At 37.4% G+C, this 117,398-nt stretch overlaps 3 protein-coding genes and 1 pseudogene across 8 annotated transcripts; 2 read left to right on the forward strand and 2 right to left on the reverse strand.

Moving 5' to 3' along the window:
* Nucleotides 1-17,262: 17,262 nt before the first annotated feature.
* On the reverse strand, nt 17,263-40,058 carry LOC137031830 (glutathione hydrolase 1 proenzyme-like; annotated as a pseudogene).
* A 4,838-nt stretch (nt 40,059-44,896) lies between these two features.
* On the reverse strand, nt 44,897-59,379 carry LOC137031828 (NLR family CARD domain-containing protein 3-like). 2 transcript variants are annotated; one of them, XM_067403123.1, is made up of 8 exons: nt 59,322-59,379; nt 58,356-58,496; nt 57,927-58,049; nt 55,847-57,730; nt 54,045-54,218; nt 53,782-53,955; nt 51,360-51,406; nt 44,897-46,531 (listed from the first exon to the last, which is right to left on the reverse strand). In XM_067403123.1, exons 3-8 carry the CDS (start codon nt 58,037-58,039, stop codon nt 46,005-46,007), a joined length of 2,919 nt encoding a protein of 972 aa, XP_067259224.1. In that variant the 5' UTR covers nt 58,040-58,049; nt 58,356-58,496; nt 59,322-59,379; the 3' UTR covers nt 44,897-46,004. The 2 variants fall into 2 exon arrangements, with proteins under 2 accessions (XP_067259224.1, XP_067259223.1); XM_067403122.1 differs by having other exon boundaries at nt 55,847-57,733.
* Nucleotides 59,380-61,375: 1,996 nt separating this feature from the next.
* LOC137031827 (NLR family CARD domain-containing protein 3-like) lies at nt 61,376-97,234 on the forward strand. 5 transcript variants are annotated; one of them, XM_067403117.1, is made up of 7 exons: nt 61,376-61,498; nt 73,189-73,360; nt 80,404-82,266; nt 82,407-82,580; nt 82,675-82,848; nt 90,382-90,428; nt 92,671-97,232. In XM_067403117.1, the coding sequence occupies exons 2-7, from the start codon at nt 73,218-73,220 to the stop codon at nt 93,252-93,254; spliced, it is 2,985 nt and encodes a 994-aa protein (XP_067259218.1). In that variant the 5' UTR covers nt 61,376-61,498; nt 73,189-73,217; the 3' UTR covers nt 93,255-97,232. The 5 variants fall into 5 exon arrangements, with proteins under 5 accessions (XP_067259218.1, XP_067259222.1, XP_067259219.1 ...); XM_067403118.1 differs by having other exon boundaries at nt 61,389-61,498; nt 73,161-73,360; nt 92,671-97,233; XM_067403119.1 differs by having other exon boundaries at nt 61,395-61,443; nt 92,671-97,233.
* A 16,068-nt stretch (nt 97,235-113,302) lies between these two features.
* Nucleotides 113,303-115,945, forward strand: LOC137032464 (butyrophilin subfamily 3 member A1-like). The gene is made up of 5 exons (XM_067404228.1): nt 113,303-113,368; nt 113,469-113,575; nt 115,234-115,577; nt 115,641-115,819; nt 115,864-115,945. Exons 2-5 carry the CDS (start codon nt 113,533-113,535, stop codon nt 115,943-115,945), a joined length of 648 nt encoding a protein of 215 aa, XP_067260329.1. The 5' UTR covers nt 113,303-113,368; nt 113,469-113,532.
* The last annotated feature ends 1,453 nt before the right edge of the window (nt 115,946-117,398 follow it).

Below are 117,398 nucleotides of genomic sequence, written 5' to 3' on the forward strand. Positions count from 1 at the left end.
TATCCATCAAATTATAATTTCAATGCAAATAAAATTCCACTACTACATTCAAACAATACAGTCTGGCTGGCCTATTATGCTCTCTACTTATCATACTAAAAGAACACATTCATCCCCCAGAGCACTTACAGGTTCATATTCAAGACCATTCATACCTGTCCCTGAACAATGCAACAGGCATCTCCCCCCAAAATCCAAAACATAAAGAGCCTAATGCTGACCTATAAACACTTCTTCAACCCAATAGCATTGTGAGGACGAACAATAGAACCCATTAACTATGTAAATGTGATCTTGAGAGAAAAAAACATTTGCAGGCATTTTTTTTTAAATTTTTGAAAGTGATGTTGTAATTCTGCAGAAGTGGGCTTTGCAGCGTTAATTCAAGAATGTCAAAATCACTGAGTTATTAATGGTCTGACGAGTTAAACTAATTTCTTTTAATTATATTGTTTTTTAGTGCCCAGACACAGTGGAAGAGTGGCAGCAAGTAGCCGTTGGATTCCAGAATCAGTGGCATTTCCCAAATTGCCTGGGTGCTCTGGATGGAAAGCACATTAACATTCGTCCCCCTCCAGGATCTGGATCTAAATTCTTCAACTACAAGCATACATTCTCAATAGTGCTTATGGCACTGGTAGACAGCAACTACAGATTTCTGTATGTTGATGTGGGCTGCAACGGGCGCATTTCAGATGGTGGAGTGTTTGGGGGATGCTCATTGCAGGATGCCTTGGAGAAAAGAACATCCAACATTCCTGCACCTGCACCACTTCCTGAATCAGACCAGCTGGCCCCTTACTGCATTGTGGCTGATGAGGCATTCCCCTTAAAGGAATACCTCATGAAGCCATACCCGAACCGCAAGCTGTCTGTAGAGCAACGCATATTCAATTACAGACTTTCGCGAGCTCGAAGGGTGGTTGAAAATGCATTTGGCATCCTGGCAAATCGTTTTCGCGTCCTACTAACCACCATTAATATTCAAAGCACTGCCAAAGTGGAGGACATTGTTTTGTCTTGCTGTGCTCTGCACAACTTTCTGCGCAAAGAGTGCTGTGAAGTGTACATGGCAGGAATCGACCAGGAAGAACAAGATCATGACACTGTCCCTGGAAGATGGAGAGAAGACCCTGGCCTACAGCAGGCCTCTCTGCCACGCACAACCAACAGTACAACACACGCCAAACAGCTCAGGGATAAACTGTGCCAGTACTTTAATTCGGACACCGGTGCAGTGCCCTTTCAGTGGGGCAAAATATAAGCATGTAGCAAACTTGTTTCTTTCCCCCTTGACCTTGGTTTATGTTTTATAACAATGGTGTGAATTTGCAAAATAAAGTTTATATTTTTACATCATTGTGTTTTGTGATTTTTTTTTTACATAAAGAACAGTGAAGTACCTTTTACACAAAGTCAGTGTTTTATTTTCAAATGTGCAAAAATAGCATTAAGGTAATTTACAGAAAAATATCAACAGTTGGTATTTAAAATAAATAAAATGTACAGAAATATAAACTTTGCATAAGTACTCTAATATAACGTACAACTAAGCGTGACATATTTACTAAATGCTACAATATCTGTTTACAATTTTGCTACATAAAAAATTACAAGTGTGTATACTGATTGGAAGATGCATCCAGTGCATGGTTGTGGCCCACTGAATATTTGAAAATGCAATTATCAACCTCATGCTGGAAATGTGGCAGTAGATGTGGTGGCAAATTCCGCATTCTGTGTTCAAGATTTTTGCAGTAAGCTGAGATGGCATCATTGGTGTTTTCCTGTGATGCCAACTTTTCCAGAGTTTTGCCGATGGTGCGCATCAAGTTTGTGGATTCCTCGCTGGAGGATTCGTCTTGCATCTTCCTGCGCTTCCCTGGAGGCTTTGGTTTTATGTTGGAGCTTTGCAAATGGTCCTTTCTCATGGCTGTGGACTCAGTTCCACAGATGGTGGATTCAGCCAAGGGTGTACTTGACCGTAGGTCAGCATCACTGAAGCTGGGGTCTTCATGGGTGCCAGTCCAGGTGTCACTGTTGGTACCATCTGAGGGTGAACAGGAATCACTATCAGCCGCAGGTTCCTTAAAAAACATAAGATACAAATGTGACAAGTTAATGTAATGGCTTGACTTAATATGCGGAGTTACTTGTGAATAGACTCTTTTAAAGAAGCACTTGCCATCTTACAAAAAGCAAAATGTTTATTTTATTCTGAAATTAAACAATAAATAAATAAATAAATATAAATATATTTGTTTATTTACCATGATCATTAGATTTGAAGTGCTCTCCTTCCTTTTTGTGTGAGGCTCTAGAAACTGCAGGCGGTTCAGGATCCATTGCTGCCTGCCAGTCTTCTGAGCTCCAGAACTTCCTGAGGGTCCTTGTTTCTTATAACGCATGTATTGGGTTCGCAATGAATCCCACCGCTTCTTGAGCTCTTTTTCTGAGGGACAAAGTAAAATTTTGTAAGCATTAAGTGTTATGGCTGCTTATTTTGTCACTTTAATGAGTATTTGTTATGCCAACAAATGTTACTTTTTGCTGTATTGTTAATTATATTATTAACAATTTGATTAACTTTAATATTATTATGAAATATGAGATGCTAGCACAGCACATATTAATTACTGTCTGTTTCCATAAACAAACTTAGTTTGGTACACACAAAACACTAAAATGGTTATATTAGTTTTACTATGGACTATTGAACAATTACAAACAAGCTTTCTCAATTGCCAAAAAGGAAATCTTACCTGATATGACGAGTTTATTTTCGATCTCACGCCACAGTTCAGCTTTCAGCACACGGTTGACATAACATTTTTCCGTAATGTCATACAAACCCGGCCTTTCCTGGATCATGTTGATCAATTCGTCTTCACTTGCCTCGTTCCAGATAGCCATGTCTTTCACGTACCTAAGGTAAACAATGTGTGTTCCCTCTTGACTTCGTCGTTTACTTGCTTCGTCACTTCCGTTTTTCTTTTCTCATGCACTGGTTCGCTAGCTGAACAGCCAATCAGAATGATCATATGGCCCGACGGCCCGACGAGGTCCAACGCCGATTCAACATTTCGAATCGGCCGAAACAAAGCCGACGAGGACCAACTTCAGCCGACGGTGCAGAACACACCGAGGAAACTTAGTCGGCCGACGAAGAAAAACTGCCCGACGGCCGACCGTCGGCTTGGTGTGTTCCGGCCTTTAGAGGTACAATGGCTTGTCACTGGGGCTGTACCCTCAAAGGTACAAATTTGTACCCTTGTGATTTGTATCTTAAGAGATCAGTTTTGTACCTTAAGAGACCAGTTTTGTACCTTAAGAGATCAGTTTTGTACCTTTGGAGACAATTTTGTGCTCTCTCAGAATATAAAGTACAAAATTGTACCTTTAGAGGTACAATGGCTTGTCACTGGGGCTGTACCCTCAAAGGTACAAATTTGTACCCTTGTGATTTGTATCTTAAGAGATCAGTTTTGTACCTTAAGAGACCAGTTTTGTACCTTAAGAGATCAGTTTTGTACCTTTGGAGACAATTTTGTACTCTCTCAGAATATAAAGTACAAAATTGTACCTTTAGAGGTACAATGGCTTGTCACTGGGGCTGTACCCTCAAAGGTACACATTTGTACTCTTGTGATTTGTACCTTAAGGGATCAGTTTTGTACCTTTGGTGACAATTTTGTACCTTTATTTAACAGTATATCGTTGACTATAATGAGATATATATATTTTACACACACACACACGCTGAATTAAAATCAGAATTTATTAAATCCTTTTCATTTTCACATTTTACAACATTTCATTTTAAACACATTTTTAAACATTCCATATGAGTCCATCTTGCCGGGTGTTAAAAAGTAACACTGAAGCAGTGTTAAAGTTAATGAGATAATTGATTGATGATTGAGTGATGATTGACAATTAGTGGAGACACCTGATGATAATAAGCAGAATCACTGAAGAAACAACAAGAGAAAAAGAGAGAGACACAACAACTACAACTGACTTCCAGCCATTAAACATTATTACACGTATTATTAACCAGTTTGATTTGATTTCTGTCATACATCAACAAAAGTTCTTACTGAGAATGAACAGATGTTTAGATGTTAATGTTTGAATGAAAGTTTAGTTTGAAGTCACCATGATGGTGAAAAGCATTTCCTTTAGTTGGGCTCTTGACTCTATTTATTAACATTAATTTATTTCCAACTTTGTGTTTGTAGAGCACATTTGTTATGGCCAGAGAAACTCTGATCTGAGCTGTGTTTCCCAAAAGTGCTGTGAGCCAAAGTTGATCAATTTAGGTTTACAATGCTTTGGGAAGCACAGTCATAATGGTTGTGTTTTCTCATTGTGAAATGGCCAGATTCATTGGTGACATCCAGTATTAACTGGTGATATAGAGGTTATATTATTTCTTTATAGTAAATCTGTTACCTCTTGAGATCCAGCAGAGCTTTTATGATCTGAAGGTTTTTTTTTTAAACACACAGAGACATCAAGAATCAGCATATGACCCTCAACAATGGTGACAATCAAACAAAGTGCTTCATGTTGCAGTGCATGATGGGAGCCACCAATCAAAACTCATCCATGGCTCCCATCATGCATTGCTGCATGAATAAATTATGCAGCTGAATTGTCCTGTAATTTTCGTAGATTGTTCATGTTTGCTTTTATTTTTCTGTTGTTTTGTTGTGACAGTAGCTTGTTTTGTGATGTTCAGAGTTGATCTGTTTGTCAGTATTTTGTATTTATTTAACGTCACCGTTCTTGAGAATCAGATGCTGATTCTTGATGTCTGTGTGTGTTTAAACACTGAAGCTTCAGTGCTTAATGTATTATTATAAAAAAAAAAAAAAAAAAAAAAAGTCATTCTGCTGTTGGATCTCAAGCTGTAAAATCACAGGACTACAATCATTAATACTAAAGCTACACATCAAGCACACAGTCAGAGATTTAGACTCTAAACGACATCAGGCCATCACATGATGATTATATCATCATCAAATTATATTGTGACCAGATCGTATTTTCTCTGACCATAACAAATGTGCTTTACAAACACAAAGTTGGAGCAGCCAGAGAATAATTAACAATAAAAGGTAAAGAGTCAAGAGCCCAACTAAAGCAAACGCTGACCTCTTTCATGGTGACTTGAAATGAAACATTCATAAAACATTAATTAACACCTTTTTTCTCTCTTTCCTTCAATGATTCTGCTTATTATCATCAGGTGTCTCCACTAATTGTCAATCATCACTCAATCATCAATCAATTATCTCATTAACTTTAACACTGCTTCAGTGTTACTTTTTAACACCCGGCAAGATGGACTCATATGGAATGTTTAAAAATGCGTTTAAAATGAAATGCTATAAAATGTGAAAATGAAAAGGATTTAATAAATTCTGATTTTAATTCAGTGTGTGTGTGTGTGTGTGTGTAATATATATATATATATATCTCATTATAGTCAACGATTGTACGCTGTCAAAGGCAATTTTGTACCCTTTTTGAAGGGTCAATTTTTGTACTGTTAAATAAAGGTACAAAATTGTCACCAAAGGTACAAAACTGGTCTCTTAAGGTACAAATCACAAGGGTACAAATTTGTACCTTTGTACCATTGTACCCCTAAAGGTACAATTTTGTACTTCTTTTTCTGAGAGTGAAGGGTACAAATTTGTACCTTTGAGGGTACAGCCCCAGTGACAAGCCATTGTACCCCTAAAGGTACAATTTTGTACTTTATTTTCTGAGAGAGTACAAAATTGTCACCAAAGGTACAAAACTGTTCTCTTAAGGTACAAAACTGGTCTCTTAAGGTACAAAACACAAGGGTACAAATTTGTACCTTTGTACCATTGTACCCCTAAAGGTACAATTTTGTACTTTTTTTTCTGAGAGTGTTGAGCTTTCTTAATGTTGAAAAATAGTTCTGAATGGTTCCAGATTACAGTTCATTGTAACCCCAAAGGCAACATCTTCATGAATTTAGAGTGGATTAACACTAACTTTTTTTTATTATGCTACAAAGAACATTTTTATATTATACTTTTTTCACAACTCAGTCTACCTAATTTTATTTGTAGGATTTTACATAAAAAGGTAATACATACTCATAATTGAATATTGAAAATAAATAAAAACATAAAAAAGCTAATTTCCAATGAACTATCTGCACAAACATTTTGTGTGTGTATTTTGTTGTGACTGAGTATCAGTTCCTCTTTGCAGATGGTGTGGTTTAGGTATGTGACAGTGTCTGTCTAAGTGGAAATACACAATTGAGGTCTAACCCACGTTGAAGGGGACATTCTTGTGACTTTGCGCAAAGTTCCCTAAAAGTTCTGAACATTCTGAACCTTTACAGAACATTAGGGACGTTCCTAAAAACGTCCTCTTTTGGAAATGAAAGTGCTGCAGTTCAAGTTTCCTTATAATACTTCAAAGGGGACATTCAATTTTGGTCATTTTATGATCACATGTTACAAAGAGGATATTTGGGAAGTTAACAGAATGTTCTATAGTAATAGTCCCCTAAACATTCCCAGAACATCCTGAATGTTCCCTGAAGGTCCACCAAATGACTTCCCCAAACCTTAAAAAAACTCCACATCGTGACCATCTCTAAACATTCTGGGAACATTACCAGGTGACGTCCTTGACACCATGCTCTTTTCAAGAAGTCATAAAGGATTCCAGAAAGAAAACTGTACAGAATTCCTATGATATTTTGGAACCATTCCTATAAGATTTTAGACAAAAATATCATAATTTCTATACAAAGATTTGGTTCTTATTCTGCTAATTTTCTTTGCAGCATCTTATTTTCTGAGACAAAGAAAAATATCATAATTTATATTCCTTTAATATTCATTATCTAATTTATAACTATCACATCTGATATAACTCATGATCTCATTAGTAGAGACTGGATGTGTCAGATATAGAGAGATGTAGAAGATGTTCAGGGCTGGTGCTCCTCCAGGACAGGTTAGAGAAGCACTGCTCTAGATCTCAGCATCCAGACTCATTTCAAACCAGTATTACTTTATTTCTTCCATACAAAACTTCTTAATGAGAATTAACAGAGGTTTAGATGTTGATGTTTAATTGAAAATTATAAAGTTTGAAGTCGCTGTTAAGGTGAGCATTGCTTTGATGGGCTCTTAATTCTTGACTTTTTCAGATTTTTTTTTTTTCTTTTTTTTTGCTGGTTTAACCGTGTTTCTAAAACTTGCTTGTTACAGCAAAAATTGTGAGAGAAATTCTGATCAGATAAATGTGTGTGTTTTAATTGGTGATTCAATCATCCTGGAGTGTCCTTATTCATTGATACTCTCCAGAGTCTAAACTCAGAGTGTGTTCACTGTTAGTTTGGCATTATTTGTCTCTGTTGTTATGATAGTCAAATGTTTTGATTTTAACATTTTTAGCAGTTTCTTTTAAATGTCATGAATTACAGACATCATGAATCAGCGTATGAACCTCAACAATTGTGACAACAAAAAACTTTTTTTTTTTTTTGTGATGCTCAGAATTAAAAGTCTGAAAAGTTTGTCACCATTGTTAAGGTTTAAATGCAGAATCTTGATGTCTGTGTTAGTCTTATGCTGCGTCCCAATTCGCCTACTTATACTACGCCCTAAAAGTATGTACTCTTTTTGTGAACAAAAAGTACTTACTTTTGAGTGTGTATCAAAAGAGTAGACAAGCTTTGGGACATACTATCACATCATACAATCACGTCTTTGCTCTCTGTCGCATCCTGTCACCGTAAACTGGCCTATCAATCTTCTTACATCCTCCACATTTCATTTAGTTAATTACCTACCATATTGGAGAGAAATGCAGCACTTATAGGACTACAATAATGTGAAAGGAATACTATATTCAGAGATCAATGAATAAAGCCACTGCATGTTGAAATCATTATTAATACGCAACCAAATTCATCTGATCAGATTTTTTTGTGTTATTATTATTTAATTTTTTAACTGCCTATTTTGGGGCATAATTAAAAATGTGCCGTTTCTGTGCATATCCCCTTTAAATGCTCGTGCTCCCCACCCCCAAGCTTGCAACTCTGTAATACATTGCATACATTGCAACATGCTAACGAAACATTTAGAAAGACAATTTACGAATATCACTAAAAATATCATGATATCATGGATCAGTTATTATCGCTCCATCTGCCATTTTTCGCTATTGTTCTTGCTTGCTTACCTGCATAATGTCTGTTGATTTGGCTGTGCTGCTCCAGATGTTAATACTGGCTTGTCTAATGCTTGATCATGAGCTGGCATATGCAAAAGTTGGGGGCGTACATATTAATGATCCCGACTGTTACGTAACAGTCGGTGTTATGTTGAGATTCGCCTGTTCTTCTGAGATCTTTTGCAAAAATCTAATTTACATAAGAAGGACAAATCAATCGTGTTTGAGACTCACTGTATATCATTTCCATGTACAGAACTCTAATTATTTAACTATGCTGAGGCAAATTCAATTTTCAATTCTAGGGCACCTTTAAGCAGAAATATACAACGGAGTTCAGTGTCACAGTGTCTTCTGTTTGTTTAAAGGTAGGGTAGGCAATTTTGAAGAGGAAAGCAATAGCAATCTAGCTTTAAAAAGCATGAGATCCCACCCTCCATTCAGAGCATTTCCAAAGCCACGCCTCCTCCAAAACACATGAACATATGCAGCAGATTCTGCAAAGTGTCATGAGAGTCACATGCTAACCTGTCACATGCTGTAATACAATTGAATTCCCAATAAAGCTGTTACTATTATTTATATATTTTTTTGTCTTTTTTCAGACATAAAACATGTATAAAATAGTGACGAAACACAACCCATTCATACTACGTTAACCAGGAGTCACTCTCCCTATACTCCTTATATCATTATTTATAATCGTGAAATGGTCTGAAAAAAATCACCATACATCTACACTAAAGCTTCCTTGTGTTCATGTGGAGCACACGGTTCTTGAGTGCTTAGTAACAGCAAACACATTAAAAGGTAAAGAGACTAGTTCTATACTTGTATAGATAGGCCTAACCATTTCTTACTTTCATCTCTTTTCTGGCCTACAGTCTCAATAATTTTAAAACGTTGTATTACAACACTTCTCATGTTACTTCCTGCTTAAGGCCCAATAGGATTTTGTGAAGGTAGGTAAAGGTATACTGTTTTCGAACATTCCACCACTGCACATACTACTGGGAATGGTGTTTAGATGAGTATTTGATGTGATGCATGCTATCCTCTTATGGTGCGTTCACACCAGATGCAAATGAATCATTAAGCGCGAGTGATTTACATGTTAAGTCAATGCAAAGATGTGAATAGACATCCTGCGGAACAAATTGAGCATTTCGGGCATTTGACATGCGTAACGCGTGATTTGCGTGAATCGCGCAAGTTGAAAAATCTGAACTTTGGTGTTAACTAATCAGGAGGTTGCTCTAGTAGTAACATGATATATATATATATATATATATATATATATATATATTGTAACGATGTAGCGGTTATTAATCAATTTATGGGTGGAATATGAATATAATAATTCATAAGGTTTTATGAATTATTATGCACATATTGACCCAAGGGGGAATTAAACATATATGGTTAATTAATTACAACGAATTATAATCAATTACATATATGATTAGTACTGGTTTAATAATTATTTAGAGAAACTGTTCATTTGTCCAGCAAACTAAGTCCCTCACAGAATATTATAAACGGAGTTATTCTCTGGCCATGAAAATAACTTGCTATTATAGCATCAAAGCATAAAGCGATCGAAAAACATTAAAGTGACTTGGTCTTCAGTTGAAAGAACAAACAGAACAATCAAGCATGAATTAAGTGTTTAATATATGCAGCTATGACTACAGGGATTAGGCTATATGTCTAAAATATATACAGAAGGTATACACATATATATATACACAAGAGTGAAAATGAAGAAAAGACAGGAAAAGAAAGATGATCACAGAATGGCAAATTACACAGTCAAACCTTTTTGAGAGAGCCAGCACAGAAATCAGTTTAAACAAATTTCAGGTAAATTCTAATACTTGCGTATTGGTTCAAGTCCGTGTGTAGCAGTTTCAATGCGCCTGGCTGGGTTGGTCCTTTCCGAGAGGGTTTCTCCGGCGGGGTTTTCAAAACAAGGTTTAAACTGAAGAGTAACTTAGCCGAAGAGAGAGAAGAGAGAGAGAGTCTAAGGAAGTGGTCCTCCTGAGCTGCGCGCGTGGTTGGGAAGCGCGGTCACCTGAGGCGTCCGGAGAGAGGTGCACGAGACGATCGGGAGACAACCGGGAGAACCAAGGAGAAGGTGTGTGTCGTTGTTTTTATGGAAACCCAAGCTAACACACCTCCTGAATTGTAGCGGCCAATAGATGCGCAGCACTATTTGGCGGGCAAAGTTCCTTTGTTTGGTCTCCTAGATGAATTTGCATACTTAATGACTATCAGATCGGATTTCGAGATGGAGTCCATTCTTCACAGTATCATTAAACACATAGAAAAATGCATCTGTCAGTTATGTGACATCTCTCAGTGAATAGCTCAGGTCCGGAGCTTTACGGAGAGATCAAACTCGATACATCAGAAATGCATATAAAAGAAGTTATGGTTTACAGACAAAAATTCCACAATTAAAATGCACACTAGCACAAATACACTCATTTAAACACTAGGAAACATGCACACGCTTCAAAATACAGGATGGGTATATGTTGGCCTAATTGTATTTTCCATATACAGTCAAAAATGTATGATTGTGTGTTTCTGTATGTGTCTGTGTGTGTGTTTTTTTTGTGTCCCTGTGTGTGTGGGGTGTTGGAATGTGGATCTGGTCAGTCTCTGGGGGGGTGCTCCTTTTGAAGTCACCAAAGTGAGAAAGTTGGAGTGTTTTTCTGTTTACCCTCGCAGGTCCACAAAAGTGTCAAGTGGGCTCATCTTATGGCAGACTGTTCGGAGCTGGGATGGTTTTACAACCCAGTCCAGCATGCTAAAAGCGTTCCGAACATTCCAAAGTTTATTGATTATCCTGATACGTGTGCATATGCTACATATATATATATATATATACATGTATATATATATATATATATATATATATATATTATAGAGAGAGAGAGAGAGAGAGAGAGAGACTACAAGCTAGTTAAAGCCGATAAATTTTCCGCTGATGAGTTGATGTGTTTATTCAGAAACTAGACTGGAGCCGCCTGGCAGAAGCCCCTCTCATGACGCGAGTTTGTGTCTGTTGTGAAGTGAATTTCATGTGCAAATTAAGTGAGTAAACTCAAAATGTTCAAGTGTCCAACTACACGCGAAGTGTCTGGTGTGAATACCCCATCAGTAACACAACTGTAGTGGAATTTTAGGGTGTGCGTAACTCCTCTGAAAAAGACATGTCCTACAGTAGGTTGAGTTATGTATCCTGACATATAGAACCCCTGTGGATGACATATTGATTGTCACAGACACGTCAGGTTCCACCTCACTGCCTTACCCACGCACTCAATCACCAGCTTACTGATCACCGCCACCTGAAGCTCGTCAGCACTGCAATCACCACCACCATATAACCACCACACTCACACACATTCACTGTCCGGTCTCGTTTGCACTACAGACTTATGTATGCTTACCTTAAGGACTCCAAACGCCATACTTACCTGCTCCAATCATCTGCTCCATCTCCTTCGTCTCCTGTTCTCCTCGTGTGCCTACCTGCCTGTGTGTGTGTGTCCCCGCCATCATCCTCCAACACCTCTCTCCATTCTCATCTGGAAAACACCATAAGGACAGTATCATACTCTCTTCATCTTTCAAGAACTGCAATATCATCTATCCATTACCATTTGCTCTGCTGTTTATACAATAAACCTACCTGTGCTGCTTTTACGTCTGCCTCCTTGTCTCTGTTGTAACAGAAGACCGGACCGTAACAACAGTCAACAGCATGAGCACCAACGACCCTTTTCAAGAGCTCGTGGACGCATTGCGCCGAGCACTCACTCCACAACCATCCTCACCATCTTCCACCAACGCTGCAGCTTCCGCACCCACCATCACCGCTCCTTCTCCAGAGTTCACCGCCAGTCCCATGGCCAAACCGGCGCCCTACTCAGGATCGGCGGAGGAATGCAGCGGATTTCTTCTCCAATGCGAACTGGTCCTGGAGATGCAGCCGCACCTCTACCCCACCGACACGGCTAAAATCGCGTTCATCATCTCACAACTGCAAGGTAAGGCCCTCCAGTGGGCTGATTTTCTGTGGACTCAGAAAGGCTCTGTGGTGAAATCATATCCGGCGTTCGTCTCTCACTTCCGTGAGGTCTTCGGGAAGCCTCTATCGGATTCATCGACTGGTGAGAAACTTTATAATCTAAAACAAGGAAATAACTCTGTTAACGAATATGCCTTGCAGTTCAGAACGCTAGCCGCCACCAGCGGATGGAATGAACAAGCCCTCATCACCACCTTTCGCCAAGGACTGGAGCCTAATGTGCGGCTGCATCTCGCCGCATACGAGGACTCCATAGGACTCGAACGCTTCATCCAACTCGCCATCCGCGTGGGTTCTCGTATGCAGTCGTGTCTCCTCGAACACCAGGGCCAGTCACTCTCCAACATCCTCCTCCGTCGGTCCAAACCCGTCAGCTCTCCAGAACCAGCCAGCAAACCCATGCAAATTGATCATTCACGTCTTACTTCAACGGAAAGACAGAGAAGGCTGACCCTGAATTTATGCTTGTACTGTGGATCTCCGGGGCATGTCATCTCCACATGCCCAACCCGTCCTCCTCGGCCCATGGTGAGTGCAATAATTCCCTCCATTCAAAAGATGAAGCCACTCACTACCATTGTAAACCTTACTGCTGCAAATGCCTCTGTTCCAGTGGTGGCGCTCCTCGACTCAGGGTCAGCAGGAAACTTCATCTCCGGCGCCCTCTGTCGACAACTCAAGCTCAAGATCTCCCCGTCTCCGGTTAACTATCAAATCCACTCCATCACGGGCAAACCCCTGAGCCGTAAGACAATCCGTCACTGTGTGGGACCACTTCAACTTCGTGTGGGGATTCTTCATACAGAAAACATCCATCTGCTGGTTCTGGAGGAGTCCACCGCTGACGTGGTTCTAGGGCGCCCATGGCTTGAGCAACACAGTCCCACCATCTCCTGGCGCACGGGCGAAGTCCTGAAGTGGGGCGACCACTGCTTCCTCGACTGCTTCCCAGTGCTTCCTGTTCCGAACTCTTCACTGTCCAAGACTCTCTCCATCAACGCCACGTCCATCGAAAGTCCTGTAGAGAAGCGCTCCGTGGATGTTCCTCCGGACTACGCCCCCTTCAGTGACGTCTTCTGCCCGCAACGCGCCTCCAAGCTACCTCCACACCGGCCATGGGACTGTGCCATCGATCTGTTACCGGGTGAGCCAGTGCCCAGGGGACGCATCTATCCCCTGTCATTACCGGAGGAGAAGGCCATGGAGGAATACATCAAAGAGGCCCTCAGTCAAGGTTACATCCGCCCGTCTACTTCCCCTGCTGCTTCAAGTTTCTTCTTTGTGGCTAAGAAGGACGGAGGCTTGCAGCCCTGCATCGATTACTGTGCTCCGGGAGTTTCTCCACAAGTTCGTGCTGGTGTATATAGACGACATCCTCATCTACTCCCGGAGCTTGGCCGAACATCGCCACCACGTTGCGGAGGTCCTCCAACGCTTACGGCAATTCCACCTCTTCCTTAAAGCTGAAAAGTGCTCCTTCCACCAGCCCTCAGTCCAGTTCCTGGGATACGTGATTGACCACAGTGGCATCCGGATGGACGAGGGGAAGCTCTCCGCTATCCAGACCTGGCCCACTCCAACAACAATCAATGAACTCCAGCGCTTCCTCGGATTCTCCAATTTCTACCGTCGTTTCATCAAAGATTACAGTACCATCGTCAGTCCACTCACCAACCTGCTCCGTCACCAGCCCAAGTCTCTGTCCTGGTCCCCACAAGCCACCAACGCCTTCGAGACCCTCAAGAGAGCCTTCACCACCGCTCCCCTCCTCGTCCACCCTAACCCTGATCTACCTTTCATCGTAGAAGTGGACGCCTCCACCACCGGAGTGGGAGCGGTCCTCTCACAGCAGCAGGGGACACCAAGTAGACTCCATCCATGTGCCTTCTTCTCCCGCAAGCTCAACCCGGCGGAGGTCAACTACGACATCGGTGACCGTGAACTCCTGGCTGTCAAGCTTGCCCTTGAGGAATGGAGGCATTGGTTGGAGGGGGCTAACCATCCATTCCAGGTTCTCACTGATCATAAGAATCTTGAGTATCTAAAGGCTGCCAAGAGACTCAACCCTCGCCAAGCTCGCTGGGCCATGTTCTTCTCAAGATTCAATTTCTCCATAACCTACCGCCCTGGTTCTAAAAACACTAAAGCTGATGCTCTGTCTCGTCTCCATGCCCCAGAAGAAAAGTCAGAAGCTCCAGAAACTATCCTCCCAGAGTCAATCTTCGTAAACTCCATACAGTGGTCAGAAGAAACCGTACCCTCCTCCAATGCCTCCTCACGTACTCCGCCGGGTTGCCCCCAAGACTTGCAATACGTCACACGGGCACGTCGCACTCCACTTCTGCACAACGCTCACTCTTCACTTGGCACTGGCCACCCGGGGGTCAATGAGACCCTCTCGTTGCTCAACGCTTCTGGTGGCCCAACATGGCCAACGACGTCAGAAGGTACGTGCAGGGCTGCAGGGAGTGCGCCAGCTCCAAGAGCCCATGCCATCTTCCCACCGGCAAGCTCAATCTTCTGCCCGTTCCTGAGAGACCCTGGGAGTCACACCTGGGAGTGGACTTCATCACGGATCTCCCCGAGTCTGATGGTCACACTTGCATCCTGGTGGTTGTAGACCGCTTCTCAAAGTCCTGCCGTCTGATCCCCCTGGAGGGTCTACCTACCGCCATGACCACTGCAGAACTGATGTTCAACCATATTTTTCGTCATTATGGAATACCCGAAGACATTGTCTCCGACAGAGGACCCCAATTTATCTCCCACGTCTGGAAGGCGTTCTTCTCCCTCCTGGGTGTGACCGTCAGCCTGTCATCTGGATACCATCCTCAGTCGAACGGGCAGATGGAACGGAAGATCCAGGAGATAGGCCGCTTCCTGCGTACCTTCTGTCACGGCCACCAGAACTCCTGGAACCAGTACCTGGGTTGGGCCGAGTACGCACAAAACTCCCTCCGTCAAGCCACAACTGGATTAACACCGTTTCAGTGCGTACTCGGCTGCCAACCCCCACTTTTCCCCTGGGATGGGGAACCCTCCAACGTTCCAGCAGTCGACTACTGGTTCCGGGAGAGCGAGAGGTTTTGGGACTCGGCTCACCACCAACTGCAGAGAGCCCTGCGCAGACGCAAGATGACAGCCGACCTTCGCCGCTCCGACGCTCCAGTCTACCAACCGGGGCAGAAGGTCTGGCTGTCCACCAGGGACATCAGGATGCGTCTGCCCTGCAAGAAGCTGAGTCCCCGCTTCATTGGCCCGTTCACCATCATCCGACAGATCAACCCCGTCACTTATCGTCTCCAACTTCCTGCACAGTATAGTAGAATTCATCCCACATTCCACGTGTCACTGCTAAAGCCTCACCACCCTTCTGTTCTTCCCTCCACAGAACCTGACGTGGCAGCCGTCGAGCCCCCCCTTCCACTCATCCTGGATGATGGCACTGCATACGTGGTTCACGAGATTCTGGATTCCCGGCGCCGTGGTGGTCAACTGGAGTACCTGGTTGACTGGGAAGGCTACGGTCCCGAGGAACGCTCATGGGTCCCCAAGAATGATATCCTTGATCCTAATCTGTTACAGACTTTCCACACCAACCACCCGGACAGACCTGCCCCACGCCCTAGAGGACGACCACCACGACGTCGGGGTCCTCGGCCCTCAGGAGCGGGCCGTGGGAGGGGGGGTACTGTCACAGACACGTCAGGTTCCACCTCACTGCCTTACCCACACACTCAATCACCAGCTTACTGATCACCGCCACCTGAAGCTTGTCAGCACTGCAATCACCACCACCATATAACCACCACACTCACACACATTCACTGTCCAGTCTCGTTTGCACTACAGACTTATGTATGCTTACCTTAAGGACTCCAAACGCCATACTTACCTGCTCCAATCGTCTGCTCCATCTCCTTCGTCTCCTGTTCTCCTCGTGTGCCTACCTGCCTGTGTGTGTGAGTGTCCCCGCCATCATCCTCCAACACCTCTCTCCATTCTCATCTGGAAAACACCATAAGGATAGTATCATACTCTCTTCATCTTTCAAGAACTGCAATATCATCTATCCATTACCATTTGCTCTGCTGTTTATACAATAAACCTACCTGTGCTGCTTTTACGTCTGCCTCCGTGTCTCTGTTGTAACATTGATATTGTTTGATGCGAGAGGTATTCGTTGTATGGTTTAAGTAAAACAGGCCATTAGCCTTTGGGGTCATCACATGTATACTAAAGGTGAAATAAACCATAAGGGAAACATACAGTAAGTCACATGAATAGTGGGACAGAGTGTCTCTTATGGGCAGAATGTGTGTGATGTTTGGGGTATAAATACACCAGAGAAAAGCTGTTATCTATCTTTCACTCTGCAAGCTTCTGTGGAGGCTCGTATGACTGTCTGATCTTTTCTTGCAAGAAAATAAAATTTTAAAAGACTTTGGGTCTAAGTTTGTTTCTTACACGGTGAGTTTGGTGAGTTGTTTTCTTTTTCCACAACAGTACTTTGGACTGTATGTTTTTAACAGACTGAGTTTTCCTGGTTTTATTGTGTTGTTTTGAAGTCTCCTGTGGATATTGTAAATACACAATTCATATTTAAACTTATCACTGTTTTATGTCTCATTCTTTTAACCACTAACAAACACAGTAAAATCTGACCGCATTTTAAATTTTGTGAGTCAACCGATTTAGCTGATCGTGTGCTGTGTGTGTAGCGATGATACTTGATTCAAAGTTTCAAACACATGAAGCTGTTTAAAACTTTTGAACAATTGTTTTGCAAAATGGTTCACCTTTTTAAAGCGATTGAAATGCCACATGCTGGTGACCTCTGCTGGTCAAAACGGTGTAAATGCATCAAAAACTCAGCCCAAACATAGAAACACATTTTACAAACCAGCTGCAAATTTTTTATTGAAAGTGTAATCAATCAAATGCAATTAACAAAGCATGTAATACAATCAAATATGAATAGTCTTTATAATATGTTATTTTATTAAATTGTAGGACTCATTTTATGGAGAGCTATCAGGCCAATCAGAGACTATAACTCTTCCCTTTTATTCTACAAATATGTCATTAAATGTCTACAAAAGAAATCATATGCAGACACTGGTTCATGGGTTCACAGTGAACCACAGAAATTCTGAAATATTTTGAAAAGGTTATGACCTAAGGCTCATTTACAGAAATTTTTAGCAGACAGATCACTCTGAATCACTCGAACCAAAAAAAAAAAAAAAAATGTCTTGCTAAAGTTTCAAATATTCACAAAGCAGTGTTCTAAAAAACGCTCATCACTAGTTTCCTGACCACATATGGCAAGATCAGCTCTTGTGATCCAGGCACTATAGACACACTAAAATTCACCCCAACAAACTCTTCTGTAGTGCTCAGTATCCAGCCGGATAGCCATATTTCCTATGGTCGGATTCAGCACAGACTTTGTTCCCTTGCCGTACAACTGCCTGGACCTTTCCTAATGAGGGTGCCTTAATGATGGTGTGATTCTTCAGCTTCAAGCCATCAATTAACCTCTGCATCACAAACACGAAATTGGAATAATTATTACTTTGCAGACTGTGTAAGTCTGATTATTTACATATCTCTAGTTAAACTTTTTGTTTAACTAAAGATGTAGAACTCTCACCTCATCAATGTTTTCTTCTACTAGGGTCCTACTAGGGTTTAACTGATTGTGAACTCTGGGTTCATTAACGGCTTTCTTCAGGTCATAGTCAAAGAACAGGTAGTTCAGGATCACCTGAGATGAGAGAGACAGGAGAGAGGAAAGAGTATTTAGTTAAATGATTTTTTTTAATGCAATTAAAATTGCACAAATTATGTTGCTGAAGCACACCGCCTAAATAAGGTCTATTAAATGAAATTGCATATTGTTATGTGTTGTAGATCTTTTATGAAAAGTTAAGTCATGTTTGAACTGTTGAAATCTGTTGAGGTGTTTTTGTTACCTGAGCAGTTGATGAGGTGATATTTGGTCCACCTGAAGCTCCAACCACCATTTTGACTTGTTTGCTTTCTTTGTCCAATATTATTGTGGGACACGTTGATGAAAGTGGCCTTTTACCTTGTCAAAAAAAACAATAAGTATTTTATCTGAACATTTTCAGCTTTAATACATTGTATATGTGAACATCTGTATATGAAGAATATATTATATTTAGGTGGTGTTACTTTTAATTAACTCTCTCCCTGCCATTAATGACATTTCCCATCATTTATGACACAACCCTTCCCTGCCATTAATAACTTTTTCAGCAATCTGTGTTTTAAGGGGATGCTGTTAAACATTCTATGATATAATACATCATCTCCAGATTAAACAACAAGGAAAGAAGATGGACTACTCCAAACTTATTACTGGAAAGCTGCTGTCCTGCAGAGTTCAACTTCAACCCCAATTAAACATACCTGAAGCAGCTAACTGAGGTCTTACTGTCAGAAAATTCAGGCAGGTGTGTTGGAGCTGTTTGGAGCTAAACTCAGGACAGTGGCCCTCTAGGATTGAGTTTGGACATCCCTGATCTTCTCCATGTTTTGATCAGTTTCCTGATCCTGATAAATTTCCTGAATTTTTTTTTTTTTTGAAACACTTGTTCAAGTGTTTCAAAAAATGAATGAAGCTAGAATAAAATACTTCTCTGGGCCCATGTTCTGGGGTCTGTGAAAGTTTTAGGAGTATAATTATATATAAGTTAGGTGGGGAAAGTGTTAAAATAATACCATAGTTAAAATAAATTTTAAAAGGCTTTTTTTATTTATTCATTTATTTATTCATTTGTTCATTCATTCATTTTTACCTGGTTTAATTAAGTTTTTTTTTGTTAAATTTACTTCTAAAGGTATAATCGAAATCCCGCATCTGGTCATTAAAAAGAATGCCTGTTGAGCGTGACATCACGTTGGAGCCAAAACTGTCAGAATACAAGAAAAATAATGACAAGAAGATTGTGAAAAACAGCAAAACAATAGAACTTCATGAAAATAGACATCAACAGTACATTACAATCTTGTCTTGATTCTTGATTAGAATCAAACAGTTTCTAAGAAAAGTTGTGGTATTTTGTTACTCTGTTCAGTAAATCTTGTTAGCAGTGTTTAAAGTCAGCATGAAACAATAATAAAAAAAATCCTATCTATTTTCTAAATGGATGGTAAAGATCTTATTGTGAATAATCCATTCGTTTTTTTTTTTGTTTTTTTTTTGTTTTTTTTTGACCTCATTACTTTTAATTAAAGATTCATTACTGGATCTTCCAGGGAAAACAACAGACTTCCCAGATAGGAAGCAACCATTGAAGCAATTTTAATGTATCAACTTTAACTCCATTGAATCAACCATGGGCTATCTAATTAGTTCATTGGTAACACTTTAAAATAAGGTTCATTTGTTAACATTAATGTATTAACTAAAATGAACTAACAATGGACAATACATTTGTTACTGTATTTGTTAATCTTTGTTAACGTTAGTAAAAATACAGCAGTTCATAGTTTGTTCATGTTAGTTCACAGTGCATTAACTAATGTTAACAAATACATTTCTTTTTAATGATGTATTAGTAAATGTTGAAATTAACATTAACAAAGATTAATAAATGCAGCATAATTGCAGTTCATTATTAGTTCATGTTAACTATAGTTAAATAATGTTAACTGATGAACCTTATTGTAAAGTTTTATCAGTTAATTTAATTGGTGATTGACCATTACTGATAAAACCTAATGATAACAAGCAGAACCACTGAAGGAAATAGAAACAACAAGAAAAAGAGATGAGCAGAAACACAAGAACTACAACTCTCCCAAACTAACCAGATTGACACAGATTAGACACACATCTACAGAAGTTCTCATTGAGAATTAATAGAGGTTTTTAGATTAGGGGTGTCCAACCCTGCTTCTGGAGAGCTGTCCTGCAGACTTCAGTTCCAACCCTGCTCCAACACACCTATCTGTAATTATCAAGCAGCCCTGAACACCATGATTAGCTGGTTCAGGTGTGTTTAATTAGGGTTGGAGCTAAACCCTGCAGGGCAGTGTTTCCCGAGGTCCAGAGTTGAGGACCCCTGCATTAGAAGAAACTCCAGGACATGAAATGGGTAAAGCCTGGGATACACTGCACGGTTTTTGCAATGCTATAAGATCATTACTTCATCACACTGTGCGACACGGATCTATTAAACTTGGATACAACATGCATGTAGACTGTACAATGATGACACCTATTGACTTGTAGGCTACGATGCAAGTTTTTATAGAAGAATAAAACGTCATCAGCTTGCGCTAGTGGTAAACAAAAACACCATGTTGAATCACACTTTGGCAGTTGTATTTTTTATGTGTGCTGAAAATGAAAAGGAAGCGGAGAAAGAAGAAGGGAAAAGAGCTTGAGGTTAGCAGTTTTAAGGTTTAGCATCATGACGCGTTGATTTCATGTCACATTTTCATTGGCTGGTCAGTAGACGGGGGTCGCAGCAGCAAACACACTGTGCGTTGATTAGGCTGAATTTCTGACACTGTCAGAAAATGATTGTAGGCTATCTTTGGTCGCAAGACCTGGAAAACAGCCGTCTTTGAACCTCTCTTACTGTACGACATATGACCACCGATTAAGAGCCACGATCACAGAAATCGCCACGATTGTTTCACGATGGCAATCTTTTGTCTGGGACAGCCAAAAATCGTTCAGTGTATCCAGGGCTTAAGACAGAAGAGACTTTCAATTGTGCAGTGATGTGAAACACTATTCTACATTATGGGCAAATATGAAGGATTTTAAACACATTTTTTACAAAACACACACACACACACACACACACATACACACACAATCTACTTGTTATCATCAGTTATCACTAATGGTCAATTATTACTGAATTATCTAATTTGGCCACTTCTAATTATCAAATGTTTATAGTGGTTATAACTTATATCCATGCTTTATGTGCCACTTCTTAATCAGTGTAATCAGTGATCTTTGTTTCTTCATCTCTGTCTTACTGGTCATTGATACTGCTGGTGACTGCCACTGCACTCCCATCTTCTGCGATGACTGACAGGTGAGATGTGCCAAAATCATCACTTGCAGTGTTATCAGAGTAGTAGTCCATTTCTTGTTCGGTCGTGTCATCTTTGATCTTACTCCTGATTTGGTCCGCAAAGCTCTCTGAGGTAATTTTTTGAACAAACTGTGAAACAACATTTACAAGATGCATAAATAGAGGAACAGTAATAAAATAACATCAGCTGTAAGTTTCAATAAAGGGCATTCTAAATCCTTATACAGATCTTGATTCAGTTGAATGTGGGTTGGTTTAATTCACCTTCTGTCCATAATGCAGAGGTCTCCAAACTCAGCCCTGGAGGTCCACTGTCCTGCAAAGTTTAACCAGCTAATCAAGATCTCATTAGGACTGCAAGAAACTTTCAAGCAGGTGTTTTGGAGCTGGTTGGAGCTAAATTCTGCAGGAGAGTGGCATTCCAGGACCAAGTCTGAAACCAGTTTTTTACATGGAACACCATTTTGATGTCAGTGATGACAGGTGTCATTGAATTTTGCATGTGATTTCACTGCTTGCATCATGGTCAATTTAAATTTGCGGAACATTATAAAAAAATAAACACGCACAAACCTACAGTATACATTAAACTGATTCAAAATACAGAACAAGACAAATGCAGTGCAATTATATTGTTTTGTTTTGTTTTGAACTGCCATTTTATGGAAAAGTTTACTAATTTTGTTCCATTTGTATTTCACTAAAAGAAAAATGATGATGATGATGATAACGTGAACATAACATGACAGAATTTTTATATTGGGTAAGCTATTCCTTTGTAACCCCACACACAGTAAATTCCCCTGTGTTAAATTAACACTGCTTGGTGTTCAGATATGGGAATCACCAGCAGGGTGTTGCATGTTGCTGTCTGGGTCATTTAAGTATCTAATCAACTTTAACACCCTGCTGGTGGTTCCCATATGAACACCAAGTGGTGATACTTCAACACTAGGGAATTTATTGTAACAAATACTAGACAAATCTCTAAGTATAAAGGAGTTCCCAAGGAATCAGTACCGTATGTACAAATATGTGAAGGCTGAACTCACAGGAGAGATGTTTTCATAACTTGGGTCTCCCAGTTCACTCTTGTGGGCAAAAGCAAAACGGAAAACCTCTATCATACGATGATAGGTCAGAGTCTTCTTCTGTATTGTGGAAACACTGTTGCTTGAGATATTGTAACCTGAAATAATATGAATCCTTAATTATTTTAACTGAACCTCTGAGCTTCAATGCATAAGGACACTGCTTGTCAAGACAACATTCAGTCCTGTCGATCATCATTACAAGGGTATATTAACAGCAGTCTCTGTGCCTTCCCAGCAACAATTCTTCCTGCATGACTTCTCCTCCCCATCTCCTTCTTCACTGCTCTTATTCTTCCTCTGTGCAGTAGAGAGGTTGAGCTCAGAGTTCAAGCCCCTTCAGGAACAGCAAGCCAAGTTTGTTTACCACTAACAATTAAGACTGAATGGGCAGGGGAACTTGTTAAAAAGTAACATTAAAGCTGTTTTGACATAGTCATCACATTGTGATCTTAATCTCTGATGTCATTTAGAGCCTAATCTCTAAATTAGATTTACCTTGTTGATTACAGCAGCACTGTGATTCTATAGCATAAGAGCCAGCATAAATAAAATCAAAAGGATTTTTCAAAAGTTGTTCTGATCAAAAAAGTTTCAAGAATTCTGACACTGGACGTAATGGAAGCAGCTGCTTGACCTTAGAGTATGTAACTGACCTTTGAGTATGTTGAGTATCAGAGCGAGCAGAGGTCCACCGAATGGAGCATCAGGAGCATGAAAAATGTATTTTCCCACAGTAAAGTTTAATGCATACTCATTCAGCACTGCCTTATAATTCTGCAGGTCCTCACGTGTTATAATCCCTCCTGTGTTAGGAGAAACAAAGATTCAGACAGATTTACATACTTTGATAAAATGAGGTCAACAGACCTTCAGACCTTCAGGTATGAATAAAGTAAGATGTAAGCATGAAATAACCTGCAGCAATGATATCATCTACTATATCCTGAGTCAAAGACCCATTGTAAAAAACATCTGGTCCTTCTTCTGCTATCTTCTTATAGGTGTCAGCTAGTTTGGGAAATCTTATAGCATCATTTTCCTTCAAGGGATTATTGTTTGAGTCGCAAAACACTTCACTGGAAAGAAAAGAGAGAGGGGCAGAAACAAGATGTCATAAAAATGAAAAGACAGATGCTTTAAGGAACCTGGTGTAAATAGAAACATATAGTTTTACAACTATATTTATATAGTTCAAACCAAAAATGTAGTCAAGACTAGACCTCCAAGATCATTCTTGGAGTAAATTAAATAATTATGTGATTAACCTTAAAATGGGTGACGTATCCTGGAGGATACAAACATTTGATAGGCTGTTGGGAAAGGCAGGGAAAGTGTAGGTCTCATTTCTTGGTTAAAAGGGTGTTTGTTGTAAATATTTAGATATGGTGATTACATTCATACATAAGGCTTGTTTGAGATGCGCCTAGCCTCGCCTGAAGTTCAGCCGAGAGTAGGCGGCTGCAGTGAGAGGAGGAGTGAAAAAAGTGCAGGACAGATGGACAGTTCTCCGTTCTCGTAGTGGATCAGAACCTACGAGATCAAAGGCGGATATCGCGTGATTCACACTCGTGCGCTGTGTTGCTGATAAACTGGATGTAATTTAAGTTCTGTTGCTTTTATATGAAAATAAACATAATGAACAATACACCCAAAGTACTTATTTATTTCCATCCAAAAGATGTGTGTATCAATCATTTTTACTTTAATTATAGACATGTTTTTTATATTTTTTTTTTTTATAAATGACAACAATCACATAACCCATAGAGAGATCGCACTGTCAGAGAGTTTGGGAATATTTGCACATTATTTTTAAACATAAAAACATGGTATTGGAGTTTTAAAATCAAACATTTTAAAAGAGATCACTGTTTAAACCAATAAGCTTTTTTTTTTTTTTTTTTTTTTTTTTTATTAAGCAAAAAGACAGTTACAAAAGAAGAAAAAACAGTGACAGTTATATACATATACAAATAGAAGAAGACAGGAAAAGAGAGACAAAGAGTAGGCTATAGATATATGGTTGTAGTAGTTTCTGCAGGTACAGGTACAGAGATCAGTTAGATCAGTATCATGAATTGTATTAGTAATTACTGTTTAACTTTCCTTGTATTGTTGTAGGGAGGAACAAAGAGGGGGGGGGGGACAACAACAGAACAAAAACTGGAAGTGGCTGCACTCAGTGATAGATAGTTATTAATACAATGTAATGCAACAACATTAATATTAATAGTAAATAATTTAATAATAATAATAATAATAGTAGTTGTGGTACCCATCGGTGCTGGATTGGAAGTAATGGCAGTAGCATTGGTAGTGATAATAATAATGACAATAATATTAATGATAATAATGAATGGACTAGTCAGTGAAATGATTACAGACGAATCCATACCCTGCTAGGTTCAGGAGCCACCCTGCCCCCGGCGGCAAGCACAATCGACAGACCCGTCCTCACAACCATCAAAACCGCCTCTGATTCACCTTCTCTCTCCTTCACACCCCCGGACATACCAGACTCTTGTGCCAGTGTCAGGCACCTCCAGACAAGGCTCACCTAGTCTGGGTGTGACCCAACAACTGACTATTCTTATATGAATTTCTGGTGTTCAATGTATCAGTTGAGCCATTTTAAGTTATATTCTTTGGGTATAACTGCGGCGTGCCCTAGCCAGCTCCCTAGCCAGAGACACCACGTTTAACCCAATAGAGATGTTTGACCCAGATCACCGGCAGAGGTGGCGAAGGGAGGAGGTAGGCAAAAAAAACAAACAAACAAACAAACAAAAAACAAACAAAAAAAAACATAATCGACAGTGCCTGTATCAACTGGATGTGCCATTCAGGCCCACCGACAGAAACAGAGCGGCCACCAAACCCAGAGTGTGTATATGTTATGTAAATTATTAAAAATTCATAATGATTGTGAAATTGTTATCATAATCATTGTAGATACAGAAGAGGCCCAATTGTTCTATAAAAAAATGAAAGTATTGATAGTTCGACCAATGCTGCCACTACTAATAACCATAATCATAGTAATAATAGTACTAATATACTTTAAAATATATATATATATACATACATATACACACATACATACATATATATACTCATATACATATACATACACATACATACATATACATACATATACGCATCCACATACATGCATATATATGCGCACATACACATACATACATCCATACATACATATACACATACGACATATTTTCGCATACAGTACAACTATATAGTCAGGTATCATATATTCATAATATAAAATCGCAGTCACTTAATACACATAATATATGTACATAAATCCCGATACACATACATCTATATACTCATACACACACACAAACATATATATATATACACATATACATACATGTACATAAACATATATCCACATATAGACATATACATATAACATATAAAACATATGCATTATATTCAAATAATATATATTAGATAAAACTTTATTCATCTTTTGTTGAAGCATGATTTCTCATTTCCTATTCATCTAATTTGAAAATGCATCTATTGTATGTACCCTGAGGATTGGGGCATCAGCTCACCAGCCAGATAAGCTTTAAGCTGTGTCGTCAGCAAGTCGTTTCCCATCGTGCTTTTGGTCAGCGCAGTTGGTGGAGAGCAACTGCGCTTGACTGCAGAATCCAATGAGGCCGTCTTGCCGTCGCGAGACTTTTTTGACCCACATCGGCATGACATCAGAGCAAGGCGGCCCACCCTTGGACACATTTCTAACCGGCATGCATCTTGCGGTGATCACCAGTGATCGGTTCTGCGCAGAATTTGCTAATCTCAAACAAGCCTATTCTTTGTTTAGCTCAAGGGCAGCATTTAAAAACAACATGAACACCTGTAGTGTGAAAGTAAATTACCTGGTGTTAAATCAACACAGGTCAGTGTTCATATGGGAACCACCAGCAGGGTGTTACAGTAACACTGAAGCAGTGTTAGAGTTAATTAGATAGTTAAGTGATTAATTAAGTGATGATTGTTTGATTATTGAAGATACCTGAGGATAATGAGCAGAATCACTGAAGAAAAGAGAAACACAAAAACTACAACTGACTTCAGCCACAGCCTTAGATGAAATCAACATAACAGACAGTAAATCAGTATCAGTAAAACAATACTGCACTTTTGTGTGGACAAAAGGCCCAACTGCATAGAAAAGGTGCGGTTTTGAAAATAACCATGTTCATAGACAGGGCCTTAATGTCTTTTATATTGAGTTGATTTAATCTAAGGCTGTGCCTGAATTCAGCTGAAGTTCTTCTGTTTTTTTTCAGGGATTCTATTTGTTAACAGCAAGTGTTCATCACCGATGCTTAGCCATCACTCAAATAATCACTTTATTAACTTCAAAAATATCCTTGGTCTTGACTACATCTTTGGTGTGTGTTTATTTTTTACTAGTTCAAAATGATTTGTTCTCACCACAGTGTTGTATCATTCATAATTATGTCCTTATTCCAATTGATGGCTTTAGCCAAGGACCTACTAATCTGAAAACCCTCTAATGCCAGTTTTATACTGGGCTCAAACAGCTCCTTCCATTGCAGTCTCCCATGTCTTTTGTGTGCCATCTCATAACCACGAAGTTCTCCTGGTACACCTATGAACAACCCTGCCATTCATTACAAAACACAGAGGAGTGGTCTTGTCATTCAAGAGTTAAAATGGGGTAGAAAGTCAGATTTAAGCTTTGTTTTAATGATAAGTAATAACAGAATTGTGTGGACTAATGTGCTTACTGAATCTAGTCCGTGCTGTAAAACCAGTAGATTTCCCAACCAGTACACTCAAGTGGGGACCAGATGGGTTTGACCTGGACTATCTAACTGAGGCCCAGTCAATATTGTCTGCAATTTCCATGTAGGCCCCTGCTCATCTGCTCATCTGTTTCTCTTTCTTTTTGTGATTCTTCTAGTTAACACTAGGTGCTCATCATCAATTCTTTATAATCTTTTAATTATTGATTTAATTATCTCTTTAACTTTAACACCATGTAGTGTGGACACACTAACACATAAACACTGAGGGTTGTTAATTTAACACTGGGGATTTTGCTGTGCAGTGTTACGTTTAACAACCTGTAGTGCTCGTTTCATCTGGGCAAACCCATGTGGGGCCTAAATGGAAATTGAAAACAAGCTAAGCCACAATTAGAAATCCATTTGGACCCCACATGAGGTTGCAGGTTGGATTTTGAGACGTACATCATGGTGGTTTACCTGGTTTTGCTTTCTGGGGGTCATTGCCAAACTTGTTCTCTGAAGCACCCATTGGAGCAGTTTCTCTAGCATTAATTGTCTCCACCTTTCCTGAGGTTAAAAACATAAAACGTTCAATTAATAAAAAAAAAATAAATAAAAAAAAAATTGGTTGCAGTGATTTTGCTAAGATAATAAATGATGTATGGATCTAACTGTCCCTGCCAGTATTTACTAAAAAAATTAACACCAGTATATGTATATGTCCTGAGAGTTTTTATAAACAAACTTGCTCTGATCATAAAACTTTAAAGTATTTCAATTAAATACACATCAATTATCAGTGCGTGAATCTCAACAGTGGTGACCATCAAAAACCTTGCCATAGAAAAACTGACAAATTCTGACAGTAACCAACCATTTCACATTAAAACAGTAATATACTGTAGAAAACAATGCATTCTGGGTAATATTTGTCATTTTCGAGCCTACAGGAATATACTGTGAGTTAACATCGCTCAAAGTCGACACTCAGAGGCTGTGTTCTAAATCACACCCTATACCCTCATTCACTATTCCCTACATTAGTTCACTAATATAGTCCACTTGACAGAGTGAATGAAAAGAAGAGAGTGAATTCAGACACTGATGAACACCTGATAAGCAGAATGACTGAAGGACAGAGAAACAAGAGCAGAAAAAAGAGAAGAGACGAGCAGAAACACAAGAACTACAACTGACTTCAGCCACACTGAGTGTCAAACCAGTTCACAAACCAGTTTGACATTATTTCTTTCATACATGTACAGAAGTTCTTGTTGAGAATTAACAGATATGGATGTTTGTTACGTTATTTTATGTTTTTTCTGTTTGTTTAACTAGGGGAAGTTTAAGAAGTAACATTTGAAATTGAGATGAGTAAATGCACGTTATATTATAGTTACAATGACTTTATTCAGATTTATTTCTGACAAATTAGTGAATATATTGTTATTAATGTTCTTATAAATACTTATTGTGAGTTATAATAGTTACTAATAACTATAAATGCAACATTGCTGAATGTTCAAAATCAAATGTTAAGAAATCACAAATATGTGCTCATTTTACATTTTAAGTTGTAATTGTAACAAATGAACAACAATACCTGTACTAAAAAAATAGAAATCATTAATACAAACAGATGAAAAAAAGTATATTTTTTTAATGTTACATACGAGCAAAAAACTGCAACAATTTTTTAAAGTATAATTCCAAACTGCTATAAGCAATACCATGCATATGGCTGAGGAGATATAGATTTTAACAAATCAAAATTACCATTCATTACCTCTAATGCAAACTTTAGCCATTAAAGACATAATAACTAGTTGATACAGCAAACGAGTGTCTCTGGAACTATTTTGTGATCATTTATAAATCAGTGTATAATGGATTATGAGCATGCACATTGAAATAGCAAATGCATGGCTTATAAGTAATTATAAAAATAATATAAATGTTTCTAACTGTTCTTATAATGCTGTATAGGTCTTAATGAGTCCTTATAAATATATTTATAGAATAGTAATACTTACTTAAAAATAAGTATAAATGTGGCTATAAATCATTATAAGCATGGTCTTCATAGAAAGTGTTACCAAACTTTCATTCTGGCTCCTCGGTGGATGTTTTTCAATGTTTGACAAAGACGTTGAAATGTTGACATCTTTTGGACATAACTTTGCTCAGTGAAGAAACTTTCCATTGGATTTGCTTTAATATAATATCGCTTAAAGCAGTGGTTCTCAACTCCAGTCCTCGGGACCCACTGCTCTGCACATTTTGTATGTCTCTCTTAACTGACACACTCAGTTCAGTTCATGCAGTCTCTCCTAATGAGCTGATGATCTAAATCAGGTGTGTTAAATAAGGGATACATACAAAATGTGCAGAGCAGTGGGTCCCGAGGACTGGAGTTGAGAAACACTGGCTTAAAGGATCTAACATTTCTGTAACTGTCAGATTGACATGGAGTGACTGACTGAATAAGACTCTGAAAAACAAACTTAAAACCTATTATAAAATGGTTAGTTCCTGTCCTTGATTCTGATTGGTCAATAGCTGTGTTTTAATCATGATGACAGCTTCACCCAACGATTCTGTGTATCACTACACAACACTCTTAGCAGCCACTCTTAGCAACGTAAACTATGTTCTCAATTGATATTGTTCATTGAAGCTTACTGTATTGTGTAGAAGAGTACTGTGAGAAAGAGATCGAGTGAGTGAGTTTATTACCTGCATTCAGATTTAGCATTTTCCTCAGGTCAGTCCTATGTTCATAATAAAAAAAAAAATCTGTTTAAATGTTCGATGTATTATCTTGTCCTTTTAACAGTTAAAGGTGCCCTAGAATTGAAAATTGAATTTACCCTGGTATAGTTAAATAACAAGAGTTCAGTACATGGAAAAGACATACAGTGAGTCTCAAACTCCATTGTTTCCTCCTTCTTATATAAATCTCATTTGTTTAAAAGACCTCCAAAGAAAAGGTGAATCTCAACATAACACCGACTGTTACGTAACAATCAGGATCATTAATATGTACGCCCCCAATATTTGCATATGCCAGCTCATGTTCAAAGCATTAGACAAGGGCAGCCAGTATTAACGTCTGGATCTGTGCACAGCTGAATCATCAGACTAGGTAAGCAAGCAAGAACAATATCGAAAAATGGCAGATGGAGCAATAATAACTGACATGATCCATGATAATATGATATTTTTAGTGATATTTGTGAATTGTTTTTCTAAATGTTTCATTAGCATGTTGCTAATGTACTGTTAAATGTGGTTAAAGTTACCATCGTTTATTACTGTATTCATGGAGATGAGAGTCGTTGCTATTTTCATTTTTAACTCCCTCGGGTCGGCGGTCACGCTGGCGTGATCACCGAGGTTTTTTTCTAACTAGTGTGAAAGAGACTCAAAATACTCCGTCAATGTTGCACATACAATTAAGAGCTATACACCATTTTAATCTGTGGAATATCTTATTTTATTTGTGTACACTCAGAGTAAAAACAAAATGTTGTGCTTTTTGTAAAATAAAGAAAACTAACATGATGCGTGATCTCTCGTCTCCCTCTGAACGAAGTCCAATCTGATAGTTCTCAGAAAATGAACTGTAACTTATGAATACTAATGACAAAAAAATGACACTTATGTCTAAAGAAACGTTGAAATGTCAGGTTTTAAATCGTACAAGTCAAATCGAAAACAAACATTATGTGTTTATGTAATCTGTATGAAAAGAGAGCCATGTCAGAAGTCCTTGATTCAGCTCATTATCCGCTAATGCGGCCACGCCCACGGAGCGAGCGCTATTCAGAGGCAAATTCAGTCAATACATGCATTCATCGTCTCAATCGTGTATTTATTGTCTTGAAAAGTGTTTTGAATAGCCATAGTTAGCGATCTCTGGCCTCTGTTAGTTCAGTTATTTCCTGGATTTTACTACAGTAAACTCTAGTGTATACTGTAGTATAATATACCCTATAGTTGTATAAAACTTAGTACAGTAGGCTATTAAGAAATTTGTTTATATTACTATAGTTGTTATATTATCACAGCAACTATAGAATACCACAACACATTAATTCAAGTATAGTATGGTTCAAAAACACTATAGTATTTATTTTAAATTACTACCGCATTTTTTCACCTGGGAATAAAGAAGTCATTCAAAAAAAAAATCATACTAGGCTAAATGAGAAATCATACTAAATACCAAAAATTTATATTATATGCTACTACTGTATTTAATTGCTCCCGTTTTGTCTCCTTTTATCTTGCTTTCAATACAAGCACAAGGGGATTCAGATCCTGAAGACTCCATGCAATGATGCTGTCACCGCCAGTCACTGCTCCTTGGATTTTGCAAGCTTTTCCTTGCTCCTTATTTTTAATAAACCTTTAATAAACATAAAAGTTCCCAGTGTTGGTTTTTGTGAAAAAGGGCAGATACACCTGTATATGATTAACACACAATTTAGAACACAATCTTTAGCTCTATTTAGATTGCTCCTGCTGACTGGAACATATTTTCTCTTTTCCGTGTCAGTAGGGAAACCATTCATACTTCTTTCTCTGAACAACTGGATCATCCTCATGCAACACTGCAAACCACAGCGGAGACTAAAGAACATGTAGGAAAGGACGGGCAATATGCTTGACATGCAGTTTATTAGAAATTTATAAATCCATTGTACTAAATCAGTGCAAAAGTCAATGTGTGTGTATAATCATGTTTTGTTTTACAATTGAATATATTGTGTATGAATATAGTAATAAGTGCATAAGAATTGTAAACATAAAATTTAATTAAATTTTACATTTCACTTCTTTGCAGTGTTTTTTTTTTTTAAGGCAATCGCCTGTCACCTGCAGGTCTCCTGTCCCTGTGAAACCATAGTGAACATGACATGATTGCCCTTAATTAACTAACATACAAGTTTAAAAACATAAAAATACTTCAAAACAACTGCAACACGGTCTTTAATCAAGGTAACGTTAGCCAGAAATATGTTAACAAGGCAGGCAACACTGGTTGAAAACACTAATCCTCAAATATTAGCAGGTTTTTATCTTTTAAAAACAACATTGCTGTAACTACAAACACATACTACATTCACATGTCAGTGTATTACATAAATATTGTATAACGATGCATTTATTGACTACAAATTACCAAATATCACGGTTCTGTCTCTCTAACTCTATCATTTTGAATTGCTGCCGAAGCACTTCCTGGAACTATCTGAAGTCTACGCGAATCACATGACCATCAAGCGTTTTGAACTTCCGTTGTCGCAACTCTCTCTTTCTATGGCTCTGGGTGCAACTAACCATAAAATTAACCTTAACTTCAAACATGAAATGCAGCTGGCCAATTAGAAATGTTGAGTCAAGAATGACATTAATTCAAGAATCTGCACATTTGCATTATTTTCTGAGGCAACTACACATTTACTCTCAAGTGGCACGATAACTGAGATCACTATGAAGGCTCTTTGTCATGGCACTTCACCTCAGGGTTATACAAGGAAAATGCCATTTTAATTGGTGTACTAAGTGTGTAAGTTTTGTGGGAGTCTGGTTATGTCTTCTAAGCCCATGTAGCCTACCTGTTGATGCATTGTATATGGTGAAAACCACGCCTCCTCCGATGCCCATGCTGTGCGCATTAAACAGACTCACACACAGCAGAGCAGCAATAGCAGCATCAACTGCTGAACCGCCACGCTTCAACATGTCCCTGCAAACAAAAAGAGCTCTGAGTAAGTGATTAACAATGATTTCACATTAGTAATGCAAAACTCTAGAATTGCAAAAGTTCTCCCAAATACATAAATGTGGGTCTTTGGAATTGTACCTCCCGATCTCAGAGCAAGTCCCAGCATCTGCTGCCACTGCTGCTTTAGAATAACACTTATCAGAGGGTTTCAGATTGTGTATCAGACAGGTTACCACTATAATAATCACTGCAATCACAGTGACACACATGCATCTGAAAGCAGAGCAACAGAGTTTAGGGTAATTGATATTTATTAATCACACAAAGAGCTTTCAAATGTTCTGTAGTATCATTTTATTTATCTTGTAGTCAGAGATACACTTACATCAGGCATAGGCAACATCGGTCCTGGAGCGCCACTGTCCTGTTTTGCTCCAATCAAACACACCTCTGAACAAGCTAATCAATGCCTTCAGGATTACTATGGCTAAAGGTAATGATGGGCACCTTTAAAACGCTGCTTCATGAAGCTTTGAAACCTTTATAAATCTTTTGTTTCAAATCAGTGGGTTGGAGCATGTTTCAAACTACCAAAGTCATGTGATTTCAGTAAATGAGGTTTTGTTACATCAAAACTGTTTCGAAATGTTTCGAAATTTCAACAGTCAACGAACAACTGAGCAAGTGTCTGTGTTTTTTTCCTGATCTCTAATATGTTTTTTAAAAAAATGTTGATGTTTTAATGAGACATTTGTATAATTAAAAGGAAAGAGTAGTATATTGGGCAGCGTTTCCCAAAAGCATCGTAAGCCTAAGTTGATCGTAGCTCCATTGGTTTCAATGGAGCTACGATCAACTTAGGCAACTACCCTGGCCTGTTTAGCTGAGCCATCTATGGAACAAACCAAACAAGCCTTAAAAATTGATAAAACAACACATATCATACAGACATTTATTGTAAGATGATTCGTTTAATTGCATTTCATAGGTTATACTTTCAATAAAACATTTGCAATGGGTTTGTAAAAGCTGTTTTGCTGGAGTTTTGTTGCATTTGCACTGTTCCGACCAGCAGGTGTCATCACTGTGTGGTGTTTCTAAATAGTGAATCATTCTGCTAAGCAATTGGTTCAATTGATTCCAGGCTTTGAAAAGCTTTATTTCTCCCACCACTAAGCTACAGTGCCTAGATCAGGCATCCTCAACTCTGGACCTTGAGATCCACTTTCCTGCAGAATTTAGCTCCAACCTGGATTAAACTCACCTACCTATTACTTTGTTGTAATCCTGAAGACTTTACCTATAGTTTTCAAATAAGCCAACCTGATTAGCTTGATAAGGCACATTTAATTAGAATTGAAGCAAAACTTTGCAGGGCTGTGGCCCTCCAGGAACTACATTTGACACCCCTGGCTCAGACCCTGGCGTGGTACTAAGCACTTTTCCGTGTCCAAGAACATTTTTATAAATATGAATGTTGTGGATTTTATAAATATAAATGTGTGTGACTTTTAGAGTGCACAGACTCTATTATCAAATCTGTGCATTTGCAGATTTTATAAATGAGGCCCCAGGACTTAACTACACCATTTGTATATTATGTTTGTGTGATCAAGCATGTGTGTGTGTGTGTGTGTGTGTGTGTGTGTGTGTGTGCTTTTGTTTATATTACATTGTGGGGACCAAATGTCCCCATGATGTAATATAAACCTGAGTTCACCTACATCGTGGGGACCAGCCAGCGGTCCCCACAATGTAAATGGGTTTATAAATCATATAGAATGAGTTTTTGTGAAAAAGTAAAAGTTTGCACAGTTTCCTGTGAGGGTTAGGTTTAGGGGTAGGGGCAGGGTAGGGGGATAGAATGTACAGTTTGTTCAGTGTAAAATGCATTGAAGTCTATGGAAAGTCCCCACAATTCACAAAAACAAACATGTGTGTGTGTGTGTGTGTGTGTGTGTGTGTGTGTGTTTGTGTAAAAATACATGCTTCATCACCTTTTACAGGTTAAACAACCCATCATAGAATAGCCCCATCCACCAGTTTTAAGAGACTGTAAAAAAAAAAAAAATTGTTAAAAATGTCTATGTACAGTGCTATGGCATCTTACAGTTTTGTTTTTTAAGTCAGAGTATGCAGTTAAGAGGCAGTTAAAGACACATTGGGCCCTATCATACACCCGGCACAATGCAAGTGTTTTTTGCTAGTTTCAGCCTGACGCAGTTATCATTTTCACGTCCTGCGCCACGTTGTTTAAATAGCAAAAGCATTTGTGACCATTTGTGCGCCCATGGGCATGCTGATCTGAAAACGAAGTGTGTTAAGGCGCATTGTAGGCGCGTTACTATTTTGAGGCAACTGAAAACGACTGCACCATTGACCAAGTGAAACCTGGTCTAAAGTCAATGGCCCAATATAGGGTCCATTATGATTAAATGGTTAGTGGGGGTGGGGGTGGGGGAGGCAGGGTGATTTGAGCCCCTGCCCATTTAAAAGGTTAGTTCACCCAGAAATGAAATATCAGTCATTAAGTATTCATCCTCATGTCATTCTAAATTAAAGGGGTTATATAATGGCACTTACAAGATGTAAAATAAGTCTCTGATGTCCCCAGAGTGTGTATGTGAAGTTTTAGCTACAAAATACCCCACAGATCACTTTTTAAATAGTATGTTACATTTGTCACTTTTTAAAGGTGAGCAAAAAATACTCAATTTGTGTGTGTGTCCCTTTAAATGCAAAGGAGCTGCTGCTCCCAATAAGGGGGCGTAATTTCAAGAGCCCATGTTACCGTACCATAATGTTTAAAACATAACAAATAGGGATGTCACGATACCAAAAATCTAGTAGTAGGTACCGATACCAGCAAAAGTGCACAATACTTGATACCAAAGTCGATACCTCTGTAAAAATATTTAAAGATACAAATAAAACAATGCTATATATTTCAGGTAGGTCTAATAGGTCTAATTGTGCTTTCCATTGATGAGACCAGACACCGTGGTGCAGGGAGTGAGAGTCTTTATAGTGTGTGTTTGACGAGTGGATGGCTTGCAGGTGCAGGTGATTGGTGACTGAGTGCAGGTGAGGAACCAGAGAGATGCTGGGAAAGGACGGGAGTCGCCTCTGGACTCGGAACGAAGGAGAGAGTCGCCTCTGGACTCGGAACGAAGGAGAGAGTCGCCTCTGGACTCGGAACGAAGGAGAGAGTCGCCTCTGGACTCGGAACGAAGGAGAGAGTCGCCTCTGGACTCGGAACGAAGGAGAGAGTCGCCTCTGGACTCGGGACGAAGGAGAGAGTCGCCTCTGGACTCGGGACGAAGGAGAGAGTCGCCTCTGGACTCGGGACGAAGGAGAGAGTCGCCTCTGGACTCGGGACGAAGGAGAGAGTCGCCTCTGGACTCGGGACGAAGGAGAGAGTCGCCTCTGGACTCGGAACGAAGGAGAGAGTCGCCTCTGGACTCGGAACGAAGGAGAGAGTCGCCTCTGGACTCGGGACAAAGGAGAGAGTCGCCTCTGGACTCGGGACAAAGGAGAGAGTCGCCTCTGGACTCGGGACAAAGGAGAGAGTCACCTCTGGACTATGGTAAGGGACTGGAATCATCACAGGACTGAGGTCAGGGACAGGATCCTGGATGAGGAAGAGATTCATAGCTGTGGCGTTGACCATCTTAGCTGAGAGCTCAGGCATGGCAGCGGCCATCTTGACTGAGGGTTCGAGAATGGCGGCCATCTTGACTGAGGGTTCGGGAATGGCGGCCATCTTGACTGAGGGTTCGGGAATGGCGGCCATCTTGACTGAGGGTTCGGGAATGGCGGCCATCTTGTGACGATGTTTGGGAGTGGTGGCCATCTTGCGACGAGGATCGGGAGTGGCGGCTATCTTGCGTCTGGACTCTTGGACTAGTAGGAAGGCCGATGGTGGAATAAAGCTTTCCAGACACTGGAAAATGGCCTCCTCCCAGTCCAATCCAGTGAGATCGGGGAGCTCTCTGGAAAGTTTACCCCGATCCTATACAAATTCTTGACCTTCTCATCCTCTAGAGAGCTTGTCTGGATGAGACCACAGAATTTGTCAGTGAAAGTGAACAAATCGCGGATGGATTGAGCTGCTGCTACGATCTGCCTGGCGAATTCCCAGCCAGAATCCGTGGTGCTCTGCATAAGGTCTGGTCTTCTGTCAGGCACACAGATGGAGGCAGACAGGTAAGTGATCAACAAGTGTTTATTTAAACAGAGGCACGGACACTGGCAAATGGAGAATGCAGGTGAGTCAATGAACAAGCACTCTGGAACAGTCACTTAGCTGGAGAATGAATAGATGAATGTCTTTGCAGGTGAAGGATCCACAGGGAACGGTGAGCATACGGCGGATGGAAGAGGATTCAGGGATCTCGGGTGAGTAAAAGGTAAGGAGTCCAGGTACATGAGACATAGTGCTTGCAAGAGACATTGTGCTTTCCATTGACAAGACCAAACACCATGGTGCAGGGAGTGAGAGTCTTTATAGTGTGTGTTTGACGAGTGGATGGTTACCAGGTGCAGGTGATTGGTGACTGAGTGCAGGTGAGGAAACAGAGGGATGCTGGGAAATGGAGTCCGGGGAAGGTGAGACAGACGGTGACTGTGACAGTTCTTGCCTACCTGTGTCAAAAAAGTGAAGTAATTGGAATATTTCCATTCTGCAAAACAGCCACTCACTTCTGCTGACATCTTCAGACAGCGACTACACAGCCAACTGGTGCGAAGTAGCGAACTCATGCAAAACTGCACTACAGCTGATGATTTTAAAGAGGCAGGCAGCATTCACTTTTACCTTTAGACGACTAATTTAGATTTTTATACAGAATTGTTGAACTAATTAACAGTACGTAACGCAAGTACATTATAAGTAACTGTAATTAAATTATCTATAAATGAACAGTAATCTCTTACTTTACTTTTTCAGTGGATAAGTAATTTAATTACAGTAACACATTACACCCAACACTGGTTATAACAATGGCAACCACCCCTTTAAGATATTTTTGATGAAATCCGGGACGATTTCTGAACCACACATAGGCAGCAATGTCAAAAAAAAAAAGAAATTGCTAAAAATAGTCAACATGACTGCAGTGGTTTAACTTTAATGTTATGAAGCAATGAGAATACTATTTGTGTGTAAAAACAAAACAAAAAAAAAAAGGCTTTATTCAACAGTTTTTTATCTTCCCTGTCATTCTTCTACGCTGTTTATGTTGTAGATACATTTGGCATTCTGACATAGAACCATGAAGTGCTGCACTGTGTCTACATTGTAAAAAGTGTAGGGGACTGACAGGGAAGAGAGAAATTGTTGAATATAGTCTTTATTTTTCATCAAAAATATCTTAATTTGAAGATGAACAAAGGTTTTTTACGGGTGTGGAACGACATGACAGTGAGTACTTAATGGCAGAAGTTTCATATTTGGGTGAACTATCCCTTTATTCTCTAAAGTGAAAGGGCTCTGTCCACACTTTCACTTTCGAGGTCTCCCATCCAGGTCGTAACCGGGCTCAACCCTGCTTAACTTCGGTGGGTGGACATGCGACATGGACATGTTGACTGCTGCATGAGCCTGAGCATGCTAAATAGATTATAATGATATTCAACTCAAGTAGGGGTGACAGATGGATAGGTTATATGTACATGTACTATCATTTATATTTCATATATTCATATAATCATGGGCCAGGCCACAATGTAAAGCAGCCCACTGGAAAAACTTCCATAGTTCAAGATAGCCAGTCTGCCCCTGCTCATGTGCTGTAGCTTAATATGTAAACCACATGTACTTGAGTAACTCATGTATTGAGAAGTAGCCACCTAAGAAAAATCTACACGCAACCCCTAATCTGCTTTCGATCACCCTCTTTATCTAAGAGTAGAAAAAAAATTCTCTAAAAACATTACTACATTTGCTAGAAATTATTATTATTATTATTTACACAAGGGCACAAAAAATTGGTTTCTACATCGCCATTACATTGGCTTGGGCCCTAATTATTGTTCAAACTAAAAATTTTCAAAAAAACATCAACATTGAACATCTGTTCATTATCAATAAGACCCTTTCTGCATATATGAAAGAAATTAGGCAAATTTGAGGGTGCCAGTTCATCTAAAATTCAAATTTCATCCAGAACAGCACCCCATGTAAATGGATTACATTCAGTCTATCAGACGTCATTTGTTGTGTGCAGAGAAAAGGCGGCTTCTTTCAAACTAATACTATCAGTGGAAAAAAAGAAAAGAAAAAAAGACTGAAGATATGAATCTTTCCTTTAACCTCTCAGTATAAAACCTTATATGCACTTAATAAATAAAATATGAAATATAAAATATTTTACCGTAATCAGATGAGGAGTTGAAAAGAGAGCTGTCAAGTCAGACTACTGTTTCGAGTGGTGGTAGAGTGGATGAGATGTAATATTTGTCAGATGAACAGATGGTTGAATAGTACACATGGTAACCGCAGAACTGGCAACAGTGCTGCTTCCTGCTTATCAGCTTCCTGTTCCTCTCTGCAGCACTGCTAAGCAGGTTGCCTTTGTAGCTCTGTTGAGCTCCAAATATTCAGTGTTAGTTCTGGTAAAGTAGAAAATGTCCAGGTTTCTTGTGGCGTGTTTTAAAAGGCATGATGTTCCTCAAACGTTCTTTCAACTTAATTTTGATTAAAAATTCAACACTCTAGGAATGTTGATTTGTAACATTGTTAGAATGTTTATTTAAAGGTTAGTATGTTGTTCTTGAAACATTCTTTCAATCAAAAGAAAGAGAAATAAGAACACAAACTACAACTTTCTTCAGCCACAGCCTTAGATGAACTGAAGATAAAAGACATGAAATCTCTGAAGATCTGATTCAACAACTCTACAAACAGCATTACCAGCTTCACTTATTACTAACCAGACTGACTTTATTTCTGTCACACGTCTACAGAAGCTCTTACTGAGAATTAATCATGAAGATCAGTGTTTGCTTTAGTTGTGCTCTTGTTGAGTTCCTTTATCAGCAATTGCAGGTGGTTTTGGAAAACATTTCTGTATTGCTAAAACAGATTAGCTTTGTCTGTTGTCATGTCGCATCGCATCACATCCCACCACATCATGTCCGGTGTAGATGCGGTGTGACAGAATGCAAGTCTGCAGCCAGACCCCTCCTATGCATGCTGGGAGCCATAGTTTTCTATGCTGGTATGACGTCACCATTGTTGTGTTTCATATGTCTTGGAAAGTTACAAATCAATATTAAATTTAATCAAAATTAAATTTAAATAACTTTTGAGGAATGTAAAAACGTTCCTCTAATGTCAAGAAAACTGGACATTTTAGTATTCCCAAAACCAACATTGAATATTTTGAACGTTCTTATGAACCAAAAACCTGGTAGCTTGGCATAAGACTGCTTGTGCTTTGAGTTGTACAAACTATTAAATTTAAATATGATATTGTCATATATTGCCGGCATTTGGTGGTGTTACAAAAAGGAGTAAAAATGCAAATTCAGCAAATTAAGAAACGCTGTGGTTTGGACAGTTTCCGTTAAACTCACACAGTAAAAGGATGTGGGTGGGGAGGGTGAGAACACCATCTATTCCTACAGTGCTTACAGTTTTACTGGAGACAGGTTGTGAGTACTGGGACCCTGTAAAAGTAAAGATAACAAGAAATTTCTTATAACAATCAAGCTCTACAGGCCCATATATACTAAAAGCGAAATCAAGGAAAGTTGGCAAGAAGAATGAAACAGCTTACCAACATTGCGGAAAAGTTTGCATTGGCTGGTAAACGCCTTTGAGCTATCATTGGTCTGGGACAATGACATAATAGGCGGGTTTTGCTATGAGGCTCCTCCTTCTTTGAGGTGGAAATATTCTCCAGATGAATTCTTCTGTTCAGTCTGTTGAGGTCAGACATCAGGGAGTAAAAACCTGTTCTATAGCCAAAAAAAAAAAAAAAACTAGAATATTTTTTGTGCACAAAAACAAAATAAAAAATAATGACTTTATATCTTCTCTTCCCTGTCATTATCCTTACGCAGGTGATGCAGTAAGCACAGTGAAGGCTTCCATGTTTACGTCAGAATGCCGACTCGGTATTGGCCAAAGTTAATCACGTGATCAGCATGACACATGCGTGTTATGCTGATGCAGGTGCTGGCCAATAACGATTCAGCGTTATGACTTAGAACCTGGAAGCGCTAGACATAAACAACGTAAGGGAATGGCACAGAAGAGAGGATATTGTTAAAATGGTGGTTAAATTGCTGTCTATTGAGGAGTCAGATACCTCTTGGATTTCATCAGAAATATCTTAATTTGTGTTCAAAAGATGAACAAAGGTTAGTAATAATAACAGAATTTTCATTTTGGGGTGAACTAACTCTTTAATGGCAGATATTACATTAAACAAACAAAAATTTATTTATTTGATAGGGACAGTGTGTGTTAATGGACAGACATGATAGTACATGAATGTAAACACACCGGATTGTAGCCGAAGGCTAATTTCCATCCGTTATCCCGTGGGCTGGGGTCACAAAGGGCCAAATACATGGACAAATACATTTCATATAAAACAAAATACATTGCACAATCAACATTATTGAATTATTATTATCATTATTATCATAATAATATTATCATTATTAAAAGACTCTAGACTTGTCCTTCATTTTATCCACCATGTGCCCTTTGCTCTATGGTGGCTTCCATGTGGCTAGGTACTTTGGTACTCTTGGTTTGTGGCTGCGCTTTACCTTCTTGTTTCTCATTGTTTCTCTCATTGACATATTTTTCTTTTCTTTTTTTTTTCAACATTCACAAAACCAGTGTCAGGCTTTCCACAACAATGATAAACTTTGGCAATGTTAAACATTAATTCATGTTCTGTAATGTTGTACTCTAATTGACCCTTCGCCCGGAGTTTGATTGACAGGCGATCTAACCAATCATAACGCCAAATCCACTGTTATGTCTGACAAAGCAGTCAGGGGAGTTAGTAGATTAACGTTGTGGACTTAAACTTTAAAAATGGTGTCTAATGACGTCTTTCTGCTAGTGAAACAACATTCCTTCTGATGTTTATTCATGTTTATTTGATGCTATAACTTAACTAGTCGGAAGTGGTGATCTGTTTACAAGCTGCTTGAACTTAGGCACAACAGCGATCTGTCACATCACATTAAATAGCCACAAAATGGTATTTACTGTTTAAATTTATTTAAAAATGACAAAATTTGAAATTTGAGACCTCATTAAAACCTGTGTTCAGTGATAAAGCGCTCTTCTGTGTGGACTGTGCACAAGCGCCAAGAAAGCACAGTTGCATACCACTGATAACAGCGGCAACATCAACGAACGCTCAACATGATTTCAAAAACAACAACTTCCAGCGCCAGATCACCTCTTATTTAACAAATGAATAAAATGAATGCTTTGCTAGTCAACTGGAGATGTTTCATGTGTATTAGGTACATCCATGCCGCAAGATGTTTCAAAAAGTGGAAGGGGCAATATCGACCCTGGTGAAAAGTGGTGGGGACGTGTCCCACCGTCCCACCCGCAAATTACGCCTATGCTCCAGCAACTCAGACATGCTATACTGAGAGGACTGATGAGAACGAGCAGCTGATACTGAGCATGCATGCACTACTGAAAGTACGGTTCTCGAATCACCAGTACAGATCCGAGAACTGTTTCTTTCTGATATGTTCGATACTGAGAACCGATGAGCTGAGCATGCTCAGCATTTCTTCAGAAGGATGAACACAGTGTAACAAAATATAACATGTTGTAAACATGTTTATCACATAATTAGCCTACTGTAGGCCTATTATTTATAATTTATTATTAAAGATTGGAAACACAATGAATGGATTGTAAAACTGTCAAACCATTTATTTGTTTTATCAATAATGCATGATATTTTCAGGAACAGTTTATTTAATTTCTAAGTAAGATTACATAAATCCGTAAACTATTGCCAAGGTGTTTAAATGTTTATAATGTGTTAACCTCTTCCACTCTGAGGCATATTTTAGATTTCTGCCTGAATTTGACATACCAAAGTTTAAATGTTCACCCTTCACACATACAGTGAGAGAAATGTAAAATATTGGTGTCATTGTACAGAAAACCCCTCAAAATAACAAAATCAGACTGTAATACTTCAGAAATAACATTGTATGCATTTACAATACTGTAATAAGCACTTAAAAAATAGGCAATTTTTGTATTTTTTGTTTAAAATCCTGTTTTTGAAAATCTGTAAATCAGGTTCTGTTTGCTCTAGGTACCTGCTGATTGTTTTGTTTGATTCCACTGGGTGACAGCTTGTACCAGAACAAAATATTTTGTATCTATCATCTTCTAAACAGAAGTTATTAAAATGTAACTGAAGGGAGGCAAAATGATATTTTAGCGTAAACAAGTGTTCTTTGGATTGTCCTTTGCAAAAACAGGTTTTACAGACTGCATTACCTCAAAAATCCTATTTTTACTATATGATATAGCACTTTATTTTATTATTTATTGATTTTCTTCATTTTCATCTTTGTCTCTGAGATGCAGAACAAGTACTATGCTAAATGGCATAAAAGAATGAGATTTTTTTGGCGTTTTACACGTTTTATTCTCATTTCATTAATGTCTCCAGAAATCTTTAAAAAAATTAAGTGATATATTATGACGTAGTTTCGGCCCGCCCACGGGCCGGCAGAGTGGAAGAAAACAGAAGAAACATATTAAAGGTCCCCTAGAACATGTTTTTAAAAGATGTAATATAAGTCTAAGGTGTCCCCTGAATGTGTCTGTTAAGTTTCAGCTCAAAATACCCCATAGATTTTTTTTTTAATTAATTTTTTTTAACTGCCTATTTTGGGGCATCAAACGCGCCGATTTATGCTGCGGCCCCTTTAATTGCTCGCGTTCTCCGCCCCCTCCCGAGCTCTTGACTCTATCATTGCATAAACAAAGTTCACGCAGCTAATATAACCCTCAAATGGATCTTTACAAAGTGTTCGTCCTGCATGCGGCATGCATGCGTCGGATTATGTGAGTATTGTATACTGCTATATTGTTTACTTCTGATTTTGAATGAGTTTGATAGTGCTCCGTGGCTAACGGCTAATGCTACACTGTTGGAGAGATTTATAAAGAATGAAGTTGTGTTTATGAATTATACAGACTGCAAGTGTTTAAAAATGAAAATAGCGATGGCTCTTGTCTCTGTGAATACAGTAAGAAACGATGGTAACTTTAACCACATTTAACAGTACATTAGCAACATGCTAACGAACCATTTAGAAAGACAATTTACAAATATCACTAAAAATATCATGATATCATTGATCATGTCAGTTATTATTGCTCCATCTGCCATTTTTCGCTGTTGTTCTTGCTTGCTTACCTAGTCTGTTGATTCAGCTGTGCACATCCAGACGTTCTGCCCATGTCTAATGCCTTTCATAACGATAATGTTGGGAAGATGGGCTGGCATATGCAAATATTGGGGGCGTACATATTAATGATCCCGACTGTTACGTAACAGTCAGTGTAATGTTGAGATTCGCCTGTTCTTCGGAGGTCTTTTAAACAAGTGAGATTTATATAAGAAGGAGGAAACAATGGAGTTTGAGACTCACTGTATGTCATTTCCATGTACTGAACTCTTGTTATTTGACTATGCAGAGGTAAATAAAATCTTGCTACTTACTTATAAAGCTCTAAATGGTTTAGCTCTCCAGTACCTGAGCGAGCTCTTAATGCATTATAGTCCTTCACGTTTATTGCGATCTCAGAATTCAGGCCAGTTGATAATACCCAGAATATCAAAATCAACTGAAGGCGGCAGATCCTTTTCCTATTTAGCACCTAAACTCTGGAACAATCTTCCTAGCATTGTTCGGGAAGCAGACACACTCTGTCAGTTTAAATCTAGACTAAAAACACATCTCTTTGCTCTTGCATACACATAACACATTATCAATACATTAACATTTTTCAAATCCGTTAAAGGATTGTTACGCTGCAATAATTAGGTCGGCCGGAACCGAGAACATTTCCTATAACACTAGATATACCAGTACATCAGAACAAGAATGGCATCTACGCTAATATCTGTCTCTCTGCTTATCCTGAGGTTTGCCGGGTGCTGGATCCAGGCCGTATCCAGATCAGATGGAGAACCTGTGTCTGGACCTGACTACAACGTAGCCCAGGAGACAATGGGCCTACAGATCCAGTTCTGGCTGCATCTATAATTCAGATTTTTAATCTCCGTATCCGCTTACATATATTTATATATAATCTATTTTTAATCTCTATAATAAAAATGTATAATTCAGATTTTGATCTCCATATCCATTTACATATATTATATATATCTTCCAAGGGGTTTTTTCCCTCCTAGGACTTTTTTCCCAGTGTTAGCACGCTGGGTTTTTCTCCTAGGGTTTTTTTTCCACCCCTGGGAGTCAGCCGACATTGGCTTAATGTAGCACCATCTTGTATATGTTACATATTACCACGCTTGTTTGTACAGCTTATTTTTAACCACTTCCCTTTTTTCTGTGCTTCTAATATGTAAAGCTGCTTTGAAACAATTACCAATTGTAAGAGCGCTATATAAATAAATTTTGACTTGACTTGACTTGACTTTTTATGAGCCAGAATCTCATAAGTTACAGTGATTACAATATGCCGTGAACACCTATATTTACAGACCAAAATAGTTATTGTTATTTCCAAGGAAATACAAAGTACAAGTAAGCAAGATATAAACAATCCAGAAATAACATTATTATCAGTAACACATTTTGTTATTGTTAAAAAAACTGTTCATTGTTTGTTTGTGCTACTTAGTTTTTATACATTAAAAAATATTTCTATTTCAATTGATCTCAATTGTTTCTCAAAGTAGGGTGTTAAATCTGACACAGAGAGACTGAGGCATCATAAACTCTAAATCCAGCATAGAGGGGTTCAGTGAATGTGGTGTTGAATGTGTGTAAGTGTGTGAGTGTGTGTGTGTCAGAGACACTGTAGAAGGACAGAGTGCCGGCCGGCCAGTCCAGATAGATGCCTATTCTTTTAGAGCTGCTTGAAGGGACAGGAATGTCTTTGTTTGTATTATTGTGCCAAGCACTATATCTGTCAGCAATACAGAAAACACACCACGACATTTCATTATATCCAAGTCTAGTGAGATTTCCTCCGTCCCTGCTGATTCCTTTATATGTCATTCCTATGTAACTCCATCCAGTCCATTCAGCCTCCCAGTAACAGCGTCCAGAGAAACTCTCTCTAGACAGAACCTGCTCATAGTGTTTAAATCTCTCTGGATGATCAGGATACGGCTGATGCTCTTCCACATATGTCAACTTCCTGTTGTTCTCAGACAGAAACAGACGAATGTTTGCTGTGTTTGGATCCAGTGTGAGATCACAGGCATCTGAACACAAGAAGAATAGAACATTAAATATAGCCACGGCCCGGGAGGTGGGGGGGAAATGGAGAAAGTGAAAAATGAACAAATATTTTTGGGTCAATTGAACGTAGCTGTTTTGTTTTTGGGAATTTGAATTCCCCACATCAAAATCTTAAATTATACATCTGTTGTTAATGTAACTGAAAGATTATTATTTTTTTTTTTTATGTGTCCTTAAAATTGTACTGGTAAGGGCTTTTGCAACGGCTAGCTATAGGAACTAAGCTATAGGAATTAGCCAGCAGGGCGGTCCCCAGAGAAGCTAAATTTTCCATTGTCTTGTGTATAGTGGGATGTCCATTGTGGTGTCAGAAAGTACTGTCTCTTTTGCCCATAGCCCACTTTTCATCATGAGTAGATTATTAGAATGCTGCCATGCTAACAATACTGCAAAAACTTCTTCTCCCAATTAGAACTTAGTTAATCTTATTTTATGTATTAAAGAGGCCATATTATGAATATAATATGAATATATCAAAGTCTTGATTTTGTTTTTGGTATCTCCCAGCTAACAGAATTTTGTTAGAACATTTTCTAAATATTCAGTGTTGGTTCTGGGGAACGTTAAAAACGTCCAGTTTTCTTGACGTTACAGGAACGTTTTTATAAGGTATAACGTTCCTCAAACGTTCTTTCAACTTAATTTTGATCTAAAATTCAACATTCTAGGAACGTTGATTTGTAACATTCCAAGAACATGAAAATGTTCAGTTTCCTTAATGTTAGTAGAATGTTATTTAAAGGTTAGTATGATGTTCCTGAAACATTCTTTCAATCATCCAAACACCTGCTGTGAACAAACACTGAAAGAAAGAGAAATAAGAACACAAACTACAACTTTCTTCAGCCACAGCCTTAGATGAACTGAAGATAAAATACATTAAAGGTGCTAAATAGGATGTTTTGTTTTATACATTTTTGCAATATTACTTGAAACTGTCTTTACTAACTGATAAAATACTATTTATTAGGTGCACTGAAAGTAATAATATTAATATACATCATCTGTGCACGAGGTAGGGCCTTAAAAACATCAGCCAATTGGCCCTCTGACTTGTCAATCATTGCCATGACGATCCTTGTGAGAGACGTGCGGCTGCGCGCTCCAGTAACATTCCACACTCCGCAGGCGCCGCATGCAATGTTTTTGTCGGGAGACAGGAGTAACAACTGCAGATTATGAGTTACCTGCGGTGAGTCCGACATAATGAATCCACTAAGTGAGTGCGTGGCTTTAAGTGTAAGGCAGATTATGAATGTAAATTGATACTTATGACTGATTGCGCTCAAACGCGTCCAGTCAGAGCCAGTTGCTTTCAGTCTGCGATTACAGTCGGTGTTCAAATTCCATGTAAAAGAATATAAATCTGCTTCAGGAGCAGGAAACAATCGCTGTATGTTGAGCATAGTCAGAATGTTTTAGCTAGTCATTAAATGTGTGCCCGGCTTAATAACACAGCGAATGCCGGTGGTAAACACTCGTGTTCCAATACTCGTGCACGAGTTTTGGGAGGCGTTCCCTCTAAATGAGCTGTGAAGGAGGGGGGTTGTTCTTACCCATGCGCTCATTTCAAAAACTCAGTCGACAAAAAGAACCTCTTTAGCACCTTTAAATCTCTGAAGATCTGATTCAACAACTCCACAAACAGCATTACCAGCTTCACTTATTACTAACCAGACTGACTTTATTTCTGTCACACGTCTACTGAAGCTCTTATTGAGAATTAACAGAGGTTTAGATGTTTTGTTTGAGGTCACCATCATGGAGGTTGGTGGTTCCTCTAGTTGAGCTCTTGACCCCAGACTGTTATAGAGTTGCCTCTTTATCAACAATTGCATGTTTTCAGAAAACATTTCTGCATTTATGTAGCAACTCAACATGTTTGTTTTAATAACAGACAAACAACTGCAATAAAGTGGTTAAATCAACTGTTTTATTGTAGTTTTCTTTACTTTTGGTATTGAAGTGTTATGGAAAGGAAATAAACTCAAAAATTACAAGAAATTGTTTTTAACAGTCAACTGATTTATGTTGGATTATCCAAAACTATTTAGAAGTTAAAACCGACACACTTAGACATCAACACTCATCATACAAACCTCAACAATGGTGACAAAAAAATTCAGCTGCATAATTTATTCATGCTGCAATGCATGCTGGGAGCCATGAATGTGTTTTGTATGCTGCATGAAGCATGTCACCATTGTTGTGTTTCATATGCTGAATGTTGATGTCTGTGAGTGTATAAATGACACAAAAAAATGTTTTAAACAGAAAATTAACAATGACAGTGTTGTAAATAATATTTTTCACATTGGTTGAGTTTGATACAGCATTTCAGTTTCTTAAGTGAACAATTATAGAAAAAAGGCAGTTGCTTAACTTGTTAACCTGCACCCCCGCTTTTGGAAAATCCCAAGAAATGACGTACCCAAACTAAAACAGACACAGTTCATCAACCATTTGCATTAAAAGCATAAGTAAGGTCTCATTTGAAAGCAGACACATTACAGTTTATTGTAAAGTCATAATTAATTATTGTCACAATTAATAAAATAGTTAAAAATAACTTCAAAGTTTTGAAAAGGTATTAGAAATGTATTTTTATGAAACATCTTTATGGAAATTCAGTTTCAGTCTCCCCTGAACACATTCACACCTCTCCGGCCTGCTTATGGCTCTAATTATTATTTTCTTTTGTCCCTATTATAATTACTATTTAAGATTTAATCCCTCATTTCTTTCACCAATCTTCTCACTTCACCTTCTTTAAAACTGTATCTAATGCCCTTCTTGAAAAAAAGAAAGAAAAAAAAAATCAGTGAGCTGTACAATTCAAAATTATTTATTTACATTACATTTGCTCAGAACAGGTGCATCTCTGGGCTCACTAGCATGTTAGCTTAGCACACCAACAAAACACGACAATTTATAAGATTAAAACCACGTTTTTGCTCCAAACTTACAAGTCGAGTGTTTTAAATAACCTTCTTTGATGTGATGTGGCTTTGGATAAAAAATTAGACAGAAAATATATAATTCTATGCTATTCTGCACAATGAGAATTAGCATTGCATTATAAATATACTCTATCTATTATTAATACCAGACATGGCGTAAGGAACAAAGATAAACTACATATCGTCACAATCGTGTATTTATTACTTTCAAAACTGTCGATTTGCATATTTATTGATGTTTTCAGCGATCTCCGTGTTAGTTCCGGAAAGGTCACATGATATGTTTTTTTTCTTCCGTGAGGCATTTGTGGACTAGTGTGCACAGAGCGCCCTCCGGCTCCAGGTATGAGTTGAAAACACAGTAGTCTATGTATACAGCGCTCATATGATGACAACAGCGTGTTTTGGGTAAAAATTGTATAAATATTACTCCTCTGTATAGAAAATTGACATAAACGTATGACAATTCATCAATGTTTCTCCAAATGTGCATGCTTTTAAGCTAACAGCCCTGGGGGATGTTATTTTGTCGAGTTTTTTCATGACGATCGCACAGAAGTTTTTTCTCAATATCTGAGGCTGACCCTCATATTTCAATGAAAAGGTAACAACGTTTTTCATATTCATAACTCCCGACGCATATTAACAAATAACAGACACCATACGATATTAAGAGTAAAATAAAGATTAAAAGTTGAAGCTTGAGTCTTAGATCGTTTTAATGATGTAGCTTATAGTTTGTCAAGGTAATTATATTAAATCTAACAGTAAATTTGAGCTAATTTAAACAAAGAAGCTTTGGTGCATCGGCGCGCCAGTAAAGGTTAACAGGTTAAACCACTTTAATACAGTTATTTGTCTGTTATTAAAACAGACATGTTGATCTTCTTTGTCAGTGCAGAAATGTTTTCTGAAAACATGCAATTGTTGACAAAGAAGCAACTCTATAACAGTCATGGCTCAAGAGCTCAACTAAAGCAACCACCAACCTCCATCATGGTGACCTCAAACCAAACATCTAAACTTCTGTTAATTCTCAATAAGAGCTTCTGTAGACGTGTGACAGAAATAAAGTCAGTCTGGTTAGTAATAAGTGAAGCTGGTAATGCTGTTTGTGGAGTTGTTGAATCAGATCTTCAGAGATTTAATGTCTTTTATCTTCAGTTCATCTAAGGCTGTGGCTGAAGAAAGTTGTATTTTGTGTTCTTATTTCTCTTTCTTTCAGTGTTTGTTCACAGCAGGTGTTTGAATGATTGAAAGAATGTTTCAGGAACATCATACTAACCTTTAAATAACATTCTACTAACTTTAAGGAAACTGAACATTTTCATGTTCTTGGAATGTTACAAATTAACGTTCCTAGAATGTTGAATTTGAGATCAAAATTAAGTTGAAAGAACGTCTGAGGAACATTATACCTTATAAACAAATTCCTCTAATGTCAAGAAAACTGGACTTTTTTAACGTTCCCAGAACCAACACTGAATATTTAGAGAACGTTCTTATAACAAAATTCTGTTAGCTGGGCTACTACAACCAGTTTTCATGCTTGAATGTTTAAAACACACTATATTTTTCTGATATTCTCCATTGCTGCAGCTCCTTTCTTCCCAGTCTGTCAGTCACACTCAGTAACAAAGTTTAGTTTCTGTCTATATGAAGCCTCTCCTTCCGAAAAGCGCAATGTGCTCTGATTGGTCAGCTTCAGCAGTGTGTTGTGATTAGTCAAGCGTTGTTGGGAAGTGTCTATAACCCATAATCTGAAGTTATTAGTACCTTTACAGCTCACCCATATTAAACTCTATTAAATGTGTATGTGTACATGACTTACACTTTTGCAGACCTGGTGTGATCCTAACATGTTCTCCATGGTCCAAACTAGAGAGAGAAACACACAAAACAGATGGCAAATGTTTGATTAACATTTTAATTGTAGGTTTAATCACAAATATTTAAGAAAATAGTTCAAAGAGAAACTACACATCCCTGCAACACTGCATAAGTGTTAGCTTTAGATTACTCTTGGAAACATTTGTCCTCAAAGCATTAAAGAGGACCCATTATGCAAAATTCACTTTTACATGGTGTTTGAACATTAATGTATGTCTAAAGTGTGTGCAACCAACCACCCTATAATCTTAAAGGATTAGTTCACCCAGAATTACTCACCCTCACCCTCATAATTAAAAATACTCACCCTTATTAAAGACAAGTCATGTACCTCTCGGATTTAATCAAAAATATCTTAATTTGTGTTCAGATGTTCTGAAAATGAACTAAGGTCTTAAGGGGGTCGCACACTGGACGCAAAGCTCAGCGCCGCTCCATGCCGCGTCTTGGCACCTCACAGGTATCGCACACCGGACGTACACATTCTATACATGCAAGCTCAATTCTCAATCGACTCCTGATAGAAGCAACATGTTCTCCAACCAATACGACCATATAGGTTGTTTGTCACTTCCCTGAAATACGACTCATAGGAGAGTTTACTAAAGTGGCGCCCCTATCGACAACATGACACTTTCATTTTAATTCATGAAATACGACCCATAGGAGCCTTTGCTATAGTTGCACCCCTATTGACAACAGGACACTTTCATTTTAATGCATTGTTCCCTTTTATCTGCGCCATATTTCGGGTTTCGCGTAGCTCAACTGGTAGAGCACTGCAATAACAATATGCAATCATGTGATTATGCGAGCGTGGGTTCGATCCCAGGGAACACGTGCTCATAAAGTGTGTATGCACTATAAATCACTAAGGGTAGGTTTAGGAGTGGGGTGGGTGTAGTCATTAATAATAAATGGAAATAGGAGAAATGGTGTAAAAAGTCCACACACTGCATTTAAATGAACACGCATTTTGATTGGTAATGACAGTCATACGTCATTTCATGACGACAGACGTAACACGACACTGTCATTATTTTTACGCCCACTAGAGGGCGCATGACTATAAAACTTAAATATAGGTCGTAATATGGTGCTTTTTTTTGGAGGACAGTCTCCCCCAGTTTAGTGTATGAAAAAATGTCACAGCAGAGCAAAATGAAAGAAAGGGATATGTTTATTATACATTTTCCCCAATATTTTTAGACTTCATTCAAGCTGTTAAACTAAGAATGTAAACTAACGTATCTTTCAGCACAGGTTTAAGTCAGTATGTACATTAACAATGATTTAAGTGAAATATAAAGTAAAACAATGTAAATGGTGCAACAGGATTTTGAACAACTTATTGAGTCGTAGCTAGACAGCACAGGCAGACGCCGAATGGCGCCGCCGGTGTGTGTACACTCATGGAAAACAATGTTTTTGTTTTAAAGATGTGGCGCAGCACAGAACAGCACTGAGCTTCGCGTCTGGTGTGTGACCCTCTTTACAGGTGTGGAATGACATAAGGTTGAGTAATAAATGACAGAATTTTCATTTTTGGGTGAACTAACCCTTTAAATCCACCTACTCCATTTTTTTTTATAATCCCCATAAATCAGAAGCAGTGTCTGTAAACAGGACATTGCAGTTTCCTCCCTACTTTGACATCATTGTAGAGAAGCCTCACCCACTGGCGGCAATCTCTCTGCCCAATTAGCATAAACCCTGCTCCTGAGTGAGCTGCATACAGGCGACCATCTTTATTTCCTCACTAGAGCAGCTAGTGATAAAGTATGTCTCAGCTACATAGATATTATAATTGTTCTGTTGTTAGCTTTAATTATGAACATAAGAGTCTAACTCCCAGCATCTGTAGTGTAATGTGATTAAAAGAGATTAGATACATTTGCATATGTTTGTGTGAATCAATTGTACACCAGACTGTTTTTCAAATGAGAGTCAAAACACAGGATTTGGACAAAGGTTTACTCTCAAAGATGGATCAATACCAACTCTTCATGAACCTACATATCCATAACGTATAAGTACCGCATTTTATAATGTGTTTGCAAATTGCCTTTCTGAATGCACTAATGTGGATAAAGTTACCTTTGTCTCTTACTGTACTCGCATACACCAGAGTTTGTTATTTTTAACCCTCTGATCTCTGTGAATACAGTCAGAGACAATGGTAACTTTAGTGTTGTGATAACAAACATATTCACTAAGGCAATTTGTGAACATTCACAATATATAACATGTGGCACTTACATGTTCTGGGTATGAAGTTGGATAAACAGTTGGTATGGATCCATCTTTAAGAATTCGATTTACTGTGCAATATTCTCCAGACTCCATGAAAACAATCCCCCTACTTGAGTATCTGCAGTGAGCAGTTTGGATCCTTCAGTTTGTGGTTGAGCAGCTGGACTCCTGATTGTCCTGGGTGATTGTAGCTCAGATCCAGCTCTCTCAGGTGTGAGGGGTTTGAACTCAGAGCTGAAGACAAATAACCACAGCCTTCCTCCGTCACCATACAGCCAGAAAACCTACAGACACACACAATCAGATCATCTACAAACACAAATCAACATTATGACCAGCTCACTGTACATTATACCTTATATCCTCTTAATACCTCAGTGTCTGCAGCTGACAGTTTGGACTCTTCAGTCCATCTGAGAGCAGCTTCACTCCTGAATCCTGCAGGTCACTGTTACTCAGATCCAGCTCTCTCAGGACACAGTTTGATGATTGAAGGGCTGATGCCACAATTTCACAGGACTGTTTGGAGAGATTACAGCCAGCAAGACTGACAGAGAGTAAATCATTTTTAATAACTTTTCTTCAGACTTATTTTGACTACTGATATTGAATAAATGAATATTGAATATTAAAGTTTCATGCCTGTTAAGAACATGCTTGTTAAGTAACAGGCATAAATTCTAAAAAAAAAAAAAAAGTGCAAAATAAATTTGAGGTATATCACTTCGACATTCACAATGCCATTCAAAGAGTGTAATATCACACGTTTTTGGAAGCTTTATTAAAGGTGGACTCAGTAACATTTCAAAAACACTGTTTGGAAGTTTGTCAGGCCAACACCAACAACAGACGTGTAACCAATCAGCATTAGGAGGTGTATGAAGGTCGAGGAGAGAGAACAAGCAAGAGGGAGATTTGAAAAAAAGAAAGAAAAAAAAAACTGCAGAAGGAGAGATGGGACACAATACAAAACAGCTCAAAACAATATCACTGGAATGAAGGTTTATGACTGAGCAAGTGCTATAGGACCCGGTTATATTAGAAAAGCTTTCCAGCGTTGGAGAGAGTTAAGGGGGAAGGCCTGAAAACAGACACGGAGGCTGCTTTGATCCCGCTACTCATGTGAGTAACACGGTTTTGATTGTCTAACAACAAACACTTTGTATTTACTCTTGTGTAATGTAATGTAATGTAATCTGTTGTTCGTTCATCAACTGGGCTTTATTTTTCATGAAGCATTTTGTTGTGTGTCAGCTGCGATAAACAGACACCCACTCTTGCATTGCGTGTGTAACAGTGGGCAGATTCAGTGAGAGGTTTGCAGTTAAAACACTGCAGACTGATGACTGCTAGAATGTGGTGTTTAGTATCATTTGTAGTGCACTCGCCTCATCTGCCAGCAGCAGAGGGGTCAGGGTTCAAGACCAACTCGGATCAGGGTGCTAAGGATTGGAGTGTGAGTTTTGGAGGTGGAGCAATGAAGAGAGGGGTGGGTTTGTTTGGGTTGATTTCATTTATCAAAAATGTCCAACAGCGTTTTTCAAAATCAACTGATCCGACTGATCTGTAAGTTAAAATAAATTTCTTGGTAGCGAGGTGATATCATTGCCTGCTTTAAAGGTTGCTTTTCAGTACTGCATTTTGAATTATTCAAAACTCAACCGATCAGTTTTTTTTTTACTCCATAAAACAGTGATACTTCAGACTGTTAATCTATCCACTTCATCCATATTTTTTTCTATAAACAGTTGAAAATACCTCCTATAATTTCTCAGAATTAAATATCTTCATTAAATTAAATATCTTTTGGGTGAACTAACCCTTTAAAGCCACTACACAATTCCATGCATCTTAGTGCAGGGATCTTTTAAGCTGTAAGTTTTTGAAAAAAAAAAGAAAAAGAAAAAAAGTAACTAAAAAAGTAATCAACTAATTGTAAAATAACCTAAATAATAAATGTAAAAATATTTGTCAAATGAATTGATGGAAAAAAAATGTATAGATCAAGCAATGGAAAAAAAAAAGGTTGTTTAGATGCAGCCTTAAATCTTCCAGCACAGCATAGGTAATGTTTCCATAGATGGTAGCTAAACTGGCTAAAATTTAAATAGCTTGCCCAATACTAAACATCAGTGCAGAAGATTTTGTTTTAAAACATAGTATTTAAACACTCACATAGCTTTTCTGCAGTTGATCACAGCTGGTATCAGTCTTCTTCTACCCTCATCTGATGTGTTGTATTTCTTGAGGTCCAGCTCATCCAGCACCTCCTCTGACATCTGAAGCATGTAGGCGATTGTTGAGCAGTGAGCAGGAGAGAGTTTCTTCTCTGAGAGTTTGTCTGATTTCACAAACTCCTGAATCTCTCTGGACAGAGTCTGATCTTTCACTTCCAGCAGACAGAGGAACAGATTGATTGATCTTTCAGTGGAGAGTCCATGTCCATCTTTGATCTTTTCTTTAATGTACTGTGTGGTTCTCCTGATGCTCTCTGAGCTGTTCTCTGTGTGTGTCAGTAGATCCTGTAAGAGTCTCTGATTCGACTCCAGTGAGACTCCCAGCAGGAACCGCAGAAACAGATCCAGCTGTCCATTTTCACTCTCAAGAGCTTTATCTACTGCTCCTTTAAGCAGATTTTGTACAGAAGCAAAATTGTTCAGTCCCTCCATAGTTGTGCCTACATGAAAGTAAAACACATAGAAAGCAGCAAGAAACTCCTGAACACTCAGATGAATGAAACTGTATATTTTCCTCTGATGAATCACAGATTCCTCCTTAAAGATCTCAGTGCAAATCCCAGAATACACTGAGGCGTCAGTGACATCTATGCCGCTCTCTCTCAGGTCCTCCTCATAGAACATCACATTGCCCTTCATCAGCTGTTTGAAAGCCACTTCAGCAAGTTTCACAATCACTTCTCTGTTGGACTGCAGAGGTTTCTCTGGATCTCTATCTTCATACTTCTGATTCCTCATGTTGATCTGAATCAGCAGGAAGTGGATGTACATTTCAGTCAGAGTTTGAGGGATTTCTGCACTCGGATCTTCTTTCAGGAGCTTTTGAAGCACAGTGGATGAGATCCAGCAGAAGACGGGTATGTGGCACATGATGTGGAGGCTTCTTGCTCTTCTGATGTGTGAGATGATTCTGCTGGCTTGATGCTCGTCACTGATTCTCTTCCTGAAATATTCCTCCTTCTGAGGCTCATTAAATCCCTGAATTTCTGTCAGACGGTTGATGTATTCAGATGGGATCTGATTGGCTGCTGCTGGTCTGGAGGTGATCCAGATGAGAGCAGACGGAAGCAGCTCTCCTGTCATGAGGTTTGACATCAACACACCCACTGATGAAATCTCAGTCACATCAGAAACTTTCTGAGCATCTGAAAACATCAGTGTCATTCTGCTTTCATCCAGACCATCAAAGATGAACACAACTTTACAGTCCTCATAAATCTTTGAGTCCAGATCTTGAAGTTCAGGATGAAAGTCCAGTAGAAGTCTGTGAAGACTGTACTGATGATCTCGGATCAAGTTTAGCTCTCTAAATGGAAACACAAACATGAAATCTACATCCTGATTGGCTTTTCCCTCGGCCCAGTCCAGAATGAACTTCTGCACAGCGACGGTTTTTCCGATTCCAGCGATGCCTTTAGTAAGAACAGTCTTGATTTGGTCTTTCTCCTCACATCCTGGTTCAGGTGAGGCTTTAAAGATGTCATTGTAGTAGATTGGAGTGTCTTGTGAGTGTTGTGTTCTGGCTGTTTTCTCCATCTGTAAAACCTCATGTTCTTTATTCACTCCTTCTCTCTCTCCCTCTATAATGTAGAGCTGTGTGTAGATCCTGTTCAGGAGGGTTTCATTCTCTTGGAGTTTGTTTCCCTCAAATAATCTCTCATACTTGTTCTTCATGCTGGTTTTGTGCTGGTCTTTGACTCTCAACAAGTCTCCAGTCTCCAGTGTGTGTGTCTGCAGGACTGCTTCAGTTTTGTCCTGTCTGATGTGAGTCTGATAGTGGGATGAAGATGATGGTACAGCAGTCACCTCAAGTTTCTCCCCCCTGCTAAATTTTAAAAGAAAAAGGCAATAAAACAGATTATCACAGCCACAACCACTGGCAACTATCAGAAATATATTGGTTACCAGATATAAATTTGATACTCCTGTATGTTGCATATGTTCCTTCATTGAGTTTCCTAAATCATTATTCATTTAAGATGCACTACAGTAAACTAGCAATAAATGTTTATACTAACAGAGAGTCAAAGGTCACTGATCCATCACTGAGTTCAGGGGGTGCCTTTATGGACATGTTACTCTTCACTGACACACCGCTGGGTTCTGGAGACTGTGATCTCTGTCTCTTCATCCTGCTGATACTGAAAAATCAATCAATCATTGAATCAGCATTTTTATTTGTTAATCTCTGTATTGAATGTACAATTGATTCACATTTATTCATACCAAATAAACTTTTATCAAAAATAATTTACAAATAAGGAAGACAGCAAATTGATTCCATGACACAAGAAGTGCTGTAATAAGATTTTCTGATGTACAGCAGAGTACACAGTAATAAAATGAATAAATGTAAAGACAATATATGAAAAACAGTAACAGTGAAGGTTCAGGAAAGTGATATTGTGTCTCGCTCCCAAGATCTCCACGAAGTGCTCCTCACTTACCAACCACAAACTTCCTGAATTCACTGTAAGTCACTTTGGAAAGGGTAGATGCCCTTTGGCCCGAACCCAGAGTACTCCCCCTGTATTTCTGGTTAGGAAGACAACCAGGTGAGTGTGAGAAGATGGGATGGTGGAGGGATGCTGAAAATTGTTGAGAGACATAGGTGAGTCGACTGCAATTATATATATATATACTGAACTGAATTGTGCGCTTCACTCGCGTTGCTTGCGGTAGAAGTTGAACATTTCTCAAGCGTAGCAAAAGTTCAGTTTAAGCCAAGTTAAACTCACTACAGCACAAATGCAGATCATCCCTAATAAGTAGAACCGCAGTTGCAGTAACTGTCATTTTCAAAATGAATAGTATAGTATGCATATAGCAACTATAATACACTTTTTATTGTAAATTAATGTGAATTTATTTTTCTAACATTTGTCATTTAATGTTTACTTTAAAGCGATTTCAAATCCAATGTTCAGATATTGTTATATTCAGGTATTTTCATACTTCGGTAAAGTTGGTTTTATATTCGCACATTCGGACTTCTGATAAATTCAGACTTTCCAATAAATGTGCAATAAATTCATGTTTGCGAATTTTAAGCAGCGACATGATATTGACAACCAACGATTGTCAACTTACAACATTTTTCACAGTCGATCAAAATAGGCAAGTATTGTTTTAATGGCATATTTACTTGTGAATGTCCACTGAATGTCCAATATAGTGTGATTAACAAGGCTATTGAATACGGATGTGCGAATGTGCGAATATAAAACCAACTTTACCGAAGTCATTTTCTTTCCGTTAGGGTTGCGCGGTGCTGCTGAATGCGGAAGTCATTTTTTATAACAGAAATCATAGCATGCATCTAAATATAATGATCATGGGTTGAAAACCCATTTAAAGAAGAACAAAAATGCAGTTCTTTATGTGACTACTTGAAGAAAAAGTTACGAACTTACCACAAAATATGCTTTCGTTCGACCACCCAGTATTACCCAGGTTTACTACATGTAATGGCGTCGATTTTTCTCTAGTTTTATTTTCGTTTTTAACTTCACTCATATGTAAGACCATTACTCCCTCTAGTGGTGCAGAGCTTCATCCATTCTCACGTGACTCTCAGAGCATTTGTGCTAGCTACATAGCTTTAGGTGACTGAACAAATACTGAACAAATACACTATGAATAATTAAACTCAGCTTGGGAACCATATATCAGAACCATTTTGTATGGCTTAATAAGGTAAAGAACAGCCCAATGCTGATATTCACCACTTTATTACATGCCAAATGCTGTCCTAGAGACACCACATATTCTGCAGTGTCCTCATATAATCGTATTTGCAGAATAAAACTTTTTTAAAATGTTTTGCAGAAACATTTACAAAGCCTCTGTTTCGGATAATTTTCTTTCTGCAATTTTTCTAAAAATAAGCTAAATTTATGCCCCCTCGAGTCTGTGTGCATTCAGGTTGAAATCCCCAATGGGATAGAAAAACATGTATCACACACACACACACACACACACAGAGAGAGAGAGAGGGAGAGAGAGAGAGAGAGAGAGAGAGAGAGAGAGAGAGAGAGAGAGAGAGAGAGAGAGAGAGAGAGAGAGAGAGAGAGAGAGAGAGAGAGTCTGGCTACAGTCCTGTTGAAACCTGTGATGACGCTCTGCTCCACTAGAGGGAGTAAGTTTGTTTTTATATTAGTGGAGTTACAAGACAACAAGACACACCTTAACCAGGTAACGTTAGAAACGAAAGTAAAGAAGAGGAAAAGGAGAGACGCCATTCTGAGGCTTAAAACATGTTAACATATAAATGGTCACATATTTAGTGGTAAGTTCAGAACTCATTCTTCATGTATCTGAAAGCAGAAAAAACAACAGCGAGAGACGGAGATTTTGCAGCTTGTCCGTTACTCCGGTGCAGCCCGTTACCATGGTAACTCCTCCAGTGTTTGAACGTTCAAAGCGCGCCCATTAAAACACGTCAAAGACACGCAGCATTTACATAAACATCTACATTACCAGTTTATGACCTGCTCCTTTTATTTTGCGGAGGACGAGATATGTTCAGATAATTTGGCTACTTACAAAAACTTTTCTGAGCTAAACAAGCTGGGCTGACCTAGCGCTGCTCATCTGCCCTTCGCCTCCGAGAAATTGAGATTACAAACTGCCTATAGTAAACCGAGTGCATTAGTAACTTTAAAGTGTCACAGAATTAACAAAAGATTTTTCTAATTTACTTCAAGTGAAAACTTACCTGAAAACCACAGATGTCGCCATTTCTCTCGTCAGTTGCAGAGATGAATGGTCATGCGCAGATAAGCGCGGCATCGGCCTGCAGTCGTGATCCGACCCAAAGCTGACGAGCTGGAAATAGAACACTGACTGAAGATACGCGCCTATGCCTGGCCGATCCTTATTAGGTGTTACAGATATGAGGCCGACCTTCCGCTCTGGGGCCGAGGTCGGCCACATGTATGTGTGCTATCTGGGTATGTAGTAGCCTAATATGAGCTGCTATTTAGGTTTATGCAATTTACATAGAATTTAAAACACAAATCATGATATTTCGACAGTAAAAACTAACCAAAATGGCGGTTTAAAAATTGCCTAACGTATAATTTACTTGTGATGTCTTTACAGTAATAGAACATACATGATCGAGTATGAAAAGGGATGTGGGGAAAAAATATCTTAGGCCAAATTTGAATGTTGGCTTGATAAAAATCATGATTTTTAATCAAGATCATGCTTTATTTAACTTATTAAACCACATGATTTTTTCCTTGTGTCTTGTTCCTGTGTTGAGTTTAATTTTCATTCATACTGTCTGTGTGTGTTCAGTCAGCGCAACTGCTATGGTAATTACCTGAGACTGTGTTGATGCTCTGCGCCACTAGAGGGAGCGCGATTTCATTTTTTTTTACACTCTGACGTGGACAAATCAGATAACGCGCTCAAAAACACCCCTCTGTTTATGGCCTCGCCCACTGATCAGGGACCTGTTCTTGGGGTTGGTAGTTAAAACGAAAGTGAAAGAAGAAAATAAGCTACGCCATTCGGAAGCTGTAAAACGTAAGACTGGGTTTTGTTTAAACACCGTTTTATTTAAACGGCTGCATATTTTGTGGTAAGTTCATAACTTATTCTTCTTGTAAGCATCCAGTCATATTTGCGAGCTGGTATTTTGTCTTCCTTATGTTTCGTCAGCTTAACTGTCGTACATAGGCCCAGTCCACACGAACACGGTATTTCCAAAACTGCAATTTTTTTCTATGCGGTTTGCGCAAACATCCGGTAACTGAAACCAAACTTTTTTAAAAACTCTGGCCAGGTTGAAGATTTTTTAGAAATTCCGTTTACAGCGTTGTCGTGTTGACGGTGAAACCGGAAATTTTGGCCAGTGACATTGTAGTGCGCGCTGTTATCTCATGTTGTTTGATTGACGTCGGTTTGTGCGCCGCTATCTCCTTTGTTTACGTATAACGTTATAAATAAATAAATCTCCTTTGTTTATGTGAGGCGAGTCTTTGCAATGAAGGACGTAGCCAAAATATTGCTGCTAATAACTGTGCTAACTGGGCTTCTATACACATGCACAGTTCTCCCATTATTTAGCGGAACGAGGCAGAGCAATACGCATGTCACTGCTTATGACATTTTTTTTTTTTTTTTTTACTTTGAATGAATATGTCTCGTATTTATCGTTTATGGAATTAATAATAATAACAGTAGTAGTAATTAAATTCTTAATAAAATGACAATGTTGTTAGCCTACTGGAACCGGTAATGTTTTCCATTACTTTTTTGACATGGCTTTTGACAGCGCTTCTTAGCATGTTTTTGACGAGGCTGAATATAGCTTCTTATTCTTAGGGACCGCGGTTTTTCTCATTTTCAGGCCTTTTTAAGGGATTTGTTGCTTTTTGTGTCTATTTTCATAATTAAACGAAAATAAAATATTTTGAAATGCAAATAACACTGATATCAGCGAAAATAAAATGCAAAAATGTAAAGGCACATAAAATATAATTACAGTAGGCTATTCTTTGTTGAACATGTCATCCGCTCAACTTAAAGGACCTTGTGGTTTTGATCTTATTCAAGGCTCACACTCACAGGGTCCCTGTTACTATTGTGTCTATTTTCAGAAAAGAATAATAAACTATTTTGAAATGTAAATAATACTGAAATAACAGTGAAAATTACTGTAAAATGACAAAGGTACATAAAATACAATAATTCTTTAATCATTGCACATGTCATCCTTCACTCTCAGAAAAAAAAAAGTACAAAATTGTACCTTTAGGGGTACAATGGTACAAAGGTACAAATTTGTACCCTTGTGATTTGTACCTTTGGAGACAATTTTGTACCTTTATTTAACAGTACAAAAATTGACCCTTCAAAAAGGGTACAAAATTGGCTTTGACAGCGTACAATCGTTGACTATAATGAGATATATATATTTATATTACACACACACACACACACACTGAATTAAAATCAGAATTTATTAAATCCTTTTCATTTTCACATTTTACAACATTTCATTTTAAACACATTTTTAAACATTCCATATGAGTCCATCTTGCCGGGTGTTAAAAATTAACACTGAAGCGGTGTTAAAGTTAATGAGATAATTGATTGATGATTGAGTGATGATTGACAATTAGTGGTGACACCTGATGATAATAAGCAGAATCACTGAAGGAAAGAGAGAAAAAAAGGTGTTAATTAATGTTTTATGAATGTTTCATTTCAAGTCACCATGAAAGAGGTCAGTGTTTGCTTTAGTTGGGCTCTTGACTCTTTACCTTTTATTGTTAATTGTTCTCTTACTGCTCCAACTTTGTGTTTGTAAAGCACTTTTGTTATGGTAAGAGAAAATAGGATCTGGTCACAATATAATTTGATGATGATATAATCATCATGTGATGGCCTGATGTCATTTAGAGTCTAAATCTCTGACTGTGTGTTTGATGTGTAGCTTTAGTATTAATGATTGTAGTCCTGTGATTTTACAGCTTGAGATCCAACAGCAGTATGACTTTTCTTTTTTTAAGAATAATACATTATGCACTGAAGCTTCAGTGTTTAAACACACACAGACATCAAGAATCAGCATCTGATTCTCAAGAACGGTGACGATAAATAAATACAAAATACTGACAAACAGATCAACTCTGAACATCACAAAACAAGCTACTGTCACAACAAAACAACAGAAAAATAAAGCAAACATGAACAATCTACGAAAATTACAGGACAATTCAGCTGCATGATTTATTCATGCAGCAATGCATGATGGGAGTCATGGATGAGTTTTGATTGGTGGCTCCCATCATGCACTGCAACATGAAGCACTTTGTTTGATTGTCACCATTGTTGAGGGTCATATGCTGATTCTTGATGTCTGTGTGTGTTTCAAAAAACCCTTCAGATTATAAAAGCTCTGCTGGATCTCAAGCGGTAACAGAGATTTACTATAAAGAAATAATATAACATCTATATCACCAGTTAATACTGGATGTCACCAATGAATCTGACATTTCACAATGAGAAAACACAACCATTATGACTGTGCTTCCCAAAGCATCGTAAACCTAAATTGATCAACTTTGGCTCACAGCACTTTTGGGAAACACAGCTCAGATCATAGTTTCTCTGACCATAATAAATGTGCTCTACAAACACAAAGTTGGAGCAGCCAGAGATAAATTAATGTTAATAAATAGAGTCAAGAGCCCAACTAAAGGAAATGCTTTTCACCATCATGGTGACTTCAAACTAAACTTTCATTAAAACATTAACATCTAAACATCTGTTAATTCTCAATAAGAACTTTTGTTGATGTGTGACAGAAATCAAATCAAACTGGTTAATAATAAGTGTAATAATGTTTAATGGCTGGAAGTCAGTTGTAGATGTTGTGTCTCTCTCTTTTTCTCTTGTTGTTTCTTCAGTGATTCTGCTTATTATCATCAGGTGTCTCCACTAATTGTCAATCATCACTCAATCATCAATCAATTATCTCATTAACTTTAACACTGCTTCAGTGTTACTTTTTAACACCCGGCAAGATGGACTCATATGGGATGTTTAAAAATGTGTTTAAAATGAAATGTTGTAAAATGTGAAAATGAAAAGGATTTAATAAATTCTGATTTTAATTCACTGTGTGTGTGTGTAATATAAATATATATATCTCATTATAGTCAACGATTGTACGCTGTCAAAGCCAATTTTGTCCCTTTTTGAAGGGTCAATTTTTGTACTGTTAAATAAAGGTACAAAACTTGTCTCTTAAGGTACAAATCACAAGGGTACAAATTTGTACCTTTGTACCATTGTACCCCTAAAGGTACAATTTTGTACTTTTTTTTCTGAGAGTGTTTGAATGCATTAATCAACTGAATAATAATAATAAAAAAAACAATTTAAACAAATATTAAATAATGCAACGCTTCCTTAAGCACGCTACGTGCATGGCTCTATTCACAATGAGCGCTGTTGGAAATGAACGGAGAAATTCAGGATTTCTCAGTCACATTTAAGGGTGCGTTAAATCCGACTAAATCCGACTGGATTATTAGGGCGTGTATTGATCTAGTGCAAAACGAAATTTTGGAACATTTAATAATATTTTTAAATTGACCGTTAAAATTTTAAATGGGACAATACAGAGCCGCCTATTGCGCCATCATCCATTTTTGCCATGCTATTTCTCGGCCGCCTCAGAGGGTGCGTTAAATTGGACATGAACCCCTTAGCAGGGGCGCCTGCAGGATTTTATCTCAGAGTACGCACAGAACTAACTTTTTTTTTTTTTTTTTCTGTCCGCGAAAACCCGATTACATCAGTGAGTTGGTGGGAATGATCTAATGCTGTACAAATCGAGTGTTCGACTGTCTCTTTCATGTTCCCTTAGAACATCTTATGCACTCTGATGTGCTTGATGCTTCGTGGTTTTTTTTGTTTGTTTTGTTTTGTTTTGCTTTTTACGTTGTCTCTGAGCAGCTTTGTCCCAAAATGTGCGTATTGTTTTCAGAGAAACGAAGCCTCGCATTTTTTCCAGTCAAGTGAATACTTTGCGTGTCAGAATGTTTGAACCCAGACCACTACTATTTGGAAGTTCAAGTCCATTTACTAAACATAGCCAATACTACATCATCATATGTTCTGTCATATAAACAGTATTTACAATAAAATAACATCATAATTTATTTGTCTCAAACAACTCGGTATGCATTAGAATTATTATTATAATTATTTTTGTTGATCCATTTCATCTATTGCCAAACTGTAATGTGAATTATATTATTGAAATAAACACATTTAGCGTTGTCAGGCTTTTGTTTGTGCTAAATGGATAAAACAACGGAATTGCGCACTCAAGTTTATGGATGCCGTACATTTTACCTGCCACAAGATGGCGCTGTTTTCGACACTCTTTGAAGCTTTTTTCATAATGTTTAGGTAAAGGTTTCAAAGCACAAAGATTTAAGAGGCTTCATTTCTCCATACCTACTCAGTAGTTTTAGGCCTTTTTGCAAATGTTTCAGTCGAATTTAGCTGTTTTGAGAGCGTTTACTCATTTTGAGCCTGTTTTTAAACATTAACTATCTGTAACGTCATTTTTCATGTGTGGAAAAAAAAACGACGAAACTAAACTAGCCAATCAGATTTCTTTTCACCCATATCCCCATGCCCACCACATACACACATTTGACTTTACAACACACAAACGCACACCTTTATGTATTCTCATTCTCTCTTAATATGTCATGAGTGTACGCAGATAGATTTTAATAATCAATTTATAAATTATGTAAAAAAATAAAAACGGCATTAATTAGCGCCCTCTCATGGTACGCACAGTGCGTACAGCCGTACAGCTGCAGGCGCAACTGCCCCTTAGAACTACTCCTCTAACTAAATACATATTTTCAGCATTTTTTACTGTACTTTTTTTTTTATGAACCGTTAAAAAATTAATTGACACTACACAATGCACATAGAGCCGCCAATTACATTTTCTGCACATTTCGCGGTGCTATTTCTCGGCTGCCACTGAGGGTGCGTTAAAATGGACATTACCACATTATAGTAGAGCTAATCCTATAACGAAATACAAATTTTAAGCAATTTTTACTATAGAATTCTTTTTATGAACCCTTGTAATACACAATGCACTGAGCCGCATTTTCTGCCAGTTTCGCGGCGCTGTTTATCCTCCGACCCAGAGGGTGCGTTAAAGAGGCCAATACCACGTTAGGCTATAGTAGAGCTACTCTTCTATTGAAATCTAAATTATCAGCATTTTTTACTGCAAAATTATTTTTTCATGAACCATTGAACTTTGCACATAATGCACACAGAGCCGCCTATTGTATTTTCTGCCCAATTCGCGGTGCTATTGTTCGTCCGCCCCAGAGGGTGCATTAAAGGGGCTCTAAGTAGGAATGACAACCCAGTGGTTGAAATAGGTACTGCAGTCCAAATTCAAAATATTGTTTGACCCGCCCCCTCTTTCAAAAACGTGGGTGGCCAGCTTGAGGACACGCAACAAGAGGGAGCACAATTGACAATGAAAGCTGAGGAGACTTACACACTGTAAGCTGATGAGTTGATTTATCTGTTTTAATATGCTGTTGTTCATAGAGATTTTTAGATGGTTGCAGAGGCTTTTTAGGTCAGGTAGAATCTGCGATTCTCTGACAGTTTGTTTGCTGTCAATCAGTGACACTGACACTGCAAATATGCAAATAAGAATGTTAACCCAGGGTTTAGTAATGTACAGTGTGAAACGCTGCGTATGAATACTCAGAATTAATTGTTAACCTCAGGTAAATGACGAGCAGTGTGAAATGTGACTCAAGATAACCCAGGATTCTGTTTACCTGGGGTTTACAATCACCCAGGGTTAACTATTTCAAGTATGAAAAGCCCTCATATTTGTTTTTCATTCTAATGAAAAGAGAAGTTCATACATTTTTAAAAACTTTCAACTTTCCCTTCTTTTTTCTTACAATTAACATGAAGATCCCACAGTCAGTAGAGTCGGTCAACTGTTGTGGAACATTCTAAAACAATAGCATATTATTAAGTTATTCCTGAAATGATGTGACAGATACAAACCCGATTCCAAAAAAGTTGGGACACTGTACAAATTGTGAATAAAAAAGGAATGAAATAATTTATAAATCTCATAAACTTATATTTTATTCACAATAGAATATAGATAACATATCAAATGTTGAAAGTGAGACATTTTGAAATGTCATGCCAAATATTCGCTCATTTTGGATTTCATGAGAGCTACACATTCCAAAAAAGTTGGGACAGGTAGCAATAAGAGGCCGGAAAAGTTAAATGTACATATAAGGAACAGCTGGAGGACCAATTTGCAACTTATTAGGTCAATTGGCAACATGATCGGGTATAAAAAGAGCCTCTCAGAGTGGCAGTGTCTCTCAGAAGTCAAGATGGGCAGAGGATCACCAATTCCCCCAATGCTGCGGCGAAAAATAGTGGAGCAATATCAGAAAGGAGTTTCTCAGAGAAAAATTGCAAAGAGTTTGAAGTTATCATCATCTACAGTGCATAATATCATCCAAAGATTCAGAGAATCTGGAACAATCTCTGTGCGTAAGGGTCAAGGCCAGAAAACCATACTGGATGCCCGTGATCTTCGGGCCCTTAGACGCCACTACATCACATACAGGAATGCTACTGTAATGGAAATCACAACATGGGCTCAGGAATACTTCCAGAAAACGTGATCGGTGATCACAATCCACCGTGCCATTCGCCGTTGCCGGCTAAAACTCTATAGGTCAAAAAAGAAGCCATATCTAAACATGATTCAGAAGCACAGGCATTTTCTCTGGGCCAAGGCTCATTTAAAATGGACTGTGGCAAAGTGGAAAACTGTTCTGAGGTCAGACGAATCAAAATTTGAAGTTCTTTTTGGAAAACTGGGACGCCATGTCATCCGAACTAAAGTGGACAAGGACAACCCAAGTTGTTATCAGCGCTCAGTTCAGAAGCCTGCATCTCTGATGGTATGGGGTTGCATGAGTGCGTGTGGCATGGGCAGCTTACATATCTGGAAAGGCACCATCAATGCTGAAAGGTATATCCAAGTTCTAGAACAACATATGCTCCCATCCAGACGTCGTCTCTTTCAGGGAAGACCTTGCATTTTCCAACATGACAATGCCAGACCACATACTGCATGGCTGCGTAGAAGAAGGATCCGGGTACTGAAATGGCCAGCCTGCAGTCCAGATCTTTCACCCATAGAAAACATTTGGTGCATCATAAAGAGGAAGATGCGACAAAGAAGACCTAAGACAGTTGAGCAACTAGAGGCCTGTATTAGACAAGAATGGGACAACATTCCTATTCCTAAACTTGAGCAACTTGTCTCCTCAGTCCCCAGACGTTTGCAGACTGTGATAAAAAGAAGAGGGGATGCCACACAGTGGTAAACATGGCCTTGTCCCAACTTTTTTGAGATGTGTTGATGCCATGAAATTTAAAATCAACTTATTTTTCCCTTAAAATTATACATTTTCTCAGTTTAAACATTTGATATGCCATCTATGTTGTGTTCTGAATAAAATATTGAAATTTGAAACTTCCACATCATTGCATTCTGTTTTTATTCACAATTTGTACAGTGTCCCAACTTTTTTGGAATCGGGTTTGTATAACAACACACCATCTGTAGCTTATGTGTTTATGAAAGTCTTATGAAACTAACCTTGTTTTTGATCAGCTTCCACTGTCCTGAGGTGATTCTGCTTGTCAATTTACTGCATTGCAAAATCAAAACAGAAAAATGTAAATATATAACCATAAAAATTGTATAAAAGAGACAAGTTTCGTTGTTCTAAAGTCAAAATTACTACTTACTGCATTGCACAATCTACAAAAACATTGGTTAGTATTGTAAAATGTAACCAATGAAATAAAATACAGCACCAACAACAAAGTAAAATCACAAACCATGAATATGTAACCACCCAGGTAAAAAAAAAAATACTATAGTAAATACTATAGCGTTTTTGAACCATACTATAGTAAATTGTAGTATACTGTATTATAGTATTTACAACACTTTGTAATGAATGCCACAGCATACTGTAGTATTAACTATAGTGAACTGATAAACTGTTATAAATACTTTAGTATACTTTAGTTTTTATTACAGTAAACTGTAGTGTATTGTAGTATAATATACCCTAAAGTTGTAGAAAACTTAGTACAATATTGGGTAATTTGTTTATATTACTATAGTTGTTATATTATCACAGCAACTATATAGTATAGTATGGTTCAAAAACACTATAGCATTTACTATAAATTACTATAGTACTTTTTCACCTGGGCGCAAGCAACGTGAGGCGATTTGTAAAATATCAAAAGACGCGATAAAGTGACTTTGAAGCCCATTTACAAAATATTTGAGTCATGTTAAATGTTAATGATCGATTAAATACACAACAAATAAATGTGATCAATTAAAAACACAACACAAAGAAACTTTTGACTGTGTTCTCTTCTTCCGCCATTGTTTGTTTGTCGCTAACTCCGCCCACATCCGGCGTGAGACTGTTACTCCGCCCACTACCACCCTCAGGCTGTTAGTCTGGCGCTGTCGTCCTCAGACTGTCATGACATATGGTTCTGCGGTTCTGCAGTTGGTTATTGTTAGGGGTGGCCCCAGAGGTTGCGTTAAAGTGGACATTACCACATTATAGTAGAGTTAATCTTCTAACGAAATACAAATTTTAAGCACTTTTTACTGTAGAATTCTTTTTTTATAAATCTTTGAACTTGTACTATTTAAAATAACTTTTGGAAAAATACTTAACAATAAAAATATTCATATTATCGGACTTTCTGTTAGTACAGTACAGTGAATAAATATACTGTGGTCTCCCAGTAGTTTGCATAATGGAAGTTTAACATTATGTAATTGATTCACAATAAAACAAAAACATCTAAGAAAACTTTTTTGTAATGCAAATCATAATGATGCCTTTATCTTTGAAAACATATTTTTTGTCTTACATCTCATGAACTCAGGTGAGCTCAGTGCTGATCCATTTGCCGTTAATTCTTTTTTGTGAATTGGAATCTGTGCAAAGGATTGTAGGTGATTGGAGGACGCAAAGGATTTAACAGGAATGATGGACGCAAAACGAAAGCTTTCTTCCAAGAATCCTTAAAATTGAGACGGCTTTACCTGAATGTAGTCTTCTGATTGAGAAACACACTGAAGTGCAAGTGCAGAAGCAAAAAATATGATGCAAGCTTCCAATGTTTACAGTAATTTCTGTCAGGACCACTATCGTCAAATATGATAGATAATGCATAGAGTTTGTATTGGCGGTATGGTTCTGTTCTGGGAAAGAACTCCCTGCGCCTCCATGCAGCCTAGCATGAATAAGAGCAGGGAGAGCAGCAGTAAACCCCCTAGGGTAAACAGAACAGGACCAACATATGCAGATATCATTGAATGTCATAATTTAACGAACACATATTTCGAGAATTAGTCTGATTAGGGAAATAATAAGACCATCCTGACTGAAGAGAGGAGGAGCTGGGGATGGAGGAGGGTAATTTGCTCCTGAGAATGCAATAGCTGCTGATAATACTGAGGAGCTTATATATAGATGCTGTGATAGGCATCGTATTCCTACAGGTAGACGCAAGTCACCTGGGAGTCAGCTGATGCAAGCTTGACTGACGTGACCTGCCAGAACTGATGCTACGCTAGATTTCTGTCAGGACCACTATCGTCAAATATGATAGATAATGCATAGAGTTTGTATTGGCGGTATGGTTCTGTTCTGGGCAAGAACTCCCTGTGCCTCCATGCAGCCTAGCATGAATAAGAGCAGGGAGAGCAGCAGTAAACCCCCAAAACAAACCATATGCCGAAATCCCCCAACACAAACTGAGTGCGAAAATCTGAATGCATGTTTCTTTAAAATGCAGTTACCTGAATGAGGAATGAGCCTAGGCTAGTGTTGTGTTTTTATTAATAAATGGGGGAAGCTTACACCCGTAGCGGCAGCAAATGATACAACAAGCATGTTGTAGCGCATTTAGTTAGCGATTTTATATATTATATATAATGGGGGAAGCTTACACCATTATCGGCAATCTAGTCGGGGAAGCATACACCCATTGCCTAATACATATTTATTTATTATTAATTTCTTTCTCCTATTGGGGGAAGCTTACACCCCTAGCGGCAGCAAACTGATACAACAAGCATGTTGTAAATCACAGACTAGTATCAAACTATGGTAGTCTGGTCGGGGAAGCATACACCCGCAGCAATAGCTTTGAGTTAGATGCAGCATGCAGCTAGGCACGAAATACAGTGCTTCCTCATCATGAACAATTTCTGCTCCAGTCGGGCTGATTCCTTCAGCTGTGGAAGTGAAGATGATGACTCCCATGATTTCACACTCCTGCGGGATCAAGTTCGATGTTGTTAGGGTTGAATAGAAACCTCACAGTATGTGCTTATAGTATGCAGCAATGACACTAGAGCTTCAGTAACAAGCAAATTTTTTTTTTTTTTTTTTCTATTTTTGCCTTCCATAGCAGCTAGATAGCCTTAAGAACAGCTTGTTCTAAATAGCAACTATAGCTTTAAGAAGGAGCATTTTCAATAGCAATGTAACTTTAAGAACGGCTTGTTCCAAAAGCAACTAAACCTTTAAGAACGAGCGTTTCCAATGCACTATAGCTTTGAGAAAAACGATGTTTACTATGTGCTGCGCCACAGCAGAAAATCTGTTTGCACCATGAATAATTGTTTTCTGTCTCTACTGCAAAGCTGCTTGAATCTGCGATGTATAGCGCTAAACACAGGCGATCCGACCAGTGTGTATGTTGCTATACAAACGAAAGCGACCCGATAAGCGTGCACAGCGATCGAGCCGGTTGCCACGACAACAGATAAGTAACGCACATCGCCAAATACAATCGCAAAAGCTTTGCAAAAACAATTTTACTGAGAAGGACTAGAAGCCTAAGCAACACTGATAGCTTTAGCAACAGCATGAGTTAGCTTTAAAACAATGAGCATTAAAAGGAACTTAGCTTAGCTTCGTGGAAACATTCAGAGATGAAGTTGAGTGAAAATAGCCGAAGTGGATGTTTGATCTTCTCTTGAAACGCTTCTTCATGCGGGGAGTACAGATCCATCTGCACTGCGAGTCCATGTCTAATTGCAGCCATGCAAGAAGCAATGCTAACGTTAACTCAGTCATTTCCAATCAGTCGGCTTATGATCAATGCGGCGAATTCGTGTGTATGAGAGGTGAAATCCACGGATCCCTCTCGCTAAATTCCCGATTGCACAATTCCTAGTGAGATGATGCTGTTTGCCTGTCGAATTCGCCATATAATTTGCTCCTGAGAAATGCAATAGCTGCTGATAATACTGAGGAGCTTATATATAGATGCTGTGATAGGCATCGTATTCCTACAGGTAGACGCAAGTCACCTGGGAGTCAGCTGATGCAAGCTTGACTGACGTGACCTGCCAGAACTGACGCTAACGCTAGATAATTAAAAAGCCTATTAGTTTAATCTGCAAGCAGGTGTTTGACCTTAGAAACTAGTAGTGTAAGTCTGGATGTTACAGATTTTGAAGAGCAATGGAGCTTAAAAAGTACTGTTTTACTCCATGAATCTGAGAGATGAAACATGATTGTTTCCAGTGTTACTGTAAATTTGTTTTTATTGTCATTTTGAAGGTAATTAGCAGATACATGTCTTAAACAGGAGAAAGAGTTGGGGAACACACATCCAAAATGCATCACTGTGAGGAGATAGAGGAGGACAGGAAGGAGAAAGAAGACTATGGTGCAGGATTCAGCTGCGTGTCAATGAAGAGTGATCAGTCCATGCACAACCCCATTATTTTCAGTGATGGAGACGTGACCTCTGACCCCAGGTACAGTAAGATACCCATGTTTGCATTTGGCAGATGCTTTCAAATGAATTTGCAGTGCATTAAAGCTACCCAGAGCAACACGTTGGGAAAACAGATGGATAGACAAAAAGTTAAGACCAAAATTATATATATAGTTATGAATATAGTTATTTTCAATAAACAATACATATTGTTTTAAAGAAGCCTCACACAAGGTTATGATTTATGTAACGCCTTAATGCTGTGTATCTTCACTCCAGTCCTCGTCCCACCTCCCAGAATGTTTTAGATGACTCACAAATTAAAACACCTGATTCAGCTCATCAGCTTGATAGTGTGTTAAATCTGGAGCCTAAACCATAAAATGGTGAAATCTGAAACATTCTAGGAGGTGGGTGCCAAGGACTGGAAATGAGAAATGCATAATGTCTCCAGTGAACAGCCATAGGTAATTGTGGCAAAGAAAAAACTCTGTAAGAGCCTGTTTATATTTGGTATCAAGATTTATATTGGTCGACTGGATCACAAGTAGACGAGAGAGAAACATTCCTGTTTACACCTAGTGGGAGGATTAAAGGTCACTGCACACTAATATGACATCAGTGTTTGCTTCTTGTGCTGTTGTTAGAAAGATATGCTGCATGAAGTTTTGTGTATGTCTACATGTGGGCTTTTTCAGATCTTCTAATCTAATTGATGAAATAAGCTCACACAACTTACATATGAATGTGAAAGGTGTTGATGGAAAGCAGCAGACACCTGTCTGTCTAGGGTGGTCTGTTGTGGCTGTTCGAACGCATTTGACCACATGAGCATCTATAATGTGAAAGTGATCTGGACAAATGCATTTTCGGCTACCTCTAAAAGTGGTTGAAAATGCACAAGCTCAAAATATTTAGGCCTTGTTCTTGTTACACCTGTATTTAGAGTAGTCCACTTATAATGGAAATAACAACAAAAAAAAATGCCTTGAGGCTTAAATTGTTTAGGTAGTGGAGGAAAAAAGCATTGAGAGGAACCAGATTCAGAGCTGTGGTAGCCTGTCCTCATTTGGCATTACAATGAATGTGCATCTAGTTAAATTATTCAATGTGTAAGCATTAAGTAAGAATTTCAATAAGTTAGAAAAATAATTAAATTGTAAGGATAGTGGTTAGATTAGTTGAATTACACAATCAAACAATATAAAACCAATTCAAAAATGTGAAATACACAAAATCAATTACTCAAAGATGAATCTAAGAGTGACATATGTGTACCTGATAGCAGCATGCACAGTAAAATCCACAGAGTTAAATCAACTCTGCTCAGATAACATTTGGTCCCTCTCTGAATAGTGTTAAAATAACACTGAAGCAGAGTTAAAGTTAATGAGATAATTAAGCTATTAATTCAGGGATGATTGAAGATTAATGATGAACACCTGCTGTTAACAAGCAGAATCACTGAAGAAAAGAGAAACACAAGAACTACAAGTGACTTCAGCCAAAACCATTTAATTGAAATCAACTGAAGGTAAAAGACATTAAATCTCTCAAGATCCGAGTAAAAGATCTGATTTACTTATTACTAACCATATTGACTTTATTTCTGTCACATGTCTAAATCATTTCTTATTGAGAATTAACAGAGGTTTAAATGTTGGTGTTTTATTGGTCAATAAATTATGCCACCATCGTGGTGGTCAGGGTTTGTTTTAGTTGGGCTCTTGACCTTTTTATGTTTTTACAATAATTTGTGTTTGAGCAATTGCAATAGTGTTTCACAACAAACACTTGTGCATTGCTGAATCAAAAGACTAAAGGAGCAGGCCCACATACATTTGCAGCTTGAAAGCCATTTCAAATAAGCATCACAAAGAGGTCTTGTTCTTTTTGATTTCTTGACTGAGATTCAGCTATCAAAAAACAAAATTCCATTAAACAAATGCCACCGTAATACGTCAGTGCTAAAAATGAGCAGCTATTATAGCTCAGGCTTATACAAGAAAATATAGCATACAATCCTCAACAGTGGTGACCATAATTATTCATACTGCAGTGCATGATGGGAGTTTTGTCCTATGGTGATACCCAGCATGCATTGTAGCATGAAGCATCTTATTTTTATCACCATTGTTGAGATTCATATGCTGATTCTTGATGTCTGTGTGTGTCTAAGTGATGCAGTAGTTCAATTTTTTTTATGCACTGCATAGTTTTAAAATTAAACAGTATATCTGTTTGCTGCAGCACTTTCTCCTCATGCTGTAGTTTCACAGGGTTGTTAATGCAAAAACAAAATGTACAAATGACTAAACATATGATCAGTTGCTTTGGATATAATCAGGCCATCTCACAATGACTATATCAGCTAAGCACTGACTTCACAACAAAATATGCATTGTTGCAGAGAAAAATCTAACATAGAAAGGATCTGCTCCTTTAGTCTTTTGATTCGGCAATGCACAAGTGTTTGATGTGAAACACTATTGCAATTGCTCAAACACAAATTATTTTAAAAACATAAAAAGGTCAAGAGCCCAACTGAAACAAACCCTGACCACCACGATGGTGGCATAATTTACTGACCAATAAAACACCAACATTTAAACCTCTGTTAATTCTCAATAAGAAATGATTTAGACATGTGACAGAACTAAAGTCAATATGGTTAGTAATAAGTAAATCAGATTTTTACTCAGATCTTGAGAGATTTAATGTCTTTTACCTTCAGTTGATTTCAATTAAATGGTTTTGGCTGAAGTCACTTGTAGTTCTTGTGTTTCTCTTTTCTTCAGTGATTCTGCTTGTTAACAGCAGGTGTTCATCATTAATGTTCAATCATCCCTGAATTAATAGCTTAATTATCTCATTAACTTTAACTCTGCTTCAGTGTTATTTTAACACTATTCAGAGAGGGACCAAATGTTATCTGAGCAGAGTTGATTTAACTCTGTGGATTTTACTGTGTGTGAGTGTTTCTGTGTGCAGACTCACACAACACTGTGCTGTGTTTTTTATACATTTCTATAAACCCAATAAATATCTTGCCAGTTTCCTTTAAATACCCAGAGCAAAGAAATATTTAAATCTGAGTTGCAGAATTTTGATTGGGCAGGATCCCATTACCCAAGGCTCAGACTTGTTTTGGGGCAGGAATTTTTTCTTACCAGAGACCTTGAGGCAGACAAACCCCTCAACAGAAGAGCAGAATTCTCCTAAGTTTTAAACCTTTATTATAATGTAAATTACTACTGTGAGACTGAGACCATTTTACCAATCACACTCATTTTTATTTTTATCCAGATCACTGATCAGTGCTCCCAGATTATTGAAATGAATATGATCCATCTGATCTTCCTGTCTCCATTCTATGTGTAGGGAGTTAAAGGTGCCCTAGAATCAAAAATTGAATTTACCTTGGTATAGTTGAATAACAAGAGTTCAGTACATGGAAAAGACATTCATTGAGTTTCAAACTCCATTGCTTCCTCCTTCTTATGTAAATCTCATTTGTTTAAAAGACCTCTGAAGAACAGGCGAATCTCAACATAACACAGACTGTTACGTAACAGTCAGGATCATTAATATGTACGCCCCCAACTTTTGCATATGCCAGCCCATGTTCAAGGCATTAGACAAGCCAGTATTAACGTCTGGAGCTGCACAGTTGAATCATCAGACTAGGTAAGCAAGCAAGGACAACAGCGAAAAATGGCAGATGGAGCAATAATAACTGACATGATCAATGATATCATGATATTTTTAGTGATATTTGTAAATTGTCTTTCTAAATGTTTCGTTAGCATGTTGCTAATGTACTGTTAAATGTGGTTAAAGTTACCATCGTTTATTACTGCATAGAATCGTTGCTATTTTCATTTTTAAACACTTGCAGTCTGTATAATTGATAAACACAACTTCATTCTTTATAAATCTCTCCAACAGTGTGTAATGTTAGCTTTAGCCACGGAGCACTATCAAACTCATTCAGAATCAAACGTAAACATCCAAATAAATACTATACTCACATGATCCGACGCATGCATGCAGCATGCATGACGAACATTTTGTAAAGATCCATTTGAGGGTTATATTAGCTGTGTGAACTTTGTTGAGTGGGGGGTGGGGGTGGGCCAGGGAGCGTGAGATTTAAAGGGGCCGCAGCCTAAATCGGTGCATATTTAATGATGCCCCAAAATAGGCAGTTAAAAAAATTAATTAAAAAAAATCTATGGGGTATTTTGAGCTGAAACTTCACAGACACATTCAGGGGACACCTTAGACTTATATTACATCAACGTTCTAGGGCACCTTTAAAACCAACAACCTCATCAGCTCTAAAAGATATTTATACAACAAATAAAATCTACTTTTTGCCCTAATGATGTTATTCCCAGTCTTTTTTTTTTTTCAAGCAAATCTCTGACTGTCTATCACCCAGCTTACTGTATTTTATTAACAAGTGCCTGACTAAGGACACATGCCCTCTAGATTTTAAGCATGCCATTGTGACCACTTTTAAAGATACCTAACTTAGCTCCAGAGGACATAAAAAACTTTAGACCTATTTCTATTTGCCTATTTTTTTTCTGTTTTAAAGGGGACATCGGATGACAATTTTCCACAAGTTAGTATGATTCTTTAGGGTCTTCATGAAAAGTCTATAACATACTTTGATTAAAATTTCTTAATTGTTGTGTGAAAAAACACCCTTTTTACCTTGTCAAAAACAGCTCTGTTCACAGCGAGCCGTTTCGGCGCATGTCCCTTTAAATGATAATGAGCTACTGTTCACCTCACCCCTGTCTTCCGTGGGTGGGCTGTAAACACTATTTGGCAGGTATTGCATTGAACTCACCATTCTTATTTATGCAGTTATAAATGCTGAAAAATTATTAAAATGCATTTAATTTCTTTTATTATCTTCATAAACCTCATTGTAGTGTTACCATGTTATCTTTACATAAAATGTACACAGTTTGTAATAAGACAATCACCTTAAAGGTGCCATCAAATGAAAAACTGAATTTACCTTGGCATAGTTGAATAACAAGAGTTCAGTACATGGAAATGACATACAGTGAGTCTTAAACACTATTGTTTCCTCCTTCTTATGTAAATCTCATTTGTTTAAAAGACCTCCGAAGAACAAGCAAATCTCAACATAATACCGATTGTTACGTAACAGTCGGGATCATTAATATGCACGCCCCCAATATTTGCATATGTCAGCTCATGTTCAAGGCATTAGACAAGGGCAGGACGTCTGGATGTGCACAGCTGAATCATCAGACTAGGTAAGCAAGCAAGGACAATAGCAAAAAATGGCAGATGGGGCAATAATAACTGACATGATCCATGATAACATGATATTTTTAGTGATATTTGTAAATTGTCTTTCTAAATGTTTCGTTAGCATGTTGCTAATGTACTGTTAAATGTGGTTAAAGTTATCATCGTTTATTACTGTATTCACAGAGACAAGAGCCATCGTTATTTTCATTATTAAACACTTGCAGTCTGTATAATTCATAAACACAACTTCATTCTTTATAAATCTCTCCAACAGTGTGTAATGTTAGCTTTAGCCACGGAGCACCATCAAACTCATTCAGAATCAAATGTAAACATCCAAATAAATACTATACTTACGTGATTAGACATGTTGCATGACAAACACTTTGTAAAGATCCACCAATCATACCACACTGCTTAGACATTCCCCGGTCCAGACGCCGACAGGGGTATCACACTAGTTGCGTCTCATTTTGGAGGCTGTATCCTGATCCAACAAACTCCAACAGACGTGTTTGTTGGTGTTTATCTGTGCAGTGTGAACTGGCCTTTAACTTTAGCTGCATTCGTCATGGAACTTGCTAACTAGCACATTATTAGGAAAGCCGATTTGTAAAGATTCATAAAAAAAACTATAACGTTACTCACGTCTTCTAGAGGTACTGATCCATCCTTCAGGAACCTTTTAGCAAAACATAAACTTTTTAGCGCAGACATAAATGCATATAGATCTGGGGTGCATTCCCTTCAAAAACAAAATTAATCCACTGCTTTCTCAGCGGCTCAGATGTCCAGAGTAAAGGACGACTGCTATGTTCATAGTTATATCCAATAACAAAATGCCTCATTTGCTTTGGAGACATTATTGTCTACACCTGTGCGGCGTCGAAACAATGGTGGACTATTTACAGCTCACTCAGGGTGGGTCTATGCTAAAACGTCAGTGTCCGTCAACAGTCGTGGGAGGGACCTGTGCAAATTTACATCACTTTGCCAAGAATCTGTGAACGGCTTGATCTGACAAAGTGCTTATGATTTGTGGAGATTAAACAAAAAAAAAACAGGGTGGATTTTTATCATTATAGGGTGGTTGTGTAGACACACTGCCAACACACATTTATGTCAAAACCATGTAAAAATGAATTTTGCATCCGATGTCCCCTTTAAGTAATCTTGCAACAGTTATTATCATTCATAAACATAAATGCCATAGTTGAGACTTTCCATTCAGGTTCCAATCAGCAGTGCAGAGTACCAGCCTTTGGTACTAAATATTATCTTTCTGGCCTTAATATTCAATATCAGTGACATAAGCCTTGTTTTCACCAAAATTACCCGTAACATTTGTCCCAGGAACTTTTTTCTCAGGAACTCCCCCTGAAATAAAATGCTGCGTGGAGACAACCAATCAAAATGCTGCGTGAACTCAAGCAATCAGCATGTTCAGCACCCAAGTCCCACCAGCAAAAGTTGAAAAAGTACTACCTCGAGAGCAGGGACATTTGAGGGGAGAATTTTTACCCATAACTTTATTTAGACCCTGGTTCCTGTGGTCAAAACTCACCAAGTACCAGCCCAAAGTTCCTGGGGAAAGTTCCTGCGGTGGAAATGGGGCTATAATATTCTCATCTCAAACCTTGCACACTTTGTAGGATGAATTGGCACTGTTTTGAGATTTGAAAATTTAGGTTGAAAGTACATTTAATATGTTTAGATTATAATGCTGTGTGAACATTTTCATGCATAAATTTTGTTGATGTTGTGTCTTCTGTATGTTGTGATCAGATCTGTGCCATCCACTTCATCCTACTATCAGATCCATATCAGGCAGAAAAAAACTGAAGCAGTCCTGCAGAAACACACACTGGAGACTGGAGACTTGCAGAGAGTCAAAGACCAGCACAAAACCAGCATGAAGAACAAGTATGAGAGATTATTTGAGGGAACCAAACTCCAAGAGAATGAAACCCTCCTGAACAGGATCTACACACAGCTCTACATCATAGAGGGAGAGAGAGAAGGAGTGAATGAAGAACATGAGGTTTTACAGATGGAGAAAACAGCCAGAACACAACACTCACAAGACACTCCAATCAACTGCAATGACATCTTTAAAGCATTGCCTGCATCAGGATGGGAGGAGAAAGACCAAATCAAGACTGTTCTTACTAAAGGCATCGCTGGAATTGGAAAAACCATCTCTGTGCAGAAGTTCATTCTGGAATGGGCCGAGGGAAAAGCCAATCAGGACGTAGACTTCATGTTTGTGCTTCCATTTCGAGAGATGAACTTGATCCGAGATCATCGGTACAGTCTTCACAGTCTTCTGCTGGACTTTCATCCTGAACTTCAAGATCTGGACTCAAAGATTTATGAGGAGAGTAAAGTTGTGTTTATCTTTGATGGTCTGGATGAAAGCAAAATGACACTGATGCTTTCAGATCCTCAGAAAGTTTCTGATGTGACTGAGACCTCATCAGTGGGTGTGTTGATGTCAAACCTCATGAAAGGAGAGCTGCTTCCCTCTGCTCACATCTGGATCACCTCCAGACCAGCAGCAGCCAATCAGATCCCCTACAAATACATCAACCGTCTGACAGAAATTCAGGGATTCAATGATCCTCAGAAGGAGGAATATTTCAGGAAGAGAATCAGTGACGAGCATCAAGCCAGCAGAATCATCTCACACATCAGAAGAGCAAGAAGCCTCCACATCATGTGCCACATACCCGTCTTCTGCTGGATCTCATCCACTGTGCTTCAAAAGCTCCTGAAAGAAGATATGAGTGCAGAAATCCCTCAAACTCTGACTGAAATGTACATCCATTTCCTGCTGACTCAGATCAACACGAGGAATCAGAAGTGTGGAGAGAGAGATCCAGAGAAACTCCTGCAGTCCAACAGAGAAGTGATTGTGAAACTTGCTGAAGTGGCTTTCAAACAGCTGATGAAGGGCAATGTGATGTTCTATGAGGAGGACCTGAGAGAGAGCGGCATAGATGTCACTGATGCCTCAGTGTATTCTGGGATTTGCACTGAAATCTTTAAGGAGGAATCTGTGATTCATCAGAGGAAAATATACAGTTTCATTCATTTGAGCATTCAGGAGTTTCTTGCTGCTTTCTATGCATTTTATCATTATGTTATCAAACATTTTGACATATTACAGTTTTGTGATGTGATGCATAATCTGCATAGGGATGCAACAGATAAAGCTCTTAAGAGTGAGAATGGACACCTGGATCTGTTCCTGCGGTTCCTGCTGGGAGTCTCACTGGAGTCCAATCAGAGACTCTTACAGGATCTACTGACACACACAGAGAACAGCTCAGAGAGCATCAGGAGAACCACACAGTACATTAAAGAGAAGATCAAAGATGGACATGGACTCTCCATTGAAAGATCCATCAATCTGTTCCTCTGTCTGCTGGAAGTGAAAGATCAGACTCTGTCTAGAGAGATTCAGGAGTTTGTGAAATCAGACAAACACTCAGAGAAGAAACTCTCTCCTGCTCACTGCTCAACAATCACCTACATGCTTCAGATGTCAGAGGAAGTGCTAGATGAACTGGACTTCAAGAAATACAACATATCAGATGAGGGTAGAAGAAGACTGATACCAGCTGTGATCAACTGCACAAAAGCCTTGTGAGTGTTAAATCATGTCTTAATGTCTTGTGACAATCATTTATTTTGAATGTTGTTTACAAAAAAAATAAGATATTATGGGAATACAGTTGAAGAATGAAGTGAAGAATTTAATTTTAATGTGTTTTTCTCTATTTAAGTCTTGCTGGCTGTAATCTCACTGGTCAGTCATGTGAAATTGTGGCATCAGCTCTTCAATCCTCACACTCTGCCCTGAGAGAGCTGGATCTGAGTAACAATGATCTGCAGGATTCAGGAGTGAAGCTGCTCTCTGATGGACTGAAGAGTCCAAAATGTCAGCTGGAGATACTGTGGTATTTAAGAATATATAAGGGATAATGTACGGTTAGCCGGTCATAATGGTGATGTGTGTCTGTAGATGATCTGACTGTGTATGTTCCTCTGTAGGTTGTCAGGCTGTATGGTGACAGAGGAAGGCTGTGGTTATTTGTCTTCAGCTCTGAGTTCAAACCCCTCACACCTGAGAGAGCTGGATCTGAGCTACAATCAACCAGGGCAATCAGGAGTCCAGCTGCTCAACCACAAACTCAATGATCCAAACTACTCACTGCAGATAATCAAGTATGTTTAGCAGTTATAACTCATATGTCTGTTTGTGATTGAGGTCACCTAAGAGGGATCTTTTGTTAGGAAATTGCTAGTGAATTATTTTTTATGGTATCATTACTTTTTTAACTGGCTTTATCTGCAGAATCCACAAATCTCACATAAGAAAAAACATTGAACAGTAAAATTTTGAGGGTGTAAAACTATATTTTTAAAGTCCTACTAGGATTCGAGAGAGCCTAGTATTAACACTCTGAGGTCTGAGGGTATCGCCAGCGATACCACCGGTTTTTTTCTTACCAGTGTGAAAGAGACTCAAAATACTCTGTCAATGTTGCACATACAATTAAGAGCTATACACCATTTTAATCTGTGGAATATCTACTTTTATTTGTGTACACTCAGAGTAAAAACAAAATGTTGTGCTTTTTGTAAAATAAAGAAAACTAACCTGAAGCGTGATCTCTCATCTCCCTCTGAACAAAGTCCAATCTGATAGTTCTCAGAAAATGAACTGTAACTTAGTGAATACTAATCACAAAAATATTAGACTTGTGTCTAAAAAAACTTTGAAATGTCAGGTTTTAAATCGTGTAAGTCAAATTGAAAACAAACCTTCTGTGTTGATGTAATCTGTATGAAAAAAGAGCCATGTCAGAAGTCCGTGATTCAGCTCATTATCCGCTAATGCGGCCACGCCCACAGAGCCAGCGCTATTCAGACGCAATTACTGTCAATGCATGCATTCATCGTCTCAATCGTGTATTATTGTCTTGAAAAGTGTTTTGAATAGCCATAGTTAGCGATCTCTGGCCTCTGTTAGTTCAGTTCCTGGATTGTCACATGACCTATTCTTCTTTAGATGAATTTGTGGACTAAAGGTGTACAGAGCGCCCTCCGGCTGCAAGTATGAATTGAAAACACAGTATCCAGCGCTCACAGTAATGGCAATAAATATATTGACTAAATATTACTCTTCTGTATAGAAAATTGACATAAACATATGACAATCCATCAATATTTCTCCAAATGTGCATGCTTTTAAGCTAAAATCCTATATGAAATGCCACAGAGGTAACATAATTGTTCAGACTCTTTGCATCACAGAAATACATTCTATTTTAAAGAATATAATAGAATACCATTATTTTAAATTGTAATAATATTTCACAGTATTGCTGTTTTTCTGTTTGTTTGATATACACCATATGATGAGCTTGAGATATGATCAACAGAGGGTTTTTTCACAGCCTACCTGACTGAAAGAGCTCATTATTATGCAAGTCATTACAGGTCATTATGTGATTCTTTTGTATTCTCAGGTGAGAATCATCCATTATTCATGATCATTCACGCCTCCACGCATACTGTGTTTCTTGACAAAAAGTGTCTTACAAAATTTAAACCTCTCTATTGTTTTACATGAAGGAGTAGGCAGCATAATTTTTATATCATTTTGAAGCAAAAACTCTAGTCTACAATCTCAATACCCAGAATCCTTGTGAACACAGATTTAATATTATTTTTTTGGCCTTATTTCAGTGACTTAAGTTTTTTGTTTTTTCAATAACCACACATAAACATTATTCCTTCAAAAACACAAACATGTACATACATGTTCCTTACATATTATTGTAGCCTAGTTTGTGCTGAATACAGTGTAATGACACTTTTCCCATTAATATGTTTATGAACAACTGAAAAAAGCACAAATGTCAGGGCATGTCAAAACTTCTCCAGGGCCCAAAAATCCTCAGACCTCTGAGGGTTAAAGGGTTAAATGCTATCACAATTTGCAATACTTATTTAACACTTTTTTGTTGCCTTTTGTTTGCGATGTTTGATTGCAATGTTTTGTGGTCTGCCCTTATGCATAATTGACTCTGTACTATCCTGTCTCTGGTCTGGAGCAAACTGGTGTGCACTGCGGTGGTTAATGTGACAGAAGCAATACCATGGGCCATATTCACAAAAAAAATCTCAACCCCTGATGCCCGCCGGCGGGACACCATCCCCCGTGAAAAAAATTCATAATCAAATTACTAAGCAACCACTGACAGGAATAACACAAAATCATTTAAAATATCATTTTAAAGCTTAGAAACTCAGGTTTTTAATGCATCCAACCATTTTGTTTGGATTTTGTGCTGAGTCGTCACTCTAAAACGGAGTGGACCGCCTGTGGGTGCCACCTAGCTACAAAAAAATTAATAATCGTATTTGTCAAAACTCCTGCCTTAAACATAAAAAAATAGGTGTCAGTTGAATGCTTAGAGTCTGAACTTTACAATGAATGTAGCCACTTTGATTAACTCCTAAGTGCTGCTGAGTTATTTGCTAAAAAATAATTTTTAAAAAATCATTATTTTTTTTTTTTGTACTATGTACTCCAATGTGTAAAAGGCATCATACAGCTCAGATAATAATGTGTTATATGTCATTTGAAAGGTCTCAAGGAGTAGAATACAACAAGCATTTTGACTAAATTTGACTAAACTTGAGTGAGTTTTTGTACACAAAGCCCCTCAAGACCCATATGTAAATAATAAACCGATGTGGCATCACAACTGAGTAAATACATTGGAATATTACAATGACATCGACCTTTAAATAGTCAGAGGTGGACATTCCAGGGGTCAGAAAGTAAAAGTCCTGCCATATTTTTTATCTCATCCACTGAAGCATTAATGAGATAATTAAGTGATAAATTGAGTGATGATTGAGCATTATTGAAGACACCTGATGATAAAAAGCAGAATCACCAAAGGAGAAAATCACAATTTTTAAGTTACCATCATCGAGGTCAGGGTTTGTTTTAGTTGAGCTCTTGACCCTTGCCTTTTTAGTATTAGATTTTGTTTAGGCAGTTTTAACTGTATTAAAACCAACCAGACAAGCAAAGTTAAAAGATAATCAGGTGTTGTTGGTTATGTTTTCTCAAAATCATTATTTGATCTGAGTCACTGAACTCATTTAGAGCCCAGTCTCTGAGTTAGATTTACATTATTGATTACAGCAGCACTGTGACTCTGCAGAAAATCAGCTTATACACAATACAGAATTTTTTTTTTTTTTTTTTTTAAAGTTGTCCTTATCATAAAAAAAAAAAGACTCTTTTATGCACACACAGACATCAAGTATCAGCCTGTGAATCTCAACAACGGTGACAAGCAACATATTCTGATCAACAGATCAACTCTGAACATTAGAAAACAAGCTACTAAAAAGTCACAGAAAAACAGCAAAATTTTAATAGTGAGAATAAATGAAATTACTAAGACAATTTAGCTCATAATTTATTCATACAGCAATGCATGATGGGAGCCATGGATGAATTTTGTTTGGTGGCTCCCAGAATGCACTGCAACATGCTTTATGATGGCCACCACTGTTGAGATTCACAGGATGATTCTTGATGTCTGTGTGTTTAAATGAGCACTTTTTTTTTTTTTTTAATCAGAACTCTAAAAAAAAAAAAAAAAAAAAAGTATTGTAAAAGCTGATCTTGTGCTGTAGAATCACAGTGCTGCTGTAATCAATAATGTAAATCTAACTCAGAGATTGGGCTCTAAATGAGTTCAGTGATTCAGATCAAATAATGTTTATGTAAAAATATAACCAACACCACCTGATCATCTTTTAACTTTGTTTGTCTGTTTGGTTTTAATGCAGTTAAAACTGCCCAAACAAAATCTAATATTAAACAGTCAAGGATCAAGAGCTCAACTAAAACAAACCCTGACCTCGATGATGGTAACTTAAAAATTGTGATTTTCTCCTTTGGTGATTCTGCTTGTTATCATCAGGTGTCTTCAATAATGCTCAATCATTACTCAATTAATCACTTATTTATCTCATTAATGCTTCAGTGGGTGGAATAAAAATATGGCAGGACTTTTACTTTCTGACCCCTGGAATGTCCACCTCTGTAAATTGTTATCATCTGAATTGCAAAGGTTATTATATCTTTCCTTTCTATTTTTAGTTGAACAAATATACAGTTGCTGTTCCATCCAGTTTGTCTTCCTTTGTCTTCTCTTTGGTGCTTCTGTATTATTGTCACGATCACCGTCTGCTCCTGTCACTTCCCGGACTACATTCCCCATAATCCTCTCTGCTAATCACCTGCACTCACTCCACCAATCACTACACTAATCACCACACCCAGCTTCCACGCATTACCTGGACTATAAAGGACTCTCATTCACACCATCTGATCGTGAAGTCTTGTTTTCACTTGTGTTACATTTCTGAGCGTTTCCTTGTATCCTGTTTGCCTGTCTGTGATTGATCTTGCCTGATTCCCGTTTACGACCCATTGCTGCCTGCCTTGATCTACTGCCTGTACCCTGACTACGACTCTACCTGTTCCTTACTGTTCCCGTTTGTTCCTGTTTTGACCCTGCCTGTACACAGCAAAATGCCCAGTGTTAAATTAACACCCCAAAGTGTACATATGAGTCCATCTTGCCGGGTGTTAAAAAGTAACACTGAAGCAGTGTTAAAGTTAATGAGATAATTGATTGATGATTGAGTGGTGATTGACAATTAGTGGAGACACCTGATGTTAATAAGCAGAATCATTGAAGAAACAACAAGAGAAAAAGAGAGAGACACAACAACTACAACTGACTTCCAGCCATTAAACATTATTACACTTATTATTAACCAGTTTGATTTGATTTCTGTCATACATCAACAAAAGTTCTTATTGAGAATTAACAGATGTTTAGATGTTAATGTTTTAATGAAAGTTTAGTTTGAAGTCACCATGATGGTGAAAAGCATTTCCTTTAGTTGGGCTCTTGACTTTATTTATTAACATTAATTTATCTCTGGCTGCTCCAACTTTGTGTTTGTAGAGCACATTTGTAATGGCCAGAGAAACTCTGATCTGAGCTGTGTTTCCCAAAAGTGCTGTGAGCCAGAGTTGATCAATTTAGGTTTACAATGCTTTGGGAAGTACAGTCATAATGGTTGTGTTTTCTCTTTGTGAAATGGCCAGATTCATTGGTGACATCCAGTATTAACTGGTGATGTAGATGTTATATTATTTTTTTATAGTAAATCTCTGTTACTGCTTGAGATCCAGCAAAGCTTTTATAATCTGAAGGGTTTATTTGAAACACACACAGACATCAAGAATCAGCATATGACCCTCAACAATGGTGACAATCAAACAAAGTGCTTCATGTTGCAGTGCATGATGGGAGCCACCAATCAAAACTCATCCATGGCTCCCATCATGCATTGCTGCATGAATAAATTATGCAGCTGAATTGTCCTGTAATTTTCATAGATTGTTCATGTTTGCTTTTATTTTTCTGTTGTTTTGTTGTGACAGTAGCTTGTTTTGTGATGTTCAGAGTTGATCTGTTTGTCAGTATTTTGTATTTATCGTCACCGTTCTTGAGAATCAGATCAATTATCTCATTAACTTTAACACTGCTTCAGTGTTACTTTTTAACACCCGGCAAGATGGACTCATATGTACACTTTGGGTGTTCTTTTAACACTGGGGATTTTGCTGTGTGCGACCACGCTTACCACTGTAAATAAACGCTTGCATTTGGATCTTACCTGTGAGCCCCGCCTTCGTTACAATTATCCATTGCTTAAATGCTTACATGATTTAAAAATGTGGTTTAAATATAGACAATAATTATTTTAATTGATTAGTGGCAACTGAAAAGAATTAGCTATCAGTAGCACATACAGTACATGACTATATTTTCTATTTAGATTTTACACAGATACACATACAGTAAACACACATGTGTTATTTATTTATTTATTTATTTATTGCTATAGTTTGCTAAGTATGCCTTTCTTTTCTCGCTTTCTACTTTCTTGTTCCTTGTACACATGTTCCATCAGTTCATCTATGTTGTTCATGGCACGGTGCCATTCTTCTTCATACTGTCTGTCTGCTCCGTTTCTTTACCAACCACTGGGGGTGAATTAAAGGGGGACTTAGTGATATTTCAAATCCACTGTTTGGAAGTTAGTCGGGCTGGGTCCAACAACAAACGTCTAACCAATCAGCATCAGGGGGCGTATGACAGTCGAGGAGAGAGAATGAGCAAGAGGGAGATTTGAAAAAAAAAAAAAAACTGCAGAAGGATAAATGGGACCAGAGGTGGACATTCCAGGGGTCAGAAAGTAAAAGTCCTGCCATATTTTTATCTCATCCACTGAAGCATTAATGAGATAATTAAGTGATAAATTGAGTGATGATTGAGCATTATTGAAGACACCTGATGATAAAAAGCAGAATCACCAAAGGAGAAAATCACAATTTTTAAGTTACCATCATCGAGGTCAGGGTTTGTTTTAGTTGAGCTCTTGACCCTTGCCTTTTTAGTATTAGATTTTGTTTTTTGTTCAACCAGACAAGCAAAGTTAAAAGATAATCAGGTGTTGTTGGTTATGTTTTCTGAAAATCATTGTTTGATCTGAGTCACTGAACTCATTTAGAGCTCAATCTCTGAGTTAGATTTACATTATTGATTACAGCAGCACTGTGATTCTGCAGAAGATCAGCTTATACACAATACAGATTTTTTTTTTTTTTTTTTTTTTTTTTTAAGTTGTCCTTATCACAAAACAAACAATTCTTTTAGGCACACACAGACATCAAGAATCAGCCTGTGAATCTCAACAACGGTGACAAGCAACATATTCTGATCAACAGATCAACTCTGAACATTAGAAAACAAGCTACTAAAAAGTCACAGAAAAACAGCAAAATGTTAATAGTGAGAATAAATGAAATTACTAAGACAATTTAGCTCATAATTTATTTATACAGCAATGCATGATGGGAGCCATGGATGAATTTTGATTGGTGGCTCCCAGAATGCACTGCAACATGCTTTATGATGACCACCACTGTTGAGATTCACAGGATGATTCTTGATGTATGTGTGTTTAAATGAGCGCTTTTTTAAAAAAAAAATCAGATCTCTAAAAAAAAAAAAAAAAAAATTGTATTGTAAAAGCTGATCTTGTGCTGTAGAATCACAGTGCTGCTGTAATCAATAATGTAAATCTAACTCAGAGATTGGGCTCTAAATGAGTTCAGTGATTCAGATCAAATAATGTTTATGTAAAAACATAACCAACATTGTTATTGCATTCGCCTTGCATGCCAGCAGGGATCGGGCAGCGGTTCGAGTTCGACTCAGAGCAGGGTGGTTAGGATTGGAGTGTGAGTTTTGGAGGCGGAGCAATGAAGAGAGGGGTGGGTTTGTTTGGGTTGATTTCAAATATCAAATGTCCAACAGCGTAGTTCAAATACTAACAGAATAGGAACAGAAATCTCTCAGGCTTCATTAAAAATATCTTCATTTGTGTGTCGAAGATTAATCCAATGGGCTTAGAATGACATGAGGGAGAGTAAATGACAGAATTTACATTTTTATGGGAACTCAAATTAAAAACGCCACAAAACTGCAATTGCAATTATAACAATCTTGTCACATATCATATAATTTGTGTGTGTGTGTGTGTGTGTGTGTGTGTGTGTGTGTGTGTGTGCCTGTATAGTTTGGACCATAGAGGAGATATGAGGATCAGACCAGGATTGCGAAAATGTAAGCCCTGTCTCTCTCACTCACACACACACACACACACACACACACACACACACACACACACACTTGGAAGTGTCCTCATAAACCATGTTTACATTGTAATACCCATGTCATTATACACAACTTGTGTCCTCATAAACTATGTATACAAGAACACACATTCAAACACACACTCTTAAAACAGATGTGTTAAAAACAACACAACCTGTGTTATATCTTAACACACCCGTGTGTCTAGTTAAGGACAACACATTTTGTGTTACTTTTAACTCAACCAGTGTGTTATTTCTTCTAAATACAGGCATAAAATATTTAACACACTAATGTGTGTGTGTGTGAGAGAGAGAGAGAAACGACACTGTGTCCAACACATTATGTGTTAACTACCATCAAATCAAATTGCTGCTATGTCACTCCACAAGCCGTTAAGCAAGTTTGTGCCTCTTTCTTCATTGGCGGATGACTTAACACACGGGTGTGTTAAGATATAACACAGGTTGTGTTAAAAACAACACAACCTGTGTTATATCTTAACACATCCGTGTGTCTAGTTAAGGACAACACATGTTGTGTTACTTTTTTTAACTCAACCAGTGTGTTATTCTTCTTAACACAGGCAATGTTAAAATATTTAACACACTAATGTGTCATAAATCACACAATTTGTGTCATAGATGTGCTATTTTTGACTAGTTAAAATGAATGCAATACACACTCTTAGAAAGGATGTTAAAACTGACTCAAAATGTGTTCAATTCTTACACATCAGTGTGTGAGTTTAGGGACAACACTTGTGTGTTAATTCTGACACATTCACTGAGTCAATGATTTTAACACAGTAAATGTGTCAGGAAGGTGATCTGCTGTTAACAAGCAGAATCAAAGGAGAAAATCACAATTTTTAAGCCACCATCGTGGAGATGAGTGTTTGCTTTAGTTGAGCTCTTGACCCTTGACTTTTTAAATATTAGATTGTGTTTAGGCTGTTGTAACAGTTAGTCAAGCAAACAAGCAAAGATGATCAGGTGGTGTTTATGTTTTCACATAATCATTATTTGATCTGAATCACTAAACTCATTTAGAGCCCAATCTCTGAGTTATATTTACATTATTGATTACAGCAGCACTGTGATTCTACAGCAGAAGATCAGCTTTTTCAATATAATCTGGAGGATTTCCCAAAAGTTGTTCTGATTTAAAAAAAAAAAAAAAAAATCTCTTTCATTTAGAGACACAGACATCAAGAATCAGCCTGTGAATCTCAACAGTGGTGAGAATAATAAAGCATGTTGCAGTGCATTCTGGGAGCCACCACTTAAAATTCATCTATGGCTCCCATCATGCATTGCTGCATCAATAAATTATGAGCTAAATTATGAGCTTAATTGTCTTAGTAATTTCCTTTATTCTCACTATTTTTTTTTTCTTTCTCTGTTTTATGTGACTTTTTAGGAGCTTCTTTTCTAATGTTTCTAAAATCAGAAAATGTTACCTGTCACCGTTGTTGAGATTCACAGGCTGATTCTTGATGTCTGTGTGTGCCTAAAAGCAAGGTTTTTTGATCAGAACAACTTTTTAAGAAATACCTTTGAATTATGTAGAAAAAGCTGATCTTCTGCTATAATCAATAATGTAAATCCAGCTCAGAGATTGGGCTCTAAATGAGTTCAAGACAAATAATGATTATGTGAAAACATAACAAACACAACCTGATCATCTTTTCTCTTTGCTTGTCTGGCTGTTTTAACTCGGTTACATCAGCCCAAACTAAACCTAATATTAAAAAGTCAAGGGTCAAGAGCTCAACTAAAGCAAACACTCATCTCCATGATGATAACTTAAAATTGTGATTTTCTTCTTTGATTCTGCTTTAACAGCAGATCACCTTCCTGACACATTTAATGTGTTAAAATCATCACACAATGAATGTGTCAAAATGAACACAAGTCATCCACCGATGAAGAAAGAGGCACAAACTTGCTTAATGGCTTGCGGAGTGACGTAGCAGCAATGTGATTGGATGATAGTTAACACATGTTGTGTTGGACACAGTGTTGTTTCTCTCTCTCTCTCTCTCTCTCTCTACACACATGATCAACTTAAATTGACACAAAAATGTGTTAAAATAGCCATAACACAAAAAATGTGTTATTAATTAACACATCCTTTTTGAGAGTGCACCTACACACACACCAGTGCATATTTAACAATGTCATTGTTCTCCTCTCTTTCTTGTGTTCAGATGCCTGTGATCTCACACTGGATCCAAACACAGCACACACTCAACTCATCCTGTCTGAGGGGAACAGAAAAACAACATATGTGAATGATCTTCAGCCCTATCCTGATCATCCAGAGAGATTTGAGAGCCAGGAGCAGGTTTTGTGTCGAGAGAGTCTGACTGGACGCTGTTACTGGGAGGTTGAATGGAGTGGATCGGGTCATGTCGCAGTGGCATATAAAGGTATCAGCAGGAAAAGTGGGATTGACTGTTGGTTTGGACTCAATGAACAGTCCTGGAGTATGTACTGTTCTGATATGAATTACACTGTCTGGTACAATAATAACAGCACTGATGTATATGGCCCTTCAGCCCGCTCTAAGAGAGTAGGAGTGTATCTGGACTGGCCGGCCGGCACTCTGTCCTTCTACAGTGTCTCTGACACACACACACTCACACACTTACACACAATCAACACCACATTCACTGAACCCCTCTATGCTGGATTTGGGGTTTATCCAAAATCTTCAGTGTCTCTGTGTCAGATTTACCAACCTACTGTGAGGAAACACAGAGACACATTTCCACCAAGAGCAAAAAAATGAAAAGGTAATTGTGATTTTAAATCTTTTCATTGCAACTGTCTCACAATTGTGACATCAATTAATAGTCACGAGTGCAAGAAATAAAGTTTCAATTGTGAGCTACAGTCACATAATGTATGAGGTCGCTTTGTGAAAATAAGTCACGTTGTAATATAAATTTGCAGTGTGAGAAGCAGTTGCAAATCTGAGATTTAAAGTCACATTGTATGATATAAAGTCACAATTACCAGAAATGCATTCCCAATTATGAGATAAAAAGTCACAGTTGCAAGAAAACAAATGAATCAAATTCTGCATTTCACAGGGATATTAATTATTGGCAATTAAATATAGAGCACTAGACTCTGGCTGTGTTTCACTCTATTGAAGACAGTGGTGTTCAGCGCATCAACAAGGTTCCCCTTCAATGAGCTATAGAGGGCAACTTCCACAGGTGCAAATAAGAGATGTGATTGGTCAGATGTTCTGTCATATTGCTAATGTAACTGATATAGAAATTATTGTTAAATATATTGAGTAGAATTAACACAAATTTATGTTCATGTCTGCTACCTGGTATAGCTGTCTATGTGTGCGTGTTTCCCTTTAATTGAGTCATGATGTCTTATTTCCCATGTTGGCTCTTATTTTTCCCTTTTACACCATAATTGCATGGGAGAGGTGTAGGTTTCATTTTAGCTCTCGACAGTCTTGTTTCATCATTATTTTTTCATTATTATTATTATTTTTTTTTAAAGTTCTGTTTAAAAAAAACAAAACAAACAAAACTCATTTAAACACACAGACGTAAAGTATCAGTCTGTGAATCTCAACAGTGGTGAGAATAATAAAGCATGTTGCAATGCATTCTGGGTGCCACCAATCAAAATTCATCCATGCCTCCCAGCATGCATTGCTGCATGAATAAATTATGATCTGAATTGTCTTAGTAATTTTCTTTATTCTCACTATTAAAATTTTGCTGTTTTTCTGTGACTTTTTAGTAGCTTGTTTTCTAATGTTCAGAGTTGATCTGTTGATCAGAATATGTTGCTTGTCACCGTTGTTGAGATTCACAGGCTGATTCTTGATGTCTGTGTGTGCCTAAAATAGCTTTTTTTTTTTTTTGTGAAAAGAACTTAAAAAAAAAAAAAAATTCTGTATTGCAAAAGCTGATCTTCTGCTGTAGAATCAAAGTGCTGCTGTAATCAATAATGTAAATCTAACTCAGAGATTGGGCTCTAAATGAGTTCAGTGATTCAGAACAAATACTGACTATGTGAAAACATAACAAACACCTGATCATCTTTTAACTTTGCTTGTCTGGTTGGTTTTAATGCAGTTAAAACTGCCCAAACAAAATCTAATATTAAACAGTCAAGGGTCAAGAGCTCAACTAAAACAAACCCTGACCTCGATGATGGTAACTTAAAAATTGTGATTTTCTCCTTCAGTGATTCTGCTTGTTATCATCAGGTGTCTTCAATAATGCTCAATCATCACTCAATTAATCACTTATTTATCTCATTAATGCTTCAGTGGGTGGAATAAAAATATGGCAGGACTTTTACTCTCTGACCCCTGGAATGTCCACCTCTGTTCAAAATATAGTGACTCAAAATGTGCTTAACCATTTGGTCGAGCGGGCAGTTAAAGGGTTAATTAGCTGTTATTAGTTTTTGTAATTGTACTCTTTGAGTTATGTTTTTATCTTTTATCTAAACATGGGCACATGGTGGTCAGACATTTATACTAGTAAGGGCTTTTCACCCAAAGAGGATGCTTGTTTGTGTGTTTATATCAAGTATGTTTTCTGTTTTATACCATTTTCTTGTTTAAAGCATCTTTTTCGCTTGATTTGTGTTTGTTTTTTGGGAGAGACAGGACATTTAAGAGCAACTAACCAAATAGAAGCTGCTTGTTGGTGTGTTTTTATATAAGGAGTGAAAATAAAGATCCAGATAAACAAAATTCCCTTTGTTTGAGTGACCAATGCCACTAAACGTCTACACAATGCAGAAGTTGTACACTCTCAGAAAATAAAGTACATAATTATACCTTTAGGGGTACAATGGTACAAAGGTACAAATTTGTACCCTTGTGATTTGTACCTTAAGAGACCAGTTTTGTACCTTTGGTGACAATTTTGTAGCTTTTATTTAACAGTACAAAAATTGACCCTTCAAAAAGGGGACAAAATTGGCTTTGACAGCGTACAATCGTTGACTATAATGAGATATATATATTTTACACACACACACTGAGTTAAAATCAGAATTTATTAAATCCTTTTCATTTTCACATTTTATAACATTTCATTTTAAACACATTTTTAAACATTCCATATGACTCCATCTTACCGGGTGTTAAAAAGTAACACTGAAGCAGTGTTAAAGTTAATGAGATAATTGATTGATGATTGAGTGATGATTGACAATTAGTGGAGACACCTGATGATAATAAGCAGAATCACTGAAGGAAAGAGAGAAAAAAGGTGTTAATTAATGATTTATGGAGTTTCATTTCAAGTCACCATGAAAGAGGTCAGTGTTTGCTTTAGTTGGGCTCTTGACTCTTTACCTTTTATTATTAATTGTTCTCTGGCTGCTCCAACTTTGTGTTTGTAAAGCACATTTGTTATGGTCAGAGGGAATATGATCTGGTCACAATATAATTTGGTGATGATATAATCATCATGTGATGGCCTGATGTCATTTAGAGTCTAAATCTCTGACTGTGTGCTTGATGTGTAGCTTTAGTATTAATGATTGTAATCCTGTGATTTTACAGCTTGAGATCCAACAGCAGGATGAACTTTTTTTTTTCTTTTTTAAGAATAATACATTATGCACTGAAGCTTCAGTGTTTAAACACACACAGACATCAAGAATCAGCATCTGATTCTCAAGAACGGTGACGATAAATAAATACAAAATACTGACAAACAGATCAACTCTGAACATCACAAAACAAGCTACTGTCACAACAAAACAACAGAAAAATAAAAGCAAACATGAACAATCTACGAAAATTACAGGACAATTCAGCTGCATAATTTATTCATGCAGCAATGCATGATGGGAGTCATGGATGAGTTTTGATTGGTGGCTCCCATCATGCACTGCAACATGAAGCACTTTGTTTGATTGTCACCATTGTTGAGGGTCATATGCTGATTCTTGATGTCTGTGTGTGTTTCAAAAAAAACCCTTAAGATTATAAAAGCTCTGCTGGATCTCAGAGATTTACTATAAAGAAATAATATAACATCTACATCAGCAGTTAATACTGGATGTCACCAATGAATCTGGCCATTTCACAATGAGAAAACACAACCATTATGACTGTGCTTCCCAAAGCATTGTAAACCTAAATTGATCAACTTTGGCTCACAGCACTTTTGGGAAACACAGCTCAGATCATAGTTTCTCTGGCCATAACAAATGTGCTCTACAAACACAAAGTTGGAGCAGTCAGAGATAAATTAATAAATAGAGTCAAGAGCCCAACTAAAGGAAATGCTTTTCACCATCATGGTGACTTCAAACTAAACTTTCATTAAAACATTAACATCTAAACATCTGTTAATTCTCAGTAAGAACTTTTGTTGATGTGTGACAGAAATCAAATCAAACTGGTTAATAATAAGTGTAATAATGTTTAATAGCTGGAAGTCAGTTGTAGTTGTTGTGTCTCTCTCTTTTTCTCTTGTTGTTTCTTCAGTGATTCTGCTTATTATCATCAGGTGTCTCCACTAATTGTCAATCATCACTCAATCATCAATCAATTATCTCATTAACTTTAACACTGCTTCAGTGTTACTTTTTAACATCCGGCAAGATGGACTCATATGAAATGTTTAAAAATGTGTTTAAAATGAAAATAATGCAATGAAAAATGTAAAATGTGAAAATGAAAAGGTTTTAATAAATTCTGATTTTAATTCAGTGTGTGTGTGTGTGTGTGTGTAATATATATATATATATATCTCATTATAGTCAATGATTGTACGCTGTCAAAGCCAATTTTGTACCCTTTTTGAAGGGTAAATTTTTGTACTTTTAAAGGTCCCGTTCTTCGTGATCCCATGTTTCAAACGTTAGTTAGTGTGTAATGTTGTTGTTAGAGTATAAATAAAATCTGTAAAATTTTAAAGCTCAAAGTTCAATGCCAAGCGAGATATTTTATTTAACAGAAGTCGCCTACATCGAACGGCCAGTTTGGACTACATCCCTCTACTTCCTTCTTTAATGACGTCACTAAAACAGTTTTTTGACTAACCTCCGCCCACAGGAATACACAAGAGTTGCGTTTGTAGAGTGTGTTTGTCGCCATGTCGTCGAAAAACGCTGTTATTTTCATCCCGCAGTCCAATCACCGGGTCTGATTCCGGCTCAAATTGATAGGGTAAAATTAAAGACATGTTTACAATAACACTGAGCGCGTGCAAGGGTACAAATTTGTACCTTTGTACCATTGTAATCCTAAAGGTACAATTTTGTACTTTTTTTCTGAGAGTGTACAGTATTACAACTACATATTCATTTATGGAAAATTTACATTTTTCATTAAATTTTTCATAGTGAACAGGCTACATATTTTAAAATTATTTTGATTTTCTTGTCTTCAACTGATAGATGCAATGCTAGGGTTCTTAAAAAAATCATATTTATTTTTCAGAAATTCTATTTTCTTTTTTATTCTGAAAAATGTAGGGCCTACAATGCCCATTCATATTCTCTATTCCTAATACCACCTATAGATGACGCCTTTTTCACATTCTCGGGTTGTTTTGCAGCTGAAGAATGGACAACAATTAATAAATTTATTTTTGTGTGCAATTTGATGCAAACCTAGTATGACATAATGTTATACATGTATACACGGAAGAAAAAAAAAAGAAAAGAAAAAATATTTGGAGGATTTACGACGCTGATGACCGTTGAAATGCACGTCATTACGTCTTGCGTACAACATAGAGGCTAGTGGCAGTGCGCACTGTGTGGTGAAGACGTCGAGTCGAAGCAGCTCGACAAGGTTGGTGCTTTTATCAGGTGAGTAATAAACATCTCATTAAATAATTGGGTAACTTTGAAAACTTAGAAGATTGTGTTTTGATTAAATATTTGACGTTGCAATGAGTATTTTGTTCTTTTTGGTGAATTGAAATTTCCCGCCATTTGTTACTGTGAAGGATTCTGAGGTAACGTAATTTAACAGAGTTAGATCCATTACGTTATGCAGGTAACTATTGTTTTTTTTTTAAAATGTCTATTTTGAAATGTCACAAGTACTGTTAGTTTTACAATTTTTGTTCGTACTAATAAAAATGCCCTAACGTTTGAATCTCTTTCCCGATGCGATTCAACAAAACGCAACATTATTATGATTTATATCAGATTAAAATTTATATATAAAATTCTGATATAAACCAGTGGATTTAATAAAACATGTCTTGCATTTAATACTGTTTTGTCATTATTCTTGTGGTCTAGAATAGGACATCAATGTGTTAAAAAATGTTTTTAAAAAAATGCAAATCAAATGAATGTCAAAACTTGACGTCAATTTAATGTCAAGTTTTGACATCAATTTGATTTGCATTTTTGACCAATTCTTTGATGACTGTTTGACGTCAATTTGATGTCTATTTGACATCAAATTTGATGTCTATTTGACAGTTAATGGTGATATTCACATTTCAAATGAAATGCGCTAGTTTGAGATTCTAAATCACGCTCTACCGCTTACTGTCAACCATATATATCAGAGGATGCGAGCGAAGGCTCAATATTCTGCTCTATGCCAGCACTTCTACTTCAACATCTAAGCTTCTGTTAATTCTCAATAAGATCTTCTGTAGATGTGTGACATAATTACATAATTACTTTATTTTGATCTTATGTATGTGCGAATTACAATAAGGATATAATTACAAGTAAGACCATTGATGGCGTGTCATTACCATGCTTAGAGTGTTAACTTTTTTCTTATCTAAAGCATTTGTTATGAAAAATAGCAACCTACACATTTAGAAACTATAGTTTCTAACATGCCACAGCTGTGATGCAAATCTTTAGTGAAAAAGATATTCCCTTAACAGATTATGTATCATAAATTCTACAAGTCAAAATTTACCACAATAAATACAATAGAGTTTCATAAATTCTAGTAAAGGTGGTCATGTAATTTACGCGTATTTGGCATGCTGTCTGGGGGAGGTACACAAACCTAAAAACCCTGTAAGACCAAATGGTCAAGAGACACCTTTATGACCTTAATGCAGAAATCCACGGTCCTATCAGGAAACAGAGACTTTCCCATTGCCCGAAATCAACAATAGACCTTAACCAGTAACATTTCATTTTCCACCAAGATCTCCCCTTCCCAGAGACAGATTCCATTTTCCCTTCAAGGGTCAGTTCACCCCAAAATGAAAGTTCTGTTAATAAAGACACACCATGTGAGTTTTCATCACCAGAGGTCGCATTTTCAGAACAATAACAAAGGCGAAGCTTGATGATGCTGTGAAGGAGAGTGAAACAATGTCATTTTCACCACTCATTGAACATGAATCATGTTCACGGCTGAGATAATACATGAGTTTTTGAATAATCTGTACATTTGATCACACTATTTTGTCATCGTAATGAATTCGTTGCAAGGAACGTGAAATGTAATGCTACATTACTGTGTGATTATTTGTCAGATGATTTGGTGGGTTAATGCTGCAGAGTTTTGTGTGTTTAAAACTATTGTACTAAATGCAGCATGTTGAGCTTTTGAGTATGATATTATTCTCGTACGTGTGGTTTCAGTTATTCCTACTACATTTTTTTGTGTATTGAGAAAACATTTTAGTACAGAAGTTATTGTTTTAAGTTTTGTTCATGGAAACGTTCAGACACAGATTTCAGGCACAAATTCATGAAATTATGAATTAAAGACTGAAGACTTTGTTATAAAAAAATATTTTTTGGCTCACTCTGTGTTTAGCTTTTATTATTATTATTATTATTATTATTATTATTATTATTTAATTATTATCTCAAACTGGTCCTCAGGAAGATTGTACAAGTGCAGCAGAACCTAATATCACCAAGTGCAACATGTTTCTGGATCCGCAGCTTTGCCAATCACATTTGAGGGACAAGTTTGCAGTTTTCAGTGCACACACTGATGAAGTCTCAGTCAGATCAGAAACTTTATGTGCATCTGCAGTGGTGTGCGCGGGGGGGCTTGAGTCTCTGCCCCTTTGATCGCAAAACTGAAAGTTTCAACAAAGTTTCAACTTGGTTTCAACATTCAACACCACATTTTAAGAATAATTATAATCAATAAAAGCAACAACAACAAAGTGTAACTGCTCAAGCAATAATACATCACCCATTATATACATTATACCCAGCCAGCAAAAATCTGCATTTTATCCATCTGTAAAGTATAACATCTCATCAGGCATCACATTAGGCTTCCTTGACTTTATTTATTTATGGCTCTATTAGATTGTACTTTATCCTCGCTGAATTTTAATTTAACTGCATAAATGAGGCCCCATGATGAGTGGTTTTATTTTCATTATTTGCAGAGAGAAGATAAAAAAAAAAAAACCCATAAAAGTATTTTGGCAGATTGTTGATTAGACTGTTTATATGTTTAGAGCTGAAGATGGAGTCACATGCCTCTGAGCACCTTACAGTGGTCCAAAGGATCTTCCCACATGATCGAGAGCTGCTAAACTCTTCCTTATCGTCCACCAACGCCCGCTTGAAGGAGAGAGAAAAGAGATGTGTGTTTTATATGAGACTAGCAAATACAGCCTTCAAAAAAAAAAATAATAATAATTCCAGAACAACATAATTTTTCATTATATAAAGCATAAGCTTGTAAACAATGATCTAACTTGCCAACCGATCTCAAGGGAAAATAACTATTTTACAAGGTGGCGATGTAGTATGAATGCATACTATGTGAATTGTACAAAAACGTACAATCAGTAGAAAAAGTGCGCATGAAGATCACCCTAAACAAGTCAAACACTGGAGCCTAAGCAGATCAACATAAATTATTATTATTGTTGTCTGCTTGGAAACAGCATGAGAACTGCACAAGTAACATTGGTGTTGGGAAACTCTGCCACCTAAACCCGCTTCATGGTATAGGCCCCTGAACCACACACACACCATACTACATTCTTTTTGAACATGTGATGACACTCTGTGCCACTAGAGGGAGTTAGATTAGTTGATCTACTATGAAATATGACACACCTTAACCAGGTAGAACGAAAGTAAAAGAGGAGGAAAAGGAGAGACGCCATTTCGAGGCTTTAAACCTGTAAACTCTGGGTGTTTAAACGGTAGAATATTTTGTGGTAAGTTCAGAACTCATTCTTCATGTAACCAGGTAGTGATATTAAAATGAGCTGCTATTTAGTTTTGCTCTTCTTTGAATGACATTTAAAACACAAATCATGATATTTCGACGGCACAAACTAACCAGAACTTGGGTAAAGTTGGTTTTATATTCGCACATTCGGACATCCGTATTCAATAGCCTTATTAATCACACTACATTGGACATTCAGTGGACATTCACAAGTAAATATGCCATTAAAACAATACTTGCCTATTTTGATCGACTGTGAAAAATGTTGTAAGTTGACAATTGTTGGTTGTCAGAGGTGGACATTCCAGGGGTCAGAAAGTAAAAGTCCTGCCATATTTTTATTCCACCCACTGAAGCATTAATGAGATAAATAAGTGATTAATTGAGTGATGATTGAGCATTATTGAAGACACCTGATGATAACAAGCAGAATCACCAAAGGAGAAAATCACTATTTTTAAGTTACCATCATCGAGGTCAGGGTTTGTTTTAGTTGAGCTCTTGATCCTTGACTGTTTAATATTAGATTTTGTTTTGTCATTAAAACCAAACAGACAAGCAAAGTTAAAAGATGATCAGGTGTTGGTTATGTTTTTACATAAACATTATTTGATCTGAATCACTGAACTCATTTAGAGCTCAATCTCTGAGTTAGATTTACATTATTGATTACAGCAGCACTGTGATTCTGTAGAAGATCAGCTTATACACAATAAAGAATTTTTTTTTTAAAAAAAGTTATCCTTATCACAAAAAAAAAAAAAAAAAATTCTTTTAGGCACACACAGACATCAAAAATCAGCCAGTGAATCTCAACAACGGTGACAAGCAACATATTCTGATCAACTGATCAACTCTGAACATTAGTTTTAACTGCATTTAATGCAGTTAAAACTGCCTAAACAAAATCTAATGCTAAAAAGGCAAGGGTCAAGAGCCCAACTAAAGCAAACCCTGACCTCGATGATGGTAACTTAAAAATTGTGATTTTCTCCTTTGGTGATTCTGCTTGTTATCATCAGGTGTCTTCAATAATGCTCAATCATCACTCAATTTATCACTTAGTTATCTCATTAATGCTTCAGTGGGTGGAATAAAAATATGGCAGGACTTTTACTTTCTGACCCCTGGAATGTCCACCTCTGATAATAGTTTGTATATTATATAATCATTAAAAACAACGACATGTATATTTAATTATGAATATTTATAGATCATGTGACATAAACAAAATAAACACTGGAGAAATTTCTCTAAAACTTTTTACACAGAGGCATTACTGTACGAATAATAATCTCATTATAAGCAATATTAATGAACCAGTGATCGTTGATTCTGCTGCAGAAACACAAGTAGATTGAGACATGCACTTGTCACACACCTTTACAAAAATGACTGCCTTTTTAACTGTACAGTAGAACTACTAACTGTACAACTGAACTACGTAGTTCAGCACAGCACCATAAGAAAATGGTAAATGAAATAACTGAGCTGCAGTTTTGTTGTATTGAGTTTAACTTTGTTTTAAATGAGTATTGCTTTGAATGAAGAAAAATAGCTCTTAATAATAGCAGATTAGGGTTCAGAATATAACAATAAAGAACCATATTTCTGTATTAAATATTTGTGGTGCTATAAAAAAACAAAAACATTTAACTCACTTTTTATCCAACACAAATGACCTTGTTTTATTAACAGTACTAACAGACAAAAATAGATAACTTATGTCTGTCTAGTTAAGTGTACATTTGTTTATTTACATTACTTGCATTCATGTGCAGTGTTGACAACAGTGAATTTTACATAATACCACACACACATCACTCATAGAACATAATCCATCACTCATAAGTCATAATACTTAAAAAATATTTTCCTGTCAGAGGTTAAATAAACATTTAGTAAGCATCTTTAAGATGTATCCTCTTTGGAGAATGAAGTTATGTGTGTTTACTAGAGCTCTCCTGTTATCTATACATAATAAATCGTGTTTTTACAGTAAAATCACAATATAGCATGCTATAGTCTCTCCACGTAAGCATCAGTATGTTTAATGTACCTGGAACACTTTAATAAGGTTGTGTAGCCATTAACACCATCCTCCACTATATTTAACATGAACTAACAATACTTTAAAAAAAAAAAATACAAATAAAAATTGGCTTATGTAAATTTCTACAAATGGCAATTTTTAGACTATTAAAATAAAGTTATGTAGGATCATTAAAAACTAACATGGACATACATAAACAATGGACAAAAGTTTTTTGTTTTTTTTGCCCTTACTTTCTGACCTCCTGAAGGCCACTGTGTAATTCTCACCCAGACACATTGGGAAAAGCATTTTAATAACCCTATGAATGCATATAAAAATGCAGAATCAGATCGAATTAATCGAAACGCATCGAATTTTAATGTGAATCGTTTAGAATCTAATTGCTTTGAATTTTCAAAAATCGCTCTTGAATCGAATCGAACACCTATGAATCGTGAATCGAATCGATTCGCTACCCAAAGATTCACAGCCCTAGTTTTTATGCATTATAGAACTGACAGACAGCAATGGTTGCAGTTAAAAATCATACCTCTTACCTCTTTACCTCTTCTCCCTCTTTGCTCTATTAATTGTTTTCCTAGCTTGAGCTTTCTTATATTTTACCAGATGTGGCTTATTATAAGTTTGTCCCATTTTCTTCAAATGAAAATGTCATATCTTACTCCCTCTAGTGGTGCAGAGCATCATCACAGGTTCAACAGCACTGCTGTGGTCAGACTCTTCTAACTATTTTGGGGACAAATTTACACCCAGAAGTGAACTAAAGCTGAAGACATCCTCAACAGTATAAAGGAGTTCATACTGTAAATAAAGTTATATAAATGGTTTAATATAAAACAATAATTTACATGTCCCTATTTATGAATAATCAGTAAATGAGCTCTCCTCCAGACTCTTAGATGAGATTACAGTAGTGTCAGACACAATCCTCCTAACCTCTTATGCTTTAATGACACAAATATCAATACTGAACATTACACAAACAGAAGGGTAATTGGCAGCACAACAATACAAAGTAAAAGCTTTATTTTAATTTTTGTAAGTTATTCAGGTGTATTCATTTTGAAACACATCAAGTAATATCCAGTTGTTTTTTTTAAATCTCATTCCAGCCTCTCAATGACGCATACATATTAGTAAGATACAAATAACCCTCCACCCTTTATTTATTAACCTTATTATTTACTCTTATTTACCACAAGATATTTGATAATAAGGGCAAAACGCTACAATGTCGTCACACATCTGTTAACTTTCTAGCAATATTTGCACACTCTTATTCTGCTTCCATTTTAATCTCTCCAGATTTATCTTCTTCTTTTTCATCTTCTTTTTTAAATTCATCATCTGGCAAGCTTTCAGTGAATTTCTCTGCTTCCTTAAGGGAAGAGCAGTTTTCTCCATGTGAAAGGTTTATTTTTTGATCATGTTCACAACAGCTGAGGCTTGCTTTAAGCCTTCTTTTAGGGAAGGTAAGGATGTCATTGAGGTGAAAGGCGAGGCTAACCTGATCCCAAACATAAAACTGATATGGATACATGTACTTTGTCACTGCTGTGTTTCCAGTGATTTCCAGTTGGAAGTTGTGGGTTTCACAAATAGCTTTAGCGCTCCAGATGATTTGATTTCCATCATAAGAAACCAGTGGGCTGGATGTAAGCAGTGGAAAATCTTTGAACTCCTCATTAAACTGAGGGCTGTGAACAAGAACAACATACTCAATCTCCTGCTTGAAAAGTTTGGTCTCGTATACCCTGAGAACCGGCTCTTCACCCTCACACACCTGCTTCTTGTAGGCCTCCATCAGTTCAGTCAGAGGAAATGTGAAGCGGAAGTTGCCGTAGCGTGAGATTTCATTATTGAATGCTGGAGATGTGGTGAAATCACTCAGGAACGGCTTCTGAGCTGCTCTTTCTTCTTCGGTTCTCTCTGGGAACAAACTCTCGAGGAAACGCTCCTCAGCGGCTCTGATATCTGCTTCATTGATCTTCAGGCTCCACCATGAAAATGAATCTTTAGGACCCTTGAATCCCTCTGAGCTCAAGATCTCTGGAAGACTTGTCTTGTTAGTGACATGAGCCACTTCTGTGATGTGAAATTCAACAGGAGTTGGATAACCTGTGATGTCTTTGGAAAGATACTTTTGAACTTGTTGTTTATGTCTTATATCTTCTCTCATTTTCAGATCTTGTATGCTGATGTGTTGACCGTCAAAGTATGTCTCTGTTATGTTACGCTGGTTTATTCTCACTTGGAAGCCTGTCTGAGAAGATAAACTTCTTTATGTTATACAGTAAACATAAATCCAACACGCAAGGGGCACAAAGTAGAAAAAGTACATTTAATAAAGTGTCATTAAGGGGCCGTTCACACAGAACGCGTCTTTGCGTCTGAAAACGCAGCGCAGCGCTCAGGAGTGGTTTTTAAAAAAGCGCAGCATAGAACGCGAGAGTCTCGAGACACGCCTTTGAGACGTGATGCAATAACGACAATAACGGAAATAATAGAAATAGGCAAACTGCAGAATTTACAGATACAAGTTTTGACATGGAAAAAAAAGAAAATAAGATAATAATGAACGCCTCCTCCGCCATGTTGCCATTATATAAAACAGTTGTCATGCCAACTCGCAACGCTTGCCCCGCCTCCAAGTTCTTCTGATTGGTCCACTGTTTTGGAACTGACATTGATGAGCGGCGCTGCGTGTAAAAGTTTAAATTCTTTTAACTTGACACGGCGTCTTAAAAACGCGGCGCTCATGTGCGAGGCGCTGCAAAAGACGCGAGACGCGAGCGTAACGGTCATGCACGTCCGTCAAGCGCGTGTTTACATAGACAATGGGAAAGTAGCGCATTGGAATAGAAAAACGCATTCTGTGTGAACGGCCCCTTAGAGTTACAGTAGGCAACAGTAACAACATGTTGGCTAATTTACAAAGATTACATCTGTTTTTGTATGTTTTTTTTTTTTTTAGTTCTAACTAAAATGTTACTGTGAAATGTGTAAATATACATGAGTACTAAATCTACAAACTGTATCTACGGTAGTTTAAAAATCAAGAGAAAGTACAAAACAGCATCCTACTTTCTGACAGCTGAAACTAATTTGCTGTAAACTGTTGTAAATTACCTTAAGCAGCTTTCATACATTATAAAATGCAAATTGATGACAGCTGGGTGCATTAAAAACTATACAATATATTCAGCAGATTTTGGTTCTCGTTATATTGATTTGTGTCAGGAGTTTTGTTGTCAAATGTAAAGATTTGCCTACTTACTGCGTTTGCCATTTCGTGAGGTTTATTGCTTCGAATGAAGTGTTCTTCTGCTGGTTCTTGTGATGACTGTGAGATCCTCTGCTGGTTTTAAAGGTTTCCTTCTGAAGACTATGAGGGCTTTTTCTTTAGAAATGAAACTTCTCTTCTTTAGCTTATCTTACTTAATCACACAGGAAACGTCTTAGTTGTTAGTTTGAAACAAATAAATACAAAAATGATAAAGAGTAAATAAAGAAAAATGTATTAAAAAACAAGCTCAACAAAAAGTAAGTAACAGGCAGAATTTTCTACTAACTAAGCCAAAGAGAATCAGTTCATCTTATTCCAAATGCTTGTTTTTTTTTTCTATGCACATGTGAAATGATATTTATCTCTGGCAGCTTCTCTATAACTAACCAATACTTTTCTCGTGTACACGCAAAAGATCATGGATGGTCTGAAACTGTGATTTCTTAGAATTGTATATGTGCGTGAGTCACTACTCACTTCCTTTACCTTCAGTCACCATATAGATAATGTGTATGAGTGAAGACACGCCTCTGTAGCCCCTCCTGTTTGAACCGCCCGCTGTTAGCGGGACTTGTAATCTGGCATGGGAGTTGGGCGCTCTAACAAGTAGGTTAAACACTGCAGTCACTAGCATCTCTTGAGATCAGTGGAGAGAGGTTTACACGCACAGCTCTTAGCAACCTACGCCCGTTACACCTTTTCAGTGTATTTCCATGATGCCTTATAAGTTGTGTTTCAAGAAATGTACTTCTTTGTTGAGTTCTTCCCATGATCATTCAGCACAATATATATCACAAGCAATCCTGATGTATGTGATCTAACCTGTGTAGCAAAAAGAAATATTAAAACTATGAATCAATCCCAGCTTATTTCAATATTTCAACATTAAAAAAAAACGACAAACTTACACAAATCTCTTCCTCTGTTCGATTGCAGCAATAGCAACAGTTCTCTCTGACTCATGTTTCTTGTTTCTCTGAAACCGTTTAAATCACTTTAATGTGTTCATCATCAGAACAGAGACTCATATCAAACTTTCTGTTTTCATTCTCATCAACACTAGTGAATGAAGCCTATGAATATATGGCTGTAATACGAGTAGTGTTACTTATTTATATTTGAAATATATAAACACCCTGTAAATGGATTAAATATAATTTTCTTTTTTTATAGCTTTTTGTAACTCAGTGATCAGTTTTAAAGATTAGGATTATAATTCTGTTGGACTGCAGATGAGAAATAATCTCATCTTTAAGTCTTATGATCTCTCTATCTATGAGTGTGAATAATCCTAATGTATGACTAAACATTCATCATCATTATTAATACAATAACACTCAAAAACTCTAATAACAATAATGTTGGGAAGACAGTTGTTACAGTCTTTTTGAGCTTATTAATCCTCTGTTCTTTATGAAATATGACTGTTGTTGCCATCATTGTGATTTAAACTATATAGTAAAATGTGTGTATAAACATATTGAAGTCACATGACCAGCTGAATACTGTCAGATTCTCAATATATGCTGCACCTTCAGCTAATTTGACAATCACAATAGATTTTTTTATATTTTTTAGTATTATTTTAGCATAATATTTAATATTTAATTTAATATTTAATATTTAAGTGTGCTCACTTTGTTGAATGCATTTTATTTTGGCATATTGTTCCATTTTAGCATGGCTCAGTTTTGTAAAATGCTGTTTCCTTCTTATTTTAACAAATTTTGCACAAATTTACTTTCTGTAAGCCTCTTTGATCAGGAATACAGAATCTCTAGTTTGGTTTTATATTTTTTTATACAGTTTTTGGAGCAATTATTTGATTGCTCAAGACATCCTGCATCTGCATCCTTGTTCTTCCTTCTTTCCAGAGTCTAACTGGCTTTTAAAAGGCTTGAGAAACTCTCCCATTAGTGTATGAATCTTTTATATTTTAATTAACCTTCTAGATTAATTAAAGATTCATTAATCACAAGATGTCTGTGAAAGTTTAGGGTCAGCCCTGATGCCTTTGAGAAGACAGAAATGTTAACTAATGGAAATCAATAACTAATGGAAGCAAATATTTATTTTTAAGAAATAAGAATATTGTTATTTTGATAATATATGCCAAAGTTTTTCATAGCAGAAACTGATTTATTGCAGAAACAGTCCAAAAATATCTGGGTTGTCTGGGACGCAAAGGCAGCTTTTCCACCTTTTGACCACAAGATGTCGTTAGTGTGCACCGTTTTGAAAAGCTTTGAGTAATGAACCTTTTATGATACAGTTGAGGGGAAAGCTTTGCAAAGCTTCATTTCGCCATCACTCATTTTACAGTAACATACAGTAAAGTAGATTACAGTAAAGAACAGTGTTGCCAGTATTTTACCATTACTTTACAGGACAATTTTAAACACTAGTGCAGGTTAACAGTGATTCATTAATCACAAAACACGTCTACAAAGCAAATAAATGAATACTGACAAAAATAGAAGAAACTCAATCAAATTTATTTAAGAAGGGTTGACACTGAAAAAGCAAAACTTTTTTTTTTTCATAAATCACTTTCATAAATCACTAACGCTTTCCCCAAAATCACAGATAAGAACTCCTACATCTTCAGAAAGGTTAAAAGATTAACAGAAAAAAGAAAGATACATTCCAGATAAACTGTTATCTTTAAAACTGTGTATCACCCAGAATTAGTAAAATCCCCAGTGTTAAATTAACACCCAAAGTGTACATATGAGTCCATCTTCCCGGGTGTTAGAAAGTAACACTGAAGCAGTGTTAAAGTTAATGAGATAATTGATTGATGATTGAGTGATGATTGACAATTAGTGGAGACACCTGATGTTAATAAGCAGAATCATTGAAGGAAAGAGAGAAAAAGGGTGTTAATTAATGTTTTATGAATGTTTCATTTCAAGTCACCATGAAAGAGGTCAGCGTTTGCTTTAGTTGGGCTCTTGACTCTTTACCTTTTATTGTTAATTTATCTCTGGCTGCTCCAACTTTGTGTTTGTAAAACACATTTGTTATGGCTATAAAAATGATCTGAGCTGTGACCCTCAACAATGGTGACAATCAAACAAAGTGCTTCATGTTGCAGTGCATGATGGGAGCCACCAATCAAAACTCATCCATGGCTCCCATCATGCATTGCTGCATGAATAAATTATGCAGCTGAATTGTCCTGTAATTTTCGTAGATTGTTCATGTTTGCTTTTATTTTTCTGTTGTTTTGTTGTGACAGTAGCTTGTTTTGTGATGTTCAGAGTTGATCTGTTTGTCAGTATTTTGTATTTATTTATCGTCACCGTTCTTGAGAATCAGATGCTGATTCTTGATGTCTGTGTGTGTTTAAACACTGAAGCTTTAGTGCGTCATGTATTATTATAAAAAAAATAAAATAAAAAAAATTATACTGCTGTTGGATCTCAAGCTGTAAAATCACAGGACTACAATCATTAATACTAAAGCTACACATCAAGTACACAGTCAGAGATTCAGACTCTAAATGACATCAGGCCATCACATGATGATTATATCATCATCAAATTATATTGTGACCAGACCCTATGTTCTCTGACCATAACAAATGTGCTTTACAAACACAAAGTTGGAGCAGCCAGAGATCAATTAATAATAAAAGGTAAAGAGTCAAGAGCCCAACTAAAGCAAACGCTGACCTCTTTCATGGTGACTTGAAATGAAACATTCATAAAACATTAATTAACAACTTTTTTTCTCTCTTTCCTTCAGTGATTCTGCTTATTAACATCAGGTGTCTCCACTAATTGTCAATCATCACTCAATCATCAATCAATTATCTCATTAACTTTAACACTGCTTCAGTGTTACTTTTTAACACCCGGCAAGATGGACTCATATGTACACTTTGGGTGTTCATTTAACACTGGGGATTTTGCTGTGCATCAGCAGCACACACTGAGCAATAATGCTCCTTCTTGAACACTGAAAACATACAGTTATGTTTAGCTGTGTTGGCAGATGATACATATATTAATTTGATAATAATGGTACACATATTTCTGTGATAAAACAAGTCTATACTTTATACCATAATTTAAATGACATTAAATGGCCTTTTTTTTGTATTAGAAATAACTTACATGAAGATTTTAGAAGTTCCTCTGCCATTGCCAATCACAGATGTTCTAATTTATCCTAGGAAAAGTTTAAACTCAGATGGCAAGGAATATTTGGGAAAGCATCAACAACTTGCTTTGCCATCCACATAATACAAGATAAGTTAATTTTTTTTCTGTCCAGGGGAGATTTACCACAGCATGTAGATGAACACTTTACAGTTGGTTTTATGGCTGTAAATTATTCTCTTCAAATGTTATTGAGCTTTAAATTATGGCATATTTATGTACGAGCGTATATACAGTAGTGAAAAATAGCCATTTCTACACATGATTTGACAGTTTATTTTAATAAATATCAAAAATATAAAAGGTGTGCATCATAGGTGACATGTAGATGAACACTTTACAGTTGGTTTTATGACTGTAATTTATTCCCTTCAAATGTTATTGAAGTTAGAATCATGCATACCGGATGTAACTTTAGAGACGGTCCCTGGAATATCAAATGTCTAACGTCAAACTTTATGCCAGTGAATGAACTTTGCTCAAGCTCCTTGTTTGTTTTCTCTTTCTCTCTCTCTGTTGTTTCTGTTGTTGTTTTTTTCTTTTCCTTCTCCATGGCTGCCTCTCTGGTGGGTGACCTGTCCTGTCCTTTATGCATTGAACTCTTCAGTGATCCTGTGTTATTGAGCTGTGGACACAGTTTCTGCCGTCTGTGCATCAATGACCACTGGATCTTGAACAACTCCAGAAGATGTTACGTCTGTCGACAGGTTTCACCGCAGCCACTGGTGTCCAATTTGAGCCTGAGAAATGTTTGTGCTGGTTATGTTTTCTCAAAATCATTATTTGATCTGAATCACTGAACTCATTTAGAGCTCAATCTCTGAGTTAGATTTACATTATTGATTCTGCAGAAGATCAGCTTATACACAATACAGAAATTTCTTTTAAAAAAAGTTTTTTCAGGCACACATAGACATCAAGTATCAGCCAGTGAATCTCAACAACGGTGACAAGCAACATATTCTGATCAACAGATCAACTCTGAACATTTTAAGACCTTTTTTCTCTCTTTCCTTCAATGATTCTGCTTATTATCATCAGGTGTCTCCACTAATTGTCAATCACCATTCAATCATCAATCAATTATTAATCAAGCTACTAAAAAGTCACAGAAAAACAGCAAAATTTTAATAGTGAGAATAAATGAAATTACTAAGACAATTTAGCTCATAATTCAGCTCATAATTTATTCATGCAGCAATGCATGATGGGAGCCATGGATGAATTTTGATTGGTGGCTCCCAGAATGCACTGCAACATGCTTTATGATGGCCACCACTGTTGAGATTCACAGGATGATTCTTGATGTCTCTGTGTTTAAATGAGCGCTTTTTTTAAAAAAAATCAGAACTCTTAAAAAAAAAAAAAAAAAAAAAATTGTATTGTAAAAGCTGATCTTCTGCTGCAGAATCACAGTTCTGCTGTAATCAATAATGTAAATTAATAACATATAATGTAAATTAATAAATCAATAATGTAACTCAGAGATTGGGCTCTAAATGAGTTCAGTGATTCAGATCAAATAATGATTATGTAAAAACATAACCAACATCACCTGATCATTTTTTCTCTTTGTTTGTCTGGTTGGTTTTAATGCAGTTAAAACTGCCCAAACAAAACCTAATATTAAACAGTCAAGGGTCAAGAGCTCAACTAAAGCAAACCCTGACCTCGATGATGGTGTCTTAAAATTGTGATTTTCTCCTTTGCTGATTCTGCTTGTTATCATCAGGTGTCTTCAATAATGCTCAATCATCACTCAATTAATCACTTATTTATCTCATTAATGCTTCAGTGGGTGGAATAAAAATATGGCAGGACTTTTACTTTCTGACCCCTAGAATCTCCACCTCTGATCATCATAGATTAACTTTTAGTGCTCATGTCTGTTAAAATGTTCTTATTGATTGCTGCAGGATCTCATGCTGTAGTAATACACACAGAATTTATGGCTCAGATAAAGTCCAAGTTTATTTCTTTGCTCTTGGCTGACATGTATCATTGCTGTGGCCTGTTTGTGACCCCGATCTGGCAAACAGAAGCGGCCCACACAAGGACTGTATATCATTGCCACATGTGCCAGATGTGGGCCGGATCTGGGCAGACACAATGTTGCTATCTGGGATGTGTTTTTTTAAAGGTTGGATAAGTAGTAATGTGACTATTAGGCCTACATTTAACCATATTAACATGGTGTATTCTGTGCTTTTTCTTAGAATTATGATGGAACTATAAACAGGTATTTCTCATTTCTGCTTTATTACCATTTTTTTTTTTCTAAATATTCATGAGTTTTAATTAAAATTCACAACTCATCCTGAGTGTGTGTGTGTGTTTAGAGCTAAATACACACTCCCAGATGCAGTAGCTCTTATTGATGTTCCCAAATATCTGGGCAACTTGATGTACCAACTGTGGAAGAAGATGAAGGACGTCTGTCCTTACTGTGAGTACTAGTTCAGACCTGTAAGAACTACCAAAGTTTATCAACATAAATGACTATTCCTTGTTGTGATGGGCAATATGGCAAAATATTGCATAATTTCTATTCAGTTGGGATTACAATCCATTATCTTATCAAGTAATGTATTTCTTTTTTGACTATTGTGAAAGTCAGAAAGTATTATTTTTTTTTTATTTGCCTTACAGTGTTCCAAAATATATAAGAATGACAGACCATTTAGGCCACTGTAAGGGTGGGCAAATATGAAAAAAAAAGATGCAAAGTATAAAATACAATAAAAGATGCAAATAAAATAATCAATTCTTTAATTATATACAAATATAATTAAATTAGTTAGTTAATTATAAACAAATGTAAAATAAAACACTACATAGACTTTACTGCATACACTGTAAAAAAAATCCAGTTGTTTCTACGGAAAAATACCGGCAGATGTGGTTACAAAAATGACATCAAACCGTAAACATACTTACAGAGTTACATGTGAATTTTACATTTTAAATATGTATATTTAACATTGGATTTCAGTACACTGTAAAAAAAATTCCCAGTAAAATTTACGGTAAAATAACATATTTCATTAACTGATATAATGTTAATTTACCAACCTAATTAAGTACTAATATCTGTTTTGTATCTTTATAATACACTGACAGTCACCAAACACAGTGGTGATGAGAGTCACATGATGAATCAAAGTTCATCACAAGCAGATTTCCCACAAGCTGAGAAGCACATTACTAATATATAGAAGGAGCACACAGTGTGATTCACACACACACTAAACACCATCATGGTAACATGCATGACATTTTTAAAATGCAATAAACATTAATTTAACAACATTAGATGTAACATAAAACCCTAATGTACATAACTGATTAGAAAAAAATGAGAAACACTAAGAAGAAACAGAGTTATTTCAACAAAAAAATATCAAATGTGAAGTGTCACGCAGGGAATTGTGGGAATGTCAATTTACGGTTTTTCACTGTAAATTTTACAATGAATTGTTATTTTTCACTTTCAAAAACTGTGAATTTAACGGTATTTTACCGTAAAATTACATTAAATGTACCGTTAGATCTATTACAGTTATTCACCGTATATAGTACGGAAACTTTCTGTAAACCAATTAACAGTTTTTCACCGCAGAATTTTTACAGTCTTTTACTGTTAAAATCACGGTAATTTTTTACAGTGTAGCTAACATTCATTAATTTGTTGTGTTCGAATGGTTGAAGTAAATGGTTCGCTTTATGAATGGTGCAGATTCAGAAATGAAATGGTGCTGTGTTGCTCAGACATTTTCATTGACAAAATTAAGCAAAATCAATATCATATGATGTAAATGAGAACTCACTGTATAGGTTCATCATGCAGCGAGTTGTCGCGTTGCATCATACTCTTCATCAGTCAGCTGAGCGAAATGTCAGATAATGACCTATGTAGTTCTGGTGTGGGGCAAGCGTGTAAAACATGCTGAGCATGTTGGGACGGAGGCACCAGAACTGCAACTGATAGTGTGCAGTGAACCATGATACTATGATTTCTCGTCAAGAGCAGGTTGTGGTAACATTTTAATCATTCATAATCTAAAATCTTGATAATGCACATCTTTAATTTCTTGTTCTGCTCAGATCCTGTGATCCTGAATCCAAACACATCTTCACCTAACGTCATGTCTGTGTCAGATGATCTGACCTCTGTGACCTCATCACGACCTCAGCCCAAAGCTCTTCCTCTGCACAGGAACCGTGTGGTGCTGGGGAGTGTGGGATATGCTAATGGAGTTCACTCATGGGATATTGAGGTGGGAAACAGTCGGCACTGGACACTAGGAGTGTGTCTTGGATCGGTGGAAAGATCTTTTGTGCAACCTTTGACCCCTGAAAATGGCTTCTGGGGTCTCAGACGTGATGGAGACTTGTACATATTGATGGACACTGGGATGTCCAGATTAAACGTGAAGAGAAATCCAGAGGTAATCAGAGTAAAGATTGACGATTTTCCCTTCGATCATAATGATTTATTTCTGATCTTTCAGAATCAGAAACACTGGAGGAAGGTGAGCTTTTCTGATGCCCGGAGTGACTCATTTCTTGCAGGATTTACTAGAGTGCCGTTGGAGAAGGAACTCTTTCCTTTTGTGATCCCAAAAGATCAATCTGTCCCTCTGCGTGTCGTCCCAGCTAAAGTTATTGTGACTGTTGAACAGAAACTATTGTTCACAGAGAGAGTCTTGATCTTAATCTTGGGTGTTTTTGTAGTGGTTATAGTGATGATTCTGTCATGGGCGATAAAGCAAATGAACTTCTGAGGAAAAAGAAAGTATCATCTGATATTCTGTGAGTCAGTCAAGACTTCAGTTCAACAAAACTCTGGTTCTTCATTTGGTGTGATCTTATAAAGCTATTGTAGATGTTGTCACTGTTTCAGCCCTTACAGAACAGAAATATATGGGAATATCCCAGCTAACAAAAAGAAGCTGTCAGAACGTTTTGTTAACATTCTCTTTAAGTTATGAAAACGTTTTTTCTGAATGTTTTTTAAACTGAAAACGTTTTTTTAATGTAAAAAAGAATAAAAATGACAGTCAATAATAAAAACATACTGAAGTATATCATGAAGTCACACACAAACATCAAGATTTTGGATATAAATCACAACAAAGGTGACAATCAAAACTAAAAAAAATCTTCTTACTGCAATGCATGATGGGTGGTTTTAATAGTAATCCTTGATTCCCAAGCTTTTTAGTTTTGAATGTCACCGTTGTTGTGATTCATATCCAAAATCTTCATGTCTGTGTGTGAAACAACATAAAACACTTGTGCTTTTTATCCACCTTCAGGATACATGATCATTTTAAAATAAGCTTTAAATACCAAACACAATTAGAAACAGAACATTATGTTCACTTTATGATGACTTTGTTCTCAACAAAGAGCTGATAACACCTGATTCTGCGTTATCTTGGATTTCTTTGTTACAAAAAATGTGTCTATTGAACACACACAGCAGCCAAATAAAAGCTAACACAAGAAGGACAAGCCCAACTAAAGCAAATACACTCCACCACGATGGTGACTTCAAATGAAACAAACATCTAAACCTCTGTTAATTGTCTATAAGAACTTCTGTAGACGTGTGACAGAAATAAAGTCAGTCTGGTTAGTAATAAGTGAAGCTGGTAATGCTGTTTGTGGAGTTGTTGAATTGTCCTTTTGCTGAAATTTTGAGAGATTTAATGCCTTTTACTTGAAATTCATTTTACCAAATGTTCAATCATGAGTTATTTGATCATTAATTATCTCATTAATTTCAACAGTGTTTCTTTTAACATTGTGGAGATTGGACTCATATAAACACAGATCAGTGTTCACTGAGGATTTTACTGTGTATGTTGTACATTTCAGCATCTACCCAGGGTTTTGTACCTGTAAATGCTTTTATTTCATTTTATTTTACATATAAATATTAAAAAAATTGTCTGCAAAGGGCAGCACATGTGGCTCACTGTCTCCTCACAACAAGAAGGTTCTTGGTTCGAGTCCCAGCTAAGCCAGAAACTGTTTCCAACGTCCACATTTACAACGCGATGCTCCAACCACCAAACCAACATGTGTGCTTGTAAACTTGCATGTGTATATCCAATCAACAGTAGAAATTAAGTTGGTCAGACAATTTTTGACCCAACTTGTTATTGTGTAAGTCAGTGAAGATTTCAGTGAGTCAAAGGTGATGGTCTGTAGAAACACTCATTTGGTGTGATCTTATAAAAGCTACTGTAGATGTCCTCACT

Source organism: Chanodichthys erythropterus, chromosome 12, assembly GCF_024489055.1.
Source record: "Chanodichthys erythropterus isolate Z2021 chromosome 12, ASM2448905v1, whole genome shotgun sequence".
Classification (NCBI taxonomy): domain Eukaryota; kingdom Metazoa; phylum Chordata; class Actinopteri; order Cypriniformes; family Xenocyprididae; genus Chanodichthys; species Chanodichthys erythropterus.

What these genes read in the sequence shown, in the direction of transcription:
- LOC137031828 (XM_067403122.1), bottom strand. Translation starts at nt 58,039, where the DNA reads ATGAAGAGACAGAGATCACAGTCTCCAGAACCCAGCGGTGTGTCAGTG. An exon ending in TCAGTGACCTTTGACTCTCT is followed by an intron (nt 57,734 to 57,926) that starts GTTAGTATAAAC and finishes TTTAAAATTTAG; the next exon opens with CAGGGGGGAGAAACTTGAGG. An exon ending in ATCAACTGCAGAAAAGCTAT is followed by an intron (nt 54,219 to 55,846) that starts GTGAGTGTTTAA and finishes ACTCTCTGTCAG; the next exon opens with TCTTGCTGGCTGTAATCTCT.
- LOC137032464 (XM_067404228.1), top strand. Translation starts at nt 113,533, where the DNA reads ATGTACCAACTGTGGAAGAAGATGAAGGACGTCTGTCCTTACT. An exon ending in ACGTGAAGAGAAATCCAGAG is followed by an intron (nt 115,578 to 115,640) that starts GTAATCAGAGTA and finishes CTGATCTTTCAG; the next exon opens with AATCAGAAACACTGGAGGAA. An exon ending in ACTGTTGAACAGAAACTATT is followed by an intron (nt 115,820 to 115,863) that starts GTTCACAGAGAG and finishes GTGTTTTTGTAG; the next exon opens with TGGTTATAGTGATGATTCTG.
- LOC137031827 (XM_067403117.1), top strand. Translation starts at nt 73,218, where the DNA reads ATGCATCACTGTGAGGAGATAGAGGAGGACAGGAAGGAGAAAGAAGAC. An exon ending in TACTCACTGCAGATAATCAA is followed by an intron (nt 82,849 to 90,381) that starts GTATGTTTAGCA and finishes GTGCCTGTATAG; the next exon opens with TTTGGACCATAGAGGAGATA. An exon ending in CAGACCAGGATTGCGAAAAT is followed by an intron (nt 90,429 to 92,670) that starts GTAAGCCCTGTC and finishes TCTTGTGTTCAG; the next exon opens with ATGCCTGTGATCTCACACTG.